Here is a 144,179-nt window from a genome sequence, read left to right on the forward strand (position 1 = left end):
CCATCTCTCCTCAACACCATGCCCGTCGCGGCCCTTCCCTGAGTTTGGACAAGTGGATTAGAAAAGATTTCCCTCTTGCCGTGACTCTTCCCAGGTGAGTGCAGTCCCTCTGACTCATGAGCCATCTTACCCTTTCACCCCTCACAGCTGCCCAGGCACCTCGTTTTCCTCGCCTGCCCCTTGGTCAACACCCACCGAGTGTCTACGACTGAGCGCACAAAGTTCTAACACTACTGGGAAAAGAAAGGAGCAACAGCAGGCAAGGACTGCAAAGAGGGAGGTAAGTGTCTCTTCTCAGGAATTTAGAGCGAAGACCCCAGCTCTGAGACACCAGGCCGCTCTGAGCACCCTTGTCAGCGAAGCCAAGGGCAAGAACGAGCAGGGGCTTCAAAGCCAGCCCCTCCTTTCCTGGGAAGCAAGGGACGGTGTGTGCTTTCTCCCCCCTCTATGCTTCTCAGTCTTTTAAGCTTGGCCTCCGGCGGGGCGGGGCTGTTGGTGACAGAGAGCTCGGCCCCCATCAGCCTGTGGCTCTGGCAGAGCTGCTGCCAGGAAGGACAGGGGAGGCTCCTCCAGGCTTAAGCCACTTAGGGAGGAGCAGAAGGGGCCACAGCACGGATTAGTTCATCCTTGAGAAAACAGGGAAAGGGAGGCCCTGGGGATTTAGTGCTTAGCTGATGGGAGGCTGGGCAGCCTGGCTGGGCACCAGAGACAAACACCGCCGAAGGACATGCCCTGGCTCTCTCCCTGCGCTCCAGGCTCAGGCCCCGCAGTAAGGCTGCCCCTGGGCCTGTGGCGGGGCCCTTCCATACTTCTAGGCCTTCCACACTTTCTGCATTTTTAGCTGCATTTACTTAAAATGCTCCTTGACATTCGCTTCCTCTCAGTGCTTCTCTTCCCTCTTGGCTTTGCAACTTTCTACTTGACAGCGACTGCCCCTTCAGCAAAAAGGGAACTAGTCACACGTCCTACTTCGTGGCCAAGGTGCTGAGTGTGTGTGTGTGTGTGTGTGTGTGTGTGTGTGTGTGTGTGAATGTGAGGGGGGGTGCACACGCATGTACAGCTGTTCTGCAAACTACATTTTGTTTACAACATATCCACTCAAATCACATTTCTGTCTTGAAGAGTAATTGTGGGGAGCAAAATATTCCAATGTGACCATTCGCTCACGTGACCCTTCTACGCGTTCAGGTGCACGTGCACACCGATGAAATGTATGTATGATGTATTATGAAATGTATCCTTGTATGCCTGCCCTTACAAACGCTAGAAGTGTCTATCTTGTCCTCGCTTTTGCAGTAACAGCCACTGATCTGCCCATACCTGGAATTCTGTGTAACAATGTGCCAGAGATTTCACAGAGAAGTGAGGAGAGAAGGGGAGATGTGACAAACATTTCTTTAGCACCTGCTATGTTCCAAGCTCTAGTCCAGGGGGAGGAAACACAGAGATGGGGGAAGAAAGGAGGGAAATTAGACAGCACAACATATTTCTACACAGAAAAGTGCTGTTTGTACCTATTTAATACAAAAGATGGTAAGCATGGGGAAATGACCCCCCCCAAGAATCACCAGTCACCTAAGGGATCCTCAGAGGGGTGTCCCTTGGTCAGAGCCCTGCCATAGCCACAGGGACTTGGTTCAGAGGTGGCTATGGGGGCCAACCACCAAATTATTTCAACTCCCCCAAGCCCAACAGAGCCCACAAGAGCCAGATGGTGGGGTAGGAGTCACGCAGCAGCTGGTCCTCAGAATAGCAGCCCGGTGGCGCCCATGGGCTTTTAAAAACAGCTGCCTGGTTACCTCAGGCCCGGCTGAGAGAGTGCAGGAGCTGTGGCCACATTCCACAAGCCCAGCTGGGGATCAGGGCTGTGGTGGGGAGAGGAGCTGAGACAGCTGAGGGGCTGATGTCATCAGGCTACAACTCACCCTGCTGTCTGGGAGAGCTGGCTGGGGCTCAGGCTGGGGGCTGGCGCCCAACCAGCATTTCAGGTCACCAGTGCCCCCACAGGATGATGGACTATATAAACCAGGCGGCCCCCTTGGCCAGTAATTATGAGACAGACACAAGATCCGAGTCCCTGCTCTGTCACCTACTGGCTGTGGACCCTGTCGAGCTCCATGACCTCTCTAAGCTTCTGTTTCTTTCCTGATAAAATAGGAGAATATCACCTACTTCAAACCTTCTGGGCTGGTTGTGAAGACTGTAGGACCTAATGTACAAAGCAGGCAACTCGGGATTGGCACCTGGTGCTCTGGAAGGGTAGGCTATGTTACTATTCATCAACGATGTGCTTTCGGGATCTGGACTGGGGAAGCCTGAATGGTCTTCACTTCTGGAACTGGAAGACAGAATCAGCAGGACTTGAGTCTCTGCACACTCAACGTGGAACATCATGAAGATGCCTTCTCACCCTAATGGAAGAGGAGAACACATCCACTTCCCCCTGGGGACACATCTTGACCATGAGCTAGTATCCTTAATTCATGAACAGTTCATACAAAGTTATAAGAAAATACTTCAGGGGCGCCCGGCTGGCTCAGTCAGTAAAGCATGCAACTCTTGATCTCCGGGTCATGAATTCGAGCCTCGCATGGAGTGTAGAAATTACTTAAAATAATAAAAAGTAAAAGAAAACTCTTTGGGCTTTAAGGGAAAAAAAAAATGGCCCAAAAGGTAGAAGCAACCCAAATGTCCACTGACAGGTGAATAGATAAACAGAGCATAGGAGCGCCTGGCTGGCTCAGTCGTTAGAGTGTGTGACTCTTGATCTCCGGGGTCGTGAGTTTGAGCCCCACATTGGGCGTAGCTTATTTTTAAAAATGTGGTCAATACATACAATGGAATATTATTTGGCCTTAAAAAAGGACTTTTTGACACAAGCTACAACATGGATGAATCTTGAAGCCATGCTAAGTGAAATAAGCAAAACATAAAAGGACAAATATTATATGATACCTCTTACACAGTCATCCCCCTTTATCCACGGGGCATACGTTCTGAGACCCCCCCCACGGATGCCTAAATCTGCAGATAGTGCCAAACTCTATATAGACTATGTTATTTCCCATGCATACATATACCTATGGTAATGTTTCATTTATAAATTAGGCACGGTAAGGAGATTAAAATAATCAATTAAATAGAACAAAGATAACAATTTACTGGAATAAAAATTACGTGAATATGATCTTTCTCAAAATCTCTTATTGTAGTGTGCTCATCCTTCTTGAGATAGGAGGTGATAAAATGCCTACCTAATGAGATGAAGTGAGGGGAACGACGTAGGCATCGTGACCGGGCGTTAGGCTACTAGTGACCTTCTGACCGCAGGTCAGAAAGAGGACCCTCTGCTTCCAGACCGTGGGTAACCGTGGGTGATGGAAACCATAGAAAGTGAAACAGTGGAGAAGGGGGGCCAACTGTATGAGGCTTCCACAGTAATCAAATTCATACAGACAGAAAGCGGAAGGGTGGTTGCCAGGGACAGAGGGGAGAGAGGAAGAGGGAGTTAGCGTTTACAAAGTTTCAGCTAGGGAAGAAGGAAAAGTTCTGGAAGTGGAACACAACAGTGTGAATTACTTAATGCACAGATCTGTATACTTGAAGGTGATTAAAATGGTAAATTATATATTATGTATATTTTACCATGATTTTTAAAAACAGTCATGAAAAGACAATTCACAAAAGAAGTGAATAAATATTTGAAAAAAATTTTCAAGCTCATTAATAATTTAAGAAATGCAAAGTAAAGGGATGCCTGGGTGGCTCAGTAGGTTAAGCGTCTGCCTTTGGCTCAGGTCATGATCCCAGGGTCCTGGGATCAAGTTCCACACCGGGCTGCCTGCTCAGTGGGGAGTCTGCTTCTCCCTCTGCCTGCCACTCCCCCCGCTTGTGCTCTCTCTCTCTGTGACAAATAAATAAATAAAATCTTTAAAAAAAAGAAAAAGAAAAATGCAAAGTAAAGCCACTGCAAAATTCCATTTTCACCTCCAATTAGTAGAGATACTATGAAATGTGGAGGCCTGAGGCTAGCCGGGGTGCTCTTATAAGGCACGATGGGAACACAAACTGGTACAACCTTTTTATAAAACGCCCATGACACACTCTTTTTTTTTTTTCTCCCTGACGCATCCTAAGAGTTCCTCTTCGTGTTTTTTTCCTGCCCTGTTTCACCTGAAACCGCAGCCTAGATTTTCCAGGGCACTTCTCCTCAAGGTTCCTGCCTCCTGCCACCTGCAACCAGCCCCTCAAGTCACAGCCCAGCTGACGAAGGCAGAATCCAGAGGGAAGAGATCAAAACCAGCCTCTCTACACAGGCACTGTGCTGATGGTCTGGGGTTAGGGGCCCTGGGAAGTGGGGGCAGGTGGTAAGAGTGGGCAAGACAGGAACACAGTTGTTGAAGAATAATGAAACAAGCCCCAGGCAAGGCTTCTGTGGTCAGGCTCTCTCTCGTCCCATTCTTGGCAAACACAACTACTTGTCCAAAGAATGCAGGGAGAAATGATGTGAATGGACGTAGGTGTGTACCTGGCATCCCCATAAGCAAGAGAAGGGGGAAGGCAGAAAAAAAAGCAGGGAGGCAAGCCAGAACACTCGGCACCAGAAATCTTCAATAAGAAAGAACAAGGAGAAAGCAAAGCCTTTTGCTGTCCCTGCTCTGGGAAATACAGGTGATTATGCAGACATGCCAGGCAGAAGAATCTTCTCTGGCAACTTGGAGAAGCAGCACAGAACGTCACTCGTGAGCCCAGGACAGACCCCAGGCCTCTGCATCAGGGGCAGCCAGGAGCCTGTGCATGGTGGCCTGGTATGGAGCTCTGGGGGTCTCAACCTTGGGCCAAGCAGGAGGGACAGGCCATGGTTCTGAATCGAGGACAGAGTTGGGAGTGAGCTGCCTGTGTGAGCTAGCAGGGGACAGAAATGGGGCCCTGACGGCAAACTCTCCCCCCACAGTCTCACACTTCACCGCTCAGGCAGAGCTGAGTCCTCTAAAAGTGAATTCTTTCCCAATTTAGAATCGACATGAGAACAAGGCACAAAAACATGGGGTCTATGAGAAACTATTGCTGTTTCCTGCTGCATCCATTCTCGTTGCCCCTTGGAGAGTCCAGCTCAGCCAGGAGAGAAGGAAGAGGAGCTCCCTCCTAGCACACCCTGCTGTTCCTTCCAGGCCAGCCACTCTCTCTGCCTCTCCCTTCTCTTCCTCTGTCATCCTCCAACTGACTCTGCTGCTTTTTCGTACTTTCCCTGAAAAGCCCGGGCCTTCATGTAGTCAGCTGCTAACTTGGACCCAGTAACCATCAGGGGGAGAGGCCTGCAGTCACACATTGAAAAGGAGGGCTTGCAGAAGAGGTGAGCCCCCTGCACCCCTCTCCCCCGCCCCTGCCCAGGTAGGGGCACCTGGACCTGTGGGCAGAACTTCCCATGGCAGCTCACAAAATGTCCTGCAAAGAAGTATCATTCAGTCCTCCTCCCAAAAATGTGGTACCTTCCCCGTCCTCTTTTGCTTCTTAGTCTATATTCAATTGTCAAAAATGTTAGCCTGAAACTCTCCAACCCTTTATCACCACCCCACCACCCCTTGCTGCAAAGTCCTCAGCAAGACACTGGTTAAAGGAGAAAAGGACATGGACCCAAAGGAAAAAGTCTGCCAAGCTGAGTGCTAGAGCAACCCTTGGACCAGGAGCTGTTTTGAAGCTGTGCCCATCTCAGGACTGAGGTAGGGGTCAGGGGTTGGGGAATGTCAGGACCTGGGAGAAGGGGATGCCAAGATGGAGCTGGGGGTGGAGAACCAGCTATTATGATGCAATGTAAGAGAGAGAAATGTTCTTTATTTAGGTTCAAAAAGCCAAGGCCCATGTTTGGCCTGGGATTTTTCTGGCTTGGCAGGAGTTCTCATGAGACTTCAAGTTACTGTGAAGAGATAAGACAGTGTGGCTGCTATATAAAAAAGGGAACTTTTTTTTTTTTTTTTAAAGAAGGCAGCATTCAGCCACAATAATGGAAGCATCAGGTATGGATCTCAGGGAAGGGCAATCTGCGTTCTAACCGCTCAGACAGCATTGAGAAGACTGTGTTTCATACATGCTTATTTTAGTGGACTGACTGGTGACAAACTAGCAGGTGTCCTAGAAAGAGGGTGAGGAGAGGGCTTTGATCTGGGAACTATGACACTAAGACACAGTGAAAGGAGCTACATGAGGACAAAGGACTAAAGGAAGATGCGGAATGACAGAAGGTCAAGGTCCTGAGGACTCATTCTAAGTCAACTCTGTTGTCACACAGCTCAGCACTGGAGACCTGGAGACACAAGGGTCACAACGTCAAGGGATTGAAGAGCTGGAAAGAACTTTATATGAAATCTGGTCTACTCCCATTTTACAGATGAGAAAACTAAGGCCAGAGATTTTAAGTGAGTGACTGAAGCCACAAAGCCCATAGGTAGTACAACCAGGACTAGAATTCAGTCCCTTAATTTTTACTCAAGTCCCCTCCTTACTCCAAGAGCGCCATGTCGTAACATTCTAGGAAGCTGTGAGTAGCGAAGGAGGTCGACGTGTGCTGCCCTGATTCAAAGGGCAACGCAAGAATCAGTGATGACATGGGGCTGAAGGTGAAGAAGGAGAATTTCTGTGCCACCGAAGAAAAGAGTTTCCGAACAACCAAAACCCAAATCTGGCCAGGCACCAGGGCCAAGCTGCCCTGTGAGGTGATGAGCCCCCCATCCCAAAAAAGTCTCTGGGAAGAAGAAGGAGTTCTGCTGAGAGGCAGGAGACTGGTCTCCACCAAAACAAACATTCCCTGATTCCCATGGAGAAAACGGGTCCCCATACACAAGGCCAGGAGGAAACCACAGTTAGAAGCAGGGTCAGTGCTCAGGAGGATGAATTAGAATGGGAGCATGGGACAGTAGGAACAGGACTCTGTCTCCTGTGGCCACCTCTCTCCCAGGGTTAAAGGGCTCCTAGGTCCTCCTTAAGTAAAGCAAGACTCACTCAAGCAAGGACAAAATCTGAAGTCAGAACTGCCAGCCAAGACCAGTGTTGTTCTCATGCTCAAGGAAAACCCAGCAAGGGTAATTACAGCTGACACAGAAGCAGGAAAGATCCTGGGCATTGGGCATAATGAAGATCTCCTCGACCTGCTGTACTAAAGCACTGACTGACTGCAGCAGGAAACTTCTGGGCTCTGTCACTTCCCCCAAGGGCACACACAGCTCCCTGGCCTGCAGGGCTCAGATGCTCAGGTCACCAGATGCTCCAGGTTGGGGACTCAGCCAGATGGCCTTTCAGGTCTCAGGTCTGGCATTCCTAGACCAGCCCAGGAATCTTCTCAGCCACACCAGTGTCCCCAGGGGTCAACGGAAACCATCTGCCATGACATAACCCCCAGGCTCTGCAGCATTTCTCCGCAGCTTGCATTTTGATGTCTCAGAGAGTGACCACCGCACACCTCCCTCCCTCCGCCTTACTAACTATATCCTTGGCCACCAAACTCAGTCTGCTCACTGGCTTCTCTCCAAGGTAAAAAGAGTTTCACTCCTGAGCCTCTTTTCTCTGTCCAGTTAGACTAATGCGTCATGTGCACTGGAAAGTCCCTTTCAAGCAATAGCCAAAACTCTTCTTTTCTTGGAGCTCAGATAAGCTGGGAAAAGAGACAGTTCACTGCTTTGCAAGTTTCAGAGGTGAAAGTCACTGTCATGAAAAAAAAAATTGGCAGACAGTCTAGAAATGATTCACGCTGAGAAGTCTGACTGGTTGATTGCAAAATTCATTCACAGCCTGATAAATCATTTGCGAGGGAGAGACAGGGGAGGACTTAAGAGTCTGCAAAGAGGAAAAGTAGGGTGGGCTCCCTAGGGGGTCCCTGTGCATTCTTGACTCCGCTGGTGTTACCTGGTGGCTGCAGCTTTTGCTGTTGGAGGACGTACATGGGGGTGAGCAGAGTTTGGCTGGAGATTCAAAGAACCCTTGGCACGACCGGACCACACAGTCCCAGGACAGCAAGCCCTCTACCTCTCCCTCCCCCATTTCTAAGGCTTCCAAGACAAACATCTCAATTAAGCGAAGGGGGTGAGGAGCATAAGAGAGTTCAGAGCGGGACCAGGAAAATGGACATCGCCTCTACTTGCCATGCAGACTGAAGTGTTCCCATCATTGCCCACCCCACCCCGTCCATCGAAGCCTCTGACCTTTGCCAAGAAGGTGGCGTTCCTGATGGCGCCCACCATTTCTCCCCCCTTGGGGTGCACCTTGGCCACGTGCATCCACATGCGTTCCCAGGTGTGGCTGTCGATGGGGAAGCCGCTCTTGTTAACGTGAAACAGCACCCCGCCGTCTTTGTCCTCCTCCTCCGAGCCCCCGCTGGTGGCGAGGCTCACGGGCCGCGCGTGGCTGCTCCGGGACCGGGTGCCTTTGGCGCCTTTGGGGTGGGGGCAGCGGTGAGTGTCTGCCGCGGAGCCGGTCATGGTGGGGCCGGGGCGGGGCGGGGCGGTGGGGGGGTGTCCAGTGGATGGAGACTGCTGACATTCCAGGTCCTTGGTACCCAACAAGGCCAAAGGGTAAAGTTTAACATNCTGGCTGCCGCAGGACGCGCGAACCGCGAGCGGCGGCTGGAGCTCCGCTTACGGGCCGAGCCTGAAATCAGTGGAGACACAGCACACACCACGGGTGAGTGGACACCAGAGGAACCGAGGCTGGGGCTGTGTCCAACGGCGGTGGGACCTCGGAGTGGCCCCGCGTCACTCCCCGCTCCCCCCCGCGCGCCGACAGACCCCCTCCAGGAATTGCACAAGGGCTTGCAGCCCTGCTATTCCCGCGGAAGGCGACTCGAATTTTGCCCCAAAGCTTCACACACCGCGAGACACCGGGAGGGGGATCCAAGGAGCCAGGAGGGTGCGGAGTGGACGGGTAGAGAGAAGAAAGACAGCTCGTGCTGCGTGAAGGAGCAGGAGGTCCCCGCAAGGCTCCACGCATTCCTTGGCGCCAGGTGTGGCGGAGCGCCAGCCGAGCCCAGAACGTGCCGGCACGTGAGCGCCCGGGCAGCCGCGAGGGCGCAGCGGCAGCCTCGGCTTGCAAAGGCGGCGGCGTTTCCGCCCGGAGGCCCTCCCGGAGCGGGTGGGCGAGGGCCGGCTGCAGCCCCCAGGCGCCGGTGCAAGTGGCCCCACCCGCCCCTCTCCCCGAGTTCCAGCGCCGGGCACCCAGGGGACTGGCTGCGGGCGGGGCGCGAGGCGGGCGCGCCGCAGCCCCCGGACCCTACCTCGGGCCGGCCGGCCTCATGGCCGCGGAGCTTCTCCGGGCGGCGGGGGCTGCTGCGGCGGATGCGGCTGCGGGGCCTGGGCCTGGGGCTGCTGGGGCTGCTGGGGCTGCTGCGGCCGTCGCCTCATTCCATGTCCCATTCTCGAATGTTATTCTGTGACATATAACCGAGTCACCCGGGCAGCCGCCGATGTTCCGAACGCGTCCATTGGCCACCGCAACAAAGAGGGGCGGGTCCCGGACTCGGGACTCTACAACCCGGAGCTCCGCGACGCTCTGATTGGCTCCGGGGGTTCCCGGGCAGGAGGCGAGAGGAGCAGGGGGAGCTGGGCGGCCACGCGAAATCCGATCGCTGTCTTGTCCTGGGCGCCCCGCGGGGCTGGAGCGTTTTTTTCATGAGACTCAAGACGGAGTTTCCCCAGGGATGGTGGCACTGCGAAGGTTTGAAGCTGTGGGAAGCAGCGGAGAAACGAAGCCACCCAAGAAGTGACCCTGGAGGTATTGGAGGGCTTGTCCTTCGAACTTGATTCCCTGAGGAAGGCTGGACACAGTCACCGGGCCTAGCAGGGAGTGATGGACGGTTGAGGCAGGGACTGCCGCACGAAGGCACAAAATAAAATCCTTTTTTTTTTAAATCTCTCATTACAAAATTTCCAAAACCAACAAGGGGGCACAGCATGTACCTTCTGACATTAGTCATGATTAATAAGTTCCTTTTAAACCCATGCTGATATGCGACACTAAAACCCAGGAGGTCAGCCAGGCCCCAGCTATTCTGTCACAGTGGGAACTAGAGCAGGGCCTGGAGAGATGCTTGAAAGCCATGACAAACTGGGAGCCTTTCCACACTCCACAAAACATTTTTGCTGTAAAACCACCTTTTTTTCCTCTCTCTTCCTTTTTTTTAAAAAAATATTTTATTTATTTTATTTATTTTTGAGGGGGGAAGGAGCAGAGGGAGAGGGACACGCAGACTCTGCACTGAGCAGGGAGCCAGATGTGGGACTTGATCCCCCAAGCAGATCATGACCTGAGCTAAAATCAAGTCCATTGCTCAACCCACTGAGCCACCCAGGCGTCCCCCGCCCTTTTTTCTTAAGAAAAAAGTAAAGAAAACTGAGATGGGAAGAGCAGCAGTCTACTGACCTAGGGCCTGGCTCTAAGTCCAGGTTTGTCACTTGGCTAAGCTGTGTGACCCAGGACAAGCCACTTGCCTGTTCTATGCCTTAACTTCTCTTTCTGAAAAGAGGAGAGTAGGACATCCCTCCCCCAAACACACACACATACACACACACCCACACTCAAGGTCTATTCTGGCTCTAAGGTTCTGTGATTCTCTGGTTTCCTCTCTCAGGGACACTTAGGAACCCAGCCATAATGTCCTTTCTCTTTAAACTCCGTGGCAGCTTTGAGAGGGTAAGCAGTTGTGACAGCAATGCGAAGTTAACCTGAAATTAAGAAAGTGGTCATCAAAGAGCCACGGATGGTGGAGGGCATGGTGAGCGGCCAGTGCCAGCAGAGGCCCTGGAGTTCAGCTGAGAGCCAGAGCCTGGATGAGGAGACCGGGGTTCTGGACAATGAGAACAATAATGTAGGTCCATTCAGACAACAAGCAATGGGCCGATTCAGGAAATTATCTGAATGATGCAAGTGAAATAGCACCCTTGAAAAAAATCACGAAGCTGAGAGAAAATTATCCTCTCACCATATAATTGCCTCAGGCTTCATTTCTCCATTGAAAGAAAACATGCCTCAGTGAATGACCTGCTTTCTCATTTGAACATCCTTCCTCTCTGCTCACTCATTTCTCCAATCTGCCTCACTCTCCTTACTCCCTCCGAGTTTCAAGTCCAGGAGGCAATATGAGGGGGAAGACCTGTGTGCACAGGATGAGAATTTGGCCTCATAATCCCGCAGGAGAAAATGGAGCTCAAGTGATCAGTTGACGAACATCGAAGAATGTCTGGCAAGTTTCACCTTCCTTGGCATAAGTTCCCAGTGTCCCACTCAGGCCAGGTCCAAACAAGTACAATTACCCTGTTATACCAGGGACTGGATCTTGCCCTACCTGAATGAAATCCTATGGACCATAGAGGGTTCTCAGTTCATGTTCCTGCTCCAGGCACCCCAGAACTGCTTGACAGTTGGGGGAAAGCATTTTCGTTCATCTCCAAGATTCCAGCTATCTGGTTGGAATGCCGTAGGGGTCTGCGGGGTGCAGTAGGGACCCAAGTGACATGGCAAATGAAGAGAGCTGCGAGATTTGGCTACTTTTCCTGGACGGTGGTAAGGAGGCTTCTGAAGTGAACTGTGCTGTCCCAGTGAAGGACTGAGAGGCAGAGGGGCCTTTTGTTGAGAATACTTTTGCATTAGAGAATTGTGCTCATTGCATGGACCAGCCAACTGTATTCTTCATTTCCTTGTGTACTTAGTGTTACATAACACTGAACCCAGGCCAGACAGATTATGGGTTTTGAAAGTTCAAATAGTAAGAGTGATGTGGCTATATATATTTATACACACACACACACACACACACACAGTGGGACAGAGCCAACTTCTGATTTGAACAGCGACACGTGGTGACGAGATGCTCAACCTCTGAGAGCACGGTCACTGCCATTTGTGGACATAATGACTGGAATAGCAGACCTGTGTCGTCGAAGATTTGGAGCAAGAAAAACGGATCAAATAGCATCTCCTTTTTCAAGGGCCAGCTGCTGGGGTCTCGAAGACATTTCAGACAGAATCCCACCTGAGAGGTTGTATTTCTAGCTTCGCCACTTGTTGATGTTACTAGCCTAGTAAGGCATGTATCAAACACACCTTGGCTGGACCTCGCCTTTCTCCTGGTTCTATGGCTGCCTCTGCAGCCAGCCGGATCTGTGCAGTTCAATCACCTGGAACTGACGAGTCACTTGCCCCAGGCAGGTGCCTCTTGGCGGGTGCTGCACAGCCTGGCTGGTCAGCCACATGTGCGGACTCTCTGACTCCCCCACTACTTCTAGACTCAGATGAGATGCCCCAGTGCAGGACGTGGCTTCTGAGCAGCCGTCCCAGAGGCTAGATGAGGCATCTTAAGGAATCAGTTCCTTTTGATCAATGAGAAACAGGAGGCAGGAGGGAGCCGGGCACGTAAGTTGGTTTTCCGTCCTCCCTTCTGTGGATGACTCCGAGGCATGATTTTCCAGCAGAGCCTGTCTGGAGATGTCCTGCACGGCTGAGCAGACATCCCTACTGAGCGAGCTGCCGCAGGTCTCTGCAGCCACTCGGGATGCGTGGGAACACCCCACCTTGCATTGCTTCTCATCCTATCCTCTCCTGGTTCCCATTTTTGCTCACTCTCTGCCAGATTTACTCCTTGTTTCAGATTCTGCTTTTCTAGGGAAACTGAGCTGAAACACTTGGTTCCACAAGTGGTTCTAGAAAGCAAATGCTCAGGGCGGATGTCAAGGCTGTACTGCCTCCCTGTCTGAAATCAGAAGAACCCTTTGCTGGTGACTGGAGGGAAGGCAAGGACGCCGATACGCAGGAGCCCCGCAGCTTGCCCTTGTGTTTAATTGCAGTGAATTGGGTGGAGAGCAAGACATTAGGAGCTCAAGTGGCTGTGGCAGTCAATCAGTTTGGAAACAATGATGATTATAAGGTATGAGAGACCTTGGAAACAGAAAATGACAGGCTGAGCGCCGTTAATTACCTGCTCGTGGAATGTTCTGAAAGCCAGAGCCTCCACGGCAAGTTTAAGAGTTTTATTTCCTGCAACCATAAGACAGAGTCCTAAAATCAAGCCCAGGACCTGATCACACAGTAGCAGAACAGCAAAGGATACTAAATACATGGCCTTCACAGGCTTCCCTATCAGTCAGAGCCCTGATAGGGAAACAGTGGGACTCGGGGTCCTAGAATAGGGCTGTCTCAGTGGATGAGTGTTCTTGACCCTTCGAATCCTTTGTATATGCTCCTGCCCAGGAAAGACCCCCTTCTCCATGGCTTATTTTCCTCAAAACCACTTATTGCCTCCACCAATACCCAGGGTCAAGTGCGAGCACAGCCCACACTGGAAAGAAGACCTGCTCCAGGGAGAAAAAGCATCCCGGCCAAAGATATTGTAGGGCTTGGCTAACATGCACTAGCAGGAACTGTGGAAACATGTGTGGATCCTGAAGATGTTATATTTGGGGGGGGGAGCAGAAAGCCCAATGGGGATTTGGGGATACTCCTATAGAACTCAACATTTAATGTTTTAGCAAGGAAGTCTGGAGCTTGTCCTAATCCCCTTGTTTGCTTGGATGGGTCTTTGAAGACTGGTCTCAACAATAAGCAAAGTGGAAAAAGCAGACTTCCTTGTGTAGTGCAGAGGAAGGCATCAAAAGAGTCAGGAAAGAGGGAATCTTAGATAGAATATTAGAAGGTTTTGTAAGTAAGGCTCAAGGACTGATCACCTGACTAGCTCCCTGGGCCAGCCCCTAGGACAGTCATTTCACTAAGGCAATAAAGGATGCTTGAGTAAGGAGGCAGTTGGTAGCGGCTATCCTCGTAGTCCAGGAGTGATGGTGGGGGGAAACGGTGCTGTGTAAGTGGGCTGCCTACTATTAGCAAAGAAGACAACAATCCCCAAGTCGCAGAGGCGAGGTGGGCACACTTAATCATCCAGGACAAGGTGAACATATCCCATCAGACAGCAAGGCAGGAGAGCAATCAGGGTCACTTTCTCTGCATGGACTCATGCTGGCTAATAGATCATGGTGTTCCTAAGGGACGGGTACTCATATAATTTATTTTCCACATTGAGCTCCTTTTGATAATGAAAAGGTGAGCTAGTAAGGATTACATGGGGACAGGAGGTATACAGCAGGACCATCCCAGTCAAACTGATACCTATGGTCACCTACCGAGGGTGAGATAGAGGAGAAGCCACTCAGGCTATCGCTTGATTGTATCATCAGAAAAAAACAGCTGGTGAGCAGAAGGCTGACTCTGGTCACCATAGTGAAAGATCATAGACCCTCACCTAATTTCCAAATCTAAGCCCAATCTGGCCCAAAGCTGTTGCCATCGCTGAGTGAGCCCACCTGGCCACCTGCAGGGATGGATGCCAAGCACTCAGTCTCACAATAGCCACCTGAGAGCACGTAAATTTATACGGACTTTCTACCTGGGGTGGGGGGGGGAGAGAGCTGACTTGACCATAATCAATATAAACACCATATAGGGGTTGCCTTCCCTGCCCACAGGGCTTCAAGCACTACCACCATCTGAGAGCTTCCAGAATACCTTATCCATTGACATGTTACCTTAGACATTTCCTCGGAACAAGAGACCCATTTCATGGTGAAAGATGGGCCAACAATGGGCCCATGACCATGGTCTATTGGTCTTGCCATGAATCCCACACCCAGAAACAGCCCACCCGATAATGTAGTGAAAAAGCCCGTTGGAACTCAGTTCAGGCAAAGCGAGGGTACAGTGCTTTGTAGAGTTGTGGTACCGTTCTCGAGGCTGTAATATGCTTTGAGCTATCGACCACCGTATGGCACTTACTCCTTAATAGCTAGAAAGAATGAATCCTGGAACCAAGGCACAGGGGTACAGGTGGCATGTTTCACTGTTACAGCCCGTGACCCACTTGAGGAATTCGTGCTTTTTGTCCCTGAAGCTTTGGTCTCTGTTAGGTAAGCAGTTCGGTTTCCAGATCACTCTGCCAGGGGACACAGTGAGGTTCCACTGACCTGGAAGCTGTGACTGCTACCTGGCTGTTTTGGCCATTTCAGGCCAGAGGGCAAAGATAAGAGTTAAAGTATAATGATTCTAATTACCTCCAGGGGCCTGGATGGCAGGGAACCCCAGGGACTCACTGGGATAGCTCCTGGGAAAGCAATAATTTGACAGCGATTGCAATTAAATTCAATAAAGGCAGTTCAATTAAGAGCGTCCTACCTCCTCCCACCTATGAAGATGACCCAGTCAGGCAACCCGTCCGGATAAAGCAGCTGCAGTGTTGGACAAGAGGGAGGGAAGTCTAGAATAGGTCACGGAGAAGGGAGACAATGAATATTAATCAAAGCCTTGGGACCAGCTCTACTAGCTTGAATCAGGCGGACTGTAGCTCCACTCATTGACTCTCTTCCCTTCAATCTTCTAGGAGATCGTAACTGGCCACAACCTTGAAGGGACTTCATAACTGAAGGGATTTCTATCTGTCTTGGAAAAAGGGTAAATCCTCAAATCCAGACTGTTCAGCCATCCTTACCAGGTCCTCTGTCTTCCCCTGTCTTGTTGGGAATCAGTATTTCACTATGGTTGAATGTAGTGGATGTGACTAGCGGAACTCAGGTCACCTCTTTGTGCCTTACCTGCAAAGAAATTAGAGAGGGAGTTTTCCAGATTTTATCTTAGAGAAAGAAGATTCACATGGTGGGAAATCCCCCCAGACATAACCAGCGTGTTCAAAAGAGGCTGAACGATTCTGAAACTACAGGAGATGTCTGATGGGATTAAGCAAACGAGTCCATGCCCTGAGAGCGCTGGAAGACAGTGCTCTCATATGGAAGCGGAAACATACCAACATGGCACGGGGAGAAAGCAAAGAAGGACCTTGTGGGATGAACTGGAGTTAGAGGTATTGATGGGAACTCAGTCTATTAAATCCATAGTATGAATCTAATCACGAACGAGCATCAGACCTAACCAAAATAAGGAACATTCTGTTTTTAAAACTGTATATTTTAACTGTCGATGTAATAAAGGACAAAGAAAATCTGTGGAAATGTGCCATATTAAAGAAGACCAAAGAGACATGGCAACTAAGTGTGTACCTGATCAAAAACTAGATCTTGACCTGCAGGGAAAAATGATGTGAATGGTATTATTGGACCAAGTGACATAATAGTAATATAGATATTTGAGTAGATAAAAGTACTGTGTCTATATTAAGGGGCATCTGGATGAGCATCTGACTTTGGCTCTGGTCATGATCCTAGGGTCCTGGAATCGAGCCCCATAGTGGCTCCCTGCTCAGCGGGGAGTCTGCTTCTCCCTCTGCCTCTGCCTCACCCCCCACTCATGCTCTGTCTCTGTCTCTCAAATAAATAAATTTTTTTAAAAAAAGTTTTGTGTTTATATTAACTTTATTGAAGTTGATAAACTCTACTATATGATGTCCAGGGACTATCCTGATTCTTATTCTTGTAAAATACACACCGAGGTATAGAGGGGGAAAGGGCCACTGACTCTCAAGTGGTTCAGAAAAAAAACCTACTGAGTGCACAAGTATGTGCGTGTGTATGTGCACACGCATGTGTGCATGTGTGTGTGTGTGCACGTGTGTAGAGAGAAAGTGAGAGAGGAAATAAGACAAAATGTTAACAGTAGATGAATCTGGGTAAAGGGTATATGGACATTCTTGGGGCGCCTGGGTGGCACAGCGGTTGAGCATCTGCCTTCGGCTCAGGGCGTGGTCCCGGCGTTGTGGGATCGAGCCCCACATCGGGCTCCTCCACTATGAGCCTGCTTCTTCCTCTCCCACTCCCCCTGCTTGTGTTACCTCTCTTGCTGGCTGTCTCTATCTCTGTCAAATAAATAAATAAAATCTTTAAAAAAAAAAAGGGTATATGGACATTCTTTGCACTATTCTTATATTCACTTCTCTGTAAGTTCAAAGTTATTTCCAAGTAAAACACCTCAAAAAGGAGGGGGAATGAATAACCCCTGAGAACAGAGTAAATGTCTACTATAATAAGCCTGTGAGATAGGTGGCATCACTTCTATTTTACAAAGGAAGCAGATGAGGATTTGGAAGGTTAGGTAACTTGCACAAGATGATATAATTAGTAAGTGTCAGAACTGGGAATTACACTTAGACCCTTCTGATCCTGTGCTTCGCTTTTTCCTGCCTTTCTTTTCACTTTTTTTTTTTAATAGCAGGAAGAACAGGGACTTAAATGGTAATCACAGACAATTCCCAGATGTCCTTACGACCAAAAAGTTTAACTGTTCTGATGCTTCAAACTTTTCCCTCACAGGGAGTCCCTTGAATTTCAGGCTTATTTGTTTTTATAACTTTCCCCTGAAGAGGGGGTGCCAGAGGGCAGGGAGCACATCTGAGAATGAGAAACAGGATGAACAAGACCAGGGGAGCCACCAGGGAAGGGACTGCACTGGCAGCAGCCGGGGCCCTGGACAATGGTCCTTCTGACCAGGTTTAGGGTTCTAAGGTCCTTTGAGGACATTTGGCCCGAGGGAGCAGAAATTTAAGACTTTCTTGGATTACAGCTACTTTTCACCCAGAGAATAAAATCACTGCTGTAAAATCACTGCCTTCTGTCACAATGGCAGCTCTCAGAGGGGAAACCTGTTGTCCCCCTCTGGACAGTGCATTTGAAGGCTCTGTGCCTACCCCTTAACAAAAATACCATAGACTTCATTGCTTTTAAACAACAAACATTCATTTCTCACAGTTCCAGAGTCTGGGAAGTCCAGCATCAAGGTGCTGGCAGATTCAAGGCTCTGGTGGGGACCCACTTCCTGGTTCATAGATGGCCATCTTCTCCCTGTGTCCTCACATGATGATGGAAGTGACAAGGGAACTTTTATAAGGGTGCTGGTCCCATCCATGAGGGCTCCACGCATGTGACCTCCTCACTGCCCAAAGGCCCCACCTCCTAAAACCATCCTATCTGTGGTTAGGATTTCACGAATGAATTTCAGAGGGACACAGACATTCACTCTGTAACAGCAACCATCTTGCAAATACTTGGATTTGGCCTCTGCGGGGTTTTCCTGAGATCCACATGGAGAGGAGCAACTGCTCATATGCCGCGGGATGGCTGGGCTATGTGAGAACGCTGTCCTTCGGATTCTTGGGTACTTTAGGAAGGTGAAAATGAAGTAAGCTGAACAATATAGCCTCCGTCCTGAAGGAAAATGGGAACACATTGACCCAGGCCTGCCCAGCTGATGAACGAGACCTAAAGCAGTTACTAGGGAGGCACGTGATTAGGGTCATACAGGAGCTACACTGGGGAGTTTCTGAAGGCCCAGGAACCCTCTGTGATGTGAAGGGCACAGCACCTGCTAATCTTAGCTCTGCCCATAACATCCTGGGTGAGGCAAGTAGCCACCTCTTGGTATTTAGGGAATGCCTCAAGACGAGTATTATGAATATTCTTGGAAATTGGAGTCAGACGACCTTCCCTGAAGAGGATGAGTGCATGCATAAACTATCACACCTGGCCACTGAGCAGTTTCTCTGGGTTCCACGCTCTGTTCTGTCTCCTGAGAAACTCTATGTGGGTTAGGTTCCTCCTGTATCAGTCAAGGACAAGCAGGAAACAGGTGGAACGCTCAAGAAGGTTTAAGTGAAATAAAGCTTTTGAGGGGTCTGTCGGCAGAGGCACTGACAAGATGAGGGGAACCATCGAGGATGACGAGGAACCCTGGAGCTGTTCCCTGCCCTGGGCCTGGAGGAGCCCAGTGAGAGCAGAAGACGGGGTGCAGTCCACTGAGGGCAGCCTCTTGGGCAGAGAGAGGAGCAGAAAGTGGGTTGGAGGTGGACAGAGATGACTGCTGACCTCGATCCTCAGGATCCAGGCAGAGGCCCCAGTGCCTTCTGGAGAATCTCACACAAGGACAGGTAAGATGTCACAAGGACTTCACACATTCGGGAAGACAAGGCATTCGTGTATCCAGACCATGGATAAGCACGTTCAGAGGCTGAATGGCTTCCTGGGTGAGCTGAAGAGAGAATGTGAGCCCAGCGCTGTGCGGGGAGGTGGTAGGACATTCCTGGAGGAGAGCCCGCAGGCGTCTCTCGTTGACCATCTCCCTTGGTGCTCCCTGAGAACCCACTTTGAGGAAAGGGTCCACATTAGAAATATGCCGACATGTTTTCCTTTCTTAATTGTAGCACTCTCCTTGGCTTTATGAAAGACAACGGCATCTGGGGAGCAGAGTGTCTGGGGAATCACGATGACGTAGTTTTGGCAGAAGCAACCCTACAGAACGTGAGAGGAGGCCCACACCCTCAGTATTATCATCATATGCTATTGCTACTATTTACTGAAAATGCGCTATGTGCCAGCCACTGTTCTGAGGGCTTTTCAAGCATGTAGTGGTTCCCCCTAGGAAGTGGGTGTTGTTGTTATGGACTGAATGTTTGTGTCGCCTTAAAGTCGTACGTTGAAGCCCTAACCCCTCAGTGTGGTTTATTCAGAGATGGGGCCTCTAAGGACATAATTATGGCTAAATGAGCTGCTGAAGGTGGGTCCCTGATCTGAGAGGGGTCATGTTCTTGTAAGGAGAGACGCCAGAGAGCTTGCCTCTTCCCCCCAGTGCTCACACTGAGGAAAGGCCATGTGAGGACACAGCAAGAAGTCTGAGGTCTACGGGACCAGGAAGGGAACTCTCACCGGAAACCAAATTTGCTGGCGCCTTGATTATTCCAGCATCCAGAACCCTGAGAAAATGAACGTCTGTTGTTTAATGAAGCCCCTCAGTCTGGGGTATGTTGTTAGGCAGGTCTGAGCTGGCTGAGACAGGCACTATCAATGTTATTCCCGTTGTACAGATGAGGAAATTGCAGCAGAGGGAAGCGAAGTGGTCTTCTTAAGGTCACCCCATTTGCCTTTGCCTTTGGCCTCTTCACCTCTCAGGGTGGGTCCTGCTTTTCCTGTGAGAAGGGGGTAAGTAGAAAGAGATCAGGGGCCCTAAACTCAAATGTCAACAGATGTCGGGCAGATAACAGAAGCAGGGGACACTGGCCAAAAGCCGCCTTGCAAACTGAAGAGGGGAGGTTCCCTTTAGGGAGGGCAGCTGCCTGTCAGTGTAACAGCTTGTTGGCCAAATGGCTGGTGTGCTCAGATCTGCAGGTTTTCAAGACAGACTTGGATGTCTGGATCTTCTCTAGGAAATACGATTTCTCCCACATTCCATCATGAACCAGTGTGCGGCCTCATTAAGACCTGACTATGGGCCATGTTTGGCATACAATGTCCAGTTTGTGCCCCCTCGGGACTAGATGATTTTTCTACACACTTTTCTCCTCCTGCCTCCTCCATGACTCTTTGCCTTTGGCAAGATTCCCTCCCGTGTGCGGACTCTAAGCCCCCTGCCTTTAGGTAAATGGGTACCACCATGATCCAGAAAACGTGTTAAGGTACAGTCCGTGCACAGAGCCCTCTGTCGACTGGGTTGAGCCACCTGACTCTGAGCCCATTTCCTCTTCTGAGCATGGGTCCAATCACAGCTACCTCACAGGAGTTCTGGAAGGATTAAATAGGATTGGGCGTGAGGAGGCAGCGGGCAGAGAGTGAAGTAGCTGTGTGGGGGGTGTGGGGCCCCTGCTGGGGCTCAGGGACACGGTGTGAGTGCATCCCGTCCTCCAGCGGGGGCAGCCATGTTAGGTGTTTGAGCTGCATCCACACAGGAGACTCGGGCTTCCAGGGCTGTAACATTGTTGAAATAGAAACGATCGATTGGCCAAGTCCTAAAAGGCAGCAGAGGGTGACCCCCCAAGGCCTGGGGCCTGGCTGGGGGGAAGGGGGGTGCGGATTGTCAGGCATGAGAGCAGCGGAGATTCCAGCCCTGGGAGGCCGGAACAAAACGGTCTCCTTTGCTCTTGAGCGGTCTCGAGGCATAATTAGTAAGTGTTTGTTATAACACACCGAAGTTCCACTCAGGCTGAATAGCTGCCTGTAAAAATTCCAGGAGGGCCATTTTTAGTTGAGGCTAATGAGGGTTAAAAACTCTCCAGACTGCCCAAAATACTCTCAGTGGGGCCTCCCAGGAGGGGCTTTACTTACTGCACCACTGATGAAGGAACAGTTTATCTGCTCGGGATCATCTTTCAGCAAAGCCTTTATCAGTGTTTTTTTGGCTACTGGTGTTTGGGGGTTTTTGTTGGTTGTTTTTTTTTTTTTAAACACACGAGAGCAGGTTATGTGTGTTCCAAGGGTGACTCAGGTTAGCTGTCTGCCAGCTGTGAGCAGGGTCCTCTGGGGCCAGCCCTCCCTTTGCAGAGCCATGGGTGGGGAGGGTCAATGAGAAGGATGAAACAGAAGGAGGCAGAACTCCCTTTCTTCCAGGTCTTGCTGCCGATCAGCCCCGTGGGGGTGGGAGGCTCTGGGGAGGACTTTGGCCGGCCAAAGAGTGAGTGGGTTCAAGGCAGCCGAGGTGGAGGAAGAAAGAGCAGACATGAACTGGCCAGGGGAGGGAAGGCGAACGAGAGCCGCTCCAGAGGACGTGGGCTGGAGACTCCCCAGGAAGCTGAGGGAACTGATGCGTAGGGGTGTAGAAGGAGGGCAGCACCGAGCAGGAAGGAGGATAGCGTGGAGCTGTGTTCTGGGCTGCACGGAAACTCTGGGTTAAATCTATTTTCACTCTGGTCAAGGAAGGGTTTAAAAGGTGTGACCTGGGGGGCGCCTGGGTGGCTCAGGCAGTGAGGTGTCAGACTCTTGGTTTTGGCTCTGATCACGATCTCATGGGTCGTGAAATTGAGCCCCCCATGGGGCTCAGGCTCCCTGCTCAGCATGGAGTCGCTTGAGATCCTGTCCCTCTCCCACTCCTTCTCCCCCTCCCCACTCACACACTCTCTCTCTCAAATAAATAAATACGTCTTAAAAAAAAAAAAAGGAAGAAAAGGTGTGACCTTGGGAAGGGTGTTCTGTCCTAAATGAATTTTTAAGAGCACTCATTGGATTTGGGGGCTCAGGCCTGCCACAAACTGGCTAAATAATCCTGGATACTCCTCCTCCCTCTTTCTAAGGCTGAGTCTGTAAAATGAGGGGCCTGGACTGGAATCCTAGCTCTAAACCTTTGCTGCACATTGGAACCACCTGGGGGGCTGCAGCCCAGACCAGGGAAATCAGAATCATCAGGAGTGGATCCAGGCATCAGTCACCCACACCCTGGAATACTGTCCACAGCCAAGTTGGAGACTCTTGGGCCTAGATGGTCTGTAAAGGTCTCATTCAGCCCTGCCATTCATTAAGACTTTAAAGAAAGGAGAGAAAGGACGATTGGCAAGCAGTCCTCAGTAGAAGCAAGGCATGGACCAAATGGCCTCTTCAGAGTCCCACTGTCCGTGAGATTCCATGATTTGAGACTCCAAGGGGAGACGCAGGCTCTCAGTGCCAAGTTCCAGCCAGCTGTGTTCCTTGCCCCCTTAATTCGTTCCAGAAGTATTTATTGAGCACCTACTATGTGCCCAGCACTGTTCAAGATGCTGAGGATACAACGGTGAACAGACTCTCTTCTGTGCTCATCTCTTGGGACAGATCTGAAACCACAAGCTGGAAAGGAGGGGGCAGGATGGTGCAGAGAGCCAGAAGGGAAGGGAAGTTTGGGAATCTGATGATTCACACAGAGTTGCCAAACTTACACATCATTTTATCAAACTGAGTGATGAAGTTACTGGGATCTGTCCTTGTTACATTAATCCCGCCTTCCTTTCCTCCTTCCCCTTCCACTGTGGAGCCTTCAGTCTCTGCATTTACCAAGTCAGTTCTAGCACCCAATTCCAACATGGGGGCGGGGGGTGACCAACACCACCAGGCAATGCTCGGACACAAGCAGGGTGTGCTACAATTTAGCTCAGCTCTGACAGTATCTACCTGGAAATAGGGTCAGATCCTGTAGGATAAGCGCTCAGTCCCGGAAGACTCCCCACTTCAGACATTAGTGGCAAGTTCCCTGTACTTCTGACCAACTGGCCATAAATCAGAGTTTCCCATGATCCCCTGCTTGGGTTTGATTAACTTCCTACAGTGGCTCACAAAACTAGGAGAAACATTCTAGTTACTAGTAAACTACCGGTTTATTATACAAGGATTAACTCAGGAACAATCATATGGAAGAGATGCATGGGATAAGGTATGGGGAAGGGCTCAGAGCTTCCGTGCCCTCCAAGTGAGATACTCTCCCTGAATCTCCACGTGCTGGCCAACACCAAGCTCTCAGAACCCAATCCTTTTGGGGTTTTATGGAGGCTTCATTCCATAGGCATGATTGATTAAATCATCGGCCATTGGCATTTGATTCAACCTCCACCTCCTCTCCCCTTCCCAGAGGTAGGTGGGGGGGGGTGCGGTGAGACCAAAAGTTCTATCCTTCTAATCATGTAGTTTGTTCCCCTGGCAACCAGTTCCCATCCTTTGGTAATTTCCAAAAGTCTCTCATTACCATAACCAAAGACACTTTATCACTCTTATCACAGGAAATTCCAAGGGTTTTAGGATTCTTGTGCCAGAAACAGTGACGAAGACCAAATATATCTTTCTTATTATAGATCACAGTATCACAGCAAGCAACTGAAGGGTCAGAAAAATTCTGCTCCCCAATCTCAAACTCATACTCCCGGGTATCCATCATGTCTTCCCAATTTGACATAAGCCCCTCACAGCTGAGGACTGGGCCTTGAGTCTTTGGGGGAGCAGATGGTATAGTTCAGAGTGTGTGGGCTATAGACGGATATCCTGGATTCAGATCGTAGCTCTGCCTCTTGAGGGAGGTTATCACGATGTGATCTGGGCATAGTACCTAACAGCACCCCAACCACCCCCCTTGGGTCTGGATATTCCCAATGGGGATTATAATAGCACCACCTTTCACGTTGCTGCGAGGAATAATGAATTCGTGAAGAGAAAGCACGTGTGGTACCTGGTAACACTCAGTAGGTGGTGACTGATTGTCCTGAGTGGGAAATGTTAAGTGTGCTTGTTCGATTAGGCTCCTGGAGAAACCCGCACGGTTTTATGTTGCCCTGGCACCTGCTCCCTTTCTCATTTCCCGTCAGGGTGGGCGTCAGATACATTGGTCAAGAGAATGCTAGCTGTGGTAACAGGGAGATACTGAGATCTCAGTGGCTTCATTCAGTAGGAGCTCATGCTTCTGTGCTGTGCAGTCTCATGGCATGGGGTGGGGGTTGGTGTGTTCTGCCCCATGCATTCATGTAGGATGCCAAAGGCTCTGTCACCCTCGAGGAAGGCCAGGACTTTGGCATTCAAGTGGCACACACGCTGGGAGAGCGGAGGATCACAAGGGAGCCTTTGTGGGCCAGGTCAGGAATGGCATCCCTTAGCACCCATTCCACCGGCCAGAACTCAGTCTCAGGCCACGAAGAGCCTGGGAACGGGGCCAGAAAGAAGTGCATGAGGGGGCTTCTAGCGCCTGGCCTCCAGGGGTCTTCTGAGCTGGCAAGGTCTGTCTCCTGATCTCAGGTGCCCAGGGCCCATGGTGCTTATCCCATCTGGGATGGGCCGTGGGACCACTGTGTATGTATAGGGCTCCCTCCTCCTGTCTCCTTCCTCCCTGACCTTCTCCAGTTACTTTCCTCCAATTCCCGTTCTCTCTCCAATGGCACCTGCCCTCTGTTGAACTCCTGTGGTTGGAGAAATGTTAATTGTTTGGCCATTGAGGGTTTGGTGGAGAGGTGCCCTAGGGATTCAATGACAAAGGATGTTGGGGGAGGGGGACGTCAGCAGAGGAGCCTTCCAGGGAGGCGAGCTGTGGCCACCTCCACCTCCTTCCTGAAATCAGAGAGCTTGATCCCAAGCCACTGGGTTCCCAGGGACCCAGGAGAGCTCTTAGCCCCTGATACTGTCCCCTGAACAGCAGCAACAGTATTGCCTAGAAACTTGTTAGAAATGCAGATTCTTAGCCCTGCCTTAGATGTGCTGAATCAGAAAATCAGCTCAGAAAGATTGGTAACCTGCCCAAAGTCACACAGCTCGTAAGAAGCAGGACAAAATGTTTGTACAAGCCCTTAGATGATTCTGGTGCCCTCAAGTCTGAGAATCAGGGCTGCAGGCAGGAGAGAGCTTCACACTGCCACCCAGTGGCTGCAGAGCAAACAACAGCCCAGCCTCCAGCTCCAGACAAACTCAGGCGGAAGGGGCAGCAGTGCTAACATATAGATTTGGAAGCAAGTTCTGGAAAGCACAGGGTAATACACAGGACTCACCCAAGTCTAGCCTCATGGATAGTTGTTAAAAATTAGCCTAGAATCCAGCCCAGAGCCAAACCCAAACTCTGTTGCTACAAGGCCAAATCCCACCCGTGTTTGCATTTCCTGGAGACCAGGCATAGCTGGCTGGAAAGGCCTCTATGTTCAGACTGATGACCCCATCAGGGGCAGGCTCTATCATCCTCACAGGGTACCAGAAGAAGCAGAGGTCCTTCTCTGAAAGGACACAGAACTTCACCTAGGACCCTGCCAACTAGGACCCTGAGGCCCCAAGGCTCACCTGGTGTGGCACTCCCTGGCTCAGCCAGGATCTTGGGGGGGGTGGCGGTGGGGAGAGGCTGGAGGGAGAAGAGAAAATGTGATGACCCCTCAGGGTGCAGCCTTCTCCTGCCTGTGTGATGGGGAACTGCAGGGATGGGGGTGACATCTGAACTTAATGAGGAGGAAATGTCCAGAGACTAAAGACCATGTGCTCTCTCCCTTGTCCCTTTACCTCAGACACAGGGGGGGCAGGAGGCTCAGCGCTCTGGGGACTGACTCTGATTTTGCATTTTTGTGGAAGGACCTAGTAACTCTGGGATTCCCAGGAGCTGTGCCCAACTGGCTGGTTAGGCAGACTCTGGGGGAGGAGGACGGGCCCAGGAAGCAGTGTCTGCAGGGCATCCTGCAATGTGTGGGGAAGTCATGGTCTCATTTAATCCACACACATGGGAAAACTCAACTCAGAGAGTTCAGGAACCTGTCCAGAGTCCCACAGCTACGTATGCTCTGTCCAGCACTCTCTACCGGCCACTCCTCACTGCAGAATCCCTCCGGGCTGGCTGTCCTGCCACGGGTCTTGCAGCCAGAACCCCATGGGATCCAACAGTGACAGAGCATTTCCTTGCTTAACTGCCCTGCCCTTTGCTCTCAGGCCCCTCGTTGGCTCAGTAGCATCTCTGACAAGGGGGGAAGCTCCAGCCAACTCAGGAACTGGGACATTGGCTCTGTCCAAGGTGCGGGGGGAAGGGGTGTCTCCATCCTGAAGCAAGGGGGAGGGGTGTCTCCATCCTGAAGCAAGGCTAAGGTCCAGAGGGTGCCCATCTCTGCCCTCAGGGCTCCCAACCAGGGATGCAGAGTGGAGCCTGAGAGGGAGGGCAGAGGAGGGAGCGAAGTCACTGCTCAGCGTATCCAAAGGAGAGACGGATGGGGTCCCAGGAGCGGCCCGGCCACCACAAGCCCCAGGGGCAGGAAAGCAGGTGAGCTGAGTCTGGATGGCGGCTCCCCGATGCCCTGCTGTCCTGAGTTCTCTGGTGAGCCACAGCCACCTCACAGTACAGGGTACCCAAAACCAAGGGAGCTTCTGTAAGATAAATATTCTGCTGCAGTCTTGAAGCTTCATAACCATCGCTAAAGTAAACACGAGAAAAGCATGATAGGATTTGTACTTTCAACTTTATTCAGTATACAATTGTTATCAAAGAGCCTGACATGGACGCTCCTCACACTTTGTCTGGCTCAGGAGTACGTGGGGGTGGCTGGTTGGACTTTTCGCCTTGCCAAAGATTCCAGATACCCCAAATTTGAGGGTCACCATTGTGGCTCACTCTGTTCCAGGAATGTCTTCCCCAGCCTCTGTCACTGACCCACATCCTCATGGTGAGGCCCAGGGCATGGATGGACTTAGAAAGGGAGCTCACCAGGGGCGGCTACCCCAGACAGGTTGGGTGTGGGAGGCCTTCTTCCTTGAGGGTCGCTGTGGACCAATGCAGGCAACTGTCTGATGGATGCTGGGCGGCAGTAGTTCCTTGCCTGGGGCTGGAGCTCTGCCAGCCACTCCTGACTTGGGGCTTCTGACCACCCTTTTCCAAAGGAGCCAGCAGAGGCTAGGAGAGAGGCCTCCCCTGGGCAATCTCCCCAAGTGAGGGAGGAGTGGGGCCCTGACTCCATTCTTTCCTAGCTATGCAACTTTTGGCAAGGCTGAGTCCAAGTTTACTCTTCTGCGAAATGGTTGTAATTAGTGAGGCTCCAGAATTTTTTACAGGAGGCACTTAGGGGGCCCTCAGGAAGGAGGTGGGGGTGCTGGGAAATCGTCCTATAAGTACATATACACCATTTTCCTTAGATTACAGGCTTGCGTGTGTGTCGGGGGTGCAGGGTGAATCGGGGAACTCGAGGCAGGGCTCTGCTGAAACCCAGCCAGCTTTTGGTGCTGCTGTGGTTGAAGGAACCGAAGCCGGCCTCTGTCGCGGGGTCAGATGAGCTCATGTAGATGAATGCCTTTGGGGAGTGTTCTCGACAGATGGAGCGTATTATTATCTCCTCCTAAAGTTGAGTTGGGAGCCTGGCCAGCATTGCTTGCTAATGGATCAGTGATGTTGCCCATGGACCCTTCTGCAAAGGGGCCACCACTGAGCACTCTCCCCAGCCCTGGATGATGCCTCAGTTGGTTGTCTAGGGGCCCCTTCCTAAGCCAGAGATGTGGTTAGATCTTCCAAGCCCCCAAAGCACTGTTCAGGGGGAATCTCCCCACTCATCAACAGCCCCATAGTCCCCCAAATAGGCAGTAAGAGCCTTCATAGGCAAAGGGTGGCCACAGCCCAGTTGCTTCAGGAACATGTCAGGTGCTTGTGAAAACTTCCACAGCCCCATCCCGTGTCCAAGGAACCAGTTTCTGGGAGTGGGCTTGAACGATCTGTGGGGTTTTTTGTTTGGTTTGGTTTTTTAATCAAAGATGTCCTTGGTTATTGTTGTGAAACTATGTGAGTCTTGGACAGGGATGTTCATGGGATCTGGTCTGCTCTGCAGGACAGACTTCCTGCAAACGCCTCTATTTCAGGACACTCTTCCCCATTTCCAAAGAGCTCACCTGTTCGGGGAGGTTGCTGAAGTGACAGGAGCATGCAAAACACAGCGTCCACGCGTCCTCTCGGAAGGAAGGTCAGCCCAGACTGTGCAGGAGCGGACTCAAGATTAAACAGAGGACTGGGGAAGGTCAGGTGCTCAGTGCATTTGGGGCTTTCGCGAAGGACAGAAACGCCTGGCTCTGGGGGAGAAGACAGGGAGGCAGAGGAGGTCTCGCCAGGGGCACAGGTGGCTTCGCCTGTCAGACTCGGCTCAAGCACCTGCCCGCCTCACCTCTGCCCACAGAGGCCCTCCTCGCTATGTACCACAGCACGAGCCAGGCACAGACGCCCCCTCACACCTTCTCACTGTTCAAATTCCCCACGTCTGTCCTCGCCAAGGGGCTCTCTCAGAAGAGGCCTTTGCTTCAAACCCAGCAGTTTCCCCTGTTGGAAGTGTGGGTTCCCAGCCCGGTTTCTGAGGCAGAGCCCTTTCTCTCCTGTGCTGCCTTTTCTCCAGACCAGGTAAGGGTGTCGCTCGCTTTCCTGGCTTAGTGGCAGTCAGGGGCTGTGGGGATGGGGTGTCTGCTGCCTTCACCGGGAGGAAATTGCTTTCCTAGAAGCCAGTTGTAACCCCGTCGCCCCTGCTCCCACCTGTACCCACCATGTTTCCTGAAGCAGTCCAAAGGAATGAGGAGGGGAGGAAGATTCGGGCTGACACTCTCTAGGGGTCAGCCTGGCCCTCCCTGGGCTCCGTGGGGCGGAAGTGTGTTTCTGCACAGAAGCGGATGCCCGCTGGCTGTGGTCCCTGCTGGCTGTGGTCCCCACAGGCTGGAGACGGGCCAGTGGCACCCCCCCCCACAGTCCCCAGGTGCACCCGCTGGGCTCAGAACCGTCGGGGTGTCTGAGAAACCAGATCCCTGCCTCGTTCCTCGCCACTGGGGACACACAAAAGCCTCGCATCTGGACAGTGAGAAGAACAGCCAGGTCATGTGTCCGGTCAAGCCCAAGGAAGCATTTCTGGGGAGCCACGGGGAGCCTCTGGCGGAGGGGCGCCGAGCCCAGGCAGACCCACCTGAAGAGGCCCTGCGTGGGTTGAGCCCGCCTGGGCACACAGGGCCGGCTGGCAGCTGTGGTGAAGCGGTTCTCAAAGTGTGGTCCTCGGCTCGGCAGCCTCACCGCACCCGGCATTTAGAGGAATATGTATTCCTGGGCCGCACCTCGGACCTGCCGGGTCAGACCCTCTGGGCTCAGGGCTCAGCCCTTTGTGTTTTAATAAGCAGTCCAGGTGATTCTGAGACACTCGACTTGGAGAACTTTCGGTTAAAGTAGGCCATGCTGTGAGCCTGGGGCCCTGGGCTGGGCGGCAGGGCCAAGGGTGCTGCGGATGACCCCCAGGGGGCCTCCAGGCCTCAGCCATCCTGCTTTTGGGTCAGCAGGGACAGGGGGTGGAGAGAGCACACGGCTGCCTGTGGAAGGAAGGAAGCGCCCCCTTGGTGGCACTAGGCCAGGCCTGGGGCGCATGGCTGCAGGGCACAGCGGGGACCATGGGAGAGGCTCACGGAGAGGCTCACAGATTCCACTGGGGAGCCGTGTCGGGCCAAAACACCATGACTTTTCCCGTCGCACACAAGTTGTGCAAGACAGTTAAGTTGAGTCACCTACCACCTTCCCGGAGCAGGCTCACCTCGGGGTGCCGCGGGCTCGTTCCTGACCACAGTCACTCGAATGTCACCACAAAGCGAGTCCGGTGAATGTTTGGTTTCCCAGTGCCTGGGATAGTGACGTTCGCACGGTGCGGTGGTCCGGTAAGTGTGCAGCAGCGTTATGCCCAAAAAAAGACGTGCCTTAGGCAAAACCGACTTTGCGGCTAAAACATGCCAACCATCATTCGAGCTGTTAGTGAGTCTGAATCTTTCCTGATGGAGGGTCTGGCCCTGAGGCGGCGGCTGCTGGCTGGTCAGGCTGGCGGAGGCTGGGGTGAAGGCCGGGGTGACCGTGGCAACTTCTTAAAGCAAGACGACAGCGCGGTCGGCCCCATCGGTTGACTCTTCCTTTGGTGAACGATTTCTCGTTAGCGTGGAGAAAGGACGTTTTACCCACAGTCGGACTTCTTTCAAAACTGGAGTCAGTCCTCTCAGCCCTTCCACTGATTTATGGGCTAAGCTCACGTACACCCTAAACCCTTGCGGTCCCTTCAACTGTCTTCATCCACAGATTCCACCTGGAGCAGCCACTCTCTGTCCCCGCCCTAGGCAAGCAACTCCTCTTCCTCAAGTTGCGTCGTGAGATTACAGCAAGTCACGTGTGATAATAATGAAAACGTTCGAAATATTGCGAGGAAAACCAAAATGTGACCCAGAGACACGCAGGGAGCAAACGCTGTTGGGAAAATGGCGCCAAGAGACCTGCTCGGAGCAGGGTTGCCACAAGCCTTCAGTTTGTAAAGGATGCAACATCTGCGAAGCACAATAAGATACGATACGCCTGGACGTGCCTCGAACGTGTCACTGAACATGTGAGAGGTTGTCAATGGCTGATGTTCACCACGCCCCGTGCTGTGTAGCCCAGACAGTGGGAGTGTGTGGACACTCACTTGTTTAACCTGTGTGCGTGTGTGTGTGTGTGTGTGTGTGTGTGTGTGTGTGTGTTAGAGGGCAAGTGACTCCTACTGGTTTGGAGATACAGCTAAAATGAACTGGCACATCCCTGCCCCCCTCCCCCAACATGCACACCCGTCCCCTCAAAGCAATCCAGTGAAAATGCAGCCAGTCCAGAGCAGTTCATGAAATGACCAATAGGGGGAGTGCTTGTCCCATTTTTGGAGTGGAAATGGGTCTCCCTGCCCGTGCCAGGTAAAGGTCTAGCAGCTAGGTTTTCAACGCTAATAAGGAAAAGCCAGATCTACTGGTAGGTTTGAGAGGCACAGGCCTAAAGCAGAATGATTTCAGGGACACAAGGAGATGCAAAGCCTCACATTATCCTACTGGACTATTGAGGCTGTCTGAGCTTTATCCATTTAGCCTAGACCAATTTTAAAACAAAAATACAGGGGCGCCTGGGTGGCACAGCGGTTAAGCGTCTGCCTTCGGCTCAGGGCGTGATCCCGGCTCGAGCATCTGACTTCAGCTCAGGTCATGATCTCAGGGTCCTGGGATGGAGCCCCATGTTCTGCTCCCCGCTCAGCGGGGAATCTGCTTGAGGATTCTGTCTCTCCCTCTCTCTCTGTCCCTCTGTCTGCTCATGCTCTCTCTCTCTCTCAAATAAATAACATCTTTAAAAAATAAAATCAAATACAAGATACAATCCAGGATTACACTCAGGCCTTCACATCTCAGTGAGAGGAAGGAAGCTGTGAGAAGGTTTTGACAAACTAGGAGGTGAAGATGGGCCAAGAGGCATAAGGGGCATAAAACAATGAAATTGGGGCTTCCCAAGTATCACGAACCTCCTCTGTTCAAAACAAGAGAAACGAAACGCCTTGCCCGATTCCAAGGGTGAGGGCTGCGTGTTGGTGTCCCCAGCAGGGGGCGCCGCTTCCCTAGTGCTGCCTTTTCATTTGCTCATGTTCAGTCTCTGAGCAGGTGCTGTGGACTCTGATGGTTTGTTTACTTGTCTTAGAGCGTCTTGAGAGAGGGACACTGTTTTGTATTTCCAGCTCCTACCATAAACCCTGACATGATCGTACGTGCTCAATACACATCAAATAGGTAAATGAATGAGTGTCCACGCGTAGAGAAACATTAAGTAAATTACGGTGTATCAGCCTAATGCAGTTATTTTAAATAATGGTTATTTGTTATTTTGTCTTGTTTTGTTTTAAATGGTTATTTGAAAGGTACTAAGAGAGTAGATCTTAGAAGTTCTCATCACAAGAAAAACAAAATGTGTCACCACCATGTGAGCGGTTGGATGTTAACTAACCTCATTGTGTCAATCATTTCGGAATATACACGTATGTCAACTCATTACGTTGTACACCTTAACCTACTACAATGTTCTATGTCAATTATATTTCAATAAAACTGGAAAAAATAAAAATAGAAATGAAATAATGGTTATCAAGCCCATGTAGCAACATGGAAAATGCCTAGGATATTATGTTAAATACAAAGGTTGCTTTCTACCTGTGTGAGACTCCGCTTGCATGTGAACGAAAAGGAAATGAGAAATAGTTGCTTGCATATGGGTGTTGGACTCATGGGTAGCTTCCTTCTTAGCTTGTTGTTTAATCTCCTTTGTTGTGGGTTGTGCAATAAACACAGAAACCACTTTTTCCTGTGCGTCTCAGTTTTGTTCTTTGGTGCCCAAGGACCTTGACTTCCACCCCATCTGTCCAGACCTCACCATCTCTTTAGAATTCAGTTTTGTTTCATTGTCTTTGCACCACGCCCAGTGTTGCGCCCTCATGCACACAGAAGTGGCTACGTACTTTGGATATCAATGATTTTAAAGGCAGCTGCTATAAATAATGTCAAGTTCAAACACTTAAACACATATTCTCCCAAATCAGTGACCTGCCTCTCAAGTGTTATCAGCAGTCAGTCCTTACCTTTCCTGTTTCTCACAATGGGAATAACAAGGCTTCTGATTTGTTGAGGATCTATTGTATGCCTTCTAGTTAAATTTCATCCTCACCACCAACCTGAAAGGTAGGAAATATTGCTTTAGTAAGAGAAGAAACAGAAATTCAGTGTAAATTCCTTTCCCAAGATCATAGTCATGTTCCACACCTAAGTCTTTGGGTTCCCAGAGGACATGTTTTTACCCTACACGCCATGACAGATGCTTTCCAAGGGCTGATGATGCAATAAAATACTGCACATCAACTACAGAATCTAGCCGTGCAAGGAAACTAAGCTGTCCTATGGATAATAGTACCAAGTACTGCACAGGTTTGCAGGTACGGAATCTATGCCCATGGGTCACCCCTCCAGGGACATCTTTTCTAATACTAACCTGATTGTGCGTCGGGAACCTCTGTCCACACATAAATTCTGCCCTGGCCAGAATAATCCAGAGCTTACTGGTCTTCATTTTTGGTCAGGATATGTTTTGAAGGATTCAGGCTTTTCACTGAAAAAGAAAACACTGCCACTCTTATTTCAGCTTCACTTTTATGCGTGATGAGACTTCATGAAAATTTAATCAATCAGCTAATCTCAGGGGTTAGGGGCCATTTCAGTTCCTGGAGGAATCAGACGTGTCTCTGAGAAAGAGAGGTGCTCAGACAGCCTTTATTAACCAAGACCTGGAGGCTCCAGCCAGAAATCAAGTTTCTACTGGCTTCTAACAGTTTGTTCTCTTTACAATGACCATTTCATCATGGGCTTAAAGTAACAAATGAAAGGGGAAGTGCAAATGAATACATCAAACAAGATAGGCAGAGGCCCAATACATCATTTGTCTAAGTGGAAAACAAAGCTCACGTACCTTATCTTAATGAGTCTTCCCGCTTCCCCCTCCAATATCATTCTCCTCCTTTCTCAAGGCTTTAGGGTCTCTGGACCACATCCCCCCCTCCCTTCTATTCAAACCTGCTCAAGGGCATGTCTAGACCCCAGATTTCAGACAACGTGTCTCCTCTTGGTGGTCAGTGTGCTTTGAAACCTTGCTCTCTTCAGGGACCCGAAGCTGTTCTGTCTCCTGTGAGGTGTCATCAAGGCATCTTCCAGGCACAGAGTCCCGTCAAGAACCCTAACGTCACTTCAGGGCAGGCTGGCACCTACACAGATGACCAGCTCCCCTCTCAGAGAGGGAGGGGCAGTGTGGTATAGGCAGGTGTCTGGGTCTGGGAAGCTGAGACAGGCCGGTGGGTCACAGGAGAAACAACGGACTTCGGAAATGTGCTTGCCTGCTGTGGAAAATAAGAATGGTATTTTTTTTTTTTCTCCTGGATGGAAGTTATTTATTCCATTGAAAATCTCAATGTAATTCTAGTGAAAGGTCTCACATTTTAAAGCCCCTGTTTACTACAGGGTGATGGTAACAGATACAATGCTATATAGTCATTTTATTTCAGTTTCATGACCTTTGTCTTAACATTCAGCTACCTATAAAGCTAAATAAAACTGAAACTTCATCTTGAAATATCACACTAATTATAGTAAAAATAGTATGAAAAGAGGTACTGGTAACATTTTTATGGCTTCGGGTAGCATCTTCATTTGCACCTGCCAGTTCTCTTCTCTTTGGTTTCATTCACAAAACTACCAGGTTTTTGCCTTTCTTTCCCCCAGGCTCCTTTGTGCCTCCAATGACTCTTCCATTTGGCTCCTCTTGAGACGCCTTTGAATTTTGACCCTGCTCTCCTGCCCACTCTCCCTAGTTTCTCAGGATATCAATCCCTGAACGGCATTGATGACAGACAGCCAATCACTTTTCCAGAAGAGTGGTTATCAAAGTGTGGTCAGCGGAACCTTGGGAGTCCCCAAGACCCATGTCAAACTTTCATAATCCTAGAAAGAAGTGATTTGCCTTTTTCACTGCATTGACATTTGCTCTGATGGCACAAAGGCAGGGATGGATAGAACTGCTTGTACCTTCGCACTGAGTCAAGGCCCAGGCATCGGGCTGCTCTGGTGACCACTGGTTCCTCCCCGTCATTCAGTAGCCGGGGAAAAAAGAAAGTCAACGCCACCCAAGAATATCCTTGAAAAAAGTAAAAGCTATTGAATGCTGATCGTTGGGCAGATGACTTTTAAATATTGTGTGATGAGATGGCAAGTACACATGACACACTTGTGCATACGCCCAAACATGAGGCTCGTTTTGAGGAAAAGCTTTGGGACATTTATTTCAGATGCAAGCTGAACAAGAGGTTTATTTTCAAAGAACATCATTTTTACTTGAAAGGATGGCTGACAGATAAATTATGGTTATTCATATGGGTGTTTGGCAGGTATTTTTTCAAAAAGCAATGAAGCAAGTCTCTCACTTCAAGAAACAACTGACAGATTCCCCCCCCTCCCCCACAATGGTAAGAAGATTCCCCCCCTCCCCCACAATGGTAAGAATCAAGTTTCCAAACTACAATGAGCATTCTGGAAACCCTGCGTCTGCCGAAACAAGTTTTAGGAGACTTGTGTGAGCTTGATGGCTTCCCAGCTCTGAAAAGACTTTCTGATGAGATCAGAGGTATTAACGAATGTGATTTTTCTGGCATCATACAAGGAGATATATCAATGTTTGCTAGAGCTGCATGATTCAGTGAAATAATACTTTCCAAATGCCGGAGCAAAATGTTGCAAAACCATGTGCCAGTAGATGTCTATCGCAAGGCGACAACCATTAGATTTGGATGTTAACAAAGTAGGAAAGGTTTATGGATACGGCTCCTGAGTCCACATAGCAACTGATCTTTAAGATACTACCAGTTCCAACTTGCTATTGTATTCAAGACTATCCACAATTCCCTGAAAAGGCTACTAAAATACTTCTTTTTTTCCAACTGCACCTGTGCAAAGCTTTTCTTCAAACATGTCAAAATAGCCTATCCTCACAGATTGAAGGTAGGATCTGGTAGGAGAATCCAGTGGCCTTCTTTGAAGCCAGACGTGGAAGATTTTTGCCCTCTTTAAACATTAAAAAGTGTCATTGTTCTCACTACATTTATTTTGGAAAATAATTATTTTTCATTAAAATGTAATTTATTAAGATGTAATGAAGTTATTTTTAAATGAATAAAATAGTTTTGTTTTAGTTTCTAGTATGATTAATACTAACAGCCATAAATCAGAAAAACAGAAGTTCTTTGGGTTCCTCAATGAGTCTTTCATTTTTTAAAGATTTCATTTATGGGAAAGAGAGAGAGAAAGCACAAGCAAGGGGAGCAGCAGGGAGAGGGAGAAGCAGGCTCCCCACTGAGCAAGGAGCTGGATGTGGGGCTCAATCCCAGGACCCTGGAATCATGACCTGAGCTGAAGGCAGACATTTAACTGACTGAGCCCCCCAGGAGTCCCAGGTTCCTCAATGATTCTTAAGTGTAAAAGAATTCTGAGACCAAAACTTTGGGATTCACTGCCCTAGACTAATCTCTTATCCAGCCTCCAGTCTCAATGACAATTTCCTTAATCGTGGCCAACCAGATTATTTGCATACAGGACTGGCTTCAGGAAGATGTGGAGTGGACAGCCCCCAGCCAGGTAGGATTTGAATAATGTGGTTACCACTCTCTTCCTCCCTAAATGTCTACTTTATTGGCCATTCTCCAGGACCTCAAATTTTCCTCAGTGGTATTCTTTTGATGGAAGTCACTTGAACTTCTCTCTTCAAATCCCAATCCTTTTAAGTGGTAATATGGTGCTGGTTGCCAATCATTAATGCATAAAAATCGTAGCCAAAACTTTTGAGTGTTGGCTAGGTCAAGCTTTCTGCTGAACATTTTTTATGTATTATCTCACTGAAGCTTATAAACAATGAGTGTTCATCAGACCCAATATTTCAATGAAGAAAGTTATAGTTTGGTTAATGTTGTTAATCAGCAAGGCCTTGAGGAAAAACCAACACCTGCTGTGGGATGTCAGGTCCCATACAGGCACATGCTACCAGGAGAAAAAGGGAAAGTCAGCAGCTTAGGTGTAGGGTCCCCAGACAGCTCATGGTAGGCACCTATCTGCCCAAGGAGGAGTCAGGCACCAAAGGAGAGGAGATCAAGCCCTTACTACTTTGCTGTTTTAGTCCTGACCCTGGCGGACTTGGTCTCGTTGTGCTCCACAAAACTGCCTTCTTGGCCCATTCTGAAATCTTACAGTCCCTTTCCACTCCCCACGTGCACCTAAGAATTAGAACTTAAAAAAAAAAAAAAGCCATACAAAATGAACATTAAAAAAATAAATTTATTTCAGGTCTGAAACACTGAAGGACAAGCATACCGACAAATAGTACAAAAAGCAAAAATTAGAACATGAAAGATGATTTAATACAGACAGACATTCTGGCAATACTCTGAGTTTACACACAAACACATTTTTAAAGACATTTCTCCAACATTCACAAAAGGCAAAAGCTAGTGTTTGTTTGTTGTTGTTGTTTTTGCAACATTTATAAATGCAACAGCTTTTGAAAGCATCCAATTTCTTTCTAAAATCACGTCATTAAAACTTACACAAGTACTGGTTACCCAACTCCATTTTCCAAAGATAAGACAGAATTATATGACGTTCTTGTTTGACATGTTGCAACTTTAACTCAAGATACAGAAAAAATTACCCATCCATTTTGTGTTTTGGAACATCATATTTCATCCTTTTTCTAGTCAACAAAGAAAGACACGCAGGACATTTATGCTTTTCAGAAACAGAGTAGTTCAACTTTTATCTGTAATTTTTTCAAAAGTTTAGGAACTCAACAAGTACGTGATTATTTTAAACAATTGATAGTTCAAAAATAAAAGTAATTATTTAGGAGGGATCTCAGAATATATTTTTGGCCATAAAACCTGTGATGTAAGTTTCTAAGGGAGTTAATGATCCAGCATATTCTGCCTACGCTATCACCAACTGAATAAAAAAGCAAAAAACAGATGCTAAATTCCCCATATCCACAAAGTATCAATCACAGCTGTGTATCCAATTCTCCAGGGGATTCTTCTCTAGCTAGATTTAAGTTCCTGTGCTTCAGTGAGTTGGTTACCCCATGATGAATGGCATTTAAGATTCAAAAAGGATCTTTGAGATCAAAGTGAACACATTCATTATATGGATGAGGAAAATGCTGGCCAGTGAGTGACAGGGACAGCTAGAAACAGATCCAGGTCACAGACCCAGAGCTCCTGATTTCCAGCTACGTTCTTCTGGTGACACATTCTCCAGGGTAAGATTCCACATCATTTACTGTCGTCTGATTACAGAGAATGTTATAATTTCACTATACAGCAATGCATAGAATATGCCCAAATCAGAACTGCTAATTCACTTAAGAGTATTCAAGGGTTTACCTGACTGGGTTGTTGTTGTTGTTGTTGTTTTGGTTGATGTGGACATAATGTAAATATCATGGCTGTTTCGATGTCATTATTGTAAAGATATTTCCCTATCAGCTTAAGAGAGTCAGGACACGAACAACATTTAAATTCTCATTGTAAACAAAACGCAGTGGTAGGCACTGTAGAAACACATTTGGTCCTATTTTCCTTACCCTGAGCATGTAACAGAGCAGAATTTTTCCAACAGCGTGGAGACTATGTACAGTCCGGTGAAGCAAAGAATACTCTCCCCCCGCACGCCGCAGGAGAACGTACGCAGTATTCCTCAAAGGAGAACGGTCATACTCATGATAGTGCGGAACGAAGACAGTATTTCCAGAGGTCTCCACAAATGAGAACCCCTGGGCTATGTTACCATAGATTTATCTCCATAACCTTCAAGCCAAAGTATTGCAAGACATCATGACAAAGCCAACAACACGTAGGATGGCATTTTCTTGCTAGAAAGTCATACACAGGCATACCTCGTTTTATTGTGCTTTGATTTACTGCCCTTCACAGATACTGAGTTTTTGTTGTTGTTGTTTTTTTAACAAATTGGAGGTGTGTGGCAACCCTGCATCAAGGAAGTCCATTGGTGCCATTTTTTCCAGAAGCATTTGCTCACACGTGTCTCTGTGCCACATTTTAGTAATTCTTGCAATATTTCCAACTTTTTCATTATTATTCTCTTTAGTAGGTAATCTGTGATCAGCGGTTATGACTTGCTGACAGCTGAGATCGTGGTTAGCATTTTTTAGCAAGAAGTCTTTTTTAAGGTATGTACCTTGCTCTTTCAGTTTACTGCACACTTACTAGACTACAGAATAGTGTAAACATGACTTTTATATGGACTGGGAAACCAAAGAATTCATTTGAATCACTTTATAGTGATATTTGCTTTATTCTGAATGGTCTGGAGCTGACCCTGCAATATCTCTGAGGTATGCCTGTGTTGAAAAAAGGAGAGTCAACAGGGCAGTGGGCACAAAATTACTCTATTTCAAGTTGGAGTGAAAGAAACAGTATTAGCATTTAGACCGTGATAGGAAGGCAATGCAGAGAACTCAAGCTAATGAGCCTGTGTCTGGTCTCCTTCGCGTCTAAGACCAAAGCCATGATTTCAATGTGTACACAGAACAGTTTGGATGGCCACTGACAATACATGTTACAAAGCATTGTTTAACAAGAAGAGAAGAAACCGGAAAAATTTTAGAGGTTTCTGTGGAAGTCTCATCCCAGTGCTGTCCTTTGAGGAGTTCGAAGTGCCACGTTGGTACTTCCACTAAGGCGGATTGGACAGTTGGTAAGAATAATGGAAAGGGAGCTAATTAGGAATATATTGCACACTTGGTTCTAAATGGCATGTACTCCTATGTGACTTAAAGGGATTAGACCTCCACATTATCATTTTAGAAAGCCTCTGACCTTCCATTTTCATAAAAAACAAAAAACAACAACAACAACAAAAAAAAACCCACTTTCGGAAAATACATGTCAGGAAGCTTACTTTCTGATCGGCAATAGAAGATTAACAATGGGATGCTAGGTGGATTAAGTGGTAGTGTTAATAGGATGTGAGCCAAAGTATATTAAGCAAAATCTTGCTTTACGTTAACAATGAAGCGAGACAGTAATTTTAGTCAGCGGTCACATAATAATTTTCAAGTAAGTACCCATCTCCTGTCATGTATAAACCGAGGCTTGCTGCTCAACTATCACATGATGTTAACTTTCTCTTTCACCTCAAATTGCCAATTCTGACTGCTTGGACATCATCATAGTTTTGGATTCTTGATCTGTGGGACTATCTTCAACTGGTACCTGTAGAAAGAATCATAAGATAAAAAAAACCTTACAGCATCTGGCATATGCCATGATGACAGATCGACAGTTGGCTCGGGAATACAAAAGAGCTGACTAGACAGATTGATTTCACACATTTCTCCATAGTATAGTCATAAAAATATTCATTACTTACAGCTTTAATATCACCGTTCGCAATTCCTATGTTTATATTGTGTCTTTTGAGATCCGACTTGATTAATGCTGAAATAGAGAAACATCAGTAGAGTTACCAAAGAGTAGAGAGGAATATATTTTTCTTTAAGCAGTACAAGGCCTTTCTGGATGTTGCCGCGTTTAGCGCACTGTAGTACCATCATATTCAACGGCATCCTCACAGCATGAAAAAATGCTAGGGACGCCTGGGTGGCTCCGTCGGTTGAGCGTCTGCCTTTGGCTCGGGTCATGACCCCGGGGGTCCTGGGATGGAATCCCATCTCGGGCTCCTTGTCCATCAAGGAGTCTGCTTCTCCCTCTGCCTGTTCTTTTTTTTTTTTTTCTCTTTAAGATTTATTTATTTATTTATTTATTTATTTATTTATTTATTTGACAGAGGCAGCCAGCAAGAGAGGGAACACAAGCAGGGGGAGTGGGAAAGGAAGAAGCAGGCTCCTAGCGGAGGAGCCTGATGTGGGGCTCGATCTGAGCCAAAGGCAGACGCTTAAGGACTGCGCCACCCAGGCGCCCCCTCCCTCTGCCTGTTCTGCCTGCCACTACCCCTGATTGTGCTCTCTCTCTCTCTCTTTCTGACAAATAAACAAAATCTTTAAAAAAAAATGTTAGTGTTTCTCTAAGACACTAACTTAATTAGCAATTCCTTCATTAGTGAAAAAATACAGGATGCTGGGAACCAAAGATGCAAAGATGAAAAGCACAATTCTTTCCCTAGAGCACCCTCGGTTCTAAGGAAATACTGACATGCGAATGATTATAACATTGTGGGATCAGTGCAATCACGCAGGTTATGTAGAAGGTGTAGTGGGAGCATGGGAGAAAAAAAGGCCTCTGTCAATCCAGAGCAAATCACGGAAGGCCTGCCAGAGGAGACACATTTGAATTGAAACTCGAAAAATGAGTAGGAACTGGTCAAGCAGATAAGAAGAGAGAGGAAGGCATTCTGGGCAGGAAACAGTACATGCAAAGAATGCAAGACAGGAATAGAATGGACAAGAATGTGGCACTGGAGGTAGTTTGGGGACCACTGGAGCATCAAGTACAAGGCGGAGGAGGCAGGATATGTGGCTCGGCTGGCAGGTACCGTGTACATCGTATGAAAGAGTTTGCACTGAAGAAATCAACCAAGCGAGCTAGCAGATGAAGCAACGTGGGTGTAGAAACACTGCCGGACATTAAACTTTGCTTCTAAATCCATTTTTACGCTTATGCGCCCGGACAAACTACAGATAAAAGCCCTCTTCTGTGCTCTTTCTCCAGCGCTGGGCAGGCTGGGCTCTACTCTCATTCCTGCCCACGTCTACTCTGATTATCCCTATCTCGGGTACGATTGGCTAACCCTCCCATGTGCTATTTCCACCACCACACACGATCATCATTGAGGATGTGATTAGGCATGCTCTAGGTGCCAGACGCAACACTGGGAGCTTTTCATGAAGCACCGCAGTTAATCCGCGCCACAACCCTCTAGGGCAGGCTTTTTAATACCCTGTTATATGAATGAGAAAAGGAGGATCTGAGAGGTGAAGTCACTTGTCTAAAGTCACACAGCCAGTGAGAAGCAGATCTGTCCAGAATTTTTACTGACCCCTTAATACAATGGTTTTGTTTCTTATGCATAGTAACGGTATTGAAGTTAAAATCTGAAAAATGAATTGATAGATTCATATCCTTGGAAAAAGACAATATCCTGCTTTTTATCTCTTTTTCCCCCCGAGTTCTTCCAAGCCAGTGAGAATCAATAGACATGAAAATTAAATATAAAGACAATATGACATAAGTAATTTTGCCAGGAAAATGCCCTAATTTACCTGTTAAAAGGATGCCTAGAAACATCCAAATACAGAGGAAAATGTTTCCTGCCCTAGGACCATAGTCTGATGTGAGCTTTCCTTGAGCCAATGTGAACAAAATTCCAAATATCTAAAATAAGAGAAATAATTGTTAAATTTGCTTCTTTGAAGTAAGTGCAATGTTTTCCCCAGAACTTTTCCTATTTTATTCATATGATTTAGCTTCTACAAACATGCATTGAAAGGTAGAATCTTTCAAACAAAAATTCTTTTTAACTTTATTATCCACTAGACTAGTCAGCAAGCTAATCATCTCAGATTCAAGAGAAGTCAGAGGTTTACCTGTGCAGCAGCATTAAGAAGACCAGAGGAAGTACCTTCAGATTCAGGGTAAGTGATTTCAACAGCAAATTCAAAACCCACTGGGAGGTAACCGGTCATGAAGAAACTAGGAAAATAAATCCAGAATTATAGAAACAATTAACTGAGGGCAATATCACATATTGAGGCAATCGTTCTGCTTCTTAGGCCTATTCTAGTGATCAGATAACTGAATATTTTGAACTTAATGTGTGACAGTAAGGCCCTATTATTATTCACCAATCAGCCCAGGGACAGAAGAACTGAGAAGTAAAGCAGTTCCTAAGTTTTTCTTTTTTTGAGAAAAATTTACCTCTAATTTGCAAAGTCAGTTAGTTGTTTTTCTAACTAAATAAAGCTACCTGGACTAAGGAAGGCTTATCCATTTTTCACTTATCATATATACCAAAAAAACATTTTAAACTACTTTTTTTTAATTTCCAAAGAATTACGTATTTATGTGCACAGGATAGATTCTTTAAAGTTTAAAATATTAAAGGACAATTGAATGAACTAAAAATTTAAAACCACAGTAGTAATACTTCAAAATTGTAAGAGCATGCTAACATTCCTCCTACACACACACACACACACACACGCACACACACACACACTGCTTACCCGAGCACCCCTCCAGTAACAAACACGACCATAATGTATCCAAGGTCCAACGTGAAAGTAAATACGACCATTCCAAAAAAAGACAAAATGTAAACTATCAGAGTTGTCTGTCTAAAACAAAAACAAAATTGTTAGTATTTTGCCTGATTTTCCTAGGTATATAAAAATCCTGTCGCTAAACATTGCTCTCTCTACACAGTAATAAATGCGTTGGTTTTCAAGATTAGGTTTCCCTCATATCGAAAACATTTCCACCAAAGCGTGGACTTTAAAGCTTACATTTAAGATTCAATAGCAGCAACCGACAAAACTCACACCATATCCAATGCTCAGACAGGAAGGAATATTCATATGGATCAAATCATTTTTGTGCCACCAAGTGGGATAGTTCCCTAACTGTATCTGAAGATTGACTTCAAATTCCACCTCTTCCAAAACCCTTTCCTAACCACGGCAGCTTATAACATTGCCTCTTCTTCCAAATTCCCTTATCATCTTAGTAGCTACGTAACTGTCACATGACAGACATCTATTCGGTGTATGACATCTATTTTAGTCTGTTACATTATTATTTTTCATATATGAACACTTTATTTTCCCCATTTAGACCATAAATGTCTCAAGGACAGGGACTCTATGTCGCTTGTCACAATCCCTAGCTGAACTATGGCCACAACACAAGTTTGGTGAGTGAATGGCAATTACTCTGAGAACAAAATCAGGACAACAAAGAAGACATTTCTATGCCTATCAAGTTTTCTAACTGTAAAGTGGACCAAAGGCTAGGAGTAATTTTAATCCTTTGCATATGTTCCCTTTATCTACAGATCGAATGTAAGGTACCATTTCATAATAATGAAACTACAGCAAGTGTTGTCTTAAATTATGGGAGAGCTATCTTGGAATATTTCAACATGAGAGGTCTTTGGAAGGGCTTACATAATGATATCAAACATATCTTGAGCCTTGAAAGGTACACAGGATACATAGGTGACAGTTCCATATTTCATGCATTCATTTTATTTTATTCCATCATTTATTCATAGTTCCATTTATTCATTTATCCCAAGCAGTTGGGAAGATTCTGCCTGTTAAAAAATGTAGCTATTCTGGGGTATCTGGGTGGCTCAATAGGTTAAGTGTCTGCCTTTGGCTCAGGTCATGATCCCAGGGTGCTGGGATCGAGCCCTGCATTGTGCTTCCCGCTCAGCGAGAAGCCTGCTTTTCCCTCTCCCACTCCCCCTGCTTGTGTTCCCTCTCTCGCTGTCTCTCTCTCTCTGTCAAATAAATAAATAGAATCTTAAAAAAAAAAAAAAAAGTAGCTATTTTTGACTGAGGGGCCCAAGATGGCAGCCTAGGAAGACGCTGAACTCATGTCCTCCCACAGACACATAGAATCTACATAGAAAGCAATTCCTCCTGGGGCGCCTGGGTGGCTCCGTCATTAAGCGTCTGCCTTCGGCTCAGGGCGTAACCCCAGAGCTCTGGGATCGAGCCCCACATCAGGCTCCTCCTGGGGAAGCCTGCTTCTTCCTCTCCCACTCCCCCTGCTTGTGTTCCCTCTCTCGCTGGCTGTCTCTCACTGTCAAATAAATAAATAAAAATCTTAAAAAAAAAAAAAAAAGCAAGCAATTCCTCCTGAAGAAGAACTGAAGACTGACTGAACAGCTTCTGCATAATAAAGGGTAGAGGGACCACATAGAGAGAGGATCAGGTGAGACAGAGACAGGGTAACAGTGGGAACCCCACTGGAGACCCTATGACCTGCAGTAGGGCCAGATATTACTGAGCTGTCGCTTGCCCTGGGGCACAGCAAAAAAACAAAAACAAAACAGTGGTTTAAGGAGCAATTAGACTATGAGTGAAGGAAATCCATTTACTAACCCTAGAGTGTCTGCCAAACAGTGGGGAAACTGCTGGAACTCACTTTGGAGTTGGAGATGCTTGTGATAGCCACTGTTTACAGCAGCCCCTTGAGAGCACAGACAGGGACAGAGTCCACTAGCCCACACTAGCTCCATCTGTCCTGCAAGGGAAGCCCTCCCGGACAGCATCTGCTCCAGGTCAAGTTGTCCCACCGGGGCAGCCCAGTGCAGAGCACCCCCACCAGCACTTACTCTAGCTCCAGCCATCCTGCCAGGGCAGCCAGGGCACAGAGTGCCTACGAATGCCCAGGACCCCTGCCTCATGCCTGCTCCAGGTCCAGCTATTCTCCCAATGTGGACCTGGCATGAGGCCCCTGGGACCACCCGGCTCAAATGTGCTCCAGCTCTAGCCATCCCACCAGGGTGGCCTCTGGCATGGAGCACCCCAGGACCTCTGGCCCGGACCAAATCCAGCTCCAGCTGATCAGCCTAAGCAGCCTGGAACACAGAGTCTACACGGAGGACGTTCCTACATAAGGCCGCTCCTTCAAGACCGGAAGAGATACAGACCTCCAGTTATAAAATAAATAAGTCATGGGGATGAAGGGTATAGCATAGGGAATATAGTCATCCAAACTATGGAAGCAGCCCAGGTGTCCATCGATAATGAATGGATAAAGATGTGGCATATATATACAATGGAATATTATTCAGATCTAGCTATATGAAATAAGTAGAGAAAGACAAATACCATATGATTCCACTCATGTGGAATTTAAGAAACAAAACAAACAAAGGCTAAAAAAAGAGCGAGAAAACCAAGAAACAGACTTTTCACTATAGAGAACAAACTGATGGTCACCAGGGGGAGATGGGTGGGGGGAAGGGTGAAATAGGTGTAGGGGATTAAAAGCACACTTATCTTGATGAGCACTGAGTAATGTACAGAATTGTTCAATCGCTATATTGTACACCTGAAACTAACGTAACACTGTATGTTAACTACACTGGAATTTAAATACTTAATTAAAAAAAGAAAATAATTGTTGAATCACTATGCTGCACACCTGCAACTAATAAAATATTGTCTGTCAACAATACTTCAAATTAAAAAAAACAAAAAAATATATATATAGCCATATAAATATGGCTATTCTTTGAAGGCTCAATGCAAAAGATGCTGCCCCTGAAATCCCTCTTCAGTCTCCCAGTTGGTATCCCTAAGTTCTTCTTTTGTATTAAAATTTTGATTACATAAATGTATAATTAATATAGTATTTTCATATTATGTATTATAGCTAAGTGGTGCAATAGTGTGGGTCACTTTAGGCAAAGACTTTTAAAGACTTTTTTTCAAGATTCTATTTATTTATTTATTTTATTATTTTTTTAAAGTAAACTCTACACCCAACATGGGGCTCGAACTCATGACCCTGAGATCAAGAGTTGCATGTTCCACCAAACAGAGCCAGCCAGGCACTCCTAGGCAATAACTTTTTACCAAAAATGCCTTATGCTCAATAGCAATTTTTTGGTAGGAAAGACAACTTTTTGTTTGTTTGTTTTTAAGCTTACAACATGAGAAAAGAACAGGATAAAGTCTCTGTCAGAAGTCAAATGTTTCTCAGAAAGGGCTTTTGTCTGGGGCGCCTGGGTGGCACAGCGGTTAAGCGTCTGCCTTCGGCTCAGGGCGTGATCCCGGCGTTCTGGGATCGAGCCCCACATCAGGCTCCTCTGCTGGGAGCCTGCTTCTTCCTCTCCCNCATCCAAACTATGGAAGCAGCCCAGGTGTCCATCGATAATGAATGGATAAAGAAGATGTGGCATATATATACAATGGAATATTATTCAGATCTAGCTATATGAAATAAGTAGAGAAAGACAAATACCATATGATTCCACTCATGTGGAATTTAAGAAACAAAACAAACAAAGGCTAAAAAAAGAGCGAGAAAACCAAGAAACAGACTTTTCACTATAGAGAACAAACTGATGGTCACCAGGGGGAGATGGGTGGGGGGAAGGGTGAAATAGGTGTAGGGGATTAAAAGCACACTTATCTTGATGAGCACTGAGTAATGTACAGAATTGTTCAATCGCTATATTGTACACCTGAAACTAACGTAACACTGTATGTTAACTACACTGGAATTTAAATACTTAATTAAAAAAAGAAAATAATTGTTGAATCACTATGCTGCACACCTGCAACTAATAAAATATTGTCTGTCAACAATACTTCAAATTAAAAAAAACAAAAAAATATATATATAGCCATATAAATATGGCTATTCTTTGAAGGCTCAATGCAAAAGATGCTGCCCCTGAAATCCCTCTTCAGTCTCCCAGTTGGTATCCCTAAGTTCTTCTTTTGTATTAAAATTTTGATTACATAAATGTATAATTAATATAGTATTTTCATATTATGTATTATAGCTAAGTGGTGCAATAGTGTGGGTCACTTTAGGCAAAGACTTTTAAAGACTTTTTTTCAAGATTCTATTTATTTATTTATTTTATTATTTTTTTAAAGTAAACTCTACACCCAACATGGGGCTCGAACTCATGACCCTGAGATCAAGAGTTGCATGTTCCACCAACAGAGCCAGCCAGGCACTCCTAGGCAATAACTTTTTACCAAAAATGCCTTATGCTCAATAGCAATTTTTTGGTAGGAAAGACAACTTTTTGTTTGTTTGTTTTTAAGCTTACAACATGAGAAAAGAACAGGATAAAGTCTCTGTCAGAAGTCAAATGTTTCTCAGAAAGGGCTTTTGTCTGGGGCGCCTGGGTGGCACAGCGGTTAAGCGTCTGCCTTCGGCTCAGGGCGTGATCCCGGCGTTCTGGGATCGAGCCCCACATCAGGCTCCTCTGCTGGGAGCCTGCTTCTTCCTCTCCCACTCCCCCTGCTTGTGTTCCCTCTCTTGCTGGCTGTCTCTATCTCTGTCAAATAAATAAATAAAATCTTTAAAAAAAAAAAAAAAAAAAAGAAAGGGCTTTTGTAGGATAGTAATGACCCCTTCTAAAGACATATGTGTGCATGATTCCTGTTAGAGGGGAAGAAGCTTCATAAGGTATCCAAATTCTCAAAGTCGAAATAAGTATGACTGATAAAATAAGACAATATATAGACTTCATTCAGAAGTGAAAGGAATCTAAGAATGTCTAGAATCCAAGTCTCTTAGTAATAATAACACTTTTTTAAATTTCTTAAAATAAAAAGCAAAGTTTCCATTAAACCCAAAATACCCTAGGCTGTACACCATACATTCATGTACTATCACTTACTTGTATGTTTTGGTATGATCTAGCCACAAGCCACAAAGAATAGAGCCCACCATTCCAGCTACTACCAATGTTAGTCCAATCCTTCCAGCATTGATTTCTTCTCCCTTTAAAAAAATGTTCATAAGAAGTTAATCAGATACTTCTAATTCAAATAGATCTTTCACATTCCCATACCTTTCATAGTCAATGGAAATAATTGGATAAAATGAAACATACAATATAGTAGGAAATTTAGTACATCTGTTAGGGTGAGAGGGGTAGGGGGCAGGTAAAGCAGATATCAAGGACATTCTCTTTTCAAACCAGAAAAAAAAGAAAACCTAAAATGTGGGAGAAATAAAATAAATTTGTCTTGACCCTCTATAGTTAAGAAAGTGCAATGAGGGGCGCCTGGGTGGCACAGCGGTTAAGCGTCTGCCTTCGGCTCAGGGCGTGATCCCGGCGTTGTGGGATCGAGCCCCACATCAGGCTCCTCCTCTATGAGCCTGCTTCTTCCTCTCCCACTCCCCCTGCTTGTGTTCCCTCTCTCACTGGCTGTCTCTATCTCTGTCAAATAAATAAATAAAATCTTTAAAAAAAAAAGTGCAATGACTTTTGTTAGAATTCTCATGTAATTCACAGAAGTCTGAGAAGGAGATTAATCTGATAGTTTTTATATATTACAACTGCTTTCTCCTTTCAAAAGCAAAGACAGGTCACAGCTTGATATTTACTTCTTTATATTTGGGTTGGTTTCCTTTAAAATTGTTTGTTTTTCCCACATAACCAGTCATGTTTCTTTTAAAAAGGACTGAAAAAAAGACTTAGGTATTGTCACAGCAATAATACCTTCTTCTTTCCATTTTGTGTGTTCTATAAATTGGATTAAATGTATTCTCAATGAAAATCTTTTAAAGCAACAAGGTCATAAATCTTTTTTTTTTTTTAAGATTTTATTTTTAAGTAATCTCTACATCCCACGTGGAGCTTGAGCCTACAATCCTGAGATCAGGGGTCAAGCACGCTCCCCCAACTGAGCGAGCCAGGTGCCCAATAAATCTTTAATCTTACGATCATGCTAACAGGAATTACACTGTTTAAATAACATTCTTGGCCAGGCATGTGACACAGTCTAGACAGAAACTCACCTTATAGTATGTCAGTATCATTTGATTTAATAATGTTGAGACTGAGTAAAATGCTCCAGTTATGATACCTACAATAATAAACAGAAAATTATAAACGTACCATTTATTAGTTCGTAACGTGATAATGGAGTACTCTGTGACAATGGTGAAAATATAACGTATTTCTCAGACAGCTGCCAGAGAACACTAAAAACGCTTACCATTCCCTTTCAGAATATGGAATGCTCAAGTTAACACCTCAACTTGCAGAGATTACAATAGTAAACTTCCGTCATGACAGCATTTATTATTATTTGGACTCAGATATGCCAGCCACAGCTCCCATCTCCGTGCAGAACACTCCACAGCAATGAAGCACTGAGCGGACTGCTTACTGAATACCTACAATGTACCCGAGCTAGTGAGCGCTCAAACATGAGACAGAATCTCCGCCTCAGAGATCTCACCCCTGCAGCAAAGACTTCAAGGCAATTAGTAAGATAATATTAATTCCAGAGTATTTAAAAAGGAAAAATAAAAAGCAGTTGGCTATCAGAAAGCATATGACTGGGTTTGAATCCTGCTGATTACTGGCACATTTGTGGGCCTCTAGCGAGACTTAAGTGTATTATTAAATATTTCAAGCACAGAAAAAAGTGCGGAGAATAATTTAACAAATACCCTTACTCATCACCCAGCTTGTCAAACACTCACATTTTGCCATCTTTGTTTCAGATTCATTTTTTAGATCTCTAATCCTGTTCTTCTCTCCCATTCCTTCTCAGAAGTAACCCTGACCCTCCTTTTAGGGCTTATCCTTTTATTTTATTTACTTTATTTTATTTTAAGATTTATTTATTTATCTTAGAGAGAGAGGGCATGAGTGGAGGAGGGGCAGAGGGAGAGAGAGGGGAAGCGGACTCCCCGCTGAGCAGGGAGCCTGACACGGGGCTCAATTTTAGGACCCTAAGATCATGACTTGAGCCAAAACTGAGAGTCAGACGTCCGACTGAGCCATCCAGGTACCCCAGTGCTTATCATTTTAGATACTGAATATATGTGTATCCATAAATAACAATTAGAATTATTCTGCATGTAATTGAACTTTATGTAAATAATATATTATTTGTATCTATCTATAGCTTGCTCTTATCACTCAATATTACAGTTTTTAGATTTATCAGAGTCAATACTTTATATTCTAGTTCATGGGACTAGTTGAGCGCCTGCCTTTAGCTCAGGTCATGATCCCAGTGTCCTGGGATCGAGTTCCGCATCGGGGTCCTAGCTCAGCAGCGAGTCTGCTTGTCCCTCTCCCTCTGCCGGCTGCTCCTCCTGCTTGTGCTCTCTCTGTCAAATAAAGAAATAAAATCTTTAAAAAAAAAGATTTTATTTCTTTATTTGACAGAGAGTGAGAGAGAGAGAGAGCACAAGCAGGGGGAGGGGCAGAGGGAGAAGGAGAAGCAGACTCCCCGCTGAGCAGGGAGCCCAACGTGGGGCTCGATCCCAGGACTGGGGGATCATGACCTGAGCCGAAACAGACGCTTAACTGACTGAGCCACCCAGGCATCCCAAGAAATTCTTTTAAGAATACTAAAGCCAGTTTCCTACATGTACTTCAAAAACTTGAAAGTTCTAATTTTCACCCTTTGGTCTTTAATCCATTGCAATTCATTTTTTTCATGGTGTGTTCTAGAGAGCTAATTTTATTTTTCCCATATGGATCATCAATTATCCCAGGCAATTTCTATATAGTCTCTCTTACACAAAACATCTAGTTTTCATCTATACATGTTCTAGTCATTAGAGCTCTTTGCAAATACAGTAGTCCCCTCTTATCTGCACAGGATTTGTTTCAAGTTCCCCCAGAGGATGCCTGAAACTGCAGATAGTACCAAACCCGACATACACCCAACATACACATACCCAACATACACATACATATGTATGTACATACATATATATATATATGGTGAAGTTTAATTTATAAATTAGGCACAGTAAGAGATTAACAATAACTAATAATAGAAAAATTATAATATACAGTAATAAAAGTTATGTGAATGTGGTCCCTCTCTCTCAGAATCTTATTGTACTGTATTTTTTCTTCTTATTGTGATGATGTGAGATGATAAAGTGCCTACGTGATGAGATGAAGTGGGGTGAATGACATAAACCATGTGATGTAGGGTTAGGTGCTCCTCCGGCTTCCTGACTGTGGCTGACCACGGGTAACTGAAACCAGAGAAAGTGAAACTAGGAATAAGGGGATCACTGTATTCTAGTGTCTGCAGACACTTAGGGGCATGGCCATATGACTTAAATGTGAGCAAAAGTGACATTTCCCACTTGCTGCCCTAGTAATCATAATAGCATGTGCCAAGATGTCATTCTGGATCCCTGAGTTAACTCTGGGGAGCAGCACCTTGCTGCCAATTCACACTGAATATGCAGCACTGGCAGTAAATGAATTTTTGACGTGCCAGGCCATTCGAATTCTTCATTAGCAGAATTTCATTGCTATCATACAAACTGGCCTGCAAACGGATACAGAGAAGTAGGTCACTGGGATCTCTATTCATTCCAGTAATCTAATAGTCTATCCCTTGGTTATACACGGCATCCTAATTATCATTGTTTTATAAATCCTGATATTTGAGAATGTGTCTCTCACCTTGTTCTTCATTGACATTATCTTTGTTGTTTCTTGGCCCTTACTTCTTTCGCGGGAGTTTTACAATTAGTCAAGTTCCCTTACAAACCATGTTTAAATGGAAGATTGCAGGATGAGACATACGGCTGTCTAAAGATCGTATCAAAACACCCCAAGTAACTGGCCTTGCTGCTCACTTCCCACTGAGTTCAGATACATGTAGGGACCCAGCGTGGTTAGCCTGGGGAGGCCAAGGAAAGCAAAGGAGGGCTGTGCTCAGACCTGAGGGTACCCTACTGCACTGTACTGTACACTGATCTTTCATTATTCCAGACCTGAGTAAAGATAGCAAAAGTCAGGATGAAGGATCATAAGAGCAAGAAATACTGTTATCTGAGCCTAGATTATTTGTCTGAGTTTCAGATAGCAAATAGCATAAGTGGCATAGTGAAGGATTGCATTTTCTCCAAATAGCCCTACCTCAAGAAAATGTTACCTTAGACTATTTGGTTCCTAAGTTTTGGACCCTGTATGTAATCCTGAAAACCTGTCCTAGGAGTATAGCCCCTATCTAAACCATCTCACGTCCAAGTTTGCTCCAACTTTATACATAAAATACTAGTCATGGAGGGAGACCGGTGCACTGTCGAAAGGTGTGATGTGACACACTCATTCAAAACCATAATCCCTAACTAGGCACCCCTTCGGTGAAGAACAGGAGGTCAACAAAGTTTTCCATCTCTCCTGGGGAACTCTCCACAGTGTTTCCCAATGCCTTCTTTCTGATTCTTTTTTTTTTTTTTTTTTGACGATTTATGTATGTACTTTAGAGAGTAAGTGAGGCAAATGTTAAGTCAGCTCTTGTAGGACTGCTTAAGGGAAAAAAGGAGTACATTTCAGGTAAAAAGAATAATGGCACAGAATTACAGAGACTGGAATTCACAGCATATACGCACGTGGAGGCGTGTTTGTATGTGTGAGCGTGTGTGTCTGTGACAAGGGGCTGGTTATAAACTGGCTCATAGAAAGTCTTATCTTGGGAGACAGTAAGAGATAAAGAAGGTAGGAGTCTTTCTTCCTTGAATGACAGGCTACAGAAAGAAATGAATTTGCTCTTATAGATAATAATCACTCACTCACTTGCTGTATTTTCTCTACTTCCTAGTTATGTGTTTTAGGTTTAAGCTAACCAGTGAAGGTAACCAGCAAAATGAAGAAAAGGCACTACGGCATGCTGAAGTATTTAATGACGATAGGATATAACATCTTGGATTTGCTTAAAAATATTCCAGGCAAAAAAAATTCCAGGAAAAATGTAGAGGAAAGAGAGAAAGCAAGAATAGTGATAGTTGATAATTGCAGCTGGGTGATGATAGGTACATCGGAATTCACTATATTAAATGTTCTACTTTTGTGTTCAACTTTTCACTGAAAAAAAGAAGAAGAAGATGAAGTAGCCCGGGTAAAAGGGTGAGTGAGTTTAGGTCAGGGCATAATTTGTTACAACTCGTAGAACGGTTATGTACTAGGGTGTGCACTCCCAAATAGATGTAAAGAAGGGAAAGAACAGCCATGAGTGACTTCTGAAGACAAGGAAGACAGAAATAGGGTGTGTTAGCAATTACTATAAACAGTGTTGATATAAAAAACAAAGAATAAACTGTCAGCAAACTCTGAAGGGAACCAAATGAGTTGGTGCCTGCAGTCAAAGCTACAGCGTCAGGGTGAGTATCTGTCAGCTATCCTGAAATATCTAGAAGGATAAAAATTGCTTTTCAAGATAGAACTGGTTAGGGCGATCGCATTAATGTCAGTTTAGACTGAGTAGTCAAAATAGATGCCAGTTTGCAAGGGATCAGCGAAAGGACTAGTTGATGACATTTCCCGTATGCTTCTAGCAGTAGGACTTAATTAAAATACTTGGTGAAACTCAAAAAAGGAGGCAGTGCTTGTCTATTTGAGATGCAGTATATTTTATTTAAAAACATAAGAAACTAGAGAAAGAAATTAAGAAATTAGATTAAGAAATTATTAAGAAAATCCATCTTGAAGTTTTTGCTTTTAGTTCAAAATTCAAGTTTATGACTCATTAATTAAAGCTCAAACCACTAGATTAAATGAAAAGAATCTATAATGCTCAAAGTTTTATACAGAAATCAAAGAAAGTAAAAGAAAACCACTTACCGTAAGTGATCAAGAGAAGGACAAAGGGAATATTTTTAAACAGGTTCCTTATTGATTTCTTATAGGAGTACTCAGCAGGGGGGCTTTTTTGAAGAACTGCTTGAGCCTGACTTGGTGGATACTGAGGCTTTTCTTTGAATGCTGGAAACACATAGAAAGGTAATTAAATACATGGATCTCCCTTAGTGAGCAGACTAAATCAGTTTAAGCTTAAAGATGAAAGTCTTATAGTGAGCCTTTCATTTTCATTAACTTCTGAAGAATATCCTCGCAGTCCTCTGAAACTGACTACAACTCCATCAATAATATGTCACAACCTTGCCCACTGATTATTCTATTCTTAGTTGAGCAAGATTAATTTTTATTCTAGTAAGTCTTCAACAATTCCATTTCTAAACTTAGTTCAATTTGTGATTACAGGTAACATCAGATACGAGCAAACCAATATGTTACCTTTTAGAGGACTGTCTTGAGTTAGTAACTGTTTTCTTCTACTATTTGCTACAAACTTTATCATCTGATCTAATTACACCTCTAGAATTGAAAAGGTCCAGGTGGATTCATGGAGCAGAGCTCACCCAAAACATCGATTAATTAGGATATACTGACAACTTATCAAACTAAAACAAACTTCTATTTTTACAGGTGTCACAACTAATTCAAGAGGAGACACACTGATGAATATTTACTTTTGAAAGTCCTTATATCGGAGGACTGCTACACATAAAATGTTTAAGTTGTTGCAATCCCTTCTCTTCTGTTCACCCTATCTGCTCCTTGCACTGTCAAGAACGCCTGTTGTCCTTTCCTGAAAGTCTCTTTGGGTCCTAGTTAATATAGAAGATATCTCTTTTCGTTAATAGTGGTAATACACAACTCACACAGTTGTAAAACAAAGTTTCAGAACATAAAGACCATGCTTACAAGGTAGTCATGGGGATTGAGTGAGTCTTCAGTCTCTTACTTAGGTTCGTATTTACTCTGGTAAAGTAAGTATAAATGGCTCAGATTTGAACTCAAACGCAAAAAGAAAACAATTCATATTAGTCTTCAACTTCGCTGAATTTATTTTCTGAAGACATGTGTTATCTCTTAGTTTCAGGTAGTCATCTGCCCTGTTGGAAAAAATCAGGCCCATATCTATCAGCTACTCAATACACTAAAGTTGGGTTTCAGTCTATATGAAGAAAAGGAAATGGAGGGGCAGAAAACCACTGGTCTATGACCCTGTTTACTCTGCACTGCTTCCTTTAAAGAATGAAGACAATAGCCTTCTTCTTTCTTCTCCCCACCAAAAATGTGAGCCAATAAAATAATTAACTACTGGGGACCCTGGCTGGCTGAGTCGGAAGAGAATGTGACTCTTGATCTCGGGTCATGAGTTCAAGCCCCACACTGGGCAGAGAGCTTATAAATAACAACAACAACAACAACAACAACAACAACAACAACAAACTATTCAAGCAGTTATTCTCCAAAGTAGCCAAAGGATTTTGGGGCACCACATTCAAACCTTTTCTCCCATGATGAATAAGAAGGAAATCTATTGTGTTTAGGACTACTACCACTTTTTGGAGTTAGATAATAACATTATCTTTTGATTTCATTATTTGTCCCTGTATGATTCAAGCAGACATTCCACACATTAACTTATAACAAGATATGTAGAGGTTTGAATACTGGCTCTGCCTCATATCTTTGTATAACTCAGAAGGAATCAATTCCTGCCTCTCAACTATAGCTTCCTCATACATAAAATGGAAATAACGAGTTGTTATGAGGATTGTATGATATAATATATGCAAAATAATCTTGTCATTATTGAATGCTACACAGAATGCAGTGTCATTTTCAAGAATACTTATTTTTTTCAAAAAAATCCATTTATTTATTTGAGAGAGAGAGAGAGCACAAGCACGGGGAGAGGGAGAAGTAGACGGCCTCTCAGAGTAGAGCCCAATGCAGGGCTCAATCCAAGGACCCCGAGATCACGACCTGAGCTGAAGTAAGACACTTAACCGACTGAGCCATACAGGTGCCCCCAGGAATACCTACTTTTAAAAGTCAGAGACTTTATCTCAGGGGCTTGAAATTCTTATAGACTAAATAAAACACATTTCTGTTAAATGTTTACAATAGCAGCCTATCTATAAATATCCTGAATATAAGCATTAAAGCTAGAATTATATATCCATGCTATATACTCATGTGTTTAAGTACCTTAACATTAAATATTTTGATTGCCTTTACTTCTGCTTTCTCTCATCCACTCATGTTAGTGAGTCAGGAAGGTAAGGATTTTAATTTGCACATTTGAGTTAAGTGATAGAGTTTACTGTCCTCCTGCACAAGGACAGCTTTCAAACACAACAGCATTACCCCTTATACAAGAGGAATTTGAACTGGAACAAAAACAAGACTAGAGAAAAATTAAAATGACATATTTCTATATATAACATTTTAACTGTGCTGTTAGGGTACCTAGGCTCAAATTTCATCTGCAGTATTCATTATGACCATGGATGGATTACATTCACTTCAATTCTGTGTCCTACTTTCCTCATCTATCAAATGGGAATGATAATAGTACCACCCTCATATGGCTATGCAGATTAGATGATCCAGCAGGTAGCATGCCTTTAAACATGTTTGGTAATTACCAAACCACCAAATGTTAGAGGCCACAATGGCATGGTGTGTGAAGAATGAGGCATTAGTGTGAGATTCGGTGGAAGGCTTGGGTTATTCCTAGAAATGCTAGATGGATTACACTCATGACTAAGCTTATGACTAAGGGAGGGCAATAGGGTTACAGGGCATGAAGCCTCCAGATAGCATTTTTGAAAGACTGCTGAATACCAATTTAGTATATGTCACATTGCTGAAAAGCAACAGCAAAGCCAAATCACTTTATAAAATTTGGTTGGGTTTCCAAAGTATTTATGGAAAGTATTTAGAGGGAAGCAGGATTGTCTCTTAGTAATTAAGGACCTGTAAGCAGGGATTTTAAAATAATCCCTATTTTCCTCAATAGCAAATATTTGAGTATAATGAAAACAGATAAATTTTTTTGTTTAAATGTCACGATTTTCAACCTGACATTCATGTCACAACTGTATATAATCTCGCTTTTAAACTGTTTCATTAGATTAAGATTACAGGTCACCAAGCAAAACTTGACAGTGAGCCCTTTTTTCCTGGCTCCACCTCCACTCAGAAACTATGAGTGCATAAATAAGTAATAATGGACATGAATAGGTCTCTTTTAATTTCTCAAATAACACAGGTGCTATGTCAAAGGACACACCTATTATTATTGCCTTTTTGTCCTCTTCCTCTTTGACAAATAAAAATCTCATATTTGTAGCATCTCATACAGATATGCTTAAACACATATGTGTCACATATATAATTTCATATGTATAGATATCTTATATAGAACCTGTTCTCTCATTTCTTCCAAAGAGTTAAAGCAATGAAAGACAGTTAAAAAAAAAAAAGGAAAACCAGAGTTGATGTGAAGATACACAAGCAATTGTAGGAAAGAGGATTTTATATATTAATAATCCCTATTGCTGATAGAGGATCCATTTATGCAAAATATATACAAACTATATGTCATTTAGCAAATCAAATATGGCTATCAGAGAAGCAGACTTAAGAGTTTGTTTTTAAAAAATATACAGTTGACCCTTGAACAACATGGGAGCACCAATCCCCCACACAGCTGAAAATCCATGTATAACTTTTGACTGCCCAATAACTTAACAATAGCCTACTGTTGACCAAAAGCCATACCGATAACATGGTCAATTGACTCATATTTTGTATGTTATATGTGTTGCACACTGTATTCTCAAAATAAAGTAAGCTAGAGAAAAGAAAGTCTTACTAAGAATATCATAAGGAAGAGAAAATATATTTACAGTACTGTAAAAAATCCGTGTATAAATGGACACGTGCAGTTCAAACCCATGTTGTTCCAGGGTCAACTGTAGATTTCTTTTAAAACTTTGTTAAACTGCTGAAATAGTACAGGGATAATTGTCCTTTTTCAGTAGTCTCTACACAGCTAAATGTCACTCCCTAATTGAAACATAAAAACCAACCATGAGTAGATTTGGTATGTCAGAAAACTTTATATGCTACCAAAAGAATATTTTTTTCATTATCTAAAGGGAAGTTAAATGTATGGGCAGTTCATCTATGAAGGCAGTCTCTATCAACAGTCTTCAACCTACATGCCTTTGAAAAACAAGGATTTCATATCTGGAGATCACAAAATTTGAATTTTTCATTACTATTATAGCCATGGTAAAAATTAATCTTATACATTTTAAAACTCCAGCTATAATGCAATAAATGTAAATATTCATGATTAAAAGATGGCCTTTCAACTTTAAAGTTGCTTTCTTCTTCAAATCATGTTAAGATATCCTGAGTGCTCAAAGGACAATATTACAGTGACGTTAGCAACCACATTACTGAAAAAACCTGTCCTTCTTCCCTGCAAGCAAAATCGTTTCCCATTAAAAATAAACTTTAAAAAGCAGACCTTCCCAAACCTTCTTCCAAACTGACGTTGGCTGCTTGCAGCTGATTTTGACTGACTGCTTCAAGAGACAGGCCCAGACGAGAGGACTCAGGGACGAGTGGTGACAGTAGTGCTTTGCTGGAGTGGCCTAACAAGCAGACAGTTGCCAGTTTGAGACTGCTGAACAGCTTGCCACTGCCCAGGATCGTTCACTGGTCAACATGTTCAGATCCAGTTAATTGTTAAAATGGGGATCCTTGGAAGGATTTCTCATTAAAACAGAAAACAAGATTGTAGCTTCTTTGCATCATTTCAAAGCACGACAAGAATTTGTTCCTGGCTATGTTAGCATAAGCCGCAGAGCACGTAGAGGAAGATGCAAACAGGAGGCAGGTAGCATGTTGGAAACAATGGTTATCAGGGAAGAAAAATTAGTAGGGAGAGAAATTAGATGAATTAGTCTTGAAACCCTTTATGATAGCAAAATAGACGTGGCTGACCATAACACATCCCTAGGGGTGTAGCATTCATTATTGCAACAAGTGCGACAGCAAGAATGAAACAAGCAAATGGCACTGGAGATATTATCATAAAAATGTTCAGAGTCAGCTATTTTTATTTCCATATGTTTGCCATGCATTTATCTATTTAAGCAATAGGGAAAATAATTTGCTTACCAATTACTGTTAAAAGACATAAAAACGTGGCGATGGATGCTGTTCCATAAAACATGGTACTGATATTGCAAGCCAGAAGATCTGTGTTATTCTGTGTGTTGGGCACTAAAACTGGTGGTAGCAAGAAGCCAACTGCAGTTCCAAGCTGTAAAACAAACAATCCTGTTAATAGCTACCATTAATAAGAGAAAAAAAGGACATACTGACAATTAATACAACATAGAGAAGACAGCTAGTGTATTTACGGTGTAAGGTGCACATTCTACAGCACCATGTTCTGGGATGCTGGGCTGGCTCTGTTGGAGGAGCATGCGACTCTTGATCCTGGGGTCGTGAGTTCGAGCCCCACACTGCGTGTAGAGATTACCCAAATAAACAACTATTTAAAAAAAAAACACCATGTTCTTTTTTTTTTTTTCTTTTACTGTACTGTTAAAGGGTAGTAGCTGACAAATGACTTTCCTGTTCAACAAACTCCTACTATTTGAATAATTCTGCTGTAAGGATGTGTAAGATACCGTCCTTACCCTTTAGATGCTTACAATCAAAAAGAGCAATAAGAATATGCAGAGTAAGGCTGAGAAAAGATGACGTATAAAATGGGAGAAAATATTTGCAAATCATATATCAAAGAAGGGTCTACCATCTAGAATAAATAGAGAATTCTCACAACTCAACAACAAAAAGACAAACATCCAATTCAAAAATGGGCAAAGGACTTGAATACACATTTTTCCAAAGAAGATATACAAATGTTCAATAAACACATGAAAAAAAAAATGCTCAACGTCATTAATCATTAGGGAAATGCAAACCAAAACCATAATGAGATACCACTTCATACCCACAAGGATGGCTATAATAAACAAACAAAAAAAAATTGGAAAATAACAAATGTTGGCAAGATGTGAAAAAATTGCAAGCCTTGTACACTGCTAGTAGGATTGTAAACCAGTGCATGCACTGTAGAAAACAATTTGGCAGTTCCTTAAAAACTTAAACATTGAATTACCATATGACCTAGTAACTCCACTCCTAAACAAATACCCAAAACACTAAAGATAGGTATTCAAACAAATATCAAATATTATATGTGAATATTCATAACAGCCCTATCTGCAATAGCCAGAACGTAGAAACAAACCCAAATGTCCCTCAGTGGATGAATGGATAAACAAAATGTGGTACATCCATATAATGAAATATTATTCAGCCCTAAAAAGAATGAAATATTAACATGGATGAACTTTGAAAACATGCTAAGTAAAAGAAGCCAGACATAAAAGGTCATATATTGAATGATCCCATTTACATGAAATATCTAGAATGGCTAGATCCATAGAAAAAGCAAATCAGTGGTTGTCAGGGGACAGAAGAAGGGGTGCATGAAGAGTGACTGCTTAGTGGGTATTGGGTCTTCCTTGAAGGTAGATGAAAATGTTTTGGATCTAGATAGAGATGATGGTTGTATAACACTGTGAATGTACTAAATGCCACTGAGCTGTAATTTAAGATGGTTAATTTCATGTTATGCGAATTTTACCTCAGTAAGAAAAACTTAAGGTTGAATATGATAATCACAATGAAAGAAATAAAATTAAAGTATTAAAGGAGCTCAATAGAGAAAAATAGCGGATTCTTTCAGGGATAGAGGTGAGGAGGAAGGGCCCCAAGATTGGTTTCCAAAAGGAGGCTGAGGCAGATAGTAAGCGTCACCAAACACTTCATTTGCTCCTTAACAAAAAACTGGATAGAGATCATTAAACAGGTAATTAGAAGAGACAGTGATGGAGAGGTAGAGGGTGCCAAGACTGGGATGACTATATGCTCTATCATCCAAATGAGAATACTATTCAGAGTGAGAGGGACTAAATGAGTAGTTATTCTAATGAACAGCTCTACACCTGAATTATCCCATGCAAACCGGAATATACAGTCACCCTAGCTACTACCCTAGAAACTACTTTGAAGGAGCACTTTGTATAGACTTGGGGTTCAGGAAGAGTTTCTGGAGGAGCAAAGATCTGAAAAAGAAACTGGAGTTAGCCAAGTGAAATCAGAGTGTTCCCAGCCAAGAGAACATCATGTACAAAGGAAGGAGGAGGACATGACCTTGTGAGAAGCTCTAAGTGGTGGACAATTCCCCTCAGAGCAGAGAAAGAATGTGGATGTGAGGAATGGGGGCATGTGGAGAGGTGAAGCCCAAGAGCTGACAGGAGGCAGATCCAAACGGTCTCACATTGTCTCATTAGAGAGTTTGAATTTTATCCTAAGGGCAATGGAAGCCATTGCAGAGCGCAAGGCAGTGTCCTGGACAGATCTGCACATCAGAAAGACCACAGTGCATAAATGTGGAGAGTAGTAGGAAAAGAGCAAGAGCTGCAGATAGGAAAGTCAACCAGCAGTCTCTAGGTAAGGGCTGCCAGTGGCCAAAGCTAAGATAGTGCTAGTAGAAATGAAGAGAAATGAGAAGGAGACAAGGCGAATTTGGATGGGCAGGATCATATGGAAACATTCAGCTGGCCAGTATCTACATGAGTCTGAAGCTCATTCATTTATTCGACAAATTTTTATGGCGAATCTATAATGTGCGGGGCACTGTATTAAATGCTGGTGAGACAACTGTATACATTCAGACCACATGCCTATTTTCATGAAACTTACAATCTAATGGTGGGGATGGGAAATGAGTAATAACAATTAATATATAAATAAATATATCAGACAGTGATAAGCACCATATGGAGATAAGTATAATGATGTAATAAGAGAGTGACTGGGCAACTCTAAATGGGATCCTCAAGAAATGCCACTAAATGATATTTAAAATGAATTTAAACTGAGAGTTGAGTGACAGTAAGGCTGTAATGATGTGATCCTAGGAGGAAGAACATCCCAGGCAGAGAGACGGATCTGATCCATGTTTTAAAAGGGTCTCGCAGGTTAGAGACCTGGCCATAGAGACGGATACTGAAAAGCCAGGATGCAACAATCAGACAGACTTGGGTGTGAATGCTGTGCCACCACTTAGCTGTGTGACTCCTGGAAAATAATTTCATTCCCTTCAAGTCTCAGTTTCTGAATCTATAAAATGGAGAGACTCATGGTTCCCACCTTATTAAGTTCAAGGACACAATGCATGTAAAATACTTAGCATGGTGCCAGGTTCTTAGTGAATGCTCAATAATGCTGAATCTTATTAAACATGATCATGCCATAATTTAGGCTGAAAATGAGGGCCATGAACATGTGCACAGCTACTGCAGTCAGGGAAGGACAAGAACACCTAGGGAGAACGTACAAAGAAGGCAGAGGTGTGCTGAACATCAGAGGGAAATCTGCGTATAAGAAAACATTCCCATTTATTATCCATAAGTAGATAATCCATAGATATGGAGTTAAAAATATTTCTGCCATCCTCAATGAAGTATGAATAGGGAATATAATATTGTAAATGAAAAATACTTTAAGAAAATAGTTCCTATCTAAACATATGGAAGGAACCAACTAAAATATCAGTTATAAATTATTTTGGGGGCGCCTGGGTGGCGCAGTCGTTAGGCGTCTGCCTTCGGCTCAGGGCGTGATCCCCGCGTTCTGGGATCGAGCCCCACATCAGGCTCTTCCGCTATGAGCCTGCTTCTTCCTCTCCCACTCCCCCTGCTTGTGTTCCCTCTCTCACTGGCTGTCTCTATCTCTGTCAAATAAATAAATAAAATCTTTTAAAAATAAATAAATAAATAAATAATTTTGAATACAAACAACAAGCTACCTTTTCTTCTGTACTTTTAGAGAATGAAGATAAAAAATAAAGCAATAAACATGTAGATCTCGCCTTTTTATGGATTTTAGCTAAATCTTGTGATCTTGAAACAAGTGTTAGACTGGACGTGAGAGAGTAACATTCTTTTTTTACATAGCATGTAGGAATACAGGCAGAGAGAGGTGAAGTTCATGGTATATAGATTTTTAACTACATTCTCCTCAAGCTGAACGAACACTCAATACAATGTACATAAAGTATCACAGAACTCCATATGCAAATTTTAAATGACAATAAAAGAATCACTCTGTAATTACAACACACACACATACACACACACACACACACCATTCTAGTTAGTAATGCTACTGGAATGCTACTGGAATTTGAACGTATCGTGTTAGAAGGACTAGACAGCACTTTAAGGGAGAACTGGCAAAATAAGCCACCCTTTTAGAATGGGTTCCATGATCTGTGATCTGTCTCGCATTTTCTTACTTGGTACTTGGACTCAGGCATGTTGTGAGGTCTTTACCACCAGAATGTTTATGTAGCTGTCATTTGTAAGTATCATGTACCAGACACTCTGCTGATTGCTAACATATAAAACTAAACAGGAAGGGTGCCTGGCTGGCTCAGTCAGAAGAGTGTGCAACTCTTGATCTCAGGGTCATGAGTTCCAGCCCCACCTTGGGTGTAGAGATTACTACAAAAGATAAATAAACTTTAGAAAAATAAACACATAAGTAAAATAAAACAAAATAAAATAAAACAGGAGCTGTTCACACGGATCACTCAAAATGAGAACAAACTTCCCCAAATCCAACACCTTCCTTTTACAAATAATACACTGGGGAGGACAAAAATATCTACCTAAGTCTCACTGGTTATTACACTGCCAAGTTTTCTATGATTTTAGGGATCTGTGGGCCAGTTCAGTTATTTATTTTATAGGTAATTCTCAAAGCAAGATGATAAGGTAGTCACTTCAAACTGGTTTTGAAGTTCTGTCCTTACAAATAAATCAAATACTCTCTTTAAGCCAAGACTGCCTCCTATCTTGTAACGACACATCTCCTTTCCTTCATTTATACACATCTGCCTCCTGAGGGTCCATCCACATGCCTAGCTCATACAGCCTATGCCTTGATCTGGTCCTTGAAGGATGGAATTTTCACCTCTCACTCTAGTTCTTACCTGATTGCCTAGCACGGCGGTGGCACAAGCTGTGGATACCTCCTTGGGCCCAAACCACACTGAGGCGATGCGGGAGGGCAAGCCGAGGATGAACACCTGGGCCACGGAGCACAGGCACTGGCCCAGCATGGTGACCCAGAAGAGATGCTGCTGGACACTGGCGCACTTGATCCAGGCGCCCAGGCAGTTGAGGCCGGAGCCCAGCAGGGCGGTGAGCCGCAGGCCTCTGGTGTCCAGCAGCCAAGTGGCCGGGAAGATGAGGGGCACGTAGGCCAGCATGTACACCATGGACAGCCAGTCGATGTGCAGGGAGGAGACGCCATAGAAGCCCTCGAAGACATTGGTGATGATGCTGTATTGGATCCATTGAAAGGCGTTCACCAGCGAGTACAGGCTGAAGATCAGAAGCACCACAAAGCGCCGCGCAGAGAGCGCTGTCTGGGGCACCCGGGAGCCCTCGGCCCCGGGGGTCTCCTCCCCGGGGCCCGTAGGCAGCAGCCGGGTCTGGGTCTCCTCCTCTGGAGCCAGCGGCGTCTGCGGCCTGCCGAGGGATTCAGCGGCGGCCGCGAGGCTGTCCCGAGACACTCCATTCAGGGTCAGGCAGCCGGCTTTGGGCCCGTTCTGCGGCTCGGCGCTCAGCTTTCCGGGGGGCTCGCCCCCCGGGACCAGCAGGTATCCATTCGCGGGCGGGTGCGCGGGTACCACCGCTGCCCCCTCCTCATGGTCCAGCTTTGCCATGTCCCTGCGCTCCCCCGCGCCCCGGCCCTCCTTCCCCTCCCTGTACGCCCCCGCCCAGGACCCGAGGTCCTCCCCGCACCCCAACCCCAACCCCTTGGCCCACAGCTCATGCAATCCTTTCCCTGGCCGGGTGAGCCTGGGTGCGAGCCACGAAACGCTGCCCGCGCTGCCGGAGGCCCCAGGCGAAGTAGCTGTCCTCGCGCGCCTCCGGGCCCGCGGTCACCCTGCGCCAGCCCCCCCTCCAAGAACGTCACCCGACCAATCAGCGGGCGTGTTCGCCCGGCACGAGAGCCAATCGGGGAGCGTCTGTCAGGGATGAGGCGGGAGCAAATGGCTGAAAGGAGAGAAGGAAGGAGGGACGCGAAGGTTAAGGCCCTGCGTTCACTCCCGTGGAGAGATGCAGTGGCCGAGAGTAACCGACCTGGCAAGAGGGCGGGAGCGGGTGCGGAGGGTGGGGAGGCTGAGCGGGAGGGTGGGAGGGGAGGGCGGGCGCGAGGCGGCCGGGGCAACTCGGCCCCTCAGAACGGGGAGCAAGGGGTTGGGAGAAACCGGGGAGACAAAGAGGGGCTCGCCGAGGGCCAGGTCCACACTCAGGCGGAGGACTAATGTGCGGGGAGGAGACGCCTCGCCCCAGCACAGCTGTCTGTCAAGATCGGACCCCGCCTTCGGAGCAGACAGGACCCCATTTCAGAAATTCGTGCCACCTCGGCAGAGGAAAAACACCGGAAAGCGTTGCAGTCCAAATAAAGAGATTTCGTCAGAAATCTGCCCTTTGTGGAGTTGGAATCGCCCACCCGGCTGATGACGGAGGCCGGTGAGCCGGGTCGTGCCTGAGCACACCCTGTGACTCCACACTCTCCCTCGGACCACCTCCGGCGGCTAGTGCTTACTGGACGCGCTCATTCTGTGGGCTCCGTGGATTCCGGGACCAAACTCCTTACGTATGTTTCAGACACGACCGTGCCGTGCCCTAGGGAATTAAAAAAATCCAACAGTTTCTGCTCTCGAGAGCACGTGTACGTAGCCTTCAGAGTCTTCTAGAGAAAATATCCCGCCTGCTGCTACTTAGGAAACTAATTTTGAAACAAAACAAACCGAGAGACTCCAAATATTCATTATTTTTAAAAAGATTTTATTTTTATTTATTTGTCAGAGAGAGGGAGAGAGAGGCAGAAAGAGAGCACAGGCAGGGGGAGAGGCAAGCAGAAGGAGAAGCCGGCTCCCGGTAGAGTAAGGGAGCCAGACACGGGACTCGATCCCCCGACCCTGGGATCATGACCTGAGCTGAAGGTAGCTGCTTAACAAACTGAGCCACCCAGGTGTCCCACCAAATATTCATTATTAAAGTGAATTTGAAACTCGATGTATCTAACTATGGGTTTAATCTTATAAAGTGCTCCTATCTAGAAGCCTAAAACCCTGTACATCTTCTTTTTAATGCCTCTTAATATTATTATTTTGGTGATGTATACCCGATTTTTGCCTCAGATATATATCAGATGCTTCTCAGTACAGGTGAAATAGTATGGAATCCTAAACTTTAAGGAATATGTACATTTTATGCGTTCCTTGGCCACCCTATATAAATTGCCACATGACACCCCCCCCCAACTAAGTCCCCTTCCCTGCTTAATTTTTCTTCTTAGTGCTTACCACTAAAATGTCCTACGTTTTACTTATTTTTTCCGGTTATTTTCTCCCTCCCCACTCGAAAGTAAGCTCCATGACGGCAAGCCTGAAAATTTATTACTATTTCTTAAATGACTGCAGCTAACAAGCATTGAATTACTATTATTTTAAATAATAGTATAATAATTAATAGTATAATAAATAATTTAAATAATTACTTGCTTTGTAAATGAATCCATTTCTTTTTTAAAAACATGCAAATTTCCCCTGCAAAATATGATTTTCTAAACATTGATTTAGATAATATTTCAGGTTATTAAGCTGTGTTCTCTGAATGACCAACCAACCAAATGTGGAATCCAAAGGACTTCAGTCTTAGTTAAGAAGTTTATTTTATGAAAAATAATAAAATAAAAAAATTAAATTAAATTAAATTAAAAAAAGAAGTTTATTTTATGGATTTCTGAAAAAGATACTAATTGCATTGCTTAATATTCAGCACAACTTATTATTCAACATTCAGAGGTATTTTTAAAATACTGTCATGTACCATGAAAATTTCTACATAGCTCACAGAAAAGCTGTTTGGAAAGGGAATCCAATAGGTAGAATTTTAAATGGACCTTTCTTTGCTTGCCCCAATCTCCATTCCAATAGTCACAGTAATCATTCAGGTATCTGTAAACTTCCCACCCCCTTCCTGAAACCAGAAACTGGCAGATTATATTAGGCCTCATTTCCCCATTACCCAGTGTGCATTGGCGATTGTCTTCTGCTAGATCTGAATGGTAACTTCCCTCTCTGCGTAGAGGCAGCTTCATGAATGTACTTCTGCAAGAAGGCCATTCTTTCTGATTGTGTAGGCTTTTTCTGTCTAGAGATAATTTGCCTGCTCTATGTGCATAGCAAAAAGGATAGGGTTGTGAGTCCTCTGGGTATCCTGGATAACAGTCAGCATCTAACAGTTCCCTCCACATTTTTACCAGCTGGCACCTATTCTACTGTCCCCCACTTTGTCATTTGCCTTCCCTGCCCATGGCAAAGCTCTGTATCTGACGTTATCACCATCTACGTGGAGCATAGTATCAAGGGGGTTTAGAGTAGTGGAGAAAAGCATATCTAGAGATAGGCTACCTGGATTTGAATCCCAACTTTAGTACTCAATAGCTACCCAACCTTGGGCAAGTTACTTAACTGTTTTATAATAGTACATGCTCTTATGAAGAATAAAGGAGTGAATTATGCCTGGCACATGGTTTAGGCATTCTTAGTTACAGTTATTAAGGTAGCTCATATAGTGGTTAGGGTCCAGGCTCCAGATCCAATTGGCCCGGATTCAAATCCTAGCTCTTTCACTTACCGGCTGCATGACTTTGGACCAGTTACTCTGTGCCTCAGTTTCTGCAGCTAGAAAATGAAAACAATATTCTTCATGAAATTGTTGTGAGAAATAAATGGCTAATAAGTACAAAGTGCTTAACTAGCACCTGACCTCTGATCTATATTAATCAGTAATATACTCAGTAAATGTTACCCAAAGCCATCGTCATCAACTCATGTCTGTCTTCAAAGTTATATCTTGTTCTCATGTTATCTTAGATTTGATCCCATCTTGCCTATTGAAGCTTGCCTGCATGTCCTGGAGTTACTCCAAGCTCTCTCAGACTGAATTTATGATTGTAGAGTCCTTCACCGGGGGATGGGGTGGGGGGGGGTTTGCTCTGAGAATGCCCTGAAAGGGCAACACACAGTGGTGTATACTAATTACTCTTGGCCTAACAAGAGGTAGATTTCTTATCAGAGGTGGTCAGCAGCTGAATAGACAAATCTAGACAACAGATGTATCTGTATTGGACCAGGTGTGTTGTGGATAGGATGCCTGAATTCCATAGAAAATTAAACTTTGGGGGGTAGCTGGGTCGTGCATTCGGTTGAGCATCTGACTCTTGGTTTCTGCTCAGGTCGTGATCTTGGGGTCATGGGATCTAGTCCTGCTTAGAGCTCCACACTCAGTGGGGAGTCTGCTTGAGGATTCTCGCTCCCTCTCTCGCAGCCCCTCCCCCCTCAAATAAATCTGAAAAAAAGAAAAAAGAAAGTTGAACTATGTAAGTTTTAAGATTTCTTCTGACTCTAAGTTTCTATGATATATGAAAAGTAAAATAAGATATTTCCAAAGAAAGGAATAGATGAAATTCATATGCTTAGGTCGACAAAGTTCCTAAGTAAAGAATGGAGTACAGAAAGGGGAAAACTCAGCAGTATCTCTTTGTAGTATCATTCCAGTCTCTTAACCTTGCCTCCTCTCTCTTGAAGCTTCAATGGTAGATACTTATTAACCAGTTTAGGTATGAATCATACTTTATATCATATGTGTGGAGGTATAAAACATCAACCTTACTCTCCGCCAGAGAGGACAGTACTGGGAGCATCACTTGGCTGGGAGTCAAGAGGAGAATGAACTACATCATGGGCGTGGAATGCCAACTCTGAGAGAGATTTGAATAAGTAACAGTTCAGCAATATGAGATCTGAATATGTCCAGGAGCCAAGGTCCGAGATGCTATCAAGTGTGATGTGGCTGTTCCCGAGCAAAGGTTTCCTGCAGTCTAAGAGGATAAGGTGCAAACTAGAACAATGCTACTAGATGTAAAATCCACCATGTTTCATGGGAAGGGGCGGTAGACTTCAGCAGCCTTGACTTCAGTTTGTACCACTATTACCGTGCTCTGTCCACCTGAGTGGCCAGATCTCTGCTGTTGTACTCTGTGGAAAGATTAAGTTGGTAATGGAGGAATAAAGGAGGCTGGATATCAGAATCCTCCCATGTGTACTTTATTTTCCCCATTGAGACTGTGTGTGTGTGTGTGTGTGTGTGTGTAACACTCATAGAAAAGAATCCCAGGGTTTTCCCTTCTGTGTATTTTTGTCTTGCTTCGTCAGTTCTTACAAAGAAGCCAAATGGAAGGGATGGGGTGGAGGACTGAAATTTCCAACCCTTTAATCAATTTGTTTGTTCCCCCAGCAACCAACCCCATCCCTAGGTACTTTCCAAAAGTCATTTCATTCATATTACAAGGAAATCATCCCAGGAAAGTCCCAAGATTTGAGAAGCTCTGTGCAAGAAACTATTGTGAAGGCCAAATATATTGTTCTTACTATAAATCACAAAAAACACATTAGCATGGTAGTTGGTGTATTAGCAAGACTAATTTCTGATCCCCAGGCTTGGGAGTGTGAGGGTACTAATATACCGCCCCTTTGGTCAGGATTGCAGCTGAGTATGCAGGCTGGAGGCCATACCAACGGCAGAGGAGGACCAGCACAGTGGAGAAGAAATCACACCACATTAGCCCACTCGGTGCCTCTAGTATGCCACGTTTGTGTTTATTGTGCAATCTGACTCATGATTCTGCTCTCCATCTTCCCTTAATTTAGCCAATTCCCACCCATCCTTTATGGTCTCTTTCAGCTCAATTCCCACTCTCTTCCTTTGTCTATCTCCATGATTGGAGCCCCTAGAGATAATCATCCTCTTCTGACTGTTAACATCCCCAGAGCTACTCACTGAACATTTCCTGGTGGCTACCTAGCTTTTCTTTTATCCTTTATTTAGATTTGGGCATCTTGAAGCCAGGGACTGGATTTTATTTTGTAACACTCTCAGTACCTAAAAAAGCTTTTTACTTGGCATTGTAGGGGCCCAGAGCAGGTTGCCCCCAAATACGCCACAATGGCATGTTGATTACTTTGAATTAAAGCTACTGAAGAAACAGCCAGTGCAAGGACACTCTGACCTTCCTCTGTCCTGCTGAAAATGGGAAATAAATCTCGTATGTGGAAGGTACGCTTCCTGTACCAGGAGGTAGAGAGATAGGGAATCCTTATCACCGGAAGTAGGGAATTTAGAGCCAAGAAGGCCATATAAACAAACCCTGTTACTTTTTACTAATTTACTAATTTATTAGTAATTTCTTACTAATCGAAGCTCTTGAACGTAAGTTTTCTTTTTCCTGTCTACTCCTCACAAATTTATTGTCTCTTTGACTAAAAAGTATAAAAACTGCTTGCTGCGGTCATTCCCGTAGGTTCAAGGTCTCAATTTCATTACCCTCCATGCGCACATAATTAAACTTCAGGTTTTTTTTTTCTCTTCTCCTGTTAATCTGTCTCATGTTCACTTAATATTTAGGCCAGATAAAAGAAACTTGAAGGGTACAGACAGCAGTTCATTTCATACAGAGTCACTGGCCTCTAACTCAACAAATGCTTTTAGGTGACATTGACTAATAGGAAAATGGCCAGCCCCATTATTGCAAAATTGTAAAATTTAATTTATATCCGAAGTTAAATCAGGCCCTTTCTCCCTCTGAAATGTAAATAAACACACTTTATTTTTTTATTTTATTTAAAATCAATTAGCCAACAGAATACATCATTAGTTTTAGATGTTGCATTCAATAATTCATTAGTTGCATATAACACCCAGTGCTCATCACATCATGTGCACTCCTCAGTGCCCATCACCCAGTTACCCCACCCCATCTCCACCTCCCCTCTAGAAACCCTGTTTGTTTCCTATTGTTAAGAGTCTCTCATGGTTTTTCTCCCTCTCTGATGACTTCCCAATCAGTTTTCCCTCCCTTCCCCTACAAACCTCTGTGCTGTTTCTTATATTCCACTTATGAGTGAAACCATATGATAATTGTCTTTCTCGGATTGACTTATTTCACTCAGCATACTGCTCTCCGGTTCCACCCACATTGGAACCTTTCTGATGGCTGAGTAATATTCCATTGTATCTATACACCACATCTTTTTTATTCATTCATCTGTCAATGAATATCTTGGATATCTTGGCTCTTTCCATAGTTTGGCTATTGTGGACATTGCTGCTATAAACATTGGGGTGCAGGTCCTCTTCAGATCACTACATTTGTATCTTTGGGGTAAATACCTAGTACTGCAATTGCTGGGTCGTAGGGTAGCTCTATTTTTAACTTCTTCAGGAACCTCCATACTGTTTTCCAGAGTGGCTGCACCAGCTTGCATTCCCACCAAGAGTGTAAGAGCATTCCCCTTTCTCTGCACCCTTGCCAACATTTGTCGTTTCCTGACTTGTTAATTTTAGCCATTCTGACATGTGTGAGGTAGTGTCTCATTGTGGTTTTGATTTGTATTTTCCTGATGCCAAGTGATGTGGAACATTTTTTCATGTGCCTCTTGGCCATTTGTATGTCTTCTTTGGAGAAATGTCTGTTCATGTCTTCTGCCCATTTTTTGACTGGATTATTTGTTTTTTGGTTGTTAAGTTTGATAAGTTCTTTATAGATATCGAATACTAACCCTTTATCAGATATGTCAATTGCAAATATCTTCTCCCATTCCACAGGTTGCCTTTTAATTTTGTTGACTGTTTCCTTTGCTTTGCAAAAGCTTTTTATCTTGATGAAGTCCTAATAGTTCATTTTTACCTTTGTTTCCCTTGCCTTTGGAGACATGTCTAGCAAGAGGTTGCTGTGGCTGAGATCAAAGAGGTTGCTGCCTGTGTTCTCCTCTAGGATTTTGATGGATTCCTGTCTCACATTTAGGTCTTTCATCCATTATGAGCGTGTCTTTCTGTATGGTGTAAGAAAATGGTCCAGTTTCATTCTTCTACGTGTAGCTGTCCAATTTTCCCAACACCATTTGTTGAAGAGACTGTCCTTTTTCCATTGGATATTCTTTCCTGCTCTGTTGAAGATTAGTTGACCTAGAGTTGAGGGTCAATTTCTGGGCTCTTTATTCTGTTCCATTGATCTACGTGTCTGTTTTTGTGCCAGTACCATGCTGTCTTGATGATCACAGATTTGTAATATAGCTTGAAGTCAGGCATGGGGATGCCACCAGTTTGGGTTTTTTTTTTTTTTTTTCATCATTCCTCTGGCTATTTGGGGTCCTTTCTGGTTCCATACAAATTTTAGGATTATTTGTTCCAGCTCTGTGAAAAATGTCAATGGTATTTTGATAGGGATTGCATTGAATGTGTATATTGCTCTGGGTAGCATAGACATTTTAAGAATATTTATTCTTCCAGTCCATGAGCATGGAATGTTTTTCCATTTCTTTGTGTTTTCTTCAATTTCTTTCATAAGTGTTTAGTAGTTTCTAGAGTACAGATCTTTTACCTCTTCAGTTAGGTTTATTCCTAGGTATCTTATGGGTTTTGGTGCAATTGTAAATGGGATTGACTCTTTAATTTCTAATTCTTCTGTCTCATTGTTAGTGTACAGAAATGCAAGTGGTTTTTTTAAATTTAAATTCAATTAGCCAACATATAATATATCACTAGTTTCAGAAGTAGTGTTCAATAATTCATCAGTTGTGTATAACACCCAGTGCTCATCATATTACGTGCCCTCCTTAAGGCCCATCACCCAATTACCCCATCCCCCTGAAATACAGATGCTTTCTGTGCATAGATTTTATTACCTGCCACGTTGCTGAATTTCTGTATGAGTTCTAGCAATTTTGTGGTGGAGTCTTTTGGGTTTTCCACATAAAGTATCATGTCATCTGCGGGGGGCAGGGGGGGAAGCAGGGTGTCCCAGGGGTTGTCACTTGCTGGGCCCCTTCTTGGAGAGCAGTCGGCCCACCATGCCATGTTCCCAGTTTATGGCCACACCTAGCTGAGAGGCCACTCTGGGGCTTGCTAATTGTAGCCGGTTTCCGCACTCTAATGCTTGGGAACTCTGCAGCACTCAGGCACCCCTGTTCTTTCTGTGACCCTAGGGATCCTAAGACCACACTGTCCCACCTAGGACTCTGCCCCACTTGGCCACCTGAGTACCTTTCAGGCAGGAAAGTCCCTCATTGGAGCAGACCTCTAAGAATTCCAGTTTTGCGCTCTGGGGCTATATCACTTTCCAGTAGCCAGCTTATGGAGGCCCCCTCCCCTGCCATTTATTTTCCAATATATCCCCTCTGATTCACATCTCCGCACCTCCTACCTTGCAAAAAGTGGTCACTTTTCTATTTGTAGAACTGCAGCAATTCTTTTCTTAGATTTCTGTTTGAGTTCACAGGTGCTCAGAATGATCTGATAGATAACTAGCTGAATTCAAGGGATCAGATGAAGCGCGGGTCCCCTATTCTTTCACCGTCTTCCTTCTCCCTCCTAAATACACTTTAAATTCAATTTTACATATTTGACCATGATTGTGCATGCCTGGTGTTGTATCTTGTAACCTTTTAGAGTAGGAATGAAGACCTTGGTAAGATTTGAAGTGAGTAGCTATCAGGGAGGGGCAAATTTCCCCTTACCCTCTTAGTTCAAAATATTAAAACAACATAAGACAGATTAGCAGGAGAGGGGGCGCCTGGGTGGCACAGCGGTTAAGCGTCTGCCTTCGGCTCAGGGCGTGATCCCGGCGTTCTGGGATCGAGCCCCACATCAGGCTCTTCTGCTATGAGCCTGCTTCTTCCTCTCCCACTCCCCCTGCTTGTGTTCCCTCTCTCTGGCTGTCTCTATCTCTGTCGAATAAATAAATAAAATCTTAAAAAAAAAAAAAAAGACAGATTAGCAGGAGAAAACACATTTAATGTATACCTGGGGAAGCCACATAGACATAAGAGATTCCAAAGACAGTCAGACAAAAAGAGGTACAGATGTCATCCTGAACTAAGGGGAAGGGGTTAGGAGTCTAGTAATTCAAAAGAAAGGAAGTAATTCACAGGAAGATGAAACAGCAAATATGTGGTGAACAGATGTTTTCTGGGCCATACAGAAACACTGGGACACAGGAGTTGTAACAAACAATCTTGGCTAGGTTCTTCCCTTTCTACCACACCTAGTCCTTATTACAATGTAGTTGTCTTTGGAGCAGGCTCTCTATCTAAATTCTTCTAGAAAGTGAGGGATGTGAAAATGAGTAAAGGAAATCTCATTTCAAATGGAGTCTAGAAGCCCTGATGGGGTGGGGGAGGGGTGGGGAGCTCTCACACATCCTTGCAGCTTGCATAACCAGTAGGGAACAAGAAGATAAGAAATATCTTGATAAGGGAGGACATTTTCCATCTAGGTATTTATCTCCTGCTTTTAAGAAAAAGAAGAAAGATCCCTCTGCGCCCCAGCAACAACACCCTAATCACTGCTTCCAGCCAATGAGAGCCCTCCACAACCCCAAACTCTTGTTCTTCTCCAATGAACTTTTGTTCAAAACAACCCTCCCCAATTTCCTTCAAAAACCTAACAAAAGCTAACTTTGCCTTGGTCTCTTTGGACTTGCCTATGATTCACCATAGCTTGCTTGTCCTGAATTGCAATTCCTCTGCTATTTCCAAATGAAGTAAACGACCATTTTATTTGTAAGGTTGACAGGGGGAAGGTCAAAGGTTCTTCCTGCACCTTTTGGGCCTTGACTGTTTTTAACTCAAAATAATCCGCATGCCAAAGCAGCACATCCTGGGGTGGCCTGTCCTGAACCTCAACAGTTTTTTCCTCTGAGGCTTTCTTAGAAGTTTCACATATTGAGGCACCTGGGTGGCTCAGTGGTTTAAGTGTCTGCCTTCAGCTCAGGTCATGATCCCAGGGTCCTGGGATCGAGTCCCACATCAGGCTCCCTGCTCAGCAGGGAGTCTGCTTGTCCCTCTCCCTCCCTCTCTCAAATAAATAAATAAAATCTTAAAAAAAATTTTTTCCCCGCATATTAAAAGCTGAGCGGGTGCCTGTGGAGAGTTAGTAGCTGAGTGTGGCAAGAGATCCACCAAGGGAGGAAACGACATAAATTAGAACAAGGATAAACAAACAGAAAATAACAAATTAAAGCCCATTACCCACACCTCATTAGACCAGCCTCCTACTCCTGGGAATAGGTCAGTCCCATATAGTGAGTGGGTAACCTTATTTTATCTGATGAAAATTACTAATCCTTTCTTTTAACAGATTTAAGTTAGACACAGAAGTGACATTTTTCACCCATGATTACAAATTTTGAGCTAAAGAGACACATTTTGGGGTGGCAGTTTTCACTCCCCTACCTTCCTGCCTTTGAAATTTCCCCAAGAAGTTTCATCTTCCAGAAGTCCAACAGGTAGACTGTTTTCATCTCATTGAACTAGACTCTTAGTCCCGATGATAGGTCAATTCAGTTAAATTCATTTCAGGTCATCTCCTGAAGACTCCCCAAGTTAGGCCTGCATTATGCAAACAATCAGGTATTGAGTAAGAGGCATTTCTGTGGGAACAAAGAAAAGCAATGGTTAATGATTGGAGTAAGTTTTAAACCAGTTTCTGAGTTCTGAGGGTAGCCAGTTGAGAGGATTTCTAGATGTCAGCCTTGAAGCGTTTCTAGATGGAGTGAGGCAGACAGGGGTAATCTGACAGACTTTCCTAGTTTGCAGTTTGAAAGTCTCTGGTAATTTTTCTGAGTGGCCCCCACAGCAACAGGCAACAAGGATTGTCCATACGTGAGCTGTTGTGATTCCTCTGAAGTTTATATATCAAGTTGTCCAACTTCAGTTTGCATGGCTTTTGGAAAAGGGCAAATTTAGTTCTTGATGATTCTAAGACAGGACAGTAGGAGAAAAATTGGAAATGTTAGTTTGGAGATTTGTAGCTAGAAGACTTTAGGATACAATCCAGTTTACAATGAATAGTATTAACTTCTAATATTCACAAAGGTGTGTTATTGAAACATAATTTTTCTCTTTATAAATACTGTCATTTCTACCAAAGATAGTCAAATTAAGACTAATATGTTTGCAAAACGAGTCTATCCTGAATGAACTTGGCTTGATTATTTACATAAAGGCAGCAAGAGGAGCAATGGATCATTTAGGCTCCTTTATTTATTTGTTTCTTGTTGTTGTTGTTGTTTTTAAGATTTTATTTATTTGACAGAGAGACATAGCGAGAAAGGGAACACAAGCAGGAGGAGTGGGAGAGGGAGAAGCAGGCTTCCCGCCGAACAGGGAGCCTAACATGGGGCTCCCTCAATCCCAGGACCCTGGGATCGTGACCTGAGCTGAAGGCAGACGCTCAATGACTGAGCCACCAGGTGCCCCCATTTAGGCTCCTTTAAATTTGCTTGCTGGAACTTTTCATAAGGGATCTCCAGGTTGAACTCTTAACAACTTTTCAAGGTGAAGAGGTCAAACCAAATACTTGACATCAGTCTTGTAATACCTGTAGATTTGGGTTAATTCCTCTCTTCTTGGGGTCCCCCAAATATCCTGAGGTACTTGCACCTGCCAGAAGTAGCCTTCCTTACTCACCTGGTAAGGTTGCTGGGAACCCTGTAACCGAGGTACCAGGCTGATATTTCCAAGGGGTTTAATTGACTCCATAAAGTCAACCTTAGTTCCTTAAAGCTGGTCACACCTGAGTCTATGCCTGTCTCTTTTAAATATGACATTTCAGTCAAAGCCTTGGTAATATAACCAGCTTCCAATTGTGTCCTGTTACAAGGAGAATAGATTCTTATTGAACTTGGGCAAATAACTATATTGCCATGAAAATATAAGCATATTCATTGAGAGTTTCTGAATTCCAGAGAGATCAGGTAGGGAGAAAAAGATGTTTCAATTCTGCTTATAAAGGTATAATTGACCAAATTGCTGTAAGTCATAGTTAACATAAGAGGAAAGGCTTCCTTCTATCTGGAAAACAGAAGATTAAAGAACCAACCATATTTTAAATAAAAAGTCATAAAAATTATAATCATCCTCATCAGTTCATTCAGTCCCATATAATTAATTCTTGTTCTGCTTGAATTCAGTTTTTTCATTAGTTTCAGAAATTTACCCGGGCGCCTGAGTGGCTCAGTCATTAGGCATCTGCCTTCGGCTCAGGGCGTGATCCCAGAGTCCTGGGATCAAGCCCCACATCAGGCTCCTCTGCTATGAGCCTGTTTCTTCCTCTCCCACTCCCCCTGCTTGTGTTCCCTCTCTTGCTGGCTGTCTCTCTCTCTCTGTCAAATAAATAAATAAAATCTTTAAAAAAAAAAAAAAGAAAAATTTACCCAGTTTAAGGATATTCACATCTATTTAATTCATTTATTAATAATCATAGATTGCTTATGAAAATTTCATGAGACATTAAAGCAATTAGCCATAATTTATTTACTTTTTGCTGACAAATTTGGTAACAAAGATAACATGAGCTTGTTTGACTTTCAATAAACCAAAGTGGAGAAGTATCATACTTAATGCCAATAACTCTAAAGACGTGTCTATATATTTTTTTCAGCATCTGTGTCACACTTTTTCCCCTCTTTTTTAATTGAAGTGTAATACACAATGTTATATTAGTTTCAGGTGTACAATATGGGGAGTCAACAATTCCATATATTACTCAGTGTTCATCACAATAAGTGTACCCTTAAGCCCCATCACCTATTTCTCCCCTCCCCTCATCCACCTCCCCTCTGGTAACCATCAGTTTTCTGTAGTTAAGACTTTGTATCTGTTTGTCTCTTTTTTTCTGTTTGTTCATTTGTTTTATTTCTGAACTTCCACATATGAGTGAAATCATACGATATTTGTCTTTGTCTGACTGACTTATTCCACCTAGTGTTATACCCTCTAGGTCCATCCATGTCACTGCAAACGGCAAGACTTCATTGTTTTTATGACTAATAATCCATTGCATATATTGTATGTTATATAATATTCTATTGTATATATTACGTATATGTCACATCTTCTTTATCCATGCATCTATGGATGGACGCTTGGGTTGCTTCCATATCTTGACTATTTTAAATAACATTGCAATAAACATAGGGGTGCATATATATTTTAGAATTAGTGTTTTCATTTTCTTTGGGTAAATACCCAGTAGTGTGATTCCTGGATCATATGGTAGTTCTGTTTTTAATTTTTTGACAACCTTCCTTGCTGTTTCCACAATGGCTGCATCAGTTTACATTCCCAACAACAGTGCACATCTCACCAGCACTTGTTGTTTCTTATGTTTTTGATTTTAGCTATTCTAACAGGGTGAGGTAATATCTCATGGTAGTTTTGATTTGCATTTCCCTGATGATGAGTGATGTTGAGTATCTTTTCATGTGTCTGTTGGCCATCTGTATTTCTTATATTAACTAAACCAACAAATTTAAACTTAGCTTTTATTTACTGAAAATTTTCCTAGATCACATGAACTTGAAAAACAGGTTAGTTTCTATTATATTTTCAGATTTAGAAATGCTTGAATTATAAGTGCTTAATTTTAGGTCAGTTAAATAGAGCTCTCTTACAAATTAAATTTGGTAATACTATCTGGAGGTAGAAAAATACCATATTTATAATGTATAAAACAGATTTTTATAGCTTTCCATTTTAAAATTTAAGCTATGAATCAGGTGTAACAATACAAGAGTCACTAGTTTGTAAGTTAAGTTTATCTGCTTGGATAGCTAAAGCTTTTTACTTGTAATATTTGTGGAGAAGGCACATGATTTACATTTGTCCTTGACAAGTAATCTTACAGAAGCCGTGGAGCACTTCGTATTTTTTAAAAGGTCCCCAGCCCCTCATTTAGTCTTAGGGTTGGCATTGTTTTAGATACCTCCTGGGGTGTTTGTATTTCAAATACAAGGTAAGATTCATATCTTGAAAGGACAGAGAAAGAATGTTAAGGTCCTCTAAGAAGAACTTCGGTTTTTTAAGGCCAATAATTTTACAAGCCTTATGAGAAAAATAGGGGAAGTTTTAGGACTGGTAAAAAGAAATAGATGGACTTCTCATTGCCTGTAGAGCTGCATTTTTTTAATTTAGTAAATATTTGTAATATAAAGATAATTGCTCTCCATGTTTTTTTCCCCAAAGACTTGAGTTGGAGCATAAATGATCACAAGGGGTTGATATGCCCATTCAGTTACATTAGCTCCAATTTGCTTTATTTTTCTGGATTGTAAAAAAGAAAAACACAGGCCCCAAATGGTGTTACATCGGTAAAGGCTCCAAGTCAGTAAACCAAGGTTTAACACCTAACTTGACTGCAGATTCAACCTCCAACATGTTAACCAGTCAACATGGGAATTCCCTGGTCAGCACTAGGAGTCTACTTAGGAGGGTGACCTTGCCTAATACAATGGATTCTTTTCCACTCCCTCTTCTCCCTTTAAAAACCTTTTTCCTGTTCTGTAGCCCTTTGGAACTCCCCTCTATTTGCTAGATGGGATGTTGCCTGATTCATGAATTGATTAAATAAAGCCAATTACACCTTCAAAAATTTCCTTAGTTGAATTTTTGTTAATTAACAGATTTGGTGGCAGTGATGGGATCCAAAGTGAACTTCTTTTTATTTTTTTAAAAAATATTTTATTTATTTATTTGACGGAGAGAGAGACAGCTAGCGAGAGAGGGAACACAGGCAGGGGGAGTGGGAGAGGAACAAGCAGGCTCCCAGCGGAGGAGCCCATGTGGGGCTCGATCCCAGGACTCCGGGATCACGCCCTGAGCCGAAGGCAAACACTTAACGACCCAAGCCACCCAGGCGCCCCCCAAAGTGAACTTCTGGCAGCATTTGGGGACAAGAAGAAAAGCAGGTGTGCTACCCACAAACACTGAGTTCACTCTCTTTCTCATATTTCCAAGGGCTATAGGTAAGTTCCTCTTGGTTCTGAGCTCTGCTCTCCATGTGTTTGAGCTCCCTATCTAATTGGCTTTCCTTTACAGGGCAGGTCAGCTTGAGTGGACATGGCTATGCCTGGAGCCAAGCGAGCTGGCATATTTGCCTGGAGCCCAGCTGAGCTCGCTACTCTGCCCATGGAGCTGACAGTTCTTCCTGGAGCTCAGTGGAGCTAGCAGTTGTGCTTGTATCCTGACTGAGCCGGAAAGGTCTGCCTGGGGCCATGGCCCTAGCCTTTCAGACCATAGATCCCCAGGGGAAAAACCTCGGCAAGTTTCCATGGGAATCGATGGTACGCGCACATGGGGCCTGCTTGTGGTCAAGATGAAGTAACATCTCTTGGGAACTGCCAATACTTTAAAGTGCACATATTTGTTTGTCTTGTTTTATGGAGATAAAGGCTATTGCTAGCAGGGATCTCAGAGGCCAAAAAGGCCACAAAAATTGGTGGGCGTGGGTCAAGCATTTAAAGGCTGCTAGAGCTTTGGCCACCTGAAGAAGATTCCCATGATAGGATCAGCAGGTCACAGAATGGGTTAGATTGACACTAGGTCACCTGCCAACCTCAAGAAAATTTCAAGGCAATAAGGTACATGGTCAAACACTCACAATCCCCAATCCAGGGGCATGTTCCTTTTAAGTATTACTTCGGCTCTAAGAAACCCAAAGGCTTAGCTAATGGGATCCTTAAGTCCTAGAGTCAAGTGTGCCACCTTTCAGCATATTTTATGTCTGAGAACTGTAGTCCCGGAAGTTGTAGATATGCAGTAAAAACAGCATATCTTACTAAGCTGGTTTTGTGTCCTGAGGAACTTTGGTCAGTAACCATCAGGTTGAGGACACCAAAATAAGCGTGGAGAAAAATGTCGGTTAACTCCATTTGCGGTCAAGGTCCTGCCAAAGTGCTGCCAGCCCTTAGGAGAATTACAACAGAGAAGCACAATGGCCATGATGGGGGAAGGTTCCAATTAGATATAATCATTTAAGAAGTGCACTTGAAAGCAAGGTTCCCAAGTTAAGCAAAACGGGACACCTGTTTTAAGTGGCAAGTAGGAGCCTCCAAAAGGTTTTCAAAATTCCAAAGTCATTTCATCAAATGACTCTCATTGCAAAAGGCTAATGAAAAATTAAGGCTGTAAAAGGTACTTAAAACGGAAGAGCGTATGACTGGTGCAACTCCTGCTGCTTCTCTCTCTCCGTTTTAGAGTGCTCGTTCTACTAATTCTCTGTCCAAATTGGTGATCCACTCTAAACAGACTACACAGCCATGAACAAAAGTCCGCCAAGTGAATGGCCTTAAAGACACCCCCATCTCCCTCTTCAAAGGAAAGTCCCCATATAGGTCCCTCCCAGAGTGGTCACAGCTGAGGGATTTTCTGCAACACTGCTATGTTATTTCCTTAAACAGCCAGAGAGAAACTGGTAAATACCACGGCCTGCAGAGGGGATCCCAAAAACACTGGCAGAAGCCAGCAAAGGGTGAAATTCCTGATCAGAATTGGCTCTTCCGAATCTGTCGGTGGTGCCCAGTCAAGAGAAGACAATAAAATTTCACATTGTCCCTTCCTTTCCAAATCCAGACCTCTGACTACTGATCCCTTCTCTCCCAGGCAAAGCTACTGTCTTCTTGCTTGACTCATTTTCATAATGGGGCCTGCTTTCCCGCCTGCCTGGGACATGCGGGTTGCTGGTTCTCTCTTTTGGCTCTCATTGGGAGCAACTCTGGATTTGGGGAAAGTGATAAATATCCTTTCCTCCCTGTTTGAGGACCCCTCTTACACCAAAGGCGAGTTATTCAATACTGCCAAAAATATCTAATGTTAAAACATTTGGATCTGTTAGTAAACATGTTTAGGATTTATTAAATATTGTACAATGGTGGGGGGCGCCTGGCTGGCTTAGTTGGGAAAGAACGTGAGACTCTTGATCTTGGGGTTGTGAGTTTGAGTCCCATGTTGTGGGTAGAGATTACTTAAAAATAAAATCTTAAAAAAGAAAAAGATTGTATTATGAAAAAGTACATTTCTAAAAATTGTGAAATATATTCATCAGTACACAAACTTAAAAAAATACTGGTGCAACAAAGTTCATCATTGCTTACTTACTAGCTCTCACTAGAAATTAAGGTTTCTAAGAGCTAACAAATTCTAATAAGGGAAACAACACTCCATGAAAAAGAAGTAAGATGTGTGTTTTTGGTTAAAATAAAAAAGAGGTATGGGAATACACGTTAGTTGGGGGAGAAGAAAGTAATTCTGTCCTGAAGTGAGGCTGGCTATTTAAAGATGGAAACCACAGGGCAATATCTGAATGTAAAAAAGAATGTTGCAAAAGATTTGTGAAAAAGGAATTGTTGGAAAGGAATTTTATGGGTGGTCAGGACTGACTAAGATTAAAATGAATACGTTTTAATATCAAAAATACGTTGGTACAAAATTAAAATTTGGTTTTCTCTCTCTTAATAGGACAAAGGTTTTTTTTTTCTTTTTTTTTTTTTAGACTTTTGGTCTACTTAAGTGTTTTTGACCTAGAACATTCCAAAAGATTTGCTGAACTACATAGGCTCATTTGGTATGTTAAATTATATAGGAAACATTGCCAAATAAGAAATAATGCTAAGTTTTCTTTATGTTGTATTCGTAAGATTTGGGCACAAGTGACAAGTCCATTCTGCTTCTACAAACAATGGCCCCTCACTGCCAAATTTTTGCCATCCTGATGTCCTTGTAACATAGGAACAGCCCGCTCCTGAATCTGAGAAACTGAACAATGACTGTAAATTAAACAGTCAGGGCTATGGGAAAACCAAGACAGCTGCTTGCTTCTTCCCAGGACCCTGGCAAATCCCATTTTTTGGGTTTTGCATTACTTTACTCACCATAAGGCATTTAAGATGCCTCAAATTATAAATAGACATTGCTGAGGAGACTTTTATAATATGGCAAGAACAGTCTACAAGCAATGTCTGACTTGTCAGGTCCAGAATCCTAAAAAAAATATGTTTTGTTTCCAGAGGCCTCAGACGTCTTCCCTTTGGACCCTTTGAACACCTGCAGCCGGACTTCATTCAACTGCCACTTCATATGGGTGATCAGTATGTTCCTGCTGCTGTCTGTATGTTTTTCCAGATAGGTTGAAGACCTACCTTCCCCACGGCAAGTCTGTTGCCTTTACAACGGGTAAAAAAATCACAAGTTTAAAAAATGTACTTCTGTAAGTCTCTAATGTCTATCATCCACAGGTTAAAGAAGGCTCCCTGGATTCCAGTTCAAAGGATTCTGTTGGTCATAGTTTGGAGCCTGACGATTAGGTATTCTGAAAATGTTATCGAAGAAAGACAGCCCTTGAGCCCCATTGAAAGGGACTTACCAAGTGCCCCTACTGACCAATACTGCTGCAAAACTAGAAGACGCTGAGCCTTGGGTACACACTTCACAGCTAAAGCAGGTTCCCCCTGACCCCTGGAGATCTCCGAATCAAATTGGCAAGGAACAGAAAGTAGCTGGCATCAAGGTAAATTGCTTCTGCCCAAGACAACGGATCAAGACTTCATACTTGAACTAAACCTGAAACCCTTTCTCCTTTTCCTTTCCTTGACTCTGGCATTGGCCTGGAAGGATAACGCTCTCATTTGTATCTCCCAGGCCATAGCTAAAGGGGTGACCTTTGGAATTGAAAGCAACCTTTTACTTCAGGGTAGGAGAAAAATCTAACTACACTTCTAAATGTTTACAAGTGAAATAAGATATCTCATTGGTCAGTTCCCCTAAATTTACACTGTGGAGTTAGAAAGGAACCACCAGGATGGTTTTAGTCCTTTTGGCAGATCCCTACTTCCTTGGTTAGGGATAAATGTAAATTAAAGCTATGATCAGGAACTTTTCCTTAATTCTTAAAGGAATTGCAAAATCTGCTTCTAAAGCAATAGTGGCCATTTCCCCTTCTTTTTAGATACTTACAGTTCCCAGGACCACAGTTCTTATACATAAGATAAACAGGTGTGCCAAAAGATGATACATTTAATTGTTTGGATCTTAATGATGGGGTTTTGGAATGTAGGTGAGGTTCGGTGGGGTGGAGTCCCCAGAGTCAATGACCAAAAAAGAATTCTTGAGATGTCTTTGGCGCAAACATGTGGTTTTATTAAAGCACAGGGACAGGACCCATGGGCTGAAAGAGGGGGTGCACCGGGGTGGTGAGTGTGAGGGGTGGCTGATCATATACTATGGGGTTGGGGGAGGTAAGGAAAAGGGAGGTTTTCAAAAGGATTCTCATATGTTAAAGAAGAGTCAAAGGATACAGGAGGTCTTGCCATTGTCAAGTTAAGGTGGTTCTTCCTGCTAGCAAGGCATTAACGTTAAGATAGTTGGGAGATTCCTGGAGGAACATTACACTCTGCCCACTTCAAGTATCTGTTAATGGGCTGCAGGTTATAAGGACATTAAATTGTATCTACATCTCCTTCTGGAAGCTAGGTTATTGATAGAAATGCTTTGTTCTTATAGATTGCTAAGACATTTGTAAGGGAGACTCATGTCTTACAGGATTGTGATATCTATAAATTAACTATTTGGGTTTTCTTTCCTTAACCTTGGGGCAGACAGGAGTGTTTGAAGAATGTAACATATATCCCATGAAGGGCGGGTGTCAACTTCTGCTTTGTCCTCACCTTGCCTTCTGCATCCTCATCATTAAGAAGGAGGAATTTATGTTGGATGTGTAGTTTTAATTTTTGTTCTAATTTGTTTTTTTTTCATCTTGGAAAAAGGATTCCAAGGATTCCTATGGGAAAAGGCTGTTACATTCTTTTGTATCCATTTTTGAATTTGGTCTTTGCATTGATGCCGTTAAGACAATTCTTTAGGATGAGAGCCCTGTTAAATATTTCAAACATGGAAGTTTCTTTGATTCAGAAGATCCATTGTCCTGCCATTGATGAGTAGGATCTATTCATCTCAAAAGTGAGTTAAACCTAAGCCTTCTTATGGCTTAACCAAGGACACAACGGCATCCCACAAGAGAGTGTAAAATATGCCACCCTCACAAGATCTAGAGAGTTCATTTCCAAAGATAGACTATAAAAGTAAAGACCTTTGTTGCTTATTTTTATGACCAGTGAAAATATGCTCTCTGGTCTTCACCGTCTGGAGGCCTGGAGGGTGCACTTCCTGGGGTGTACCTGGTGGCCAGTTGAATAGACTGGGGTTCCAAGACATGCTCTTGGGCTGGTGTCCCAGAACATAAGGGGTCTTTGTTATCTCAAACTTTGTTGCTTGTTAGTGCTGCAAAGTCCCATTTCAGTAGCACCTGCCTGGTGTCACAGATTAGTGATCTGTGACTGGAGGTGTTCCATGTTCCCATGGGAGACTAGCGACACTGTTTTCACGACACCATCCTTATTGCCTGTGCAACAACAAAGGTCTTTGCTATCATAGTCTATTTTGGGGAGTGAGGTGTTTGGATCACGGGGGCTATACTGTCTGCAATCACTTACATCCATGGTAAAGGTTTATTCTAAGCTTGGGAAATTAGCTCCAGGACTTCCCATAAAAGGCTTATTGGATTGTGTCACTATTGGAGTAAATATACTAATGGAGATGCTCCTCATTAATGGCCAGAAGATGGGTCTTTTGAGTTGGAACAACTTCTATATTTGGGAAAATTTTTAAAGAGCTCTCATTCCAAGCAGCTGCCCTCCTGGTATTTACGGGAGGATCGAATTTAAAGGAAAACACAATACAATTTTAACAGCTAGCCTCAAGGAATCAATAAAATGAAAAGAGTCAAAAGTCAGACTTAGAACAGAAATTTAAAAACCAATCTGACATAAATCTCCTTTTGCTGTCTTTTATCCCCCACTTTCTGTCCCAGACTCTCTAGATATTTTGGATCTGGACCCCTTGTCTAAACTCCTTTCACAAAACCCAGCCCCATCTCCTCAGCCAATTTCCTTAAATCCTGAAACTCCACTTTCCCCAGAAAAAAACCCTTTGACAACCAGCTGCCTGTTATAATTTCCCTTTCCTCATGAGATTTGCAGAGAGCACTTCTGCCTGATCTCCAGGCCCAGATAATACAGGTTCCTTATGTAAAAACTTAATGTCAGGAAGTGAATTTAGCACAAGTGTCCAGGAAGAGCAACAGGGCTTATTTTGCTCTCCCTTAGAATTCAACTCCTACTTTCCAGGACTCTGTAACCAAGCTCTGCCTGGGTCAGGCATTCCTGTGCCAAGTCCATTGTGGATGTATCCTGGACCCCTAGGGCAAAGAATTCAGGTCCCCGGGACAGCAGCAGATCTTTTAAATTCTAAAACCCCTTTACCTCTGCTCTCAGAGTGATGTGAAAATGTTGGGGTTTGGGAGTGAACAGTCAAGAAAGAATTCTTAAGGTGTCCTTGGTGCAAAAAGGGTGGTTTTATTAAAGCACAGGAATAGGACCCATGGGCAGAAAGAGCTGCACTGGGGTCATGAGGAGTGGTTGATGATATGCTTTCAAGTTGGGAGGGGGTTAGGGATAGTGTGAGTCTCTAAGGAATCTGGAAGCAAGGTTTCCAGCACCTTGAGCGCCTAGCTGTTCTTAAGAAAAGGTCATTTACTACTGTCTAGTAAAGCCTTAGCCCTGAAACCCTTCAGAATGTATATCAGTGGGCCGTATGCTTGGAGGATGATGGGTAACATGTATCTTGGGGTGGAGGGGTAGAGATAAAGGAAGTTCCAAAGGGATTTTCATATGTTAAAGAAGACTTATAGGATCCTGGAGTTCAGGCTAATATTAAGCTAAGGTTGCCTTTTGCCCATATCAAAGTATTAATGTCGAGGCAGTTGAGTTCCTAGAGGAATGTCATTCTGCCTGTCTCAAGGACTTGTCAATGGGCTATAAGTTGTAAGGAAATTTAATTTTGTTCTTTTGCCTTTGTTCTCCACATCAGGAGGGTCCTACCAAATTTAGATAGGAATTAGAAATATCAGTGGTTATTTACCACCCCACTAGGGACCTAGACCAGCTATGAAGGGGAGTTCTTCCTAGGCATGATTATATGATGGTTAGGAGACAAGCTAGATGGTCCCTGGAGAAATCCCCCTCACAGAGGAAACAGATGGCCTGAGCCTTTCCCAGGCCCTCTATGCATGACCAGGGACAGCTCAGCTGGTGGCTGATATCCAAGGCCTCAATATAGGAGCTATATTAGAGGCATTCCCCCTCAGAGTAAATTGGTCTGAGACTGAACCATGTACTCAGAAAGAAGAGCACATGAAAGCCTTTGCTGAATGCTTTATACAAACTTTTCAAAGGCAAACTTTGTTAAATACAGAAGCCCCGGAATTTAGGAATCTTTTAATTTCTGCTTTAGTGGGAAATTTTCTCCCTGATATTAAATACTAAATAACAAATCTAAGCATAATAATGGAGGCAGCTACTTAATTCTTTGAAAAGAGCTTGCAGGAAAGCTTGAGAAAAAAACCTCACAACAACAATTCTTGCTTTGCAGCTTGAGTCTTTGGAAAGGTGAAAGCTGACTGAGAGTAATTCAAGGCCCATTCAGAGCTCTATTCGCCTCCAGGCAATTACCGATATTGCAAGAATCCAGGTTGCTGGAAGAGAAATTGTCCTGTACTTAAGAAAAAGTAAAGTTTAAGAAGCAATTTCCCTAAACCCCATCACCCTGAGAGAATTTGTTTTTGTCTTGAGGGACAATTACCCCTTAAATAACAGTGTTAGCCAGTCCTCAGTCATAACCCAAAGCCCACCATTAACCTTAAAATAGAGGATCAGGAATTGGATTTCTTAATTGACACTCGTGACTTTCTCTGCCATCTGCTCAGAGGATTTATCTCTACCTATCACCTCTGATTCTAATCAGGGGGGAAATCAAATTAAGCAGGGAGCTCTAATAGATTTCCTCATCCTCCTAAAAGCACTGGCTGAATGAGGCCACAAAGCCTCCAGATTTAAAACTTCAGTGGGTGCAAACAACTGTTAACTACTTAGGACCTGAGATATCTCAGGGCATTCAAAAGCTGACTCCCAAACACCTTGAGTCAATTTTCATCCCTCTCCCCAAAACAAGTAAGTGGTTATTATGTAAACTGGGGGTGTGGGGACTGACTATTGCAGCCAATGGATTCTTGATTTTGTGGACTTAGTTAAACCTCTGTATGCTCTTCTCCCAGAGACACCGCCCCCCGCCCCTGCCCAGAACCCATTTCCTGGCCTTTAAAGCCTGGAAATGAATATTGTCAAAAACCCCAACTCTAGGCTTACCTAATTTTAACAAATCTTTACATCTATACTTCCCTAAAAATAATGGCATTGCTACAGCATTCTAGGACAATCTTTTACCTCTCAGATACAACCTATAGCATATTTCTCATGCCAGTTAGACCGGATAACATCGGGTATGCCCTCATGCTTATGTGCATTGATTGTTTTGGGCTCAAAATAATGCGCAAGCTAAAGCGTCACATCGCCTGGCGGCCTACCCTAAACTCATGACAGCAAACCAGAGCAAATACAGGAAATGGGGGTAGGCTACCTTAGAACGGAGGCTGAAATCTTTACTGGGAGAGTAACCTTTGAGTGAGGGAAAACTGTTGGCTTAAGAATTATTCAAATTGGTTTTCTTATGTGACAAATAATTGCATTGTAAAATAATGATGGAGAAATACTCTTGGATACAACACACTTAACTTTCTGAGTTAATAATCTAATATAACCAATGTACATTTTAGAAAAACTCATAATGCTTGTGTTGGGGTTCAGGGCAGGCTACCCCAAAATATGCTATGTTGGCATCTGGATTATTTTGAATTAAAGTTACTTAAGAAATAGCCAGTGTAAAAAAGGACACACTGACCCTCCTTTGTCTCCAGAAAGCAAGAAATTAACCTCCCATGTGAATGGTACCCTCCCTATATCAGGAGGTAAAGACACATCCTTATCATCAGGGATAGAGAATTTAAGGTGAAGAAGCCAATATAAACAAACCTTGTTAATTTTACTAACTGACTACCCCCATCCAAATTCTGTTTAGAATTCCTTACTAGTTGAAGTTCCCAAACATAAGTTTTCTTTATCCTGTCGATTCCTCACTAACTTATTGTTTCTTTGTTTAAAAAAAGCTGCCTGCCTTGGTCATATCTGTAGGACCTCCGTATGTACAAATCAAATTCCTATTATCTGTCTCATGTCAATTTAATTCTTAGACTAGCCCGAAGAAACTTGAGGGTAAAGAAAAATTTTTCCTCCCCAACATTTGCTTTATATACTTTATGGTTTACAAGTCCTTTCATCTGTTATCTCATTTAATCTTCACAATAGCTCTGTACTGATATCAGCCCATTTCACAGCTAAGGACACTGAAGTCCAGGGATGTAGAAATCTTCCCTCACGTTGCACTCTAAGAAGAGAGGATTTGAATATAGCCCCTAGCCCTCAGGTGCCAGGGTTGTGCCCAACCAATTAGGTCTCCTGATAAGCCTTTGGGAGCTTCGCTAAAAAAACGAAAAAACCAACAGTTGCCGAATACCTTCTCATCTTCAGCAGCTGTCCTGAATTAGTCTCAAGAGGTTTTTTTTTACCCCCATCTCATCAGAGTTGGGTGGTCTTTTTTTTGCTGACCCTTCATATAGTTCTTTAGGGAATTCATTTCTCTGGCATTGTGAACTGCTTTCTTCAATAACAATCTTATTTCTCCTATCACAAATTCCTGTAAAGAGAGAAAGAAATTATGACTTTTGTATTTCTGAAATGTATTTCTGAAGATTTTTTTTTTGTGGGAGGCCTCTTCTTCTGAGAAAAAAAGATGAATAAAATAATTCCCAAGTAAAATATGAGGTTTTAATAAAATCAATAAAAATAGCTATGATTTACTAAGTACCTACCTTAAACCTTTAAAATCTAAGCTTCGGGGCACCTGGGTGGCATGGCAGTTAAGCGTCTGCCTTCGGCTCAGGGTGTGATCCCGGTGTTCTGGGATCGAGCCCCACATCAGGCTCCTCCGATATGAGCCTGCTTCTTCCTCTCCCACTCCACCTGCTTGTGTTCCCTCTTTTGCTGGCTGTCTCTATCTCTGTCAAATAAATAAATGAATAAAATCTTAAAAAAAAAAAATCTAAGCTTCAAGGGGGTTGGTACCCATTTGTCCCCAGTATCCAGAGCAATACCAGGCACAGAGTACATGTTCAAGAAATATCAATACATGTAATAATTTGATACCAGGCACAACGTAAAAATGTATATCTCATTTAATTCCAACTCCCTCCCTGCCTCCTACCACATACACACAAACATACAACTCAATGAAATAAATATCTTTATCTCAGATGAAGAAATTGATATTAGGCAAGACTGAGTAGGAGCACCTGGGTGGCTCAGTCAGTTGAGCATCTGTCTTTGGCTCAGGTAATGATCCCTGTGTGCTGGGATTGAGCCCCACATTGGGCTCTCTGCTCAGTGGGAGTCTGTTTCTCCCTCTTCCTGCCATTCCCCCTGCTTGTCCTCTCTCTCTCTCTGTCAAATAAATAAATAAAATTTAAAAAAAAAAGAAAGAGAGACTGAGTAATTTATTCAAGGATACATGGCTGATAAGTAAATGGTCTCTCTAACACTAACATTTCTCTTAATTAGGGTTCTATGAATAGAACAAAATTGGAATGGCTTAGATCATAATGTTCCATCACCATGGTAACACTTCAGTAAGCTGACCCAACCAGTGGACTTCAAATACGCTTTGGGTTGCTGTACATTAAAGGTAATTTATGATAACATGCCTGTAGAAACAACAGTATAGTTTCTATATATACACAGCTGATTCTTGTTATTATAGTAGTTATGTTCTATTAAGTGGCCCCAAACATTGAATTAGCAAACACTCAACAACTGCTCCTAGGGGAAATACAGGGTTAGGTTCTTGTGAGCCTCTGGTCATAACATTTTTGTCAACCAACCAATATGTAACCTTATTTTTGTATGTATCTGTTTAAAGACACATTATTTAATACACACTGTTGATTCATGAACATTGAACTCACACTCAAAAGCACTATAACTCATGCCTGTACAAACCTTATCTAACACATATGAGGCATATTATAGCCTTCTTGCTGCTTAGGAGCCCTAGACAGCACTTTACCACTATACTTGGGGGGCATCCTAACAAATAATGACCCTAAGTAGATCAGGAAAAGGACATGTTTATAGTATGAGACCTGAAGCAAGAAGGCAGAGTGTCCCCTTATTTGACCTTAGCTGGGAATATGCACATCAAGGAGAAGGTCATTTTGTCAATTGCTTTTTATTGGGCACCTACATTATATGAGCTTGAACTCCAATTTTATTGTGAAAGATACACTGCCTAAGCTTGAGGATTTTCCAGGGAGACAGGAAATGGAAATGGAAAATGGAAACGTTATGCCTGCCAGAGGTGGCAAATTGAAACTGCAATTCAAGAAAAAATTGTTTTCTTCTCATATCCATTACCTTAAAAAAAATTGTCTTATGCTATTAAAATTCCTAGAAACAAAATAAGGATAGGAGACTTAGATCCCATCTAACATGTTGGATTAGAGGAAAATGGCTTTTCTTGTTTTTTCCAGCCCTAAAATTTTGGGAGCAGACCTAAGTTCAACTTTCACCAAGGAGTCAAGCTGGAAGCCAAGTTCTCAGGTGAGTCCAGCCCAGCTCAGTCCAGCACTGAGCATGAGAATAAATGTTTATTGTTGTATGCTGTTGAGTTTTGTGGCATTATTGTGGCAATAACTGCCTGAGACAATTCTTTACCATCTTTTAGAAAATTCTAGTCTTCCTTGGGCTTTGGAAAGGGTGAAGGGGAAGAAAGTTCAAATTCCATTCTCCCTTAAACCATTTCCTTTTGTTCAGCGACAATTATTTTCTGCAAGTACAAATACACGTAAGATTTTGTGTTAGCCAGAGAAATTTGAAATACACCTCTTCTCCTTTTGAGTATCCAGGAATGACAAACCAATGAGTCTGGTGGGTTTCCTAAAACGGCTTGTGTTTGTGTGTGATTTTTGTCACTTCAATGTGTTTCAAAGTGTACTGTTCAAAGTGTAAACAACCTACAAGTCTAACAATAAACAGACTAATCAAATATATTATCTTAAGTCCGTATGAAAGACTATCACAGTGTCATCAAATATTTCGTTTTTATTATGGATGACATATATGTAATGGCCTGAAAAATTCTCAGGATACAATAGTAAGTGAATAGGAGTCAAGATTTTTAAGTAATATACTTTTCGTTTGTTCAACAAATATTTACTAACCACCTGATATGCATTAAGCAATGTGCTAGGTGCTGATCCCAATTTTATTTAACAGCTTTATTGAGATGTAATTAACATACAATAGACTGTACATGTTTAAAGTATGCACAATTTCATAAACTTTGCCATATACATACACTCATGAAACAATTACCACAACCAAGATAGTGAACACAGTCGTCACCCCCCGAAGTTTACTCACATCCCCTTATAACCCGTCTGTTGCCCTTGTCCTCCATCCGTTCCCAGGAATTCCCAGGCAAACACATATCTGCTATCACAGTAGAGTAGTTCACATTTCCTAGCATTTTATATGAATGGAATCATATAGTATATTCTTTCTTGCCTGCTTTTTTTTTTCACTCAGTGTAATTACATTGAGATTCATCCATGTTACTGTGTCTATCAATAATATATTCCTTTTTTATAACTGAGTAGTATCCATTGTATGGACATACCATAATTTGTTTATCCATTCAGCTGTTGATGGATATTTGGCTTGGTAGAACTTTTTGGCTCATTAAAAAGTTGTGACGAACATTCATATATAAATTTTCTTGTGTACAGATAGTTTCTTTGTACACTTGTATAGAGACTTCCACTTTCGTTGGGTAAATACTCAGGAGTAGAACATACGGCAGGTATATGTTTAACTTTCTATCTACTGCACCGTTTTCCAAAGTAGTTGTACCGTTTTACATCCTCACTAGCAGTGTCTGAGAGTTCCAGTTCCTCCACATCTTCACCAGCACTTGATTTGGTCAGTCTTTTTAATTTCAGCTATTCTGGTGGTAGGCAGCAGCTCACTGTAGTATTGATTGACATTTCCTTAATGACTGATGATGCTAAACGTCTCTTTGTGGGCTGATTTACCGTCTATACAACTTCTTTACCACATTGAAAATAGAATTTCTCTGTTTAATGGCTTCTATTATTCCTGTTTGAGAAGTCAGCTGTTAGTTCAACTGCCCTTCCTTTTTATTCTCCAATTGCTTTTAAGATTTCCTTTTAATTTTTTTTTCAGATTCCACTATAATTTAAGTGTGGATTAAAAAAAATCCTTACTGCTATTCTTTGAGCTTCTTGAGTCTATGGAGTGGTATCATGTATCAGTTTTGGATATTTCTCAAATATCTTTTTAAATCTTCTCTCTGCCTCATTTGTGTCCTCTGGATTTCCCATTTCATGTAGGTTTGATGTCCTCACTGTGTCCTCTGCATATTTAGCTTTTTCATACTTTTTGTCTTTTTTGTCCTATGCTGCATTCAGGATAATGACTTCTGATTTATCCCCCAGTCTTCTAATTATCTCTTCATCTGAATCCCTATCTTCTGCTAAACCTATATTAATTATTTAATTCTCATTTTTAGAAATTCTTCTTGGCTTCTTGTTTCCTAAAGCTGCAAACTTATTTCCTCATTTCTTTAGATGCAGTATGTGTAGCTGTTCTATGATTCATCTGATGCTTCTCACATATGTAGATTTCTGGTTTTGTTGCTGCTGTTCTCACTTTATGATGCCTCATCTACCTTTGTGCTTGATTGGTTATCCTTGGCTGCGTGCTATTTGTTGTCTTTGAAAAAGTATTGTAGGGGATTCCAAGAGGCCTAGGATGAAGTTCTTCCAGAAAAGATTTGAGTTTGCTTCTGTTGGTCACTTGGATGTACTCCTAGCCTGGAACCCCTTTAGCTAAATTCTTGCTACCACCCTTGCTTCTCAGCTTGATGCTTCTTGCACCATTCTTGCTTTTCAGCTTGACATTTCTTGTAACTGCCCCAGTTGTGAATTTGGGTTGAAAATCCAGGTGAGAGTCAGGAAGCACTTATAATTTTTCACGGAGGGATTTTCCCCTAGAGCTAAAGCAACATTCCTCCTGCAAGTTCCTGATGGAATGTGAGTTTCTTTCTTATTCACTCTCACCCTGAGGCGGTAATCCTTTGGATGCCAACTTAATATGGAAAAAGCCTGCTTTAGGCTCTCCACTGTGCATAGGCTTTGGGCTTTGATCTTTCCTCTAGGCTAGCGAACTGACTTCTTTAACCTCCAGGATCAGAAAATGCCCTCAGGCAAGCACAGGTTTTGTCTACCTCTCTATGTCCTTGTTCTTGCATTCCTTCATTTTGGACCTAGTATTTTCTAACTCTCTTATCAATTTCATTATTAACAAATTAAAAAATTTTTTTTCCCCAGAATTTTTAGTAGTTTTCACTGGGAGTTTTGTCTGAATAATATAGTCCACCATAGTCATTTAAAAGAAAGTTCTGCTCATTTATGTAAAATGTTAATGTGAGATTGTTTTTTTAATGTCTGAGAATAGCCTTTGTGTGTAGAAAGGAATATTTATAGTTACTTGGTTTTCACATTAATATTGATTTTATAAAATTAAAACATTAAAAACTTTTCTGTCAACCTTTGAGTTCAACATATGATTCTTGTATTCTATGTATAAAGTGAACTATTTTTATATATAGATCACATTCATTTTCCCTGAAATTAATGTTCAGGTAACCCAAGTTTAAAAGACTAAACATCTCTAAGTAATTAGTCCATTTACAAACTTAGTTAATACTTTAAATATTTAAATATTTGAAACTTCTTTTGTAAATTTAACATGTTTGATTTTTAAGTACTTCACATGTCTGGTAAGACAAATTGATAGCCCTAACAAGCAAAATCTTCCTAAATACTTAACAACACTTTACGTTTTTATGTTCTGCTGTAGCCAATTTAATGTCTTTTTCTGTACTTTTTATAATAAAATCCTTTTGGATATTTATTGGGAAAGAAACATCCAAAATGTTAATTTGATTGTCTCTGGATCAAGAGTAATTTTAGCTTGTCTACTTTATGTTTTTCTGCATTTTCTTAATTTTCTACAATGAATATGTATTATTTTATAATGAAAAGAAACAAGAGTCCCTTAAAGCAAGAATCAATACATAGCATTAGTTTCCAAAACAAAATATTTTCTCTTACTAAAATCCTCTTTTTTCTTTTTTTCTTTATTTAAATTCAATTAGCCAACACATAGTACATCATTAGTTTTTGATGTAGTGTTCAATGTAAAATCCTTTTTTAATGATTTTTTTCCCTGAAGAAACATCAAAAAAACAAAAAGATCTTCAGCAACAATAATACAGACAGAGATGTGGGGTGAGGGGCACAGTGGGGGCGGTATTTTACAGGAGGAGAAAGAGGAAGTGACTGAATACTGGCTGCTAGGTCAAGCAACCGCTGATAGCATTTTGTGGTTTGTTTGCAGGACAGTAAGAATTACTTGATGATTAGTTTGTCAGCATAATGACTGCTAAGAACAGAACCAGTGAAATAATTACAAAGCTCAAAGAAAGCAGACGACGTCTCCTGGAGGAGATAAATGAAAAGCGTGACTCTAACTGCCTTGTGGAAAGAAGCAACCAAGTCAGTTTACTGAGAGTTCAAAAGAGGCATTTCAGTGGTGCCTATATGTCCTCTACTCACGCCCACATCAAACAATCGGTTCCTGATAGTGGAAGGAGCTCCTGGGTCACACTGGGTCTCCTTGCTCACACGGAGAAAAAGCACTTTCCTGCAAAAAGTAAGTTGTTATGGTAGGAGTCCCACCCGACTGACAGGAGGGATTTATAAGTAAACTTGGGGAGAGTTTCTGGGGTTGAGAGAGTTTCGAGAAGAATCGCTCTGGGATAGTTTAAAGGAAATCTGTCTGGAGGAAAAAACATCAGTAAATGAGGTTAGTTGATACAAGATCTACAATAGACCAGAGATTCTCAGTTTCTTGTGCTTAGAGAATCCCAGACTCCACCTCCAAACTGACTTGTTCAGGAGGCTCTCCTTTGGGTCCCAGAATCTGCATTTTCAGCAGGCTAAGGAGATGCTGATGCTGATGGCCTGAGAACCATATTTTGAGCAAAGTTGTAGATCATTATAATAGACCACAAAAACTCCAGAGACCTCCTCTCACCAATTTCTGTTGCCTCTGCAAAAATTTCACGTGCAAAACTGAGATACAACAGAAATGATTTTGATGACAAATATCAAACGAGAAGCCCCAAGTCACAATAATAAAATGTGGAAGGAGATCGGCATGGGGGTTTGTGGTGGTGGTGCTATTATTTTGCCGAAGGAGGAAGAGAAAGGGTAACTACTCTTGATTGTGAATACTTGTTTCTAAGGCAAGACAGCAACTGGTAGCATTTAGTCATTTATGTAAAAAGAAAAAAGTGCAACTGGATTAAATACAAACAACACATGATTAAGTTAGATCAGAAACAAAAGAATCACTACTTTGGAGATTTTTCTTTGATGAAGTGGTTATGACTTTTAATTTGCCCCATGCTCTTAGTAAGTGGAATAGAGAGATGATAGAGGGTGGCATGGGAAACTGAGATTCTCCATTGTGCTTCAAAGTTAATCCGTAACAGCCATGTGTGTATTTTACTCAAAAAATAACTCTTTACAAGGAGGAATGCCTCTAGCGTCCTAAGTGGATCTGCATAATCTTTTATTCTGCTTGAATTACTTGGAACTAGATGAATTAAGCCACAACGAGTAGGTTAGTTCTCAGAAGTTTAACGGTGGAGGGTAATATCCACATTCTATGACAAACATAGTTTACCGCTTTACGTGAATGCACATGGTTTTCTACAAACAGAGTCTAACAGATGTAATTACCATAGCCAGCATTAATGATATCAAGGTTATAAACCAACAATTCTGGAACATTGAAACAAACCTTTAAATATTGCAGAAAAGCTCTTTGTTTCTTTTAAGTAAACAGACTCAAACAGAAATTCAACTTTATGACAAGATACAGAATAAGCATAGACCTAATTTAAATGTTATGGTAATTATCATGTAAATACCTGCTTTTTCTTTTTTAGTCTAAATTAGTAATTCTGAAAGGGTGGTCTGGGGAACCCCTGAGTATTCAGGTCTTTTTCAGGGACTCACAAGGTCAGAGCTATTTTCATAATAATGCTGAGATCTTACTTACCTTTTATACTCTCATGGGAGTACAATGGAGTTTTCCAGAAGCAGTATGATGTGCAATCACATCATTCTTCTGACCATTAAATGGAATGTGGGCTTGACCTCTTGAGCTTTAAGTTTTTTCCCCATTTAAATTTCTAATGTGGTAAATATTGAGAGGTACAACACACATGAACAAAAATTGGATAGGGTCTTTAATAATTTTTAAGAATATAATGGATCTTGAGACCAAAAAGTTTGAGAACCACTTGTTTGAACAAATGGCAGGTAATTATTGACCCAGTTATATGTATTCTCAAAAGCTTATTAGAATTTTTTCCCCATTAATCTGTACTTGAAACTTAAGGTCTTTGGTTTCAACTTTAATTTTAATCAAGGTAAATAAGAGATATTGGGGACTTATTCTTTTGTTTTATTTCCACAAATGGAAAGTATATGGGTATAAAGAAGGGTGCCGACATTCTTTTGAGTATCTACTTTATTCTGAATACTCTTAAGGTTTGAAAAGTTCAACAATAATATCCTTCTATTCCTGAGTTTGCATCCATCAAAAGATTGATGGAGGTAAAAATTGGCTTTGTTACTGGAAAATTGTCTATACTGGAGAAATGGGCTTAAAAGCATTGAAAGTTAAACTCAGCCCAAAAGAGAACTTACCACATACCAAACCAAGAGTTCAGCCCTACCACACTAGACTGAAAACAGCTATGAGAGAGTATGTCCTCCCCCAGGAGGCCAGTAGAGGCAAAGAAAAATTTGTAAAAATAAGGAGATGGGACAGTACTTATAAAATTTGATGAACATATTACCCCAATAAACCATCAACAAATATGTATTGAATTGAATGATAAACATCATTAACTGTAAAATCACCTCTTCCTTCTATAAAATGGCCCACTTCTCATCTACACTTAGTTTTTAGGTGATCTCAATGAGAGACATTGCTGGTCTTCAACTGTTACAGGACTTGAAAATCTCATCTCTATTCTGCACATTTCTATTTCTGGTGCTGACCTTTCTCCAGAGTTGGAGACATCTATCCTGTAACACCATACCTGGCGTTCTTTTCCTCCACAGGGTTTGTCACTCCCTAATGCTCCCTGATGGTAGCTGTTTCCTCTTCACTTTATCCATTCCGTTCCTAGAATGGTGTCTGGCATTAATTAGGCACTCAGAAAATATTCATTTGAGGACTGAATAAATACTGGGACATAGAATGTATTTTTCCAGAAGTAATGGCAAATCTCATTCCTCTTGAGACCAGGAGCTGTGCCCTTGGGTGATGGCTCACAAACCTAGAGTTTCCCATGGCACGTTTGTTGGAGAAGAATCTTTAGAAATGGAAGAGGATAATAAGGTACATTTTGCTGGACATACACAGTAAGAATTAGAAAGTACTTTACTTTTTTCCTTTGTATATACCTATGTTAGAGGAAGAAACACATTCGTTCAGCAGATTTTTATGGCACTGTTCTATGTGCTTGGCAGTACTGTGATAGATAAAACTCCTGCCTCGTAAAGCTTAGATTTCAGTGGGTACTTGAGTGGAGAGAGGCAGGGAGCTGTAAGTAGGGAACTGCTACAGAGAAACATAAAGCAGCAGGATGGGAGTGACTAGGAAGCGCTGGGTGGGGGACGCTCTGCTGTTCATAGAGCTATGTGGTTAGCATCAGGGAAGTGGGGCAACCCAGAACTCCTGCCTTCTTTTTTTCCCCATTATTTTTATTTTACTTTATTACTTTTTCCATCGTGGTAAATATACTCTTTGATCCCCATCACCTATTTGACCCATCCCCCCAGCACTGGTAGCCGTATCCTATGACTCTATAGTTGAGTGTCTGTCTTGGTTTATGTCTCTCTCAGAACTCCTGGCTTCCGGAGGTAACCCACATAAACAGGGACAAGGAACAGAATGAGATTAGTCTTAAGTCTCAAGCAGTGGTGAGGCCATGAGTGTTAAAGCTGAGAAAGGTTGGGGACTTTGCTAAAAGCACTTGGGGTTCAGGACGCTCCTCTTTGCTTCTATCAATAGGGATGTGAAGACCAGGGAACGGGTTTTCTTAGCTGGAGATCTCCAAGCTCTCTTTTCAGTCTTCCACTTGGAGATGTGGAGGCCAAAGGAGGGGCAGTCTTACTTAAACACACTAGCCTTAAAAACAGAAGACGAGGTGTCTTGGTTTAGGCTGTTATAACAAACCACAACAGATGGGGTGGCTTAAACAACATGTATTTCTCACAGTTCTGGAGGCTGGAAGTCTGAGATCAGGGTGCCACACGGTTGGGTGCTTGACGAATGCCCTCTTCCTGATTTAGAGAGGGCTGTTTTCTTGCTGTGCCATCACACGGCAGAAAGAGCTAGCTCTGGCCTCTTCTTCTAAGGGTACTAATCACATTCATGAGGACTCCACCCTCATGACTTAATGACCTCCCAAAGGCCCCGGCTCTTGACACCATCACACTGTAATTAGGGTTTCAACATAGGAACTGGGGGGGAGGGCACAAACATTCAGTCCATTGCACTTGGGTTCAAGTTCTGCTTCTGCTATTGACCAGTGTCATGCGCATAGTCACTGAATGTTTCTAAGCCTTTCTTTCTGTATCTGCGAAGCAGTACTCATCCTCTCTGCCTTCAGGGTTATGCTGGAACTATGAAATGTATTATACGTTATATAACAACTGCTTCTTTTTACTTTTCAGATAATGCCATATTTGGATAAAGCGCATCTCCAGAGACACACAGAAATAAAATCTCTTTGATCCTTCTTCAATGTCTGTCTTATTTACAAATATTAATTATAAAAAGAAGCAAAAAAAAATTATTCACTGGATCACCAAGAAAACGTATTCTTGTCACATAAAACATATCTTTATTCATTCCATCCCATTATTTAGACTTGGATGTCTTGGAGAGGTTTCGAGTGATTAAAGATAGTTTCAAAGATGAATGACCAAAAAGTTCACTTTACAGCAACCTTCTCTTTTGCAAGCTCTTTTTTAATTTTTTTAAAGTTTGTTTGTTTGTTTATTTATTTATTTAAGTAATCTCTACACCCAGCATGGGGCTCGAACCCACAACCCCAAGACCAACAGTCACATCCTCTTCCAACTGAACCAGCCAGGTGCCCTAACCTAGAATGTTTAAATAGCTTGTCTCTGAAATCAGGAGAATGTGTTCAACAATCCCACCAGTCAAGTTGAAGACTAAAGTTTCTCAAAGTTAACACTTGCTTCTATTGCTTAATTGCATTAACTTACTCTGTTAAAGCTATGATTTAGATAATTTGAAGAAGTACATACTTAAGGTAATATAAGGTGCCTACAGAGACTTTCGTTCTATTTCATTGCCCAACCCCAAAGTGGGCATTGCTAGAATCATCTCATGGACAAACCCCATTTGGCTACCATCACCTCTGTGTCATTGTTTCCTGGATAGCAGGCTATTTTTCAATTTTAACCTGGCATGTGTTCCTTGTTATAGTCTGAGGTCATACCCTATTCCATTTGGTAAGCCAAGCACTGCCTGGCTTCTTGGCATATGTCTTTACATCAGTGAAATATTCACCTTGTATTTAATTGCCCTTTGCCTCCACGGAAAGCTCAGATTCATAAGCCAGAGCATTTTCATATTAGAAGGGATATGGATCATTCAACTGGCCTAAAATCCTACTTCAGCCAGGACTGCACAAGTGCCCAGTATGGATAAGATTCATTAACTCTGAGGGCAAGTTATAAAAAAAAGAGAGAGACCCAAAACTAATTTTTTGCTTCTCAAAAAGGCAAACACCTAGTGTCGAGAGCTATGAAGGTGAACCCACCACAGCTTCACGAGCTTTGACAGAAGGCAGAAAACTAGCTCTGAGGCAAAGGACTTTATTACACCGAGCACAGCAAGCAGCACAAGCCTCATGTTTAGGTGGGTCCCCCTTGCCCTCCCCTCACCCCTCCATGGCAATATGGAACTGTCCAGATAGATGCCACACACACAGAGGTTTTCCCTCACACCTGAGGACCCCTGAAATTAAGAAACCCAACCTTTATTATGCTGGACGGTAAATAAACTTGCCCTCTGTTCCAGTGAGAGACATTATTTCTGCCATCCAAGGTCCTTGGCTACAAACATCCTTGAAGAGATAGTCTGGAACAAAAGCTGTCAGTGCCTCTGCTCCCAAGAAACGCAGAAATGTGAGAGCTCTATGGAGAATTATCTCCCAACACCAAGCAGCACAAATAAAGACCATCAGATACAACATCATTCTTGGGTTCATTCTAAGATGAATCCTGGGGAATAAACACATAGTGAATGAGCGTCCAGTTATGTACTATGTAACTAACAGTCCTCCCAACCTCATCTCTTGGTAATCCCCTCTTACCTTCTCCTCCAGGTTTTAAGGAACTATTTGCGGTTCTCTGCCTTATTCTGTTATCCTCCCTTCACTTGGCTCACTTTAGTTTAAATACCACCTTCTCCTGGAAACCTTCCCTCCCCCAGCCCCTTTCCCTAACAGGTGTTTCCACATCCTCCTCCTCTATACACCCTATGACAGCCAAGGGCTAAAACCAGAAACTCAGACATCACAAAACCATATGTATTTTGGACTCCGATTCGACTGACGGGGTTTTAGAATACAGGTGAGGTTCAGTGGGGTGGGGTCCGGAGCTGATGACCAAGAAAGAATTCTTGAGACTCTTTGGTGCAAAAAGGTGGGTTTTTTTAAAGCACAGGGACAGGACCCGTGGGCAGAAAGAGCTGCTGCACCGGGGTCTTGAGGAGTGGTGATTATATACTGGGGGTTTGGGGGAAGTAAGGAAAAGGGAGGTTTCAAAAGAACTTTCATATGCTAAAGAGAACCGACCTACAAGATACCTACAAGACACCAGAGGTCTTGCCATTGTCAAGTTAAGGTTGTTTTCCTCTCTAGCAAGGTATTAATATTAAGATAGTTGGGAGATTCCTGGAAGAGTGTCACACATGTCCCACCCAGGAGTGGGGGTGGGGGGAGGTTGCAGGGTGTCCGCTTGTGCTTTGTCTTCAGCTAGCCTTCTGCTCCCTCATCGCTACCTGAAATCACGAGAAGTCCAGCCACCTCCTCTACCCCCTCCCAGGAATGTTTCATATCTGTTGATGCACATGTTCCCTCATAAACATGTGGGACTCGCATTTTCCTCCTTTTTGCTCTGGCTCCCTGTACAGCTGTCTGCAGGTGAGTTTCTAAGTCAAGGCCACTAATGCTCCTGCAGGAAGGCACCCCTGGTACTCCAGAAAAGACTTCAGCATGGCCCACCATTGCTGCTGAAGCTGCTGTAGGGGTTCAGAATGAGTTGTCCTAAGATGTGCCATTTTGGCATGTAGGTGACTCTTGAGCTGAACACCATCAAGGCCTCAAAGACTCAGAAAGAAACTTTGACCTTCCCCCTAAACTGCCTGAAAGACTTTAGATAGAGGACCTGTTCCAGGAAGAGAGCTACAGTGCAATATGAACTGGGCGTGGAAGAGTGAGGAACCTAGCAAAGTCTGTTACAAGTCCTCTCTGTGTGCCATTATTTCTGTAGGCCCAGCGAACACTCCTTTTCATCTTCCTGTGAACTGCTTTCCTTCTCAGGGTGACCTCTGTCACCCTGTAGTCACACAGGCCACTCAAAAGTGAGTCCTTCTTGCCTTAGGGCCACCACATCGGCTCCTCTCTGCCTGGGAAGTTCTTTCCCCATTCTCCTCAGATTTGGCCCCTTTGCACCCTTCAGCAACTCAACTAGCACGTCCCGTCCTCAGAGGCCTTAACTAACCACCACATCTGAAGTAGAGAGAACTCTGTCGTGCAACTACTTATTACTAAGCAGGCAGAAGTGTCATGGAATATGTTCTACAGGTCCAATGAAGTCCTTGCCCTTGCCTTGCTACTCACAGACCAGCAGCAGCTGCCCTATCTGCAAGTGTTTTAAAATATGGGACCTTAGGTATAAGGGAGGAAAACTTTTCCTTTCTTCCTTTGTAGGTTCTTTGGCTGGTTAATAATTGAACTGATATAAGACAGGGTAACAGGAGAGAGACAAATTTAATTTCTTAGGAGAGCTCGCAAAAATATGAGACTCAAAGTGACCAAAGCAAAACTTGTATACCTTTCAGACAAAGAAACAAGAAATTTGTGAGGCATTGACAAGTCTGGGCTTGGGGTAGTAAACTGGTGAAGAAGAAATGAGTGTTTACACAGCCTCGCAGTGCCGCATTCCCCATCTCTGGTGATAAGGATGTTTCTTTACCTCCTGATTCGGGAGGGTCGCTTTCTCAGGGGAGATTTATTTCCTGCTTGCAGGGGGACAAAGGAGGCTCAGAGTGTCCTTCTTGCACTGCTGCTTCTTAAGCAACTTTGATTCAAAATAACCCAAATAATTAACAGTGCAGAGTGGCATATTTTGGGGGGGGGGCCTGCCGTGGACCCCACACAGGTTTCACCCCAGCTCTACTGCAATGGAACCTGTCTTTTAACAAGCTCCTCAGTAGACTTATGTATACATTAAATTTGAAAAGCACTGCAGTTTAAGGCACACCCATAAACACCTTTCTTGGAGTCCACTTCATTTTCTAGCACATGGTTCTCAATTTCGGCTGTACCTCAGAATCATCTAGTGAGCTTTTCAAAAATTCATTTCCCGAGACCCTGATTCCAGCAATTCTCATTTAAATGATCTGGGTCGGGCCGAACGTGTGGGACCTTTTTAAAAGCTCCCCTGGTAATACTGATGTCCAGCCAGGAAGGAGAACCACTGCTCTGGCTGGGACTGAGTGAGCCTTCCAGTTCTATTCAGGTGACAGGAGCCTCTTTAAGGGACTGACTTCCAGACCAGATGACACCCTGGGCCTCAGGCCTCATTCTGAAAAGTATAGGCCAGGGGTAAGCAAACCATTTTCTGTAAAAGGCTAAAGGTATTTTAGTCTTTATGTCCATGTGATCTCTGACGCAACTAGTCAATTTTGTCCTGTAGAATGAACACAGACACAGGAAAACGAATGACCTAACTGTGTTCCAATAAACCTTTATGGACACTGAGATCTGAATTTCATATAATTTTCACACATTGTGAAATATTATTCTTTTGATGTTTTTTCTAACCATTTAAAAATATATCTAACTCATGCAAAAATTATGTCTAGCTAATCCACATATCTGAGCTTTACTCATTTCACTAATGAAAAGTTCTCTCTCTGCATTTTTAAAAACTTTGGGTATTTCAACGACAGTCCCAGACTCCTTAACTTCTATTAACAATAAAAGTTAGAAGAAGCAGATGAAAATGGATTTACATACAGAATTCCTCTGTTAGGGAGCTACTGATTTCAGAAGGCGCCTGTTAAAATGGACTTTAAATTTGTTTGGTGCAAGTATTGCATTGACGAACTTTGTTGTGGTGGTGAGGATAGCAGTGTGAGACAGCCCCAGTCCAGAGAGGAGCCTTGAGAAGTGAGCCTGAAGAGAGAACACTCGTGAACTTTGGGGATTGGGGAAAATTTCTCTTAGGGCTTGTTCTGTGGAGGGTGTGGGAATACAACTTTATAGGCTTGATTCTTCAATTCCAAAGGGTGCATTCTTTCTAGCCAAATTAATTTCTGGCTTTTCTTCTGAACCCCCAACGAGAGGCCTCTTATAATAAAAGGACTAATAAATGGGCACTGAATTGTGGCGACTGATGAACTGCAAAGTATCACCAACCCTCAGGGACCATTCCTGAGGTTAAGGTTAAGGAGGTCGTGGCGGGCTTCTTCCCCATCTTGACATTTTAAAATTGGGAATCAGGCCCCAAATGAACTCCAAAGTGGCAATAAAGGCAAGAAATCATAAAATAAACATGAAGGACAGGAGCGAGAGAGAGGAGGGTAAGTTCTCGATTTGGAGGGTGGAGTTTTATGGACTGACTGACAACGACAGCAGTCTGTTTCAAGAAACAGAAACCAACTTGGAGTAATTTAAGCAGACAAGGAATTTATTAAATATATTGGGTAGCTCACACAAGCTCCAAGGCGGCCAGAGGACCAGGTTTGTAGGCTACAGAGCTAGAAACAATGCCCAGATCGGGACACAAGGCGCAGGAAGACCCACTGCCTTTGAACGCGGGATACGGCAGTACAATCAAGGCCACCAGCGCCTCTCAACTGGGTGCAGCTGCCACCTGCCACCCCAGCATGGTGTCCACACAGCCTGTTTCTTTATCTTTACATCCCTGGCTTCAGATTCCAAGTTTGGGTGGGTGCAGCCTACTGGTGGAACGTAGGTCATGTAACAGTCAGAGTTGTAAGAAAATTTGGGAAAGCAAATATTTGGCATTTTCAGTTTCTAGAGTGGAAGATGAGCTGTGCCGTCTAAGGTAAGAGATTCCACAAATTCAAGAAAAGTGGAGAAAAAGAATGAAAATGTTCACCTGCAGTACAGCTTTTGGGTTATCCCCAAATCAACACATATCCGTCTTGCTCTGAGAATGTCTTTTAAAATGCTTTCACAAGACAAATCACCATCTGCCACGGACTACCAGTGCCTTATCCCTTAACAGTAACTGGACACATGCTGTCTGGAAAGCTCTCCAGGCTCTATAATGAGTCCCATTTTCCTTCTCTTCCTTCCTCCTTTCCTTCATTTCCCCAAGGGTCTCTTGGTGACAACCACTTTAGGGTACCAATCTTCTCACCAATCAGGATTCCTAAAGATATAAGCAACAGAAATGAAATCTAGTGTAAGGAAATGAACTTACTGAAGGATATTGGATAAAATCTCCAGGAGGGCTGGAAAACCAAATTCATGCCACTGAACTAGAAGCATAAAGACCACTGCCACAGGCATGGGGCACAGACCCTGCAGTGAAGACTTCCAACCTTACCAAGCTGGACTCTAAATTCGCTGCTATACTGCCCACCCTCACCAAAATGGAGTTGGGTCAGTCCTGGCCTCTTCATGTCCCTCGCAAAATTCAAACTCCAGGGTGAGTCATGGTATCAGTGCCTTGGTTGCAAAGAAGGCTGGAGTGACTGCCTGGCATTTTCAACTTCTACAAGGTGAGAGGTTCTCTACAGAAAACAATTCACATGTGTCATGGCCAAAAAAAGACAGTCAGATGTCCGTACATATGAACCTCAAGACCCCTTCTCTCTCCTACTGATTCCCTCAGTTACTGCCTCTCTACTCAAATTCAGAGTTCTTGATTTGAAATACCTGAAGGATGGCTTTTGAAGGATGTTAAACTAATGTGTAAATCAAATTGGGAGGCACTGCGATATTTGGAAAAAGTGCTGGAATGGAAGTCAGGGGATTATAATTCAAAATGTATCACACATAAGCTGTGAGCATTTACACAATTTATTTAAATTACTTGGGCTTCAGAAGCATCCACAGAAAGGTCCTGTACCGAAGACATTAGACTTTTAACACTTCCTGCTCTTATATGCTACACATGGTTCTCTATACTTATTATATTGAGCTATTAACTGGGAAATGTTATTTGGACCAGTTTTAACATATAAGATATAAATAATAATCAGGTTGTTAATGAATTACAGAGATGTTCACCAAAGAAGTTATCTTTTTTGGAGTTGTGCTTGCTTTGGAATTAGCCAAAAATAAGGAGGGTGAGGAGGGCATACAAGGATGTTTTTGCTTGAAGCCTCATGGTTAAGCTTGTAACACTGATAATCCCTGAATTATCTAATTTCTTTCCACTCTATCTTTTTTTTTTTTTAAGATTTTTTATTTATTTATTTGACAGAGATAGAGACAGCCAGCGAGAGAGGGAACACAAGCAGGAGGAGTGGGAGAGGGAAGAAGCAGGCTCATAGTGGAAGAGCCTGATGTGGGGCTCGATCCCATAACGCCGGGATCATGCCCTGAGCCGAAGGCAGACGCTCAACCGCTGTGCCACCCAGGCGCCCCATCCACTCTATCTTTTTGACTGACTTTGTAATTATTAGCGCAGACTTTGCCATAATTTTAAAAGGACCGTGAAAAAAAATAAAATAAAAAGGACAGTGAGATCTGCTTATGATTGAAAAGCTAAGCCCTAAAAAGCCCAGAACAGTTTCTGGAAACCCTTTGTAAGTTACTCGGATCTTGCCAATGAAATGTCAATTCAAATACCTTACCGTGAAGTATTCAATCAAAAGCATGAAAGGAGCAACAGAGGGCAGATAAAAATATTAAACTCTGAAGTATGAGTATAGGTCAAGCACGCAAAAACAAGACTCTTCTTCATGTTCAGCTTAGAAGAAGGACCTGGGAAAGGGGAAGGAAACATGCAACAGCAAGAGGACAGCGGAGAACCACCAAGAAAAGTAGTGGGCAGGAGGACAGAGAAGCGGCAGCAAGGTGATCAAATGAACCCTTGGTTGCATAATAATGAAAGAAAAGAGTTGATATTAATTTTTCTTTTTTAATTTAAAGGATGATACATATTCATCTGATTCTTACCGGAATAAAAAAAGACAGAAGCTAGAATAAGAAAAAAAATGTTTCCTTTAGTAAAGAAGGTCACCATATGCTGGCAGAGGGGAGGGGGAATAAAAGCCCTTTTAGCCTTTCACTTGGGGGAGTGTGTTCCTACAGAACATAAAAGATTTGCTTTTCTGGACCATGAGAGTTTATTCCTATTTTTCACAATATTTAACATTTGGAAATCTTCGAATAGCATTTAATACATTCTTAGGCTGGAGATGAAAAATATGCACCATGAAACCAAATCAAATCAAACCAAACCAAACCAAACCCAACCCAAACCAAACCAAACCAAACCAAACCAAACCAAACCAAACCAAACCAAACCAGTTAAAAGGTACACAGTATTACATCTCCATTTCAAAGAGCAGGTTGAAAGAGAACATATCTAACTTGTCTGCGGAGGTCAGCTCGACTTACTACCTCCATTTGCTTATTTAAAAGATATGTGAGAGCATATGATATTGCAAACCTTGTTTCAGGCCGCACAGAAGATGCAAAAAGAAAGTAACTGGTTTGTTCTCAAATGGTCTGTAATTTCTAAAGGTGAAAAACATACACAAGGTAACCCCAGTAAAAAGGAATGTGTGTTAAACGTCAGCAGACTGGTTTTGTAGAACCTCGTTCCTCCTTTATGATAGTACTTCTCACAATGCTTTGAAATTATTTGTCCACTTTTATTACACTTTGAACTGAAGGCAAGGACCATGTCTTATACCTCCCTGTAGCCTAGGGACCCAGATTAGTGGGAAACCTATTGGAGGGGCTCCATAACTGTTTGTGCAATAAATGAAACAAATAAATTGGTGAGTAAATGAAGAAAGTGGCTACACAATTTAGAGGGCAGGGATCGTGTCTGGCTGGGGTGATGAGGCCAGCGGAAGTCATTTAAGTTGGATCTTAAAGGATTTAAAGGTGAGAGTTTGACAAAGGGAGTATGAGCAGAAAGAGTAGTAAATAGGCAGAAGAAATACAGAGTTGAAAGAGAGCCGGGGCCAGATTTTAATAGAACCTCCGCTACATGTAGGAATTTCATCTCTCATGATGTTGACAGGTGGTCACGTGCCTCATGAAGCACCCTCTTCTGTTTCTTAGCTAGTCTAGTTTGGCTTGGACAGTCTGCCCTACAACTAGTTTTGATTCCTCTATAAATAAATTTCAAAATATTAAAGATTATGTAAAATCACTTAGCTTTTTAGGAAGTTAATTTTTTTCTATGATAGGTACTTTTCCCGGTATTTGCTGCTTGTATAATTTAGTAAAATTAAATACTCAGGCTTTGGTATGGGTCACAACACCTAGTAAACTACATATAAGATTTTTTTAAATTGTGGTAAAATACACATAACATAAAATGCCACTTTAATAACTTCTAGGTGTGTAGGTTAGTGGCATTACTTCACATCATTGTGCTACCGTACCCACCATCCATCCACGGAACTCTTTGCAGCCAAGATTTTTTAAACTTAAAAATAAAAAATATCACTGCGTGCAAAAATAGTCGGATACATTTTAATAAAGCTATGTACATTTTAAACACATGACAATATTCAGACTGGAACTTAAACTCAGATTATTGCCTAAACTTTGGGGCTTGGCATTTAACGGTGATTGCACAAACCACTGGCTTCCTAAGTCAAAATCTACGATCAGTATAAAAATCTATACATTTTTCTCTTAAAAAGAAGTTACTCAGCTATCAGAAAGAACGAATTCTCAACATTTGCTGCAACATGGACAGCACTGGAGGAGATAATGCTAAGTGAAATAAGTCAAGCAGAGAAAGACAACTATCATATGATTTCTCTCATCTATGGAACATAAGAACTAGGAAGATCAGTAGGGGAAGAAAGGGATAAAGAAAGGGGGGGTAATCAGAAGGGGGAATGAAACATGAGAGACTATGGACTATGAGAAACAAACTGGGGGCCTCAGAGGGGAGGGGGGTGGGGGAATGGGATAGACCGGTGATGGGTAGTAAGGAGGGCACGTATTGCATGGTGCACTGGGTGTTATATGCAACTAATGAATCATCGAGCTTTACATTGGAAGCCGGGGATGTACCGTATGGTGACTAACATAATATAATAAAAAATCATTAAAAAAAAAAAAAGAAGTAATTCAAAGTACTAACAATTAAATTTTACAAACCCAGAGAAGAGATCTCTGACAGTGTAAGAAACGAGATGATCTCTTTCTACTAGATAAATCCTACGGTGGTGAAGGATCAACGTCTACTGTCCCCGTAGTGCTCGTGTCTTACCTGGGGGAGCCTCCCTTGCCAGAAGAAATGGCTACAGGTCATATGGTGGTTCTACTTAATGGGGTATGGTAAGAAGCAGTGGTGCTTCCCAATCTCCTGCTAGGACTCCATTAATTATAAAGAAGTACAAGGTAGAATCAGAATCCAGGGTTTCAGGATCCAAGCCCGGTTTTAGGGGAAATATTTCTTTAAATTTATAATTGTCAGTGTCTTTAGATGATGGCCTCTTCAGCTCAGACTCTTACTCAAAATATTTCTTTCTCTCAGTGCCGTCCCCACAGCAGATTTGGCTTCGAAGCTATTTCTGGAGCAGGTGCTGAAGCTTGGGAAACAGTCTCAATGCATTCTGTGTTGTCACTTCTATAACTTCTTCTACTGAGATCCCCTTCACCTGGGCAATATATTCTGCTGAAATGGAAATGTTTTGGGGTTCATTTCGTACCTGAAACAGAACAAAGCAGAAAGTCAATCAGACATGACACTCAAGGAAAACAATCTTGGAGACCATAGATAAAACAGAACAAAGTGAGTTGGTAAGAACCAATGAGCTTTTTTTTTTTTTTAATGGGCAGGTTAGGGGAGGCCAGGAGGCAAGGCTGGGGAGAAGGCCCTGAACTTCAGCTTAAAAGCTACAGCTGCAAGGCTGGCCTGTCCAACATTGATTGTAAGTTGGTGTTGCTCTTGAAAAGAGCTCTGTGGTATTCCCACTGAGGTCCCGGCACCTAGCATATGAAGCAGTCTGCAGATGGTCAACATTTGGTGACCTGCCTGACCTGATGGATTAACTGTGCTTAGTTTGTTGCATAAGTGAGTGCTTATAAAGGTCACTGCTCTGCGGCTTGGCCTCTTCACCTCACAGGTAATTATTACAGTTGGATTCAAGAATTGCTACTGTGTGTCTGGAAGACGAGATAGGTTATGCACTGGTATTTCACTGATTCTAAGACACATTTCCTCCTATTCAACATCTCTGAAATTGATATATGTTTTACCTACGTTCAGTGGCATGTCGTAGCATAACTGGCAGTGTTTTTTTCTTTTTTAATGGTCATAAAACGGTGTATCTATAATCGGTAGTATTCAGATTTTATGAATTTGATTATTTTTTTCTACTCAGGATGATAACATTCAGAGGAATAAGATAACTACTAACGTTTAAAAAAGTGACCTTGATAATCAGCCTAAAAAACAACGAAAAATGTGCACTTAGACTTTTGTTCCAAGACGTTCATTATATTGTTATGATACTGTGTTGGAAACAACATAAATGACAATATCAAGCTACTTATATTGTGGTGTGTTCACACACTGGAATATCATGCAGTTATTAAATCTGATGAGGAAAAGTATAGTTATTGACATATACAGATACCACATAAAAGCAAGTCATAAAATGTGTTCAAGCGAATCCTATTTTTATGAAAAAAATATATATGTACATATATGGATGTTAAAAAGGCTGGAAGGACATAAAAACTTACATTTATTTAGTGCTTACTAAGGTTTTGTTGTCAGCTTTTTCATGGAATTTCTCACTTATTCCTCCAAGTAGCTCTGTGAGATAGGGACTATTGTTAGCAGTTTTACCTGTGTGCTGTTTTTATAGGTAAGAAGGAATCCTACAAAACTAGTATGTCAGATGGCTGAGGTTTGAGCCTGAGCAATCCGGCGTCAGTTTGTGCTCTGAGCCACTGTGCTCCAGCGGTAGCCTCTCGGTGGTAGATGGTTCTATTTTCTTGTTTATGATTTTCTGTGTTCTCTAATTTTCTAAACACATTTTACTTAACAAAAAGCATATTCAAACTACAAAATTTATTGATTCAGTAAGTACTTCTGAGTACCTGTTATGTGCAAGGCGCCGGAATTCTTGTCAAATCAACTAAAATAGCATTTGAAATTCATTCCTGTTGGGGAACCTAGGTGGCTCAGTTGGTTAAGCGTCTGCTTTTGGTTCAGGTTATGATCCCAGGGTCCTGGGATTGAGTCCCACATGGAGCTCCCTGCTCAGTGGGGAGTCTGCTTCTCCCTCTGCCCCTCCCCCAGCTCATGTGCGTGTATGCACACGCTCTCTCAAATAAATTAAAAAAAAAAAAAGGAAAAAGAAAAAAAAATGAAATTCATTCCTGCTTAGGGAAAAAAAAATGCTAGGTCCTTTTCCTTCTAGTTTACACTAACCAGGAAAGCAATTCTGTACCATTTTGTCCTATATCCAGACAAAAAAAGTAACTTGTGCTGTGATTTTTCTGTCTTCTATATTCTTTTAAGAGCTGACTGATAAAATTTGTATCCAATTGGACATTAATTAGCAATAGTCACACTGCAATCATAAACAATCATAGTTTATTAAAAATCACATCACGGGGGCGCCTGGGTGGCACAGCGGTTAAGCCTCTGCCTTCGGCTCAGGGCGTGATCCCGGCGTTACGGGATCGAGCCCCACATCAGGCTCCTCTGCTATGAGCCTGCTTCTTCCTCTCCCACTCCCCCTGCTTGTGTTCCCTCTCTCGCTGGCTGTCTCTATCTCTGNAAAAAAAAAAAAAAAAATTTAAAAAAAAAAAAAAAAAAAAAAAAAAAAAAAATCACATCACGACTACTCCCAAACCTCTGAATCTTGAGAGCCAGTCTTCTGAACCTGGTAGGCCTGGAGACACATATCTGATGGGCAGTCAAGGGCACAAGTAAGCTACACGCTGGGAGGCGAATATAATAGGCACTAAGGCAAAAAGAGTAGATACTCTGGCTTCCTTTTGGTTATAATTTTAAAAGGTAGCAATATTTAAAGTATGATTCTTTGTGGCCTATAATAACAAAATGTAGAGCAAAGACCACATCAGTAAATCCATGACTATATTAATATTTGTACTGAAAGAAACAGAGCGTCATTGTAACATGCTAATTAAGAGAAGAAAAATAAATGTTTCTTGAGCATCTACTATATACCAGACACTGCTAGACATTTGATATACATTATTTCATTTAATCCACAGTGTAATATTCTAATGTTATTATTGTTATTTTGTAAATGAGGAAACAGGTTTTTTTTTTTAAGATTTTATTTATTTATTTGAGAGAGAGCATGGGGGAGTGGGGGGGGAGCGGGGGAAGGAGCAGGCGGAGGAGCAGAGGGAGAGGGAGAAGCAGACTCCCCGTTGAACAGGGGCCCATGCGGGGCTCCATCTCAGGATCATGACCTGAGCCGAAGGCAGACACTCACCCGACTGAGCCACCCAGGCATCCCCTGAGGAAACAGTTTCAAAGAGATTAACTAACCTGCCCAAAGTCACACAGCTAGTGGGTAGCAGAGATAGGATTTGAATCTAGGTCTTTCTGACTCTAGACACTGAACTTTTTTACTATACTGGTCTGGCTCTCATTATTATGTAAATTAAGACCTAGCCAATTTCCAATATTTGCTGGAGCACAACAGCTATATAATTAACAAAACCTCTCAACCAAGCATTAGAATAGGATTCCATTGGGGGTGCCTGGGTGGCTCAGTCGGTTAAGCATCTGACTCTTGGTTTCGGAGCAGTTCATGATCTTGTGGTCGTGGGATCAAGCCCTGCATCGGGCTGTGCTCAGCGTGGAGTCTGCTCTGTGAGGGATTCTCTCTCCCTCTCATTCACTCTCTTCTCTCTTCCAAATAAATAAATAAATAAAATCTTTAAAAAAAATAAAACAGGATTTCATTGTATTTACACTGTAATGAGAAACACAGCTAAACTGAAAATAGCTCAAAAGAAAGACAATCTAAATAATGTAGGAATTAGATAATCCCTTACCTGTTTTTCTGGTCCTAGTGCAGGTGAATCTGTTTCTAAGCAAATGGAAGTTAAAGGCAACTGTTTCACAAGTTTCTGCTTCTTAGAGAAAAGAGAAAGCTAGTCAGTTTAAAACATGAGACATAAGATAAAAAAAAAAAAGGAGCATTAAACCCATATACTAATGTATCCTACTTTTCAGGAACCTAAAATTCATGCTTTCATATTCAATTAATTACATACATTACTAAATGCTCACCACAATAAATGTAGTTATTACCTGTCGCCATACAAGATTATCACAATACTATTGACAATATTCCCTATGCTGTACTTTTCAACACCACAACTTATTTTGTAACTGAAAGTTTGTACCTCATAACCCCCTTCACCTATTTTGCCCATTTCCCCACCCCCTTCCCTTCTGGCAACCACCAGTTTGTTCTCTTATGAGTCTGTCTGGTTTTCTCTGTCCATTTGTTTCATTTTTTTAGATTCCACTTAAAAGTAAAATCATATGGTATTTGTCTTTTTCTGTCTGATTTATTTCACTTAGCATAATACCCTTCTGGTCCATCCATTTTGTTGAAATGGAAAGATTTCATTCTTTTTTATGGCTGAATACTGAAGCACTATTTGTGAAAAACTAGAAATGACCTGACCTTTACTTAAGGTAATGATTAAATAAATTATCGTACCTCCCTATTGTGAAGTATTACGCAATCACTTTACAGATGAGGTAGAGCCATACTTATAAACACAAGCAGATATCCACATATTTTCCTAAGTATTTGGAAATTGAGCAACACACTTTGAAATAATCAATATGGTTAAAGATGAAGCCACAAGGTCAATTAGAAAGTATTTCAAACTGAAAGGAAGTGAAAATACAGTATCTATCAAAACCTGTGGATTGCAACTACAGGATCTGGTTAGTGCTAGTGCAGCAATAGCAGTAAACATTTATATTAGAAAATAAGAAAGATTTTAAATAAATAATCTAAAGTTCTACCTTACGCTATAAAATGAAACTATAAGATTTTTTTTTTTTATTTATTTATTTTACAGAGATAGAGACAGCCAGTGAGAGAGGGAACACAAGCAGGGAGAGTGGGAGAGGAAGAAGCAGGCTCATAGTAGAGGAGCCTGATGTGGGGCTTGAACCCACAACGCCGGGATCATGCCCTGAGCTGAAGGCAGACGCTTAACCGCTGTGCCACCCAGGCGCCCCTTTAGGCACACCTTGTTCTATTGTGTTTCACAGATAGTGAGGTTTTTGTTTTTGTTTTTTTTAACAAATTGAAGGTTTGCGGTGACCCTGCAAATCTATGGGTGCCATTTTCCCCGCAGCATTTGCTCACTTCATGTCTCTGTATCACATTTTGGTAATTCTTGCAATATTTCAAACGTTTTCACTGTTATTATATTTGTTACGCTGATCTGTGCTCAGTGATCTTTGATGTCGCCATTGCGATTGTTCTGTGGCACTGCCACCTGAGCCCATACAAGACGGTAAGTTTAACTGATAAAAGTTGCACGTATTCTGACTGCTCCACAGCCATTCCCTGGTCTCTCTTCCTCTCCTTGGGCCTATTTCCTGAGACACACAATACTGAAATGAGGCCAGCTAATAACACTACAATGGCCTCTAAGTGTTCAAGGGAAAGGAAGAGTCACACATTTCTCATTTTAAATCAAAAGCTAGAAATGATTAAGCCTGGTGAGAAAAGCCAAGATAAGCTGAAAGTGAGACTTCTTGGGCCAGTTCACTGAGTTGTGAATGCAAAGGAGAAGTTCTTGAAGGAAATTAAAAGTGCTGCTCCAGGGGAGACACAAATGATAAAGCAAAACAGTCTTATTACTGATATGGAAAAAGCTTGAGTGGTCTGGAGAGAAGATCAAACCAGCCACAACCTTCCCTTTAGCCAAAGCTCCATTCAGAGCAAGGCCCTTCAGTTCTACACAGGCTGAGAGAAGTGAGGAAGCTGCAGAGTTTGAAGCTAAGGGAGGTTGGTTTATGAGGTTTACAGAAAGAAGCCGTCTCCGTAACATCAAAATGCAACGTGAAGCAGCAAGTGCTGATATAGAAGCTGCAGCAAGTTACCCAGAAGATCGAGCTAAAAGGATCCATGAAAATCTGCTAAACAACAGATTTTCGGTGTAGACAGAACAGCCTTATGTGGGAAGAAAATGCCATCTAGGACTTTCATAGCTAGAGAGAAAAAGTCTATGCCTGCCTTCAAAACTTCAAACGACAGGCTCACTCTCATTAGGTGCTAATGCAGTTGGTTGGACTTTCAGTTGAAGCCAAGGTTTACTTACAATTCCAAAAATCCTAGGGCCCTTAGAAATTGTGCTAAATTTTTTCTGCTTGTGCTCTATAAATGCAACAACAAAGCTTGGATGCAGGTACATCTGTTTACAACATGATTTAATAAATATTAAGTCCACTGTTGAGACAAAAAAGATTTCTTCCAAAATATTACTGCTCATTGACAATGCACCCGGTCATGCAAGGACTCTGATGGAGACGGACAAGGAAAGTAACGCTGTTGCCATGCCTGCTAACATAACATCCATGCTGCAGTCTGTGGGTCAAGCAATAACTTTGACTTTCAGGTCTTATTATTTAAGAAATACATTTTCCGAGGCTATAGTTAGTACCACATAGGTAGTGATTCCTCAGATGGATCCGGGCAAAGCATACTGAAAATCTTCTGGAAAGGATTCATCATTCTAGATGCCATTACAAACATTTGTAAGTCATAGGAAGAGGTCCAAATATCAACATTAACAGGAGTTTGGAAGAAACTGATTCTAACCCTCATAAATGACTTTGAGGGGTTCAAGACTTCAGCGGAAAAAGTAACTGCAGATGTGGTGGAAACAGTAAGAGAACTGGAATCAGAAGTGGAGCCTGTCCTCTGCTGAGAGCCTGCTTCTTCCTCTCCCACTCCCCCTGCTTGTGTTCCCTCTCTCGCTGGCTGTCTCTCTCTCTGTCAAATAAATAAAATCTTAAAAAAAAAAAAAAAAAGAAGTGGAGCCTGAAGGTGTGAATGAATTGTTGCAATTTCATGATAAAACCTGAATGAATGAGGAGCTGCTTCTTATGGGTGAACAGAGAAAGTAGTTTCTTAAGAGGGAATCTACTCCTGGTGAAGATGCTGTGAAGACTGTTGAAATGACAAAAAAAGATTTAGAATATTATATATACTTAGTTGATAAAGCAGTGGCAGGGTTTACGAGGATTGACTCCAATTTTGAAAGAAGTTCTACTGTGGGCAAAACGCTATCAAATAGCATTGCATGCTACAGAGAAATCATTCATGAAAGGAAGAGTCAATGGATGCAGCAAACTTCACTGTTGTCTTATTTTAAGAAATTGCCTCAGCCACCTGAGCCTTCAGCAACCACTACCCTGATCAGTCAGCAGCCACCAGCATTGAGGCAAGACCTCCACCAGCAAAAAGATTACGACTCACTGAAAGCTCAGATGAAGGTTTGCATTTTTTGACAATAAAATACTTTTATTTATTTATTTTAAAAATTTTATTTATTTGAGAGAGAGAGAGAGTAAGCGCACACCAGCTGGCCGGGTTAGAGGGATAGAATCTGAAGCAGACTCTGCACTGAATGCGGAGCTGGACACAGGGCCGGCTCCCATGACTCCAAGACCATGACCTGAGCTGAAACCAAGAGTTGGACACTTAACTGACTGAGCCACCCAGGTGCCCCAGCTTATCTTTTTAGTTGGTGAGTTGTAATGGTGTTTTATATACTCTGGATACTAGATCCTTATCAGATATAATTTGCAAATACCTTTTCTCATTTTGTGAGTTATCTTTTCACTTTCTCAATAGTGTCTTTTGAAGCATAAAAGTTCAAAATTATATTATTGTGGAAGTTTTAAATTTTGATGATGTCCAATTTATTTTTTTCTTTGGTTGCTTGTGCTTTTGGTGTCATATCTAAGAAACCACTGCCTATTCCAAGATTACAAAGATTTTGATTTGTTGTCTTCTAATATTTCTATAAATTTTAGCTCTTATGTTTAGGTCTCTGATCCATTTTTGAGCTACTTTTCATATGTGTGAGGTAGGAACCTATGATTAATTTTGTAATGTAACTAGGATAGCATTGTAAGTGTGTAATAAAAGCTCATGTTTTGGGCGCCTGGGTGGCTCAGTCCGTTAAGTGTCTGCCTTCGGCTCAGGTCATGGTCCCAGTCCTGGGACTGAGCCCCGCATCAGGATCCCTGCTCAGAGGGGAGCCTGCTTCTCCCTCTGCCTGCTGCTCCCCTTGCTTGTGCGCTGTCTCTTTGTCTCTCTCTCTCTCTCTGACAAATAAACTAAAATGTTAAAAAAAAAAGTCCATGTTTTAAAGGGTATTTCACAAAGCATAAAATGAGGCTTAGTTAAGGAACTTACCTGTCCACTTCTTATGACAGAAGGAGGAATTGAGAAGAAGTACCCAGCTCTTACTCCTTCCATGGCTACAGATGGCCTACCATCAAATGCATGCAGAAGCACTTTGTCAGCACCTGTCAAAGATTAAAGATTAAAAATTTAGAGTTTCCTTTCATTTCCTTAACAAGAAATTTTCCCACTAATCAAACTGGGCAACACAGGTTATAAATTTTAAGTAAATGTTGGTCACTATAATATAAAGACGAGGTTCTACGATTTTTTTTTAAGTTTTATTTAAGTAATCTCTACACCCCATATGGAGTTGAACTCAACACCCTGAGATCAAGAGTCACATGCTCTTCCAAGTCACATGCCTTTATGGTTTCTAAAGGGTAAATGTACAGTGTTCAAACAGTAAAATAAAAAAATACAGGACATTCCTTATTTTCAGAATAAAATCAAAATGCAATTTTTTAAGGGCCCCTGGGTGGCTCAGTCAGTTAAGCATCCAGCTCTTGATTTCAGCTCAGGTCTTGATCCCAGGGTTGTGAGTTCAAGCCCCATGCTGGGCTCCATACTGGGCATGGAGCCTACATTAAAAAAAAAACAAAACAAATTTTTAAATAAACATTTGAACTTCTCATACCATCAAACCTTTTCTAGAAGTTTGTAAACTGTCAAATTAAGGTTCCTACTAGGTTTTTAAGCAGTGAAATTATCCTTAACAAGGATGCTAGTGAAAGAAGAAACAGGGAGTTCAATGACTCAGAGACTCGATAGTCAGGACTAGCTTTACCAAATCACTTCCAGTTCTTAAAGGATAGCTGCTCAGCCTGACTAAAAATCGTGCTCTCAGTAATTCCAGTGATTCTCATCACTGAGAAATACAATGCTTTCTAGTTGCAGACAATTACATTTCCTTTACTATCTGATACTGTTTTTTTCGAACAGTAGGCGTGATCATTAGTGGATTACAATCATAAGTGAATTATGAAATCAATTTAGTGGGCCACAACTGACCAGCATATGCTTATATGTATGTGTGTGACTGCATATATGTATGTGCACATATTTATATATGCCTATCTGCACATACATATAGATGTACTTCTCCATAAACTTTGGTGGTTTTCTATATGGGTGCGTACTGAGTCTCTTTATGTGTACATAAAGTCTTGGTACCAAAAAAAGCACTCAAAGTATATTTCTTACTGTGGATGGTACTTTAAAAAGTCTGAAAATTAATGCTCTAAGATATATTTTTACTTTAGGAGCAACTGGTGAAGATGACAGCACATTTTCAGTATGATGGCCACCATCTGTATAATACCATTTTCTGAGGCAGCAGCCAGAAACATGCAAGACCCATCTTTGCTTTGTTTCTTCCTCTCTCATTAATCAGCTGCTTAAGCTGATAAAAAATTGGAGCTGTTAATTTTTAAATTAAGGAATATAAATTACTTGATCCGATTTTTCATTTGCTCTATGCTGGCCTTCAAAATGTCATAATCACACTTGAAAGTAGGCTGACTTGCAAAATCACCTTAGTTTATTTCCACCTCCACCCTTGCCCCATTCCCTTCCCTTTAAGAAATCAAATTAAAACATGGCTTATTCTATGAGAATATGGACTGGAACTGTCAAACTTAAATAGTAGGCATATTTCTCTCAGGAACCTAAATACCTTGCTCATTTAAGAGGCTGATGGTGGGTCTTCCAGCAGAGCGTGAGTGAACATTTCTGTTTAACGACAAAAAATTCCTTTTAGGTACTTAATCTGAAAGTATTATTTTTGTTCCATTAAAGTAATTTAGAGAAAAATAAATACAGAGCTCCATCTCAGGAGAGTCATTATTTAATTTGCTCTATAGCTATTACTACAGAAAGATGATCAATTAACCTACAAAGGCAAATTTAATCTTTTGGCGAACTGGATCTGCTGGACTAGGACTTGCCGTTGCTCTTCCTTCTGCTCATCAGTGCCAGCAAATCTGGGGGAGAAATCTAGTCCCACCTGTAATAGAAAAGCAAAACAGATTTACACGTTCACTGTTTAATGAATTCAAAAGACACCCTGTGGAGCAGGGTGGAGCAGTGCTGTCCAAGAGAAATATGATGGGAGCCATACATGCAAGTCACATATATAACTTCACATTTCCTAGTAGCCACATTACAAACACTAACAAGAATCAGGTGAAATTATTTTAACGATATACTTTAAGCTATACGTCCCAAACATCATTATAATTATATAGTAATATTATTTCAACACAAAATCAATATAAAAAAAATCACTGCATTATTTTACATTCTTTTTTGGGGGGGGTACTAAGACTTTGAAATCCTTTGTGTTTTATATTATAGCATATCTCAATTTGGACCCGTCACATTTCAAGTGCTGAATGTGTATGTGTATGTGGTTATTACATTGGACAGTGAAGATTATCAATGTTTCCCTTAATACTATTTTGGCATACATTGTTATAGTCTATATTCTAAATTTAAGTGTTACTCTTATCTTTTATCTTTGATTAGAAGTGGAGTTAATATCAAGTGATAAAAATGTTTCACGACTGCAAATTATTTAATAAAAAATGTTCTTTAATTACAAACTCTAGCCTACTTTTAAATTCTTAAAAACAAATTTTATTTATTAAGTAAACTCTACGTTCAATGTGGGGCTGGAACTTACGACCCTGAGATCAAGAGTCACATGCTCCACCAACTGAGCCAGCCAGGTGGCCCCAACAAACTAGTCTATTTAAAGTATGTTTGTATATACTGGTTAACTAACTATAGAGACGACCCTATTTAAGAAAAGGAAAAAAAAAAAAGAACAAAATACACAGAAATGCTAATAAAGTAGTTTTCTTCCATCAACATAAGTGTATGGTGGGGCCTTCTACTGTCTTACCCCCAGGCTCTTTAGCTTATTAAGGAAGTGCTGACAAATTATTATCCAGCTAAATGAGGTGAATGTAATTATCTAAGTCAGTTATAATCACCAAAAGTGAACTAAAGATTATACTCCTATATCATACGAAAGTCTGGATTAGAAGTCATCTGATCAGCTATTTGGTGTTACCTCTCCAATTGCCAACAACTGATCCTTATAATTCTCCATAATGGGCAAAGCTACATCCAAATCCTAGGAGAAAAAAAAAAAGGTAAATTTGTTTAAATAGAAGGGTAAGGGAACTGATGCTTTAGAAAACACCTTTCAGGGGTGCCTGGGTGGCTCAGTTGTTAAGCGTCTGCCTTCGGTTCAGGTCATGATCCCAGGGTACTGGGATCGAGCCCCACGTTGGGCTCTCTACTCAGAGGGAAGCCTGCTTCTCCCTCTCCCACTCCCCCTGCTTGTGTCCCCTCTCTCGCTGCCTCTCTCCCTAACAAATAAATAAATAAAATCTTTTTAAAAAAACCAAAACCTTTAATCAGTTGAAGTAGTGACAGTCATCCTTCTACAATGGTGAGCACTACTATTTGGAAATTTGAGTAGAAACCACCCACACCCAGTCAGGTTACAAGAACATGACTTTCAATGAAAAGTCTGACTTAAACACTTCCTAATCTTTAGGAGGAATTTCCTGACATTTAGGACTGATTTGGATTTCCTCCTGGAATAGCTGACCAAGAGAGAAGAAAGCTAACAGGTAGTCACTTTGTAATTGAGTTTTTGGGGGAGTGCACTGTGTTATGTTCTTCTCTTGGGATACTAATGGTTTTTGAGTTTTTTAATAGCAACAACCCTATACTTCCTCTGCACTATTTTCACTGATTTCTTTTGTCTTTATAATTCTACTTAGCCTATTTTTGTCCTAAAGGTTCAACATTATAAACACTAATTATCTTGTTTGTTGATTATTGAAGTAACTAAGTACCATTATTTCCACTTAAAGGTATTTGCCCTGTAAGGGTTCCCTTGTAAGACAAAGGAAAGACAAATATATGTAAAATTTGCTTCTAGATATCTTTAAAACTACTTTGAGGGTTTAGTCTCAGGATATGTAAACTGCAAAGAACTCCTACTGAGGATAATCAGAACAAAGGAGAATTAAGAAAAGAGGTGAAACAGATGGAAGAGGAGCGGGAGGAGATTTTACAATAATGCCTCTGGAGACAGAGAACATGAGAGACAGAGTAGATCATGGCCGTAGAAATACATTCTAGTAGACTGGATAAAGAGGAATTAACACTGTCATGAGGAGCTCAGAGTATAAAACCCTAGAGATCAGAGAAGGTGTCTGACAAGAGCAGAGGTTAAACAGCGTCAGCCAAAGCTTTTTCCATATCAAACATCCAAACTGCTCTGCCTCTGAGGTTCAGAGGGGCTGGAGAAGTTGGAGATTACCCAGGAAATGGTTGACACCTGGAAAGTCTTGGAAAGAAAGTGTACATTTGGATGAAGACCAGATAGAAGGAAAAATATACATCTTGGATTATGTATTATCTGTGAAAAAAGCAAAAACAAATTTACAATGAGACTGTTCCAACCTCTCAGGAAGTAATCTGGAAGTTTCTGGCAAGTCAAGAATAGTAGATAGAAATTAATATAATTCATATTACTAATTTTATATGTGTGTATTTTTGTGTGTGGTCTCTATCACTTTATTTCAATAGATGTAAACAGTTTTATAAAGACATTCATAGATCTATTTCTTTTTTTTTTTTTTAAAGATTTCATTTATTTATTTGACAGAGAGACAGCCAGCGAGAGAGGGAACACAGGCAGGGGGAGTGGGAGAGGAAGAAGCAGGCTCCCAGCAGAGGAGCCGGATGTGGGGCTCAATCCCAGAACTCGGGGACCATGCCCTGAGCCGAAGGCAGATGCTTAACGACTGAGCCACCCAGACGGCCCCACAGATCTATTTCTGACTTCATTTCTATTCCCACCTCTTCCATGAGGTCTCAAGTTCTTTAATAGCTAATGGTTCTATTATGGGGTTTTTATTTTTTTTTTATTTTATTTTAATTTTTTTTTTTTAAGATTTTATTTATTTATTCGACAGAGATAGAGACAGCCAGCGAGAGAGGGAACACAAGCAGGAGGAGTGGGAGAGGAAGAAAGCAGGCTCATAGCAAAGGAGCCTGATGTGGGGCTCGATCCCATAACGCCAGGATCACGCCCTGAGCCGAAGGCAGACGCTTAACCGCTGTGCCACCCAGGCGCCCCATATGGGGTTTTTAAAGATCCCATACCTCTACACTCGATGACCGGGACTACTACCACTGTATAATTATCCATGGTTTACAAATGAGGAAATTGACACTTAGCAAAGTGAAGTGCCAAAGATCAAACAAGCCAGGAGGTCGGGTCTCTGAGACTTCAAAGCCTGTGTTGTTCCCACTATGCTGCCGAAACAAGAGAGAAGGATGAAGGGAGGAGGAAAAAAGGGGATGAAGGCAAAAGGGAAGGACAGATTTATTCTGAATGATTTTAAATAATTACAATCGATTTTTTTTATTAAATAAAATGTTTCGTCTTCACAATCTTGAAAACAGGGTCAGGCGTGTAACACAAATGAGTGAAGTGGGCCAAGTAGGAACTGGAGCCAACTGCAGAGTACATGCCCTGCCTGCAGGGGGCAGTAGATCACACACAGTGAATTGTGGTTCCCTGAAATATCTCTAGAGCCCAAGCCCTGCCTGGTGGTAATATTTATTGAATGAGTAAGTTCAGGAATATGCTGAAAGATCTGTGTGATGCTAGGCAGCTTTAATTTTACTTACTTACTTTATTAGAGAGAGAGAGAGAGAGGAGGGCCAAAGGGAGAGAGAATCCCAAGTAGGCTCCACACCCAGGGCAGAGCCCAGCATGGGGTTTGATCTCATGACCCTGGGATCATGACCTGAGCTAAAGTCAAGAGGCCCAACATTCAACTGACTGAGCCACCGAGGCACCCCAGAAACTTTAATTTTATGAACCAAGTGAATTTACTAAAGACTTACTACACACCTGCTTTGTACCACATATTAGGGGTTTATAATATAATCATTATGAGAAAATTAAACTATGGTACAGACTACAAGCACACCAAGAATAAAAGAGGAATAACCGCTTATCTCTAGTGTTTTCCGGAGGGCTATCCTGAGATTTTGTGAATCTGGAATTACCTGTCTATTGTTGCTATTTTCATTAGTTTTGTAAGTTAGTTCTACCAGTTCTACATTTATGCCAAAATATGTCAAATTCACTGACTTCCCTTCGTCTCCACCGCTAGCACTCTGGTCCAGTCTGTCATCGTCTCTCACAGGGGCTATTGCAATAGTCTTCTCACTCCTTGTGTCTTCCTTTTTTTGCACTCTTCAAAATTTGTTCTTCACACCATACCCAAGGGGATCTCTTCAAAACATAAATCCCATCTTGTCCCTCCTCACTTTGAATCCCCCTGCTGATGAAGACTGAACTCCAGCAAGGCCCTGGACGAGGTGCTCCCTGCCCAGTCCCTCTGATCTCACCACCATTACTTCTCCTTCCCTCTGGTCACATCAGCTCTCTTTCTGTTTCTTGACCACATCAAGCTCGTTCCTACCTTAGGACCTTGTGCTTGGTTGTTTCCTTTGCCTAAAACACTCTGAGCCCTCTCTCTGCAGGGCCAACTCCTTCACAGCATTCAGGTTGCAGTTCTCATATCATCACCTCAGAGAGGTCTTCCTTGACTACAATCCAAAAATCAGCATCCATAATCCCTATCACATAATCTTGTTTTATTGTCTTAAAGCACTGTTACCTACGTGTATCTGATTCTTGATTGTCTGTCTGCCCCCAACTAGAATCTAACTTCCCTGAGAGGCATTTCACTCTATAGTGCTTACAGCAGAGCTTGGAATGCAGTAAGTACTCAGTAAATACTTGCTGACTGACTAAATGAATGCCTATTCATATAAATCTCTATATAAATGAAAGAAATGCTGTCCTGCTACGATCCCCAACATTTTGGGAACTGTATCTCTCTGGCAATTTAACTAATTTTATCATCCCAGGAAAACAATTCAGGAGAGCTACATTACAAGTATTTATTTTTACCCGAAGTGAATTAAAAGCAATTTTGTTTCAAAATAAATAGAGCTACCTGGGGTATCCTAATGTAGAAATACAGATTCATTATTATAAAAAATGAAAGACCTTGTATCTTAATTTATTCATAGGTAACAAAAAGTCTTCACTTCCTCAAAATGGTGGGTTATCAATCCCATTATGTAATAAAGCACTTAAGAAACTGTATCTCCCTGATGCTGAGTCAAGAGACAATTCTGAAATATGAGACATATTGGCTACTGTGAGTCAGTGAGATCTTGTAGTAGGATTTTTTTTAGAGTCGGTATGAAAGCAGTGCAGTTTCATAGATTAAGTGCATTCCTTTAGAGACAGTTTAATATTCAAGAAGATACTGTGTACCTGAACTCATCTGTTCCCTTACGGTACTACACCTATGAATTTCTACCTTTCCTTTTCTGGATATTTTATCACTTTTTGGCCAAAGCAATATGACAACTTGGTAAAAAATGTGAAAACAAGTCACTTATAATTATACCCGATCATCACAGCTAATGTCATGTCTGTGTTTTTCCCACTAGTCTTTTTCTTATAGAATATATTTTTACATGAATGTCACAACTAGGGAATAAACCATTTGGTATCCTGCTTTTCTCCCTATATTGTATTGTAAACATTTTCCTCATTGCTACATAAAATAAACCTTATAGTTCTCATTTTCCATGCATACAGTCCATACATACATATATATTTAACATATATTTAACACTCTACATATATTTAACAGTCTACAAGTTAATTTTTCCTTTATTTCTGAGCCTCTAGGCTGTTTCTGTTTTTTCTCTGTTACAGATAATGTGGCAACAAACACCTTTGTGAAAGGTAGTGTTTCCTTCTTCTGGATTATTGCCTTAGAACATAAATCAGAGGAGCATTACTGAGTCAAAAGGTATCATTTTTTATGCTTCTTGTTTCATATGACTTTTACCTTTATTTATTTTTTTTTAAGATTATTTATTTATTTATTTGACAGAGATAGGCAGCCAGCGAGAGAGGGAACACAAGCAGGGGGAGTGGGAGAGGAAGAAGCAGGCTCCCACTGGAGGAGCCCGATGTGGGACTCGATCCCTAAACACCAGGATCATGCCCTGAGCTGAAGGCAGACACCTAATGACTGCGCTACCCAGGCGTCCCATAACTTTTACCTTTAATGTGACACTTCTTTGATCTCTTGGTGAAACTCCTTGAACAGGGTGAACACCCAAGCAGGGCAGGACAAACCCCTTATACCTAAAAACGTAGAATAAATTAAGAAAGCAGGAATAGTAAACTAGTAGACAATGCTACGCTAAAGAACAAGTATGAAATAATTTTTAGGGCTATGTTGATGTGATTTTCTTCTCATTCTCTTTAAAATTGGATGACCTTTGAAAGCACAAATATGACATCATAACTGCATCCTTATTAGCAACTCTTTAAATTCTTTTTTTTTTTTTTTAAGATGTTATTTTTCTATTTGAGGGAGAGAGCACAAAGCAGGGGGGAGGAGCAGAGGGAGAGAGAGAAAAGAGGACTCTCCATCTATCAGGAAGCCCAATATGGGGCTCAATCCCAGGACCCTGAGATCATGACCTGAGCTGAAGGCAGACGCTCAATGAACTGAGCCACCCAGGCACCCCAGCAACTCTTTAACTTCTTGATGAAAAGTAGCACCTTTCTGAAAGCTGCATAATCTTTTCAAATTCCCCTGACTGTTCAGCAACCACCACAAGAGCCATAACGTTGGCCTGAAACACAAATGAACAGAATAGAGTTTTAAACAATATGCATCTAACATAACTGAAGAGAAATTTAAAGTCTTCTGTACTTTTAGTTATTCTTGCTCACTCATACTCCATCAATATAATCTTGATGGCTATCACTGAGTACTTATACGTTTCAGGCACTATGTTCAGCGAATATAAATATTACCTCATTTAATCTATACAACCCTATGAGGTAGGCATTGCTGTAATCCATCATATTGATCAGAAGTTTTGGGTGGAGCCAAATAACTTGCTCAAGATCATTATGCCCATGTAATTCCAGAGCCCATGCTCTAATTAAGCTGCCATATTGAATGATGGTTGTGTATATAAAAATGTATTAGCAACTGTTTCTGACTCTCACTTTAAGGGAAAGCTACAAAGTGGTAGTTACAATGAATTTCATAAAAACTTACAAAAATTAGTAATCTTCCTGCAACAAATCAAAATGTCTCAGAAAACTTTTATAATTTCTCCAAGATCTCTGGAATAATGTTAATTTTAGAAGTGACAGACAGACCAATCTGTTCCATATAACTGGTAAGCACGGTAGCTGCGGGGACATGTTTTGGATTCAGACTATCTTGTCTGTATCACTTTTCTAGCAGTGTATCTTTGGATAAATTAATCCCTAGGTCTGAGTTTCCTCCTCTATCAAACAGGTAATGGTTGGCTATAAAACATATCTTCTTCATAAGAATGGTGTGAAACATTAAATGAGATAATGTACAGAAAGGGCTTAGCTCAGTGCCTGGCATATAGTAAACAATTAATGCTACTTTTTTATTAACAAAGCAACATAGGCATAGTGTATCTAAATTTCAAGCTGTTCTAGCTTGAAATTAATAGGAAAACAAAGGGCAATTATAGATATTGACTTACTTTCTTGGCTTTCTCCAACACATCATCCAGATCCTAAAATAAGCATAAATAATCACAATTATTTTAGATGAATAAGTAACTGCTCTTTGGCTGAATATATCAATGTAGTTGAGGCACCATAAAGAACGACAACAATGGTAAGGAACAGTGTGAAAGAATGTGAAGAGCTACACTCCCCCACCTTCTGTTTACTCTTCCTTTCTCTCAGTAAAATCTGGCTTCTGTTCCTACTCCACTAAAACAGAAACTGTTATTGTCAAATATAAACGACAACTGTCTGTCCTCCTCTTACTTTACCCCTCAGCAGCATTAAGAACTCCTCACTTGTCCATTCCTTCCTTCCTGAATTATTTCCCACTCTTGGCTTCTGCAATACCGCTCTCCTGAAAACACCACCCTCCATCAGCTGCTACTTTCAATCTCCTTAGCTGGCTCTCTCCTCTAAAGATTTCAGGACCCTATGCTCCTCTCTCTTTTACCCACCTCAGGTGATCTCATCCATAGGTTTTGATACATCATTATGCTAATGAGTCCTCAATTTTGAGCTCCAGACTAGAATTCTCTCCTGAGCCCAAGACTGACATTTAAAAATGACATTTCCACTTGGATGGATATTAGGCTTCAACATGTGCCAAACATAGCTCTCCTCTACAAACCTATTCCTTTTATCTGCCCTCCCCAACCGCACAATCTTCCCTCCTCTCAGTAAACAGCACCGCCATCCTCCCTCCAGCATCCTCATGTCCTCTCCCTCGCCACATCCAATTCCTCAGCATGTACCATAGATTCTAGCTCTAAAACACACTGAATCCATCTGCTTTTCTCAAACTCCCCTACAACCACCATCTCCTGTCTACATACAGCAAAAGCCTCCAAACTGGTTTTCTAACTTCCACACTTGCTCTCCATTTTTAAGATGGAAATCAGATCTTATCACTCTCCCTTAAAAAAAAACACCCAAAACACCTTTACTGGATCCACATTGTCCTTACCGACCTACTTCACCTATCCCCTGCAAACCTCTAGTCTTACTTCAATGGCTCTCTCTAGCTCATCACCCTGCACCTAGCCTTTCTGTAGCTTGAACGCGTTAATTCTACCCTGTCTGGAGCCTGCGACCTGCTTGCTTTCTACACCACCATACACCCACCTCCTTGCTTGGCTGGCTCTTTGCCTTTCCAGTTCCAACTTAAGTGTCACCTCTTTTTTTTTTTTTTTTTAAGATTTTATTTATTTATTTGACAGAGACAGCCAGCGAGAGAGGGAACACAGGCAGGCGGAGTGGGAGAGGAAAAAGCAGGCTCCCAGCGGAGGAGCCTGATGTGGGGCTCGATCCCAGAACGCTGGGATCACCCCCTCAGCCGAAGGCAGACGCTTAAAGACTGCGCCACCCAGGCGCCCCTGAAGTGCCACCTCTTGAGAGGTTTTTCCCCTTAAGAGACTCTGCTCTTCCTCCTCTTTTATCAGTCTCTGGTTTCCAATGTAGCGGGTAAAACACTTTGTAACTCTGATTTTGTTTGTGTTCTGTTTGCTTCACTCCCCCGTTAGAACCGGAGCACAAGGCGCGCCGTTAAGTGCTGAAAGCACACTTTTCCTAGGAAAAGTGGACGCTCGGCCAGGCCAGGAACTGCGAGGCCCATGCGATAAACAGCTGGGACAAGGGGAGGTAGAGGGTAAGCCCTCTTGTAAACGGGGAGGGCGAATAAAAGCCATGTAGAGATAGAGGGCTTAACCCTATTCAGGACCGGAAAGAAAAATCAGAATGACTGAGGTTAAATAGAGTCAGGAGCAAGTCACGCAGGGCCATGAACAGGGGCCTGGAAGGATTTGACGCTTGGTCCTAAGGGAAGAGAGCAAAAGCAACCCTTAGGGAAAGGACGCGGGGGAGGAGGCCCTCCCCGCTCCCACGGGCCGGGCTTCGCCCTTACATACGCTGTCAAAGTCCGGGGCCGAGAGGTGGCAGTGACAGTCCACAAACCCTACGCCCATCGCCCCCATCGCCGCCGCCACTGCCACCCGCCACCCGCCACCCTCCCCCCTCCCGCCGAGCCTCAGCCGGAACGCCGCCACTGCAGCGGGTGGAGTTTCCGGGCGGACGAGTGCTCCTTCCACCAGGGAGAGCCCGCCCTTCCGCTCCCAGAGTTCCCGCTCGCAGTTCAAACTGGGAAAATGGCGGGGTCTCCTGTGTTGGTGGTCCCTTCCCTTCCGCGGGACGTGGAGAGAGTGGCCGGGGCCGACGACGGGACCTCGGTTGCCGCCACCTCCCGAGAGGACTTCCGGGTGCACTGCACCTCGAAGAGGGCCGTGACGGAAATGCTAGAACTGTGCGGCCGCTTTGTGGAAAAGCTCGGGGACGCGCTGCCAGAGGAGATTCGGGAGCCCGCTCTCCGAGATGTGCAGTGGGTACGGGCCCAGCAGCCATCTCTTGTCTTATCACCCTCTTACCCTGTACCCGCCTGGGTGCCACCCGCTCCGGTAGAAGCAGCCGGAGAAACTAGATGCTAGTGTCGAAATAGATGCTAGTGTCAGTTGGGTATTAATCGCTTAGACCAGCCCCGTCCAGTAGAAAAATACAAGGCGAGCTATGTATGTGACTTGAAATTAAAGGAAGAAAAAAATAGGTGAAATTAATTTTAATGTTATGTTTTTTAGCCCGTTCTATCCAAGATACCGTTTTAACTTGTAATAATAATTTAAAAAAAGGAAAGAAATCTTTTATATTCTTTTGTTCGTACTAAGCTTTTCATATCTGGTGGCTTAAATTTAGAGCTCATCTGCTTTCCGGCTAGCCACATTTTAAGGCCTCAATAACCACAAAGTGGCTAGTGGCTCCCCTAGTGGACAGTGCAGACATAGACTCGAGGAGGACTTCTCCAGGAAAGAATAATCCTGGAAGTAAGCCAGCCAGTGTCACCAAACTAGCCTTTGGTCTTTCCTTTTGCCTGTTTAAGACATGTAAAATCAGTGAAAACATTTTCCCTCCAAGTCTAAAGTAGATAAGGAAGCTGTCTTGATTAATAACTTCTCTGGCACTCATAACATTTCTCCTTCCTTTCTCATATATTTTGCAAAGCCCTGAAGAACATAGTTTTTTTGAGGAAGGACACAACAGATTGAGGGATTGGTACCTGCCTTAAGGAAGCATACAATCTATCTGTAGAAAATAAATTTAAAACTCATAATGCAGTACATTTGTGAGTTCGAACGACCACAGTGCAAACAATAAAAATAAATGTCAAATGGAAGAAGAATAAAGAAACAGCCCCTGGGTAGTGAGTCTTCCAGTTTTGTATACAGTAATGCTGTTACCACCTTCTTGCAAGGAAAGGAAGAATAGAGACATACTTCAGGACATTTTTAGTAGTTTTTGGGAAAAGACTTTTGTTGCATAATGATCTTAGAATTTGCCCCTTTGTAGGAAGTGCTAACCTATTTAGAACATTTACTTTACAGAAAAAGAGAAGCTTGGCTTAACCTATTATACCTTATTTAATGGATGATCAAGTGAATTAGAAGATAAAGGTTTGAAGACTTAAACTACCAAGGAATTCACTTGTGTTTTATATTAAGATCAGATAAAAGGCAGAGGCTTTAATTATGTTGATATATCTCTTTATCTAAAATCACGTAATATTGTAATGGATATTCTAAAAAAGTCATATAGATATGATTGTGCAATGAATATTTCAGCTTGTATTCTGAGAGAATCCTTGAATGCCCATGTATAAAGTAAGAATTTTATTTTATAAAATCTTTAAAGTGTAGAGTGTGTACTTTAACTCATAATTATCAGTCGTTATTTGATTTATGCTTATTTTTACTTATACAAAGTGTGTAAAATACATTCTTGTAAAAAAGAGCTTAAAGCAAAAGTCTGAATTCCTCTCCCTCATCCGTCTTCCTTCCTGGAAATAACTTACTATTTTGGAGGGCCCATGGAGGGTGTAATCCTTCTATACCCTTTTTTATGCCTTTACATCTCTCTTTGTTGTTTTAGTTTTTTGTTTGTTTTTTACATTAATAGTGTTAGGCTGCTGTATTTAGCAATTTAGCTTTTTTTTTCTCTACCAAATCTGTCTTCGACTATTATTTGTCAGTGATATGTAGAGATATACTTTGTTCTTTTTGGGTATTGCATGATATGGATATAATATATTTAACCATTTTCCAAATTTGAATTTAGATTTCATTTGCCCCTCAGTATTTCATAATTTCAAATAGTGCTTTACCAAACACTCCTATGTTTTTATGAGAATAGTTCTTTAGGATACATTGCTAGAAGTAAAATTGTTAGGTAATAGGGAATGTGCATTTAAAATTTTAATGGTACTACCAAATTCCTTTAGTCCCTTATTTTTTAATGTATTATGAACATTTTTAATCTTACAAAAAACAGACTAGTACAGTGGACACCTGTATATCCATCACCAAATTTAACAGTTATCAAAAATTTTTTACACTTCCTATTTTATTTATTTATTTTTTAGGTAGGTTCCATGCCTAAGTGGAGCTTGAACTCATAACCCTGAGATTGAGTCACATGCTCTATGTCACGTGACTAAGCTAGCCAGGTGTCCCTTTACAATTCCTATTTTAAAGGAACTCCATATCTCAATCATTTCTTTTTTTTTTTTTTTTTTAATATTTTATTTATTTGACAGACAGGGAGTGAGAGCGGGAACACAAGCAGGGGGAGTGGGAGAGGAAGAAGCAGGCTCCCAGCAGAGGAGCCTGATGCGGGGCTCCATTCCAGAATACCGGGATCACGCCCTGAGCCAAAGGCAGACACTTAACGACTGAGCCACCCAGACGCCCCATCAATCATTTCATTTCTATGTATTTCAGTGTACATCTCTAAAAAATAGAGTCCTTGGGGCACCTGGGTGGCTCAGTCGCTAAGCGTCTGCCTTCGGCTCAGGGCGTGATCCCAGGGTCCTGGAATTGAGCCCTGCATTGGGCTCCCTGCTCAGTGGGAAGCCTGCTTCTCCCTCTCCCACTCCCCTGCTTGTGTTTCCTCTCTCGGTGTGTCTTTCTCTGTCAAACAAATAAAATCTTTAAAAAATAAAATAAAAAATACAGTCCTTTATGAAGTAGAAATTAATTTTACTTATTTTAAGCATTTTTTCTTTGTTAACACTGATGCTCGTTCAGCAGCATATGTAGTACTTGCTTGAGATTCAGCTGCGCTCAACTTTGTTAGCCTGTTTTTTTCCTTCATCTTAGAAGTATATAAATTTTGCGTTAAATTTTCTCAGACATAGCGTAATGATTATCAGAGCTATAATGTAGGTAGAATCAATGATTGAAGGGGCGCCTGGGTAGCGCAGTCGTTAAGCGTCTGCCTTCGGCTCAGGGCGTGATCCCGGCATTCGCTGAGTCGCATCGGGCTCCTCCGCTGGAAGCCTGCTCCTTCCTCTCCCACTCCCCCTGCTGTGTTCCTTCTCTCGCTGGCTCTCTCTGTCACATAAAAATAAATAAAATCTTAAAAAAAAAAAAAAGAATAACATTGAAATGGAATCTTCATTGAAAAGAATATACTAATAAGCTAGTCTATTTTTTCTTGATATTTTGTATTACAAGTGTGAAGTTCTTATTTTGCCAAAATGTTTTAGTTCAATATTTGAAGTTATTTTTAGTGACTTGAGTATTGTGAATTTATTTCAGACTTTTGAATCAGCTGTGCAAGAGAATGTCAGCATTAATGGACAAGCATGGCAGGAAGCTACAGATAGTTTTATGGGTATGTGATTTAACTTTCCTTCTGTCATTAATTTCTGAGTTATTTTTGTAGCTAATTTTATCTAGAATGCTAATTTTTAATCCCCATTGTCTTTTTTTTTTTTTTTTTTTTTTTTTTTAGGATTGATTGATTGACTTGAGAGAGACAGCAGAGTGAGAGCACCAACGGGGTGGGGGCGTAGAGGGAGAGGGAAACAGGCTCCCCGCTGAGCAGGGAGCCCCATGCAGGGCTTGATCCCAGGACACCAGGATCATGACCTGAGCCAAAGGCAGACTTCCAACTTACTGAGCCACCCAGGCGCCCCAGAATACTTTTTTCAAAGCAGACTTGATTGTACCCTAACAAATGGTGTTGACTTATCTAAAAAAATCAAAGTTTTAATGGAAAGAAAATGGTCGGTGGTCAGTGTAAGAAGGAAAAAATTTAGTAGAAAAGGAATGATCTGTGTGAGAAAAGAGTCAGAATTCTCCAGCAAAGTCTAAGAGAAGGGCTACCCTGACAAGAGGGTCAGAGCGTCTTATCTTTCCTCATGGTGATATAACAGAGTCTGACCAGCATAACTTGGCATCACTGCTTGATATTACTTGTTATCCAGTTATACCCTTGAGCTGATTCCAAGTGCATCAAGTAACCGTCTGTGGTTATAATTTTTCTTCTCAACATTAAGATAATACTTTGCCCAGAAAATTTCACTGTCTAATCCTTGGGATTATTGTAGTTATCTCTTCAAAGTCACCAAAATTTACTTTCTAGTTTATATATTGAAATGGTAAAAGCGGGAACATTAGATTTCCCAAATATTATCAGAATGATTAGCAATTCATAGGGGAGAGGGAGTGTATCACAATCACCTAAGAGTATTTTAAACTATGCAGACTTTCCTGTGTCTTTGACTCTTGTTCTGTGAAGTCACTTTGGAATTGCTTTATTGTTTGCTCCAGGCTGCCTTTAGCAATATGATTCATCAATTTATAGATTAAAAATATATATTTTCTAATAGGTTGGCAGCCTGGGTGGAGTGTGGTTATTCTTTGTCCCTTTTCCTCCTTATAACTGTGAGGGGAAATGGTTGAGAATACTACAGTTTTACCTTCTTTCATGGGCACTTGATAATGCCAAGGTGCCATACCAAATTCTAGGACATGGATGAAAACACATGGTCCTTACTATTTGGGAACTCATTGTTAGTGGAAGGAAATGGACAAGGAATTACTATACTGTTAGGAAGGGGGATAAGACCTAACAGAATAGATTGTTGTTAAATGCATTTAATGAATGACAATGTGCTAGACAAAAAGGAGGAAGGATGTCTGAAGCAGAGAGAACAGCATGTGCAAAGGCACAAAGGAGTGATATGTTTGGAAAATGTCAGAAATGAATTGGGAAGGGGTGCCTGGGTGGCACAGTGGTTAAGCGTCTGCCTTTGGCTCAGGGCACGATCCGGGCATTATGGGATCGAGCCCCACATCAGGCTCCTCCCCTAGGAGCCTGCTTCTTCCTCTCCCACTCCCCCTGCCTGTGTTCCCTCTCTCTCTGGCTGTCTCTGTCTCTGTCGAATAAATAAATAAAATCTTTAAAAAAAAAAGAAATGAATTGGGAAAACTAATGGCAGGTGTGGCTAGAGAGATAAGTTGGGCCTAGATCACAAAGAGCCCTGAGGGTTTGCTAAGAAATTTGCACTTAGGGGCGCCTGGGTGGCACAGCGGTTAAGCGTCTGCCTTCGGCTCAGGGCGTGATCCCGGCGTTATGGGATCGAGCCCCACATCAGGCTCTTCTGCTATGAGCCTGCTTCTTCCTCTCCCACTCCCTCTGCTTGTGTTCCCTCTCTCGCTGGCTGTCTCTATCTCTGTCAAATAAATAAATAAAAATCTTTAAAAAAAAAAAAAAAGAAATTTGCACTTCATCCTGTAGGCAGTGGGGAGCCAGGAGAGATTTTTAAAACAGAGTTTACATGAATTGGATGGATTGGAGAGGGGTGAAATTCAACTTCCTAGGGAAGTTATTGCAATAGTACAGTAAAAGATGGTGAAGACCTGACCGAAGACGGTAGGAAAGGAGAGAAAAAGGTTCAGCAGATAGGATTAAAAGGGTTTGTATCTGCTCTAATACATAGAAGCAATAAGTAAGCTTCGCAAGGGCAGAGGGTTTTTGTCCGTTTTGTTCCCTGGGATCATTGTAGAAATGAGTGAACAAATGAAAGAATGAATGAACATACAAGTGAAAACAACTTTCTCCCTTCCTCTGTAACTACCCTGAAAGGACTTGATTTCAGGCTTGACCGGGGACATTTAAGAATTAAAGGGTAAATTCCTTGAGAGCAGGGGCTATATTTATTTTCCTACACTTAGCTTGGCATATAGTAGGTACACAGTAAATACTTGTTAAATTGGTGACAAAATCTTCCCTGCTCAAATTGTTTACACGTTTCAGTTTTGTAGCTTTATCATTAGGTGGCGCTGAAAAACCATTTTCCTCCTCCATAGAAGATTTAGCTGGGAGACTTTTTTTTTTTTTTTTACTGTGAAATAGTACATTATTTCAGGCTAATGATTGAACTTTTTAAATGGATAAATTAAAATTTAGGAAGGGCTGCTCATCTAAATGAGTATTCAAAGTAAGCAGTGACTGTTTTTCTCATAATATTCTCAAAATAATTTAGTTGGACTTAATATTTGTTACATGAATGAGAGATACCTGATGTAATTCATAATCTTTACCCAATATGTGTGTGTGTGTATATACACACTGATATATGTCAGCAATGTTTGAAGGTTTCCAAAAATAAATACCACTGTTTCAGACTTCTTAAGCTTCTACTTAATAAAATAGATAAATTTCTAGCATAGACTATGACATAGCAGAACAGGTGTGATGTGAGACCAGTTAAGCCAATGACCTAGCTCTTTAGTATTTTTTTTTTTAAAGAGATTTATTTATTTGAGAGAGAGTGAGGGTGCACGTGTGCATGTGGGCGGGGGGTGCAGAGGGAGAAGTAGAGAATCCTCAAGTAGACTCCCTGCTGAGGCCGGAGCCCCTCGGGGCTGGATCCCAAGACCCTGAGATCATGACCTGAGCCTAAATCAAGAGTCAGACCCTTAATCGACTGAGCCATGCAGGCACCCCATTCTTGAGTATTTTAACTACTTATTCTTAAAGGTGATTTTCAAAATAAGGTTGATGTACCACCTGCATTCATTTCATCTAGGGTGCTTAATTTTGGGGCCCCATTCCAGAGGCCTCTGTTGAATCAAAATTTCTCTACTTCTGACAAGTTCCCCATTTAATTATTCTGCTGAAGTTTGAGATTCACTATTTTAAAACAGGAAAGCCACTGATAAATAGCTTTAGTTAAGGAAATTATAAAGTCATCGTGTCTCTTACTTTTTCCTACTATTTATCCAGTTGTGTCTATCTCAGATTTAGCTTTTCCACTCTGCTACTGTCACAGCTTTGGTGTAGCACATAATGAAGTCAAAACATGTTAGAAACTCTGACATTAAATGCCCTTTACAGTCTAGTTCTTTTATATTTTATCATCCTTCTTTCCTTACACTTTATCCTGAAGCCATTTAGAACGTTTAGTTTTAGAACAGTTTCCCCAAACCTCTATGATCTTGCAAATACAGTTTCCTCTGCCTAAAATGCTTCACCTTGTTATTTTTTGTCCACCTTTTTTTAATCCAGTGGATTTACATTTTGAGGCTTAGCTCAAATGTTGCTTTCTGTTTAAAGTCTTAAATTCCCCAGGCAGAGTTAGTGTTCCATTGTACAGTGTCCAAACAGCATTTTGTTCATACCTCAGTTGCATTTATCAAGTTGTTTTGCAGTTATGTTTCTTCCAGGGAACTGTGGGCTCTTAGAAAGCAGGGATCATGTTATATTCATCTTTGTATTTTTCTGATTTAGGCCTGGCTTCCCATAGGTGCTCAGTAATTGATTTTCAGTGAGTAAATAAATGAATTAATTACCAAAGTGGGGGCATCCATTAACTTAACCATATTTGTTTTTCTTAATTATTTTGTATTTTCTAAATTTAGCTTGTTATACATAGAACAAAAGCAATGTGTTTTAAGAAATTTTTTGATACTGTTTTTCTCTTGAAATAGATTCTGATATCAAAGTACTTGAAGATCAGTTTGATGAAATCATAGTAGATGTAGCCACAAAACGTAAGCATTATCCCAGAAAGATCCTTGAATGTGTCATCAAAACCATAAAAGCAAAACAAGAAATTCTGGTAAGATGATTTATCTTTGAGATAATAAATTTTGTGTTATGTCTATTTTACTACAATAAAAAAATTAAAGTATGAGATCTGTGTGGACACAGATGACATTTTGTTTTCTTTGTCTTTTCTTCCTCAATTACTACTGTTTATCATAAGATTTTTTCCTGTTCTAAGTTATACTAGATTTTGGACACAGCTGATTTTAAAATAGAATTTGAGGAAGGAAGACTAACTTTACAATTCTGAGACCAGGAAGGAAAATAAATTTATCCTTTTTTTAAAAGATTTTATTAGTTTGAGGGGGTGCAGAGGGAGAGAATCTTCAGGCAGACTCCCTGCTAAGCACAGAGCCTGACTTGGGGCTCGATCTTATGACCTCTGAGATTATGACCTGAGCCAAAACCAAGAGTCAGATGCTTAACTGACTGAGCCACCCAGGTGCCTCGATAAATTTATCTTTTAAGCCTTTTCTTTCTGTTTGTCATTTGTGTTTGGCACATTATTTGTATATGTTTATATATTTTGGAAGACCCCTTTAGCTTAAATTGATGATGAAGGATGATACCTGTTCATAACACCGAAATTTGGTTTATGAATTGTTTGTAATTTGTTTTGCTCCAAAAGTCATGATGGGGTGGGAGTAGGTTTGCTGGGAATGGCACTGCCTCTGGAGCGAGAAACACATGTTGCTTTAAATAATGTTTTACCTTTGTCATTAGTTTTTGAGATTAGCATACTTTCACATTTAAATCTTCTAGTTGCCTTTTGTCAGGAATTGTTTTAGGCCGTAAAGACATTGTTCTATGAGAAAAAATATAAGCAGAATTTTTCATTTTTTTTCTTCCAACGCATCCTCAAAAAAATACCCTACTCTATCCTCCCCCTCCCCCAACCTTGCTTTTTAAAGTTTCCCCAGGAAAAACATTCAAATGCATTTATTTTCTCTCTCCCTATAACTACCCCCTTCTTTCCGGGAGAAAAATCTAATTAGTAATCAGTATTGCATAAAAGAAAGAGAGTTGCAGGCCTAGGTGGGGTACCACTGTGGAAGTTTAAAAATGGATGCAAAATGGATGGATGGGGTGAGGATACTAAAGGCAGATCTTTTAGAAAACACTTTTGGTTCCTGCTGGCTTTGGGCAGGAGTAAGGAGGAACCATTTTACTCTTTCTTTTTCCTAAATTGTAGATCTTATTCCATATCAGCCTTGCATAGGGGCCATGCTAACCTCTGTATCGTTCCAATTTTAGCGTATGTGCTGCCGAAGCGAGCCCATGGATCCTTTGCTATAGTTCTGCTCTTGCAGTCCCGGTATATCACAGAGTGTACAGGCTTCAGTGCGATGATATGGTAGCGACCACTTTTTAAAACAGAGTTTCTGTGGAAATATGAGTTCTGAGTTCCGAACACTTGTCTTAAAATGAACTTTTGAAAAACAGTCTATTCATAATTTGGAGACTATCTAGTACTTTAAACATAAAATTCAATCTCTGTGCCTTTAATTTGCTTGTTTGCTTTTCTTAAACTTTTTTTATGGTGCTATTTCTTAGTGTATGCAGTAGGTGGCAATGCTATAAAAGGTATAATTCAGACTTAGTTTGATCTTTTCCCCTCCTTTCCTGTAGATTTCAGGATCTTTTTCTTTCTTTCAATCTTTCTTTCTTTCTTTCTTTCAATCTTTCTTCCTTCCTTCCTTCCTTCCTTCCTTCCTTCCTTCCTTCCTTCCTTCCTTCTTGCTTTTAAGGTTTTATTTATTTGAGAGAGAGAGAGCACTAGTGGGGGGGTGAGGAGCAGAGGGAGAGGGAGAAGCAGACTCCCCACTAAGCAGGAAGCTTAATACTCAACACGGGGCTCTATCCAAGGACCCCAAGATCACTACCTGAGGTGACCTGAGCAATAGACAGACGCTTTACTGACTTAGCCATCCACGCACCCCAACCCCCTTTTCTTTCTTTAAAAGAATGGTTTGACCAGCTAATAGTATATTTGCTTACATTGGTTGAAGGAAATGTTTATATGAAGGTTAAGTGATTAAATCTCTTTTAATTTATATTGTGTTTAGAAGCAGTACTACCCTGTTGTACATCCATTGGACCTAAAATATGACCCTGATCCAGGTAAGTCAGTGCTCTTTGTGGTAAAAGTGAAGCATCAGCTTGTAATATTTTATGAGTTCCTGATACTCTTTTAAAGGTGTCAGCATGAAGGGTATCTTCCCTTCGATGCTTTAACTCACTACCAGTCATCTGTGTTTAGCTCTTCTCTAGGATTATAAAAACTTGCTCCAAATGTACTGACTCAGCAATCTCCAGGAGTAGGTCCTAGGAATCTGGACTTTTATAAAGCTCTCCCCTGACCTAGACTATTACAACACCTTCTCAATCTCTAACTTCTATTATAGTATTCTCCCATTTCTAACTGCTACTATACTGTCCATTCTTTGTATTACAGCCAAAGTTATACTGTTAAAGCATTCATGGTGTCACTCCCCAGTGTGAAGATTGGTTTCTCATTGTTTACAAAATAAAATCCAATAAAAATATAATGTTGAACTTAAGAAAACATATGCATACTTGATATACCTTTGAACTCAACTCTGTTTCCATTTAGATGCATCCTTTAAAACTCAGAGAAGTAAAATTAATAAAAACTTACGTAAATCCAGCAACAGAATTTGCATTACTAAAAATGTGGATCATATATATTTTTAAATGGCTCTATTGTCACATTTAAAAATTTGTAACAGTTTTCCTAAGAGACCTTTTGCTGTTTTCCTTTGACATTCAAAAGTACCATTTCTTTCTTTTTTTTAAAGATTTTATTTATTTATTTATTTATTTATTAGAGAGAGAGAGTGAGAGAGAGAGCGAGTGCGCATGTACGGGCGAGCCGGGGAGGAGCAAAGGGAGAGGGACAAGCAGACTCTGTGCTGAGCACAGAGACTGATGTAGGGCTCAATCCCACGACCCCGAAATCATGACCTGAGCTGAAATCAAGAGTCAGATATTCAACCGACTGAGCCATCCAGGTATACCCCCCCTTTTTAAGTACTATTTCTGAACTATTAGAAAAACAATTAAAACATTGATTTATTTGTATGGGCTACCTGTACTTACAGTTTTGTGTACCTTATCTTTGTCAAATTGTGCACTACTTTCTAATATGTCCCCTGCCCCTCCTAAATCTCCCAAAGCCAATGGGGATAAACCAAGAGGGGGATGTACAAGTGTATTGATACTCAGAAATTTGTTAAAATCACAGCATTGACTCTGACAAATAAAAATTGACCTAGGTTCACTAAAAAGGGAAAGTTGCCAAAAGGCAGTAGTTGACGTACACTTGTTTTGAGTTTGAACAACATAAAGATAATAATTGAAACTTGTGGTATCATAATTGCCCAAGTATTACTTTTCTTTCTTTTCTTTTTTTTTTTAAGTGAACTCTACACCAATATGGGGCTCGAATTCATGATCAAGAGTCACATGCTCTGAGCCAGCCAGGCACCCCCCAAGTATTACTTTTTAGATATAATTATCCTCTAAAGTAACTTGTAACCTTTTTATCTTAGGAAGAAGAACAGATTTACTTAAATGACTTTAAGGTCTACATGATTTTTTCCTACCATTCCAGTTATGTAGTAATAGTGGAAAAATCCTCTATATCATATGATTCTAACTTCAAAATTAAGCAAAAGAATAATTAGAAAATATCTTTTGGATAAATTTTGAGATTTTGTTGTTATAACACTTTCATAATGTTTATAAACTTAGAATAGCATCAGTTCTGTAAGCACAGCAAAGTTAGCTTACAATTTTATTAACTGTGTATTTTGGGGCAAGTCTCCCTTGATTTCTTCAAACTTCAGTTTTTTAATGGTAAATTCTAGATTTGGAGCCTGATGCTTTAGGTGTGAATTCCAGCTCTGTCAGTAAATATTACAGCATTGTTCTGCCTACTTACCAGGGTTGTATTATGAATCCCAGGAGATGAGGGGTTCAATAATCTATAACTAAAATACATAAGTACTAGTTTATAAAGAGATACTATGTAATAATAACCTTATTATAGGGGCGCCTGGGTGACTTAGTCGGTTAAGCGTCTGCCTTTGGCTCAGGTCGTGATCTCAGGGTCCTGGGATTGAGCCCCGTGTCTGGCTCCCTGCTCAGGGGCGATCTGCTTCTCTCTCTCCCTCTTCCCCTGCCCCCTCTCATGCTCCCTCCCCCCACTCTTTTAAATAAATAAATAAAATTAAAAAAATAATAACCTTAGGATAAATCCTATCTCATTTACAACGACATACCTTATAATACTGCATAACTTATAATACATCTAACCGTAAAATCATACAAAATTAATTAAAATGGCTTAGGAAAATAGCATAAATTTGTATAGAACCTAAAAGTCTGAATAAACTGCATGGGAAAATTTTTGTGGGAACTTCTTGTAAGTTTTTTCTTCTTGTTTTTAGAATATTAAGTGATATCAAATTTATTTGAAAGCTGACATTTTTAAAGAAGGTTTTCTGGTTTTCAAGAAGCAATACTTACCCAGCATGTATAACATTAATTGGGCAGTTATGTTAGGATCTTTGAGGTATACAGAGATAAAGTAGACAGATTCTCTCTTTAAAGAGCTTATGTTTGAGTGTAAAAGATGAAAATAAAACAGAATTCCTTCATGCCCTTAACTGGTTCTTTTCCCCATTTTCCCTGTCTGAGTAAATGGCACCTTCATCTACATTATTGCTTTAGTTAGAAGTCAGCCTTGATTCTTTCTTCCCCTGAACTCCTCATATCCATTCCATCAATAAACTACAAATTATTCCTTTGAAATATGATCTCACATTCATCTATTTCTCTCCATCCTGCTATTATCACTTCCAATCTGGATCACCATCACTTTAACCAGGATTTCTACACATACTTTCTAGAAGGTCTTCCTGTTTCACTCTTGTTTTTTCCCATTCCATTGTATATATATTGGACAGAGTTGATTTTTTAAAAGTTCTTTGAAATATTTCAAACATATAGAAAATATGGAGTATAACATAATGAACATCTTTGTTGCTACCACCTATTTTTAAGGGCTATTCACATTTTTGCCAAATTTGTTTCAGATCTTTTTAGGAACTAAAAGCTATGTATGCACTTGAAACCTTCTCTGTACCCCTTCACCATCCTATTCTATTCTCTCTTACTTCAGAAGTAATCACTATCTTCAAGCTGAGTGGATCCTTACTGTCCATGTTATGCTTTTATTCTATAGATATGTAACTGTAAATAATGTATGGCATTTGTTTTTAGTCTTTTATATAAATTATACTGATCATATTTTGCAACTTTTTCCCCCTTGACATTGTATATACACAAAGCTTTCTATTCATTGAGCTAATATATAGTATTCCAGAATATGAATACAGCACTGCTTATCCATTCCTCTATTGAGAGACACTTACATATTTCTATTTGTGTTGTTATAAATAGTATTACAAGAGCATTCTTATAACTGTCTCCTTGTATAGTGTAAATATGCCACAGATTTTCTGGAGTAGATTTCCCGGAAGCAGAATTTCTAGGTCATAGGGTTTGTTTCTCTTCAGCTATTACATTTGAACTATTACTGTTCAGCTATAACATTCTTTTACATTTGAACTTTATTGTCCATCCAAAGTATTGATTTACATTCCCACCAGCAGTGTTTGGAAGTTCTTGCTTTCCCACATCTTGCCAACATTTGTTACTGTCAGGCTTTCTACACACACACACACACACACACACACACACACACACACATAATTTTTATTTTTGCCGATTTGACAGGCCCCAGTAGTATTTAAAGGTTGAGTTTACTTTCTTATGTTTTTCTAACACTTCAGTTTCTTCTGTGAGTTGCCTGTTTATATTGTTTGCCTATTTTTCTGTTGGTTTGTTTGAACTTCTAAGAGTTGTACATACAGGCACATATTCATACACATGTACACACACACATTTTGGATATTAATCCTTTCGTTATAAGCACAATTTGGTTAAATAATTGATCTCAATTTTTGGCTTGTCTTTTAACTTTATAATGATCTTGTATATAAATTTTAATGTAGTTGGATTTACTAGTTTTTTTCCCTTTATAATTTGTTCTTTAGTGTCTTTAAGAAATCCTCTACCCAAGTGACATAAAGATCCGCTGATATTTATCGAGTTTTGATTATCAAGTTTAGGTCTTGAATCCATCTGAAATTTTTTTTCATTTTATGAGGAAGGAATCTAATTCCTACATACTGATAGCCACTTGTCCTAGCATCATTGATTGAACAATAGTG

The 144,179-nt window shown here is 42.4% G+C and overlaps 5 protein-coding genes, 1 long non-coding RNA gene and 1 pseudogene across 17 annotated transcripts in view; 2 read left to right on the forward strand and 5 right to left on the reverse strand.

The window, feature by feature from the left end:
- Positions 1-9,892, reverse strand: part of VASH2 (vasohibin 2) — a 37,348-nt gene extending 27,456 nt beyond the window's left edge. For 6 of the 8 annotated variants that reach the window (XM_011222275.3, XM_034666878.1, XM_002917196.4 and 3 more), the window contains exon 1: positions 8,193-8,498. In XM_011222275.3, coding sequence (XP_011220577.1) covers positions 8,193-8,468 — 276 coding nt within the window. In that variant the 5' untranslated portion in view covers positions 8,469-8,498. Of the gene's footprint in view, positions 1-8,192; positions 8,499-9,259 lie in introns of those variants that run through there. The other 2 variants (XM_034666880.1, XM_034666881.1) reach the window with 2 other exon arrangements.
- Positions 9,893-26,641: 16,749 nt separating this feature from the next.
- Positions 26,642-34,977, reverse strand: LOC117803434. Its single transcript, XR_004627297.1, has 3 exons — positions 32,998-34,977; positions 32,591-32,683; positions 26,642-30,497 (listed from the first exon to the last, which is right to left on the reverse strand). It is a non-coding gene; the product is annotated as an uncharacterized LOC117803434 (long non-coding RNA).
- Positions 34,978-36,854: 1,877 nt separating this feature from the next.
- FLVCR1 (FLVCR heme transporter 1) lies at positions 36,855-65,013 on the reverse strand. Its single transcript, XM_019797436.2, has 10 exons — positions 64,063-65,013; positions 59,103-59,247; positions 53,892-54,032; positions 49,076-49,143; positions 47,949-48,052; positions 42,796-42,906; positions 42,157-42,262; positions 41,833-41,944; positions 39,984-40,051; positions 36,855-39,826 (listed from the first exon to the last, which is right to left on the reverse strand). The coding sequence occupies exons 1-10, from the start codon at positions 64,798-64,800 to the stop codon at positions 39,749-39,751; spliced, it is 1,671 nt and encodes a 556-aa protein (XP_019652995.2). The 5' UTR covers positions 64,801-65,013; the 3' UTR covers positions 36,855-39,748.
- Positions 65,014-90,731: 25,718 nt separating this feature from the next.
- SPATA45 (spermatogenesis associated 45) lies at positions 90,732-100,078 on the forward strand. The gene is made up of 4 exons (XM_034665593.1): positions 90,732-90,792; positions 91,637-91,706; positions 95,589-95,903; positions 100,013-100,078. The coding sequence occupies exons 3-4, from the start codon at positions 95,627-95,629 to the stop codon at positions 100,030-100,032; spliced, it is 297 nt and encodes a 98-aa protein (XP_034521484.1). The 5' UTR covers positions 90,732-90,792; positions 91,637-91,706; positions 95,589-95,626; the 3' UTR covers positions 100,033-100,078.
- A 9,700-nt stretch (positions 100,079-109,778) lies between these two features.
- Positions 109,779-129,961, reverse strand: TATDN3 (TatD DNase domain containing 3). Of its 4 annotated transcripts, none has more exons than XM_034666883.1 (10): positions 129,828-129,955; positions 127,896-127,928; positions 126,922-126,995; positions 126,414-126,498; positions 121,297-121,359; positions 120,116-120,225; positions 119,896-119,951; positions 118,233-118,345; positions 113,827-113,904; positions 109,779-110,486 (listed from the first exon to the last, which is right to left on the reverse strand). In XM_034666883.1, the coding sequence occupies exons 1-10, from the start codon at positions 129,891-129,893 to the stop codon at positions 110,343-110,345; spliced, it is 822 nt and encodes a 273-aa protein (XP_034522774.1). In that variant the 5' UTR covers positions 129,894-129,955; the 3' UTR covers positions 109,779-110,342. The 4 variants fall into 4 exon arrangements, with proteins under 4 accessions (XP_034522774.1, XP_011220582.2, XP_034522775.1 ...); XM_011222280.3 differs by having other exon boundaries at positions 113,827-113,907; XM_034666884.1 differs by lacking the exon at positions 126,922-126,995 and having other exon boundaries at positions 113,827-113,907; positions 129,828-129,961.
- Positions 129,962-130,035: 74 nt separating this feature from the next.
- The window catches only part of NSL1 (NSL1 component of MIS12 kinetochore complex), a 35,478-nt gene continuing 21,334 nt past the window's right edge, over positions 130,036-144,179 (forward strand). For both annotated transcript variants that reach the window (XM_002917184.4, XM_011222274.3), the window contains exons 1-4: positions 130,036-130,298; positions 133,560-133,635; positions 137,742-137,872; positions 139,926-139,980. In XM_002917184.4, the coding sequence (XP_002917230.1) occupies positions 130,065-130,298; positions 133,560-133,635; positions 137,742-137,872; positions 139,926-139,980 (496 nt within the window). In that variant the 5' untranslated portion in view covers positions 130,036-130,064. The remainder of the gene's footprint in view (positions 130,299-133,559; positions 133,636-137,741; positions 137,873-139,925; positions 139,981-144,179) is intronic.
- On the reverse strand, positions 139,042-139,137 carry LOC117803586 (annotated as a pseudogene).

The sequence above is a fragment of the Ailuropoda melanoleuca genome, chromosome 8 (genome assembly GCF_002007445.2).
Source record: "Ailuropoda melanoleuca isolate Jingjing chromosome 8, ASM200744v2, whole genome shotgun sequence".
Taxonomy (NCBI): Eukaryota; Metazoa; Chordata; class Mammalia; order Carnivora; family Ursidae; genus Ailuropoda; species Ailuropoda melanoleuca.

Bases quoted from the DNA above. Each gene is read 5' to 3' on its own strand.
- SPATA45 (XM_034665593.1), top strand. From the start codon at position 95,627: ATGACTGCTAAGAACAGAACCAGTGAAATAATTACAAAGCTCAAAGAA. The intron at 95,904-100,012 runs GTAAGTTGTTAT...TTTACTTTTCAG, and splicing joins AAAGCACTTTCCTGCAAAAA to ATAATGCCATATTTGGATAA.
- FLVCR1 (XM_019797436.2), bottom strand. From the start codon at position 64,800: ATGGCAAAGCTGGACCATGAGGAGGGGGCAGCGGTGGTACCCGCGCAC. The intron at 54,033-59,102 runs GTAAGCAAATTA...ATGTGTTTCCAG, and splicing joins ATGTCTTTTAACAGTAATTG to CATTCAAAGAAAAGCCTCAG. The intron at 42,907-47,948 runs GTAAGTGATAGT...TTTTTGTTTTAG, and splicing joins GATCATACCAAAACATACAA to ACAGACAACTCTGATAGTTT.
- TATDN3 (XM_011222280.3), bottom strand. From the start codon at position 129,893: ATGGGGGCGATGGGCGTAGGGTTTGTGGACTGTCACTGCCACCTCTCG. The intron at 126,499-126,921 runs GTGCTACTTTTC...CTACGTTTTTAG, and splicing joins ATTATGCAGCTTTCAGAAAG to GTATAAGGGGTTTGTCCTGC. The intron at 110,487-113,826 runs GTAAGGGATTAT...GTTCTGTTTCAG, and splicing joins CACTAGGACCAGAAAAACAG to GTACGAAATGAACCCCAAAA.